The 144179-nt window shown below is 40.4% G+C and overlaps 1 protein-coding gene, 2 long non-coding RNA genes and 2 pseudogenes across 7 annotated transcripts; 1 reads left to right on the plus strand and 4 right to left on the minus strand.

Moving 5' to 3' along the window:
* Positions 1 to 315: 315 nt before the first annotated feature.
* On the minus strand, positions 316 to 69306 carry LOC111197508 (uncharacterized; annotated as a pseudogene).
* Positions 28645 to 29903, minus strand: LOC125785751 (uncharacterized). The gene is made up of 2 exons (XR_007428097.1): positions 29756 to 29903; positions 28645 to 28706 (listed from the first exon to the last, which is right to left on the minus strand). It is a non-coding gene; the product is annotated as an uncharacterized LOC125785751 (long non-coding RNA).
* Positions 69307 to 79529: 10223 nt separating the features above from the next.
* Positions 79530 to 82335, plus strand: LOC125785730 (uncharacterized). 5 transcript variants are annotated; one of them, XR_007428073.1, is made up of 5 exons: positions 79530 to 79591; positions 80015 to 80342; positions 81077 to 81163; positions 81241 to 81327; positions 81412 to 81555. It is a non-coding gene; the product is annotated as an uncharacterized LOC125785730 (long non-coding RNA). The 5 variants fall into 5 exon arrangements; XR_007428065.1 differs by lacking the exons at positions 79530 to 79591; positions 80015 to 80342 and adding exons at positions 79795 to 80014; positions 82216 to 82335 and having other exon boundaries at positions 81412 to 81498; XR_007428064.1 differs by lacking the exons at positions 79530 to 79591; positions 80015 to 80342 and adding an exon at positions 79795 to 80014.
* An 8922-nt stretch (positions 82336 to 91257) lies between these two features.
* Positions 91258 to 119432, minus strand: LOC111196362 (NACHT, LRR and PYD domains-containing protein 12-like; annotated as a pseudogene).
* A 2425-nt stretch (positions 119433 to 121857) lies between these two features.
* LOC111190425 (NACHT, LRR and PYD domains-containing protein 3-like) lies at positions 121858 to 135237 on the minus strand. The gene is made up of 9 exons (XM_049479778.1): positions 135225 to 135237; positions 132889 to 133059; positions 132036 to 132098; positions 128617 to 130399; positions 125161 to 125334; positions 124550 to 124723; positions 123536 to 123709; positions 122689 to 122735; positions 121858 to 122521 (listed from the first exon to the last, which is right to left on the minus strand). The coding sequence occupies exons 1-9, from the start codon at positions 135235 to 135237 to the stop codon at positions 121959 to 121961; spliced, it is 3162 nt and encodes a 1053-aa protein (XP_049335735.1). The 3' UTR covers positions 121858 to 121958.
* Positions 135238 to 144179: the final 8942 nt, after the last annotated feature.

The raw sequence follows: 144179 nt of genomic DNA on the forward strand, positions 1-144179 counted from the left end.
TAGTTTAGCACACTTTTACTATTTTCATTCCTTTAATACCGTCCACAGTCCACCTTAGGCATTTAGTTTAAAGAAAGGGCTTATTATTTTTGTTATACACTTGTATTTTTGTATCTTCCATTTATTATTTGTTGATTGTGAATTTTTGCAAAATTACCAGTAAAATCTCTGGTTTAATTTTTCACCTGAATCTCTGCTTCCAGACCCTTTATTCCTACAAATTTTATTTTTTTTTCTTTCCTATTTAACCTAGACCAAAACATATTTTAATTTGGAATGTTACACAGACACACACTCACACAGATACACAAAGGATTATTCTATTTTACACAGAGTCACTGAGGAGCCATAATTATAAACCCTAATCCCTGCGTAGACGGGCTGAGTGAAGGTGGTGTAGAATGTGTGTAAGTGTGTGAGAGTGTGTGAGTGTGTATCAGAGGAGACTCTGTAGAAGGACAGTGCCGGAGGGACAGTCCACATACACTCCTACTCTCCTACAGCCGGAGGGAGGAGTGGAGAGATCAGTTCTGTTACTATTGTGATAAACAGAGTAACTGTCATCAGTGCAGTAAAGACTCCAGGAGTTTACATTCTCTCCAAACCGACAGTCTGATCCGTCTCCTTTCCTGCTGATGGTTTTATAACTCAGAGCTACAGCAGCTCCTCCCCCGCTCCACTCAGCCTCCCAGTAACAGAGTCCAGTTACTCTCTCTCTATTTAGAACTTGCAGATACCAATCAAATCTCTCTGGATGATCAGGATATGCCTCCAGCTTCTCTTTCCTCTCCACCCTCCTGTTCTCCTCACTGAGAGAGAGATCAGGGTTTACTGTGTTTGGATCCAGTGTGAAATCACAGCCATCTGAAAACAAGAACACACATTACACACATTACAAACACATTACACCAGAGAGAGAGAGAGACAAAGAGAGAGAGAGAGAGAGAGAGAGAGAGATTAAAACACACTGCACTGATACAGAGAAAGAGAGAGACATTACAGACACTACACTGATACAGAGATACATTACAAACACTGCACTGATACAGAGAGAGACATTACACACACTGATACAGAGAGAGAGACATCATACACTGCACTGATACAGAGAGACACATTACACACACTGCACTGATACAGAGAGACACATTACACACACTGCATTGATACAGAGAGACACATTACACTCACTGCACTGATACAGAGAAAGAGAGACATTACACACACTGCACTGATACAGAGAGAGACATTACACACACTGCACTGATACAGAGAGAGAGAGAGAGACATTACACACACTGAACTGATACAGAGAGAGAGAGAAACATTACACACACTGCACTGATACAGAGAGAGACATTACACACACTGCATTGATACAGAGAGAGAGAGACATTACACACACTGCACTGATACAGAGAGAGAGAGACATTACACACTGCACTGATACAGAGAGAGAGAGACATTACACACACTGCACTGATACAGAGGGAGAGACATTAGACACACTGCACTGATACACAGAGAGAGAGAGAGATTACACACACTGCACTGATACAGAGGGAGAGACATTGCACACACTGCACTGATACAGAGAAAGACATTTCACACACTGCACTGATACAGAGAGAGAGACATTATACACACTGCACTGATACAGAGAGAGAGAGACATTACACACACTGCACTGATACAGAGAGAGAGACATTACACACACTGCACTGATACAGAGAGAGATTACACACACTGCACTGATACAGAAAGAGAGAGAGAGACATTACACACACTGAACTGATACAGAGAGAGAGAGAAACATTTCACACACTGCACTGATACAGAGAGAGAGACATTACACACTGAACTGATACAGAGAGAGAGAGAAACATTTCACACACTGCACTGATACAGAGAGAGACATTACACACACTGCATTGATACAGAGAGAGAGAGACATTACACACACTGCACTGATACAGAGAGAGAGAGACATTACACACACTGCACTGATACAGAGGGAGAGATATTAGACACACTGCACTGATACACAGAGAGAGAGAGACATTACACACACTGCACTGATACAGAGGGAGATATATTAGACACACTGCACTGATACACAGAGAGAGAGAGACATTACACACACTGCACTGATACAGAGGGAGAGACATTAGACACACTGCACTGACACAGAGAGAGAGAGACATTACACACACTGCACTGATACACAGAGAGAGATATTACACACACTGCACTGATACAGAGAGAGAGACATTACACACACTGCACTGATACAGAGAGAGAGACATTACACACACTGCACTCAGTGGTGCAAAAAGGGGGTATGCAGCCTATGCGACGCATAGGGGCGCTGCACTAGAGTGGGCGCCAAATCCAAGCCCCAAATAAATTTGCGGAGCGCGGTGGGAAAGTAATGACAGGACGCTGATGATTTTAAAACGCATCTCACCCTTCCCCCCCAACACCACCCCCCCTTGAGGATTTTAAAACGCATCTCTCCCCCCCCCTGACGATTTTAACACGCATCTCCCGCCCCACCAACACCCCCCCCCACTGAAGATTTTGAAACGTGTCTCTCCCCCCAGGGGCGCAGATCTTACGTTTGCATACACCCCAAAAAGTATGTAGTTGCGCCCCTGACTGCACTGATACAGAGAGAGACATTACACACACTGCACTGATACAGAGAGATACATTAGACACACTGCACTGATACAGAGAAAGAGAGACATTACACACACTGCACTGATACAGAGAGAGAGACATTACACACTCTGCACTGATACAGAGAGAGAGATTACACACACTGCACTGATACAGAGAGAGACGTTACACACACTGCACTGATACAGAAAGAGAGACATTACACACACTGCACTGATACAGAGAGAGAGATTACACACACTGCACTGATACAGAGAGAGACGTTACACACACTGCACTGATACAGAAAGAGAGACATTACACACACTGCACTGATACAGAGAGAGAGACATTACACACACTGCACTGATACAGAAAGAAACATTAGACACACTGCACTGATACAGAGAGAGACACACATTACACACACTGCACTGATACAGAGAGAGAGGCATTACACACACTGCACTGATACAGAAAGAAAGAGATTACACACACTGCACTGATACAGAGAGAGAGACATTACACACACTGCACTGATACAGAGAGAGAGACATTACAGGTAAAGTAATGACAGGACACTGATGATTTTAAAACGCATCTCACCCTTCCCCCCCAACACCACCCCCCCTTGAGGATTTTAAAACGCATCTCTCCCCCCCCTGACGATTTTAACACGCATCTCCCGCCCCACCAACACCCCCCCCCCCACTGAAGATTTTGAAACGTGTCTCTCCCCCCAGGGGCGCAGATCGTACGTTTGCATACACCCCAAAAAGTATGTAGTTGCGCCCCTGACTGCACTGATACAGAGAGAGACATTACACACACTGCACTGATACAGAGAGATACATTAGACACACTGCACTGATACAGAGAAAGAGAGACATTACACACACTGCACTGATACAGAGAGAGAGACATTACACACTCTGCACTGATACAGAGAGAGAGAGATTACACACACTGCACTGATACAGAGAGAGACGTTACACACACTGCACTGATACAGAAAGAGAGACATTACACACACTGCACTGATACAGAGAGAGAGATTACACACACTGCACTGATACAGAGAGAGACGTTACACACACTGCACTAATACAGAAAGAGAGACATTACACACACTGCACTGATACAGAGAGAGAGACATTACACAGACTGCACTGATACAGAAAGAAACATTAGACACACTGCACTGATACAGAGAGAGACACACATTACACACACTGCACTGATACAGAGAGAGAGGCATTACACACACTGCACTGATACAGAAAGAAAGAGATTACACACACTGCACTGATACAGAGAGAGAGACATTACACACACTGCACTGATACAGAGAGAGAGAGAGATTACACACACTGCACTGATAGAGAGAGAGACATTACACACACTGCACTGATACAGAAAGAGAGACATTACACACACTGCACTGATACAGAGAGAGAGATTACACACACTGCACTGATACAGAGAGAGACGTTACACACACTGCACTAATACAGAAAGAGAGACATTACACACACTGCACTGATACAGAGAGAGAGACATTACACAGACTGCACTGATACAGAAAGAAAGAGAGATAACACACACTGCACTGATACAGAGAGAGAGACATTATACACACTGCACTGATACAGAGAGAGAGACATTACACACACTGCACTGATACAGAGAGAGAGAGACATTACACACACTGCACTGATACAGAGAGAGACATTACACACACTGCACTGATACAGAGAGAGAGAGACATTACACACACTGCACTGATACAGAGAGAGAGAGACATTACACACACTGCACTGATACAGAGAGAGAGACATTACACACACTGCACTGATACAGAGAGAGATTACACACACTGCACTGATACAGAAAGAGAGAGAGAGACATTACACACACTGAACTGATACAGAGAGAGAGAGAAACATTACACACACTGCACTGATACAGAGAGAGAGAGAGACATTACACACACTGCACTGATACAGAGAGAGAGAGAAACATTACACACACTGCACTGATACAGAGAGAGAGAGAGACATTACACACACTGCACTGATACAGAGAGAGAGAGACATTACACACACTGCACTGATACAGAGGGAGAGATATTAGACACACTGCACTGATACACAGAGAGAGAGAGACATTACACACACTGCACTGATACAGAGGGAGAGACATTAGACACACTGCACTGACACAGAGAGAGAGACATTACACACACTGCACTGATACACAGAGAGAGATATTACACACACTGCACTGATACAGAGAGAGAGACATTACACACACTGCACTCAGTGGCGCAAAAAGGGGGTATGCAGCCTATGCGACACATAGGGGCGCTGCACTAGAGGGGGCGCCAAATCCAAGCCCCAAATAAATTTGCGGAGCGCGGTGGGAAAGTAATGACAGGACACTGATGATTTTAAAACGCATCTCACCCTTCCCCCCCAACACCACCCCCCCTTGAGGATTTTAAAACGCATCTCTCCCCCCCCTGACGATTTAAACACGCATCTCCCGCCCCACCAACACCCCCCCCCACTGAAGATTTTGAAACGTGTCTCTCCCCCCAGGGGCGCAGATCTTACGTTTGCATACACCCCAAAAAGTATGTAGTTGCGCCCCTGACTGCACTGATACAGAGAGAGACATTACACACACTGCACTGATACAGAGAGATACATTAGACACACTGCACTGATACAGAGAGAGAGACATTACACACTCTGCACTGATACAGAGAGAGACATTAGACACACTGCACTGATACAGAGAGAGAGACATTACACACACTGCACTGATACAGAGAGAGAGACATTACACACTCTGCACTGATACAGAGAGAGACATTACACACACTGCACTGATACAGAGAGATACATTAGACACACTGCACTGATACAAAGAGAGACATTACACACACTGCACTGATACAGAGAGAGATACATTACACACACTGCACTGATTCAGAGAGAGAGAGACATTACACACACTGCACTGATACAGAGAGAGAGACATTATACACACTGCACTGATACAGAGAGAGACATCAAACACACTGCACTGACACAGAGAGAGACGTTACACACACTGCACTGATACAGAAAGAGAGACAATACACACACTGCACTGATACAGAAAGAAACATTAGACACACTGCACTGATACAGAGAGAGACAGACATTACACACACTGCACTGATACAGAGAGAGAGAGGCATTACACACACTGCACTGATACAGAAAGAAAGAGAGATTACACACACTGCACTGATACAGAGAGAGACATTACACACACTGCACTGATACAGAGAGATACATTAGACACACTGCACTGATACAAAGAGAGACATTACACACACTGCACTGATACAGAGAGAGACATTACACACACTGCTCTGATACAGAGAGAGATACATTACACACACTGCACTGATTCAGAGAGAGAGAGACATTACACACACTGCACTGATACAGAGAGAGAGACATTATACACACTGCACTGATACAGAGAGAGAGACATTATACACACTGCACTGATACAGAGAGAGACATCAAACACACTGCACTGACACAGAGAGAGACGTTACACACACTGCACTGATACAGAAAGAGAGACATTACACACACTGCACTGATACAGAGAGAGAGACATTACACACACTGCACTGATACAGAAAGTAACATTAGACACACTGCACTGATACAGAGAGAGACAGACATTACACACACTGCACTGATACAGAGAGAGAGGCATTACACACACTGCACTGATACAGAAGGAAAGAGAGATAACACACACTGCACTGATACAGAGAGAGAGAGACATTATACTGATACAGAGAGAGAGACATTACACACACTGCACTGAAAGAGAAAGAGACATTAAACACACTGCACTGATACAGAGAGAGAGAGACATTACACTGATACAGAGAGAGAGACATTACACACACTGCACTGATACAGAGAGAGAGACATTACACACACTGCACTGATACAGAGAGAGACATTACACACACTGCACTGATACAGAGAGAGAGACATTACACACACTGCACTGATACAGAGAGAGAGACATTACACACACTGCACTGATAGAGAGAGAGACATTACACACACTGCACTGATACAGAAAGAAAGAGAGATAACACACACTGCACTGATACAGAGAGAGAGAGACATTATACTGATACAGAGAGAGAGACATTACACACACTGCACTGAAAGAGAAAGAGACATTAAACACACTGCACTGATACAGAGAGAGAGAGACATTACTCTGATACAGAGAGAGAGACATTACACACACTGCACTGATACAGAGAGAGAGACATTACACACACTGCACTGATAGAGAGAGAGACATTACACACACTGCACTGATACAGAAAGAAAGAGAGATTACACACACTGCACTGATACAGAGAGAGAGACATTATACTGATACAGAGAGAGAGACATAACACACACTGCACTGATAGAGAAAGAGACATTACACACACTGCACTGATAGAGAAAGAGACATTACACACACTGCACTGATACAGAGAGAGAGAGACATTACACACACTGCACTGATACAGAAATAGAGAAATTACACACACTGCACTGTGTTTGTGTAGTTTGTGTGTGTGTGTGTATGTAGTAGTATAATACAGGACAAATCCTGCACATAACAACTGGGGTTATACATAGGGCTCAGCCAAGATCTACTACTCACTCAACTAACAACAATAGCCAAAACCACCACAATCTGATACTGGCTCGACAAGGATCCAGAAGCACAGCCTAACACTATGTTCATGGTCCATTGCCTCAACTGCCAAGTATCCAGACCTACCAAAAAATAACCAATGAACAAACAGAATCCCTCCTTAATCTATGCTCACTTCCTTTAACTATGGCAACAACACACTAAACACAGCACCCTACCTAAGCACAATCACACACAATAAATGACATTATAAGTTGCGTGAGCAGAACACAGCAACCACTACCATCTGATACTGGCTCAACAAGAAGCCAGAAGCATAGTGAACTATGTTCATGGTCCGTGCCTCAACTGCCAAGTACTCAGACATCTACAAAAACTCATGAGACAAATTACTACAAGAACAGCAGGACCACACCAATCCCCTTCATCCAAACTCTAAACACCAACTTCAGTGCAAGCTCTTCTCAGGGGTCATCAGGTAGGCACCTTCCTTCGTCAGTGTTTCGCTGAATTAAGCCCACGACACCTCCAGAAGGCTCAACAGTGAAGTCAGATGCCAGACCCACCCCCCTCCAAGCCTGCTGTTGAAGCACAAACTCATTCCCTTCCCCACACAGCCTCAGCCCTTCTGAACCACAACCACTGACTAGATCTTTCAGCTACATCTGACAACTCCTTCACTACTGTCCTCAGCACACAACCTCTAATTCCAAATTCAGACAGCAGTCTTGTGGCAGACTTTGCTACAAAGCCTCTAGTACCTACCTCCACCAGTCTAATATATGCTTGCCACCCACGCTCTCTTACTTCAGCCACCAAGTCTGTATACTTCAGCCTTTTCCTTTCATAAGCTCCATCTACCTCGTCTTCAAACAGAACAGTTAGCTCTATAAAATACACTATATACAATACAATACTACATCCGGCCTCAAGGTTGTAACTAGAATGCACTCTGGGTTCTGCAGTTTACTACCTACATCCACTATTAACTTCCAATCTCGTGCATTGGCCCACTTACCAGCAGTTTTCAAGCACTGTGCTGTTTCTCCACTATGCTGCCCCTCACGCACAAACGTGATTACCCTACTGCAAAATACCACGGGCATGTTATTAACTTCTAACCGCTTCTTATCAAGTGCACCTGCAAGAGATCTAAGTATCTGATTATGCCTCCATGTGTACCGCCCCTGGGATAGACTCACCTTACATGCCGACAAAATGTGCTTCAGCGTGCCACTTCCTGCACATAGCTTACAACTTGGATCCTCACCCACCCACTGAGCAAGGTTTTGTGGCGTTGGCAGAACATCATATGTAGCTCCCAAAAGAAATTTTATATGACCTGTATCCAATCCCCATAACTCTCGCCAGGTGATTCTCCGCTTCTCTACACTTTCCCATCTCATCCACTGCCCCTGCTTACTCTGCCCTGCTGCTTTTTCTCTCCTTGCTTCCTCCTCCTGCTCACGAATAAACCCTATAACCATACGCCTTTTCTCTGGTGATGTGGCCTTGCCGAATGCTTTCCACGAATCACCTAAACCTAATCCCGCCCTCCCATTTTGCACCTGCCCCACAACATCCCTGTGCTCCAGTGCCCTCCTTGCGGCTTGAGTAGCTTCTCGAGCATTCCACTTTCTCCCAGACCTAGTCACTGGTGCTGTTGCTTTAACCAGCCCATCTTTTGACCCTAACAACTGCATCTCACATCCTACCTTAGCACATTTGAACTCCTCAACCAAGCTCGTCAACGGCAGTTCCAGCATCCCTCTCCCACACCACGCACACTACTGAGGCAACGCGGCACCCCCAACCATGTCCTTATAGCCTTGTTCATATATGTAGTATATGAAATGTATGTCTGAGTGTGTAGTGTGTGTGTGTGTGTGTGTGTGTGTAAGAGAGAGAGACAACTTACATTTTTTTAATCCAGGTTTCATTCTTATCTCGCCACCATGTTCCATTCTAAACACACACACACACACACACACACAGATCAGCACGGTGTGAAAGTAAAATCCAGCGTTTATATTAGGGAACTCCCTTCTTTCCTCCTCTCTCCTCTCTCCAACCCCTCCTAACCAGAATCTCCGCTCCAGACACTCAACCACTTCAGCCTGTGTTGCCGCAATCGAGTCCCATTTTCCAGCTCAATCCCGTTCTTCTGGTAAATCTCAACCTCCTCAAATCTCGGATTGCAGTTGTTAAACTACAAAAAGTTATTAAGGAAAACTGAGTTGTTTTTTCTCGTTCTGCTCCGAAAGCAGAACTTTTTTTCTCTTTACCTTGCCTCTCTGGGAGGTAAAGAATGCACAAAAGCGGCATCATCGGTGTGCCCTGATGACGTCACCCACTCAATGCAAAGCTGCAGAAGCTCCCTCACTCACAACGCAGCACTCAATGCAAGTTCATCCAAACCCCCCACCTGAAACAAACGTCAACTAAACTGCCACAATTTCTCCTTCTCCTTTACCCATTGCCTCTCCACAACTGAATTTGCTTTCGCCTTCTCAATCTTCAGGGACATCATCTGTTCTGTTTTTCCTTTATGTCGCCAGGAACTAGATGATTACCTACCCATAATCTTGTATATGGCCATCTGTTTCTGTGGCACTGGTTTTTACGAATGTCACCGCCTCAGCTTGTGCTGCAGCTCATCTCCCGCAGTGGAACCCCCCAATGCTTTCTGGGGCACTCCAGACCTAGAAATTTATTGCAAAGTGTTTGCAAGCCGAAATTCCCTTTCTTGCGACTTATGTGGCGGCCCCTCACATCAGGCCTCTTCTTGCTCACTGGTTGCTTCCGCCACCCTCCCTAACCCCCATTCCAATTTCGCAGTACATAAAACTCCCCTATACTCATCCGCCTTCGGCACCCACAAAAGCTTCGGCCACCCCATCTTCTTTCTAGAAGGACAGATGGTCTGCAACAATTTCAACAACTTAGGTTGTTTCTCTTTCAGTTGCAAACAACTCTACATTTGCTCACACTGCGGCCAAGCGCATGTTCATTCTAGCACATGACCCCCTAATATGGTAACTTTCCTCCTATAAAAAGAAATTTCAAGCGTCTTCATGAGTCCCTTCTCAGTCATAGATCCTCCTTCATCATCCCCCACACAAGGTCTTGCAGCTATAACTAGCACTTTTTTTGTTAACATCTTTTTTATTAATTTTTACAATTACTAATCTCTGCATTGTAATGGAATATTGCAATTGGAGCAAAAAACATGAAGGGTTAATTACATATAAAAATATATATGTAAAATTTCTAAACAATTTCTAAGTTTTTACATAATTTATGACATCAGTCCAAAAATTAATTGTTGTCGCCTTAGTGCTGTAGAATCTAGCTCTTGTCCACTCCAAATTAAGAATGTCTAAAGAAATATCCACACCACAATCAAAACCACCATCAAAACTTTCCTTTGTTGTACAGTCAGCATTAAATTAGAATCATCAAGTAACAATAACAAAGCTGGGCACAGAGGAATGTTAACATTAACATAATAACATAATAACCAGATAGGATTTGTGTGATATATAATGTCTTTACAACTGAACACATCCAGAACATATGCACATAATCTCCAGCTAGGCCCAGTTGAATCAGGAAGGCTTGACAGGGGGTAATGTACATCCTTTTAGCTAGTTTTAAGTGAATTATAACTAGCACTTTCAATCACCTTGGTGTCCCAAAAAACAAAGTTGGTCCCATCACTTCTCTAGAGTTCCTTGGAATCGTCCTGCACTCCACCACCTTTCAAGACTTCCCAGAGACAAGCTTGAACGCATCACCTTCTTCATCTCCTATTTTCTCAATTTCCCCACCTGCACCAAACTACAAACTCTTTCTCTCCTTGGCTACTTCAATTACGCTACCCTAATCATTCCCCAAGATCCCCAATTTCTCTGCACTGGGAAATTTACCCAGTCGTCATCACTGCTCTCCTTTGGGGACATAAATGGTCAGGAAAATCAATTTTACTTCAGTCAGACAACATAATCAATAAAAGACGTTCCAAATCGCTAACAATCATGCAATTTGTCCTTCACCTCACTTTGGCGCTCAATAAAGCACAAATTTATCATTATGGCTGTTCACATCCCAGGTTTATCAAATTCTATTGCTGATTCTCTCTCTCTCATTTACATTTCCAGAAATTCAATTCCTGGCACCTCATGCAGACCGTGACCTCCAGTACCTTTATATTCGGAAACTACATTCCAACTAACCCACACTTGAACCAACTAATCCTCCAAGAACAACAAATCATTCTAATGACTGTCTCTCCACAAACACTCTCCACTTACAGGTCAAGTTGGAAAACTTACAAAAAAATGTCATTACGCCCTTACTTTTGCATACAATCCCAACCAGATGACTTGAGACAGGCTTATTCAAAACTCACCTCGGTATAAACCTTAATTTTGGAGATATAACAGCAGTCTCCTTCAACTAAGTGTAATGCCAGACATATGGGAGTGAAGCTTGCCGAATAAAAAGTAATTATTATTTACAGGATGGATAATAGGAATTAACTGCCAGATAACAGGATAACAGGAGAGAGTTGTAGTAGGGTAAACAGTCCAAGATCCAAAACCAGAAAGACAGTCCAACGATACAACAAATTCAATAAGGGCAAAGACGAAAGGCAAAAATCGTAATACAGAAAAATAGGTCATGACAAAAGGGCAGACAGAATAATGCAGGAAAAAACGCTCAGTATGCAACAAAAGTCAACAATACCTCACAAAGTATAAACGCAAACTGAAACCTTATATACAGGATGTAAATTACTTTGAACCGGAACTTCCTAGAATATAGGTGACTCTGAACGGAGGAGCGTAACGCGATTGAGTGAGGGTGAGCAGCTGACTGTGACGTCATCACCAGTGGGTTTTTGGGAAATTTAGTTATTTTCTTTCCATTCATTCTCTCAAGAGTGGTCTGCAAATTGGAGTTATGCAATAACAAAAATTTGGGAGAAGGACCATGCTCTAACTCCACGCTCTAACTCTACCGCTTATCAACCAACCACCCTATAAAAACAGCTTTTATTTTTTTTACCTTTTATGACGAAAGTTCGCAAACCCACCACCTCCCCAGCAACCCTGTTCATCCAATCTACTACCACTTTCTTCAAGGGGGTAAATAACTGCAGGCTTCTTCAGCTAAGCAGTTAAGAACTCAATTCTCTCATGCAGCGCTAGCAGCACACCTGAACCTACTCCCTCTCTCCTTCACTCACTCACACAATTATGAGTACTTCTGCATACCTGAGTGTCTCCAGTGAGCAGTGTGGATCCTCCAGTCTGGCAGAAAGCAGCTTCTCTCCTGACTCTCCTGGGTGGTTGTAGGTCAGATCCAGCTCTTTCAGGTAGGAGGGGTTTGAACTCAGAGCTGAAGCCAGAGAAGAACAGCCTTTTTCTGTGATCATGCAACCAGATAATCTAGAGAGAGAGAAAATTAGAGTAAGTTCTTAACAAAGAGAGAAAGAGTGACAGTAGCAGACTGAGAGAGAGGTGATACACTTCTTTATTAAACAGACCACACAACTAACTACATCTCTAGGAACACAGGAAAATTCAGTCATGAATCCGCTTAAATGTTTTAAATATAGCAGTGTTATTGATGTAGAGTACATAATCCTTAAAGTAATTGAGTTTATGTTCATCTCACCCCTTTTTCTTAAATTATTTTGCTTTTGCCTGAGTATTGAAAATTCTGTAAATTAAAAGCTAAATTTTGTCTGAAAACAGATTTTAAAAATCAATGGTACTGTTCAGTTTAAAGAGTGAAAAGCCCCTATTTAACTTTATCATTCCAGCTGCTAGTAATTAACTGGTGGATGGGATAATTGACTTCCAAAATTGGAAAGAAAATGGGAGAAAATTAAAAAAAGACTAACAATAGTGCAGTGCAGAAGGATAAACAGTTTGGAAAGTTCCACTAAATACATACAGTATGTTTTTTTAGGAGGTTACATTCAGAGCAGAACCCCTCACCCTTTTGGGAGTTTATTCCAACTGCAGCATTATGGCTGGTCATTGGTTCTGATTCTAGGTATTGTTAAGAGATCTGCAGATCTCTACTGATCTGAGGAGTCTAATTAATGCAGTCGGTATTTCTCCAGCACATCAGAGATGTACGTTGATCCAAACCTGTTTAGTGCTTCATAGACAAGGAAAAGTGTTTACTCTACTATCTACTATCTAGCTGATTGTGAGCCAGCGTAATAATGCGAGCACTGGACTTACATGTTCCTATCTCTTTGTCCTGGTTAGCACTCTGGTGACACCGTTCTAAATAAGCAGAGTTGTCTGATAGATGTTTTTTGGTAGGCTGGTGAGGGGGCCATTTCAGTAATCTTATCTATTGGAAATAAAGGCATACATTATTTTTTCTAGATCTTCTGCTCTCATAAAGTCTCTTAAAATCTTACTGACTTGGTATTAGATTTAATATGGCTGTTAAAACTGAGTCTGAGTTCTTGATTCTTCAACTGTCATTTAGCAGTCAGACCCTTTGCACTGAGAGCATTGTCTTTCCATTTTTCTTCACTTGGGCCAAATAAAATCATTTTCCTTCTTGTCTGTGTTTAGCTGAAGAAAGTTAAGATGCATCCAGGTATCAATGAACTCAATGCAGTTACACAGACTGTCTACAGGACTGTAGTCATCAGGGGAACAGACTATATAGATCAGAGCATTTTCTATATAAATATGATAAGTAATTATGGATTTGACCTAGTGGGAGCATGTAAGGACCGCATATGTAAAAGTGATTCACTCTGTATTACAGCTGCCGAGTGCAACAAAATAGTCCCTGGCATCAAGATACAATTTAACCATAACCATCCACTCACTCTCACTCTCCCTGACAAAGGTTGCTAGGAACCTGGGTGTTATGGGTCTCCTTCACACACAATGTGCTGCTTTGCACTGTATTACATCAGAAAAATTTGACTATTTCTAACGCAACAGGCCACCCAACTCTTGGTACAAGCAGTGCTCATCTTATGTCTATTACAATGACTATTACAATGCCATAATAATGGTCCTTCCGGCCTGTGTTATAAAACCCCTTTCGTTGGTGCAGAACGCAGCAGCACGTCTGGTCTTCAACCAGCCAAAACGGGCAGTTGCTGCTCGTATTAAATTCAAAGCTCTTACAATTATCTACAAGGTGATGACAGAGCAAGCTCCTTCCTACCTGCACTCACTCCTGAAGGCTTACACTACCTTCCGGCCACTGTGCTACTCCAATGAACATCTTTTCCAAACATTCACACAAAGCAATCCAGACTGTTCTCCTATAGAGTTTCCCAATGGTGGAAAAAACTACATTCTACTATCAGAGCAGGAGCGTACCTTATTATCTTAAAGAAACTCCTGAAGACTGAGCTCTTTAAAGGGCACTACTCTCATAACACATTTAACAAATTACTACTTCTAACCTCATTTCCTTCTTCCCCTCATTTTTTCTTATATTCCACCATTTCGCTTTTAGGTCCCTTTAGGCCCTGTCTAAAATGTTTTTACCTTGAACTTCTATGTCTTCTATTACTAAATGTACATCATTCGCTTTGGACAAAAGCATCTGCCAAATATAATGAAATAAAACTTTTGTTGCCAGTGGTTTGGACATTAATGGGTGTATATAGAGTTACTTTTAGGGAAGAATACATTTACACTGTTATTTAAGCTGCACACAGACTACTTTTCATCGTGTCAAAGTGTCATTTTATCAGTGTTGTCCAATGAAAAGATATATTCAAATATCTGCAGAAATGTGAGGGGTGTACTCACTTTTGTGATACACTGTATATATTAACAGTGGTTTCATAAAGACTTCAAAAGTGAGAAAAAACAACAATTGAGAGTAACTAAGTGGACTCATCCTGGGTTGGATTATACAGGATAATTTAGTTCTAGATAATGAAAAGAGAGAGAGTAATGTAATTACTATGGGTTAAATGAAAAACATAAAATACTAGTAAAAACTGATTAATAACTATTAATCAGAAAGCTCCAGTTCCACACGCTGATCCTTTTTGCTGTCACCAACATGGACATGCAGCTCATCCACTTCTGAGGGACAGATTATATTCTTTAACTGGGTTAAAATTTTGGAAGTTAGAGTGATTGTTCCTTCACACCGTTACAGAGGAAATGTACAGAAAAGCTTATTGGGAGCATCTGCAATATTTAAATTACTTTTTTCCAAACACTTGTGATAAGTAAAAAAAACTTTTTGGCAGATATTTGTATGAAGTTGATTCGTTGGTGTTCTCTAAACTTCAGTAGAAGCTTCATCTTTTGTGTTTTGATATGTAAATATCTTGGTAAATCTCTGAATATTATATTTTCACACTTTTCATCATCTCAAAATTTAAAAAAACACACAGAATCTTCTCTCTGATGCCATCTGGAACCCCCACCCCAACACCACACACTCAACAATGAACTCAACACTCTCAACTGAACCCCCACCACTCACCACAAACACATACTGTAAAGACTGTACAGAACTCACTCATCACTCCACACACACACACACATGCACACTCAGCAGACTGTACTCAGATGTAATGACAATAAAAGCCTCTTGACTTGATTTGAAGATGAACCGACTGACCTGAGAATCTGCAGTTTACAGTGTGAACTCTTCAGTCCAGCAGAGAGCAGCTCCACTCCTGGATCCTGCAGGTCATTGTTACTGAGATCCAGTTCTTTCAGGGAAGAGTTTTCCAGTTTCAAAACTGATTCCAGACTTTCACACGTCTTTGCTCCAAGATTACATGAAGCTAGTCTGAAAAAAATAACACAACAGATTTTAGGTAAGAAAACACTAAGCATAAACTGTTAAATAACAGTGTTATAATGTGTATCATAATGTGAAAGTTTTGTGTACTTTATCATAGACTTTCCACTAAGGCCTAACCCCCTTATAAGTTATAATTGTGACTCACCCTCTAGAGTATATCTACTAAATCGAGGGGTGACAAGAAGGCTACATTTACACAGCATTAGGAAAGTGGCCTAAATCCAAAATTCAAATTCAGTGTGCATTTTGCAGTTCACACTGCCACACATATGATGCGTATAAGGGAAACCGGTCTGACGTAGAATTTCCTATGTGTTACATAGCCTAAGTTACTGGGTTTTGTTAATATCAGATAGCGACATGGATAAAATGAGCAAGGGGCAAGATTAAAGAATACAATAATGCAGATAAAACAGTAAAATCACAGTAGAACTTATGGAAAACTATTGACATTAACCCCTAAATAAAGAGGGATGACCGCATCACCCCAGCACCCACCCTATGCAGTTGTTTTAGTTAAGCCCTATGATTCCTATGACCTTTTAGTTTGTTTAGAATAAAGTGACAGAAACACTGACCTGAGAATCTGCAGTTTACAGTGTGAACTTTTCAGTCCAGCAGAGAGCAGCTCCACTCCTGAATCCTGCAGGTTATTGTTACTGAGGTCCAGCTCTTTCAGGGAGGAGTTTTTCAGCTTTAAAACTGATTCCAGATTCTCACACGTCTTTACTCCAAGATCACATGAAGCTAGTCTGAAAAAATAACACAACAGGTTTTACAGTAGGTAAGAAAACACTTAACTTAACTGTTAAATAACAGTGTTATAATGTGTATCATAATGTAAAAGTTTTGATACAGTGAAAATATGAACTGGCAGAAAATGCCTTACATTATTTTACGTTCAGACAGTAGGTGAAAGTGGCCCAAATCAGAATTTCTTATAAAATCCAATGTTATTAGGCTGATCATACTACAGTTTTTTCAAAATGTGACCCATATCTTACATTTGTCTAAAGAGTCTACACAACATAATTGAGGTGCATGCATAAAGGTCAAGGCTTAATTTGAAGTTTCAGTTTCATCCTCTCCTGAATTACATTAGGTCTGGCTCACAATTGACTTGAACAATGAGAATTCACTCGAGTACGCTGTAAAAAAGGAAGGCCACTGCACCATAGACTGTTCTTTTAATTTGCTTCCTTTAGTTAAACTTTGATATTAACATTTTTAATTTCCTGCAGCCATGCTGCCCTCACATTTGGCCATTTCATTAGAAACAGACAATGTCTGCAACACAAGCCTTTTACAATATTGGATCAGAAACATCAGTCCAAATATTCAAATATGCCATGTTACCACTTTATTTGTCAAATACCCCTTATTCACTACTGTCGTCAATTTCTGAATTGCAATCTGACAATTCAGACAGAGGTTCAATGCCACAAATTGGGCAGGTAGAATGGCCTGGCTCTGACTACAGCGAACTCCATCCAGCCACTGCTCGCCGCTGCTCTGCAAGAACTGTACATCTCCAAACTCCAGAACTCACACCCTAACGGACTTTTTATTGTTGCTGGTGATTTCAATCACAGTAACCTGAAGGCTCTGCTGCCCAGCTTTCACCAACATGTGTATTTTCCAACTCGTGGAGCTAACGTGCTGGATTGTGTAGAGCCCCGCACCCACTACGGCTATTCGGACCACATCTCTGATGCTCATCCCAGCATTCAGACAGCTCATCAGACGTGCGAAATCAGAGAAGAAGCAAGTAACAACCTGGCCTCCAGGAGCCATCTCTGCTCTTCAGGACTGTTTTAAGCACACTGACTGGGACATGTTCAGAGAAGCTGCTACTTCTGATGACTCCATCAACCTGGAGGAGTACACAGATTCAGTGACTGGCTACATCAGCAAGTGCATTGATGATGTTATTGTCTCCAAAACATCACAACCCGCCCCAAACAGAAGCCGTGGATGACTACAGAGGTGCGTGTGCTGCTGAGAACCCGAGACAAGGCCTTTAGATAGATAGATAGATAGATAGATAGATAGATAGATAGATAGATACTTTATTGATCCCTGAGGGGAAATTCTAGACATCCAGCAGCAGGTATGTATAGTACACAAAGTTACAAAAAGATTAAATATAATGATACATATAAATACAATAAAATTAAAATAAAATGAAAAGTATAAAATACAGTCTTTAGTGTGTGTGTAATGTAGAATGGAGGTAGTGCAGTTGAACACAATAGACAGTGAACACCAGTTGATGTGCATAAAGTGAGGATAACTGATGTCAGCCATACAGAAAGTGCAAATAAACAGTTATATAATAATTACAATTTAGCAGTGCAAAAGATATGTAAACAGTAGAAGAGTGAACTAGTGAATGAACTACTAGTGCAAAATAGGGTAGAACTATAAGAATAGTGTTATGGGCATCAGCAAGACTGAGAGTGTGTCCATAGATGGGGGTGTGTCCATGGTGTGACCAGAATTGCTGGAAAGAAAAAGTGTCACAGAATCTTCAGTTTGCTGTGCTGAGAGGAGTTGAACAGTCTTATGGCCTGAGGGACAAAAGACTTTCGGAGTCTGTCTGTGGAGCAGGAGTGGGACAGCAGTCTTCCGCCGAATGAGCTCCTCTGCCTGGTGATGGTGCTGTACAGAGGGTGGTGAACATTGTCCATGATGTTCAGCAGCTTGCTGAGGGCTCTCCTCTCTGCCAGTGGTGTTAAGGACTCCAGCTCTAATCACAGCACAGAACCAGCTTTCCTCACCAGCCTTTCCAGTCGTCCAGCATCCCTCTTGCTGATGCTGCCTCCCCAGCACACTACAGCGAAAAGAGGACGCTGGCTACCACAGACTGGTAGAACATCAGCAGGAGTTTCTGGCAGATGTTGAAGGACCCAAGCCTTCTGACAGTCTGCTCTGTGCCTTCCTGTAGAGGGAGTCAGTGTTCACTGACCAGTCCAGCCTATCGTCCAGGTGCACACCAAGGTATCTGAAGGATTTGACCACCTCGACATCGACCCCCTTGATGGAGATTGGCTGCTGAGCAGAGGGCCTGGACCTCCTGAAGTCAATGCACATCTCCTTGGTTTTTGAGATGTTCAGCTGAAGATGGTTCGTTTTGCACCACACTACAAAATCCTCAACCAGGGTTCTGTACTCCCTCTCATCACCATTACGCACATACCCCACGATTTCAGTGTCGTCAGAGAACTTCTGCATGTGGCATGACTCCAAATGGTATTTGAAGTCTGATGTGTACAGTGTGAACAGTACTGGAGAGAGAACAGTCCCCTGTGGTGCCCCTGTGCTGCTGATTACTGTATCAGAGGAGCAGTCCCTGATCCTGACATGTTGTGGTCTCCCAGTAAGGTAGTCAGTGATCCAGGTGACCAGGTGCATGTCCACCTCCATCTTCATCAGCTTGTCTCTCAGCAGTAGGGGCTGGATGGTGTTGAAGGCACTGGAGAATCAAAGAACATGACCCTCACAGCACCTCCCCCCTTGTCTAGATGAGAGTGAGCTCTGTGCAGGAGATCATCTTCCACTCCCACCTTTTCCCGGTACGCAAACTGCAGTGGGTCCTCAGCATGGTGGACCTGAGGTCTGAGGTGGTCCAGCAGCAGTCGCTCCATGGTCTTCATCACGTGAGATGTCAAAGCAACCGGCCTGTAGTCATTCAGCTCCTTTGGGTGTGCCTTCTTGGGAACTGGAATGAGGCAGGTTGTCTTCCACGTTGCAGGAACCCTCCCAAGATGCAGACTCAGGTTTAACACGTGTTAGAGGGGCTCACCTAGTTGGACAGTACATGCCTTGAGCATTCTGGGGCACACTCAGTCCGGGCCAGCTGCTTTCCTGGGGTGAAGTCTCCTCAGCTGTCTCCTGACTTGGTCTGCAGTAAAGGTTGGTGGACTGGAGGAGCTGATTTGTCTGCTAGCTGATAGTGTTGATGGTGGTGATGATGATGAAGAAGATGGTGGGGGTGAGGGCGATGGTGGTGATGATGAAGATGGTGGAGGTGAGGGTGATGAAGATGATGATGGAGGAGAGGGTGGTGGTGGTGATGAAGATGGAGGTGAGGGTAATGGTGGTGATGATGAAGATGAAAATGGTGGAGTTGGAGTTGAAGGTGATGGTGATGGTGCAGATGGAGATGATGGTGAAGCTGCAGGAGGGTAGGAGGAGGGGGCAGCAGGAGCGGGACAGTCAAACCTGTTGTAAAAGTTGTTAAACTGGTTTGCTCTGTCCACACCCCCATCTACTGGGTTGCCGCTGTTGTTCTTGCACCCAGTGATGGTTTTCATCGCACCCCAGACTTCCTTCATGTTGTTATCTTGCAGCTTTCTTTCTATCTTTTTCCTGTAAGACTCCTTGGCCTCTTTAAAACGTACCTTGAGTTCCCCCTGTGCGCGCTTCAGCTTTACCAAGTTTCCATCTTTGAACGCCCTCTTCTTTTGGTTGAGGAGGTCCTTGACGGTGCTGGTAATCCAGGGTTTGTTGTTTGGAAAGCAGCTTACAGTCTTTGTGGGAACAGCAACATCCATACAGAAATTCAAGTAATCTGTAACAAAGTCACCCCCTCAATGTCCTCACCATGTGGGTGCAGCAGCACGCTCCAGTCAGTGGTGTCATAGCAGTCCCTGAGGGCTTCTTCTGCTTCAGGAGACCAGACTCTGAATGAGCATGTGGCAGTGGGCTGCCTCAGTACCAGTGGTTTGTACTGAGGCTGTAGGAAGACCAGGTTGTGATCTGATCTCCACAGCGGTGGTAGTGGAATAGCCCTGTATGCATCCTTCACATTAGCACAGAGCAAGTCTATGGTCCTGTTTTTCCTGGTGGGACAGTCTACAAACTGGAAAAAGGCAGGCAGGGTAGAGTCCAGTGAAACGTATTTAAAATCACCAGAATAGAAGGCGTCAGGGTGCTGTATCTGCAGCGCTGCGATGGTGGCGTGGATGACGTCACACGCCGCCTGCACGTCCTCTCTCGACTGAATATAAACACAGACGAGGATCGCGTGAGAGAGCTCCCGTGGCATGTGATACGGTCGGAGACTCACCGCTAACAGTTCAATATCCCGACAGCAGATCACCTCCTTCACGTACACATGTTCAGGGTTGCACCATCTGGTGTTAATGAAAAGCACGATCCCCCCACCTTTCCGCTTCCCGCATAGCGCCGGGTCCCTGTCCGCCCTCACTGTAGAGAAGCCGGGTAGATCCATGTTAGCATCCGGCGTGTCGGGGGTGAGCCAGGTCTCGCTGAAACACAGCACGCTACACTCCCTGTAGAGCTTCTTATTCTTCACCAGACATGCTAGCTTGTTGGTTTTGTTGGTCAGTGAGTTGGGGTTTATACCTCCACCGCATCTCCATCTTCTTAGCCTTTAGCTTAGCCTTTAGCTTAGCTCCGGCCCTGCAGCCTCGGTAATTCCTCCTCAGTTCCCCCGGTATTGTGTGGACAATGCCCCCACGTCCCGCGGGTCGAAGGGCCAGCAGTTCTTCACGGAAATAAACACAATATTCCTTGCTGCCCCGCATATTTACACTAAAAATATCTTTAGGATATAAATAAGATGCACACTAGACATGTGTAGTAGTACAGAGACGATAAATGAACGTAAAAAACGTCGAATTAACACACAATGGAGACGGAGCTACTGGAACAGGCAGCCACTCGCGTCGGCGCCGGAAGTATGATGAGTCATAAGTCAGGGGACAAGGCTGGCCTCAGAACAGCTAGAGCCAAGCTCTCCCAGGGGATCAGAGAGGCAAAGCGCACCTACGCAAATAAAATCCATTCCCACTTCCAGGACACTGCAGATACTCTGCGCATGTGGCAGGGCATCCAGACCATCACCAACTAAAAGCCACCTCCACCTAGTTGTAACAGTGATGCCTCCCTTCCAGATGCACTGAACTCCTTCTACGCAAGGTTCGAAGCACAGAACTACACAACAGCTAGGAAGACCACACCTCCTGCAAGCGACCAGGTACTGTGCCTGTCCTCAGCTGATGTGCGGAGAACTCTACTCAGAATCAACCCACGGAAAGCCCCAGGACCAGACAGCATACCAACTCACGGATGTTCTCACAAACATTTTCAACATCTCTCTGAGCACTGAGGTCGTGCCGACGTGCTTCAAGACGACCACCATCGTCCATGTGCCAAAGAAGTCTCGAGTGCCCTGCCTCAATGACTACCATCCCATTGCACTTACTCCCATCATCATGAAGTGCTTTGAGAAGCTGGTCATGAGCCACATCAAAAACCAGCTCCCCTCCTCACTGGACCCACTGCAGTTTGCGTATCGTCCAAACAGATCAACAGACGATGCCAACTCTACTGCGTTCCACCTGGCTCTCACCCACCTGGACAACAAAGACTGCTATGTTCGAATGCTGTTCATCAACTTCAGTTCAGCATTCAACACCATCATCCCTCAGCATCTGATCGGAAAACTGAACTTGCTGGGCCTGAACTCCTCCCTCTGTAACTGGGTTTTGGACTTCCTGACTGAGAGACCACAATCAGTCAGGATTGGAAACAACACCTCCAGCACCACCATACTGAGCACCGGCGCCCCCCAGGGCTGTGTGCTCAGTCCACTGCTGTTCACTCTGCTGACTCATGACTGTACTGCTGTACTGTGATGACACAACTGTAGTTGGCCTCATCAGCAAGAATGACTAGTCAGCATACAGAGAGGAGGTGCAGTGGATGAGGGACTGGTGCAGAACCAACAATCTCTAAACGTGGATAAAACCAAAGAGATGGTTGTTGACTTCAGAAGAGCTGCAGGTGTCCACCACCCGCTGAACATCAACGGCTCTGCTGTGGAAATTGTGAAAAACACCAAGTTCCTCGGTGTTCACATTGCAGAGAACCTCACCTGGTCCCTCAACACCAGCTCCATAACAAAAAAAGCCCAGCAGCACCTCTACTTCCTGCGGAGACTGAGGAAAGCACATCTCCCACCCCCCATCCTCACCATGTTCTACAGAGGGACTGTAGAAAGCATCCTGAGCACCTGCATTACCGTCTGGTTTGGGAAATGCAACACCTCAGACCGCAAGACCTTACAGTGGATAGTGAGGACAGCTGAGAAGATCATCGGAGTCTTTCTTCCCTCCCTCACCGAGATCTACACCACACGCTGCATCCGCAAAGCCATCAGCATTGGGATGACCCCACCCATCCCTCACACGGACACTTCGCTCTGATGCCATCCGGCAGAAGATACAGGAGCATCCTAGCCTCCACTACCAGACTCTGCAACAGCTTCATCCACCAGGCAGTCAGACTTCTCAACGCACAGAGACAGAGCTGAACCCCACCCCACCCACCATGCACCCAACACACTCACACAAAACTTAACTAAACCCCCCCTTCTCCTTACACACAAAGAATGAACTTCACCCACACCCACACACACACCCACTCAGCACATAGACACTGAAATGTCTTTATTCCTATCAGAAATATTTGCTGCCACTCTCAAAAACTATAAACTCTCTTCCTCAGTAACCGCTGTGATTATATATGTTCTATTTGTTACAGTATGTTACACATCTCTGCACCTTATCCTAACTATACACTTTATTATACCGTATCGGTACTGCACTGTCCTGTCTTTAAATTGTCTCATCTTTTGTATTTATTGTATTTATTGCTACTTAGTGTTACAGTTTTATGTTGCACTGTCGTCACTCCTGCACTTTATGTTGTCTATTGCTTGTTGTTCCATGTTGCACCATGGTTCCGGAGGAATGTAATTTCACTACACTGTGTACCTGTACTCAGTTGTAATGACAATAAAAACTTCTTGACTTGACTTGAATATGTAACAAATTAATACTGACCTGAGAATATGCAGTTTACAGTGTGAACTTTTCAGTCCAGCAGAGAGCAGCTCCACTCCTGAATCCTGCAGGTCATTGTTACTGAGGTCAAGCTCTTTCAGGGAGTTTTCCAGTGTTAAAACTGATTCTAGATTTTCACAGGTCTCTACTCCAAGAAGACATGAAGTTAGTCTAAAAAACAAGAATGAAAACAACATATTTTACTTAAATTTTACTTATTTTACTAAAGTACACAATAGTAGTAAACAATGCTCAACAACAGTGTGAATCATACTATAAAACTCTTTTAATACAGTGGAAATATGAAAAAATGCCTTACACTTGTAATGTCTATTTACACAAACCTAAACATATTTTATTGATATTTTAAGTGAGCAGAATGTAATTGTAAAGTGGAATGAAATGATGCATGATTTCTTAAATTATTGTTTTAGATTTTGTCAAATAAAAATCAAAAAGTATGCCATGCAAAAGTATTTAGCTCCCTTTACTCTGGCCAATGGGACAACTATAAATCTTGCACAAATCTGGCCTTAATGTAAAAATGGCAAGAAGAAAACCGTTGCTGTATACAGTTAGTAGCCACAGTCCATGTAGAAGACACAGTAAACATGTGGAAGAAGGTGCAGTGGTAAGATGAGACCAAAGTTGACCTTTTTGGCCTAAATGCAAAGTGCTATGTGTGGCACTGCTCATCACTCAAGATGGATGGAGCTCAATACAGGACAATTCTGAAAGAAAACCTGATGAAAATGTAAAAGACTTGAGATTGGGAAGGAGATTTACCTTCTAGCCAGACAATAGTATGGAATGGTTTGGATCATAACATTTTTATGTGTAAGAATGGCCCAGTCAAAGTTCTGACCTACATCCAATTGAGCTTCTGTGACTAGACCTAAACATTGCTGTTAACAGATGTTCTCCGACCTGGCTGAGCTATTTTTCAAAGAAGATTTAGCAAAAATGAGATGGTAGAGACATAACACAACAGACTTGCAGCTGTGATTGCTGTGAAAGGTGTCTCTACTAGCGAAAGGTCAAAAGAGGTCAATTTTAATTTAGTCCATTGAGTCGCATAATTATATCCAGGTCCCGTCATTCTAGAACCTTCTCATAGCTGCTTGGTAACCCTGGCCACTTTTGATATTTAATTAAGCATTTTTTAGAAAAGACATTTTGGAGATCTGATGACAGACTTGTATTCTGCATGTAGTCAAGGTCTAGCCTGCCAAGTATCAGATCACCAATGTGTCTATAAGGCTACTTAGAGAACCGGGCCTCTAATCGAAAAGCCAAAAAGACCAGTGAACCCGACTCGGATTTTGTGTATTTATGTGGATTACTCACCGTGCCTTTCGGCAGATGCTCATGGCTGGGACAAGTCTGCTGTAACCTTCGGATGATGTGTTGATTTTCTTCGAGTCCAGTTCTTCCAGAACTTCATCTGAGGTCAGAAGCATATAAGCTAGTGCTGAACACTGTCCAGGAGAGAGCTCCTGTCCTGAGTGTTTCTCTGAGTTTAGATACTCCTGAAGCTCTCCGGAGAGAGACTGGTCCTTCATTTCTGACAGACAGAGGAACAGATTGATGGATCTCTCAGTAGAAAGAGATTGGTAATATATATATTCTCCTTTTATGTGTTTCTTGATATGGTCTTTGGTTTTATCTGTGCTGCTGTGTTTAAAAGTCAGAAGCCCCTGTAGGAGTCTCTGGTTGGTCTGCAGTGAGATGCCTAGCAGGAAACGGAGGAACAGATCCAGGTGTCCATTTTGACTCTTTACAGCTTTATCCACAGCTCCCATCAGCACCTCATCTACTGTAACTTTCTCAGACCACTCTTCATACCATGGATAAAGACACTGCAGTTCCTTTAGATTCTCACTCTCCTGGCAATGGAATACATAAACAGCAGCCAGGAACTCCTGAAAGCTCAGATGCACAAAGCAGTAGACCTTACTCTGGTAAAGCACACATTCCTCCTTAAAGATCTCAGTAAAGATCCCAGAATACTCAGAGTAAGAGGCATCAATCCTGCTCTCACTCAGGTCCTCTTCATAGAACAGCACATTGCCTTTCATCAGCTGCTTGAAAGCCAGTTCAGCCAGATTCAGAAGCTCGGTTCTGTTGGATTCGAGCAGGGTTTTAGTATCTTTCTGATGAGTCTTGTCATATTTCTTTCTCTTTGTGTCCATCTGAATGTTCAGAAAGTGAGCGTACATTTGAGTTAAAGTTTTAGGGATTACTTTTACTTTGTTCTTGATGAGTTCCTGAAGCACAGTGTAGGTGATCCAGCAGAAGACTGGTATGTAGCACATGATGTAGAGTGTCTTCACCTTTTTAATGTGTGAGATGATTGTGTTAGCTTGTTCTTCATCCTGTATTCTCTTCCTGAAGTACTCCTCCTTCTGCTGGTCTGTGATGAATCCTCGCACTTCTGTTTTTCGGTGGATGTAATCTGGTGGGATCTGATCTGCTGCAGCAGGTCTGGAGGTGACCCAGACAAGAGCAGACTCAAGCAGTGTTCCTGTGATGAGGCTGGTCACCAGAACGTCTACAGTTGCCTTCTCTGTTATAGAGGACATTTTCTTCTGTTCAAAATCCAGAGGCTTCCTGAGCTCATCCAGTCCATCCAAGATAAAAGCACATCTACACTCATCATCAAAAAGCCCAGCTTCTTTTAAATGTTTCAGCTGTGGGTACAGATGAAGAAGAAGTCCTGGAAGGTCATACTCTTCATCTTTTAGAAGATTCAGCTCTCGGAAAGCAATAATGAAAACAAAATCTATGTCTGTATTGGATTTTCTTTCAGCCCAATCCAGAGCAAACTTCTGAACAGAGACGGTTTTCCCAATCCCAGCTATTCCCATTGTGAGCACTTTTTTAATGTTAAAGTCTCCATGGAAACACTATCTGTTGATGCATGTGTTGTGGGTCTGGCTTCCATCTGAATCACTTCATGATCTGTATTGACTCCTCCCCTCCAGTCCTCCACCACATACAGCTCTGAGTAAATCTTATTCAGGAGGATGTGCTTCCCTCTCTTTCCTGTTCCCTCAAATAAAGTTTCATAGCGATCGATGATGATCCTTTTGAGCTTCTCTTTTTCTTTTTCTCTTAGAGCCGCTGTATGATAGAAATAAAACAATCAAACATTACACACTATTATTTATAAAATTCGAACAGACATTATATGCACTATTAGGTTACATAAGGTAGTGTGCATGTAACACACAGAAACTATAAGCTGTAATATATTGGATCTGCATCATATTGTCTGTTATCTCTGCTGCTCCCAGCCTGTGCCTACCATCATTCTGGAATATTTAATCCATACATTAACTGATGCTATTCTCAGATGAACCGATCTTGATTCCAATCCATAAACTTCAATAATTTAACACAAATTGAAATCTGACGCAGATTTCAGTCCACAGCTTACCATTCACCCCTAGCAGCTTCAGTCTCAGAGTGTGCAAAGAGCATGACCTGTTGTTATGAGAAAAATATTTTGTTTTGGAGATATTTTAGTCTGGAAAGGTGAAAGTACCCTTGCAACATAGTTACAATTTAACCAGCTTAATTAAGGATCTAGATTGGAACCCCAATTGCCATTGTTCACTGAGGATGTCTTCAATGGCTCTAAATTCTTGGTCAAATCTCTCTTTGGTTTTTACCCTAGCCTGTACTATAACTCCTCTATCTGCTTTTGTCCCAGGAGCTGTAGCTTTGTTTTAAACATCCTTCTTGTAAAGCATTTGAATTGCCTCTGTGTATGGAAGGTGCTATAAAAATAAAGTGCCTTGCAATTTTAACACATAACTCCTGGTCTCATCAGAATTCACTTTTTCTGTCTGGTCATTTACCATTGGGAGCTCCACTAATTTAGACACACCTTCTGAATATCTAGACCTCATTTGCCCCTATTTTATCAAACTGTAGGTGAGCTGTGGTATCGGCAATTTCAGTTAGATATACCATATTGCAGACGAACAAAGTGATTTTCAGTAAAGTTAATGCTACCAAACTGCCACCTCACAGACATCAGGACTGTGCTTTGGAGCTCACTAAAGGTGCTAGGTGAATGAATTACAATTTTTTTCACCACTAGGTGGAAATACAAATACTGTGTCATGCCATACATATTCCGTAATGCTCCACTGATCTTCCAAGCATTCATTATTGATGCCCTTTGTGCATGGGTCAATAGTCACTATGTACTACATACAGTATAAAGGAAAAGTGTCTGGAACATATCAGTAATGTGGTGAGGGTGAGCCTTCAGGTCAGCAAGATGCAGAATATATTACATTACTTTGGCAACTGGATTCATTATCTGCTTGCATTAATAATATCCCAAAACCTTTATTTACATTTTAAGAGGTACTGAGCTACAATAGTAATGTGTATCCTATCTTGCAAACCACACTGCAACCAAAATGCAAAGACCTGTTTTATACAAGCTATGGTGTTTAAACTGAAATTGTTATTTGTATGTTAACCCATGATATTGAATGAGAGAAATGATAATCAGATTACTTGCATCACCTGTAGTGGAGGCTCCTGCAGTCTTTCCCACTACCTCTTCTCTTCTGTCTCTTCCTGAGAGAGTGAGCAGCAGTACAGAACAAGGAATATGAAAATCAGGTAAGGCCTTTTCTTATTTCTATTTTTCCTCTCTTTTCTCCCCAATTTGGAAGGCCAATTACCCAACCCACTTATAAGGACTCCACGTATCACTACTAATGCCCCTAACTCCAGGAGGGTGAAGACTAGCACATGCCTCCTCCCATACATGTGAAGTCAGACTACACCTTTGCCTCTTTATTAATCTCATTTAAAACAATTAGTTTTTAATTGTGTTTAAACCAATGTGTAAATGTCTGACAAGAGGAATTTTAGATACTTCCTCTAATGATATTCTGGCTGCTGATGGCTAGCTGCATGACTAAGAGTCGAACGAGTAACTCTGAAATCATTGCAGCAGAGCTTGAATTCACTGGACCACTCAGAACTCTCTGAGGATGTGAGAAACAGAATTGTTGTAAAGATGGCCTAGACTATGAGATGATTGATAACACCCTGAAACTGAGATACAGCATGATGTTCAAGGTCATACAACAGTTTTTCAAGACAGGTTCCAATCAGAACAGATCTCCACAGGGTTGAGTAACAAAGTTAAGTCCACATGTTCAGCGTAATAGCCAGGGATTTGCTTTTAAAAATAGATGTATGAGTGCCGCTAGCATTTCTGCAGAGGTTGAAGAAGCAGGATGCAGGTCAGCATGCAGTGCTCAGACTGTACACCACACACTGCATTACTTTATCTGCATGGCTCTGTCCTAGAAGAAAGCCTCTTTTTAAAGCTGATGCACAAGAAAGCCTACAAACAGTTTGCTGAATGACTTGTGTTCTAAAGAGACCAAGATAAACATATTTGTCTCCGATGATGTCCAGTATCTGTGGTGTTAATATTAATGTTAATATTGATGTTTTGGGCACAATTTGGACTTATATTATAATATAATGATAAACAATAATAAAATGATACTTAAATCATAAAATACCACTTCAAAAAAGCATTTATATTAAAACGAGTAACCCATTTGTCTTTTCACCTTTCAAGTTTTTAAGAAATAGTTTTTATTTACCTTCATGATTAGAGTCAGATCCAGTGATAATAGTAACTGGGCCATGAATCACATTGCTCTGAAGAACAGGAGCACTAACAGTCGCTCCAGTCTGAGCTGTGAGGTTCTGGACCAGGTCACTGGTAGCTGTGGGATTCTGGGTTGGGTTGTTCTGTACAAAACCTGTTCCATCTGTGTTTACATGGGAGCAAAAGAGTTTTAAGTATATCAACAGAACATGTATACTATAAAACATCATAATCAAACAAAGGTTCTCTGTCAGCTTCTTTTTTAGGCATGTTTTTCTACACATTTTTACATAATGGTATACACATGAATATAGTGTTATACACTGAATACATTACCCTATGTAAATCTATACACCTGGGCATATAATAAAAAATAATAATAACAAAAAATGTGCATGTCAAGGGAATATAAAGGAATGGATGCAAGTGCAAAGAGGTAAGTAATATTTATTCAAATAAATAGGACTTGCTGTGCTCAAACTCAAACTCCCAACCATGTCAGTGCTGGGCCATAATTCTATCCCTGCATGCCAGGAGGGGGAGCCACCACAACTCATGGCATAAATCCCAGTATCTAGATATGAGAAGCTCATACAGACACAGACTTATCCAAAGCGAACTGAATCTATAACTGCTACAAAAGTTAGCTCTACAAAGTACTGAAATTAGGGTCTGAATCGTTTTGCACATTGAGGTTTACTGTTATTTTGTAGTGTTTGTTGTTTGCTTCATAATAATCACATAAAAATCACATATTTAATTTGTAGGCGTGTTCTGAAACGCAATCAATTAAACAATTAATTTTAATTCCAGGGTGTACTCTGTAAACTCTGTAAATCTGTACACATGAACATAATACTCTACATTAAATAAGAGAATAAACATGGAGCTACATCACCTTCTTTATCTGCTCTGTCCTTAAACACTTGTGGATTGCTTGTGATCTTGTTTGACGGCACCTGAAGGAGAGCAGATTCAGGTTTAATGGAGGTCTTTGGTAATGAGGTAGATCAGATATTCCAGGTTGTTTGAGGGAGGAAAGATCCCAGATTTCTGCATAAGATCTGCCTTTTATCCATTTTCTGTCAAATATATTCAGTTGGTAAATATTTGGTGAATCCCTAAATATATTTTTCTTTTTTAAGTGCTAACTTAAACCCCCAGTGTTTCTTAAAATCTTCTAATTACAAAGCAAACAGTGGATTACAAGAACTAGAGAGCAGCACAACAATTAAGAAACAAGTTAAAACTCACAATGATAAAGATAAAAAATAAATAAATAATAAATAAATAAAAAAATCACAAAAAAGTAAGTAGAAAGTTTTATGGGTTAGGGAATTTTAGGGAGTTTAAAGAATTAAGCGCTTGCAGCGGTTTCTTCTGAACAAGAGCAAAACATACCTAATGTACAATTTTTATATATAAAAAAAAAAAAAAAAAAAAATATATATATATATATATATATATATGCATTCAAATGTGAAAAGCATAATTGTATGCTTTTCTACAATGCCATACTAACTGGCCTCCTGGCCTGTGTAGTAAAACCACTACAGATGATTCAGAATGCAGCAGCACGGTCACATATCACTCTGCTGCTCATTGACCTCCATTGGCTACCAGTTGCTGCTCGCATCAAATTCAAAGCTCTTACAATCGCCTACAAGGTGATGACAGAACAGGCTCCTTCCTACCTGCACTCGCTCCTGAAGGCTTACGCTACCTGCCGCTGCGCTCCTCCAATGAACGTCGCCTCGCTTTACCAAACAAACATTCACACAAAGCAATCCAGACTGTTCTCATACAGAGTTCCCCAATGGTGGAACAAACTACCTTCTACTACCAGATCAGGAGAATCTCTCACTATCTTTAATAAACTCCTGAAGACAGAGCTCTTCAAAGAGCACTTACTCTCCTAACACCTCTAACTAACTACCTTCTACTACCAGATCAGGAGAATCTCTCACTATCTTTAATAAACTCCTGAAGACAGAGCTCTTCAAAGAGCACTTACTCTCTTAACACCTTTAACCTTCTACTACCAGATCAGGAGAATCTCTCACTATCTTTAATAAACTCCTGAAGACAGAGCTCTTCAAAGAGCACTTACTCTCCTAACACCTCTAACTAACTACCTTCTACTACCAGATCAGGAGAATCTCTCACTATCTTTAATAAACTCCTGAAGACAGAGCTCTTCAAAGAACACTTACTCTCCTAACACCTCTAACTAACTACCTTCTACTACCAGATCAGGAGAATCTCTCACTATCTTTAATAAACTCCTGAAGACAGAGCTCTTCAAAGAGCTCTTACTCTCCTTACACCTCTAACTAACCAACTACTTCTAACCTCATCTGCCTCTTCCTCTTCTCTACTCCTCTATCCCATTATTTCCCTTTGACCTCCTTTAAGCCCTATCTAAAGATGTTTTTACCTTTAACTTCTTTTATTTTGTACTTCACTTTTGTAAGACGCTTTGGACAAAAGTGTCTGCCAAATGTAATGTAATGTAAGTGTAAGAAAAGCCACAAAATTAGGTTTCTGGAATTGATGTATAGATTTATGTATAGAATGTATGTGGTTAACTGCAGTCAGTGGTGGGTAGAAACATGTCTACCACTTCCTTAAAGTCGTCATAGTTGTCAAATGACCGGCTTTGCACACACACACACACACAAAAAAAATAACACATACCTTGGTTGTGTTGAGATTTTTTCTGTAAATGACCATCATCTCTTGGGTTCTGTGGGTTTTATAGAAAATTAAGATCTACATTGTGTTTCTGTATGAAAAAAAATCACTTACTGTAATAATAATCATTTATTTTATACATTTACACACAATATAACATTTACAGACTTCACACAACAGAATAAATCGTTATATAGTCATAGAATAAAGTAGGACAGTACATAAACTCTGTGAGCCCTATTTTAGCGATATATAGTCCAGAACCATGGAGCTTGATTTAGGGCGTAACAGTGACTTTTTTTTGTGAAGGCTTATTCCTAGAACTCCCCTGTTGAAGCTTACACCTCTAAACCTCCATCTGAGGTTTAAACAAGACCAACTCCACCCACATCCTCTCTAACCATAATCTAATCATCTACAGCTGATGAGCATTGTCGAATTCAATCAATTTTACACAGTTTAAGTAGTAATAAATATGGACATTTCCTTACCTTGTCCTCTCACGAAATGTACATTTTTGTATATTCAATTTTAAAGCTTGTGTTTTAAAGTATTTTTTTTCAGTTTTATGTGTTTAGTTATATAAACTCTCAGTACACATGTTGCATTGGCCAGAGAAAATAACATTGTACACAAAACAAAATCACTCAATCTGTATAATGGAACATACTGGTAGTAAAAAGGACAATATACATAAACTGAATTAATTGAAGATGACAGTGTAAACAGATCCTCATGAAGATCCATAATGAGAGTAAAGTGTGGAGTAAAGTGTGGAGTACAGTCTGAGTATTAAGGGATGTTATGTAAAGCTACTCACTCTGGGTCAGAAGCTCCTTCTGCACACTTGCAGTTTTTACCCCCCATTTTGAAGAGTTTCACAGCTGGAGACTGAATATGTGTCCCTCTGTGAACATCCATAAACACATCCATAAACTCCACCTACATCCCCTAAACCCACTGTACATATTAAAACTGTAGCAGTGGAGTGTTAAACGTAAAGATCAGAAAGTTTAGTTTAAAAGACATTGTTCATGTATCCTGTAGAATCCAGAGAGAAAGAGTAAAAATAAAGAGTGTAATTAAATGAAATGATCTTACCTGCTATGAGCAGAGCTGTATCAGTCCATGAGCTTTTAGTCCTCAGCTTCTAAACTCCTGTACCTTTAGATCTGGAACAGAGGATAGAATTTAGCTTTTAGCTCATTCTGATCATAAACTTTCCATATAAAACTTCTTCTGATCTGTAGAGGAAACGTATAAAGCCAGATTTTAGTAAGTAGATCTGCGTAACAGGAAACAGGTTTCACAAAACAAACTCAGACACAGCTACATAAAGAAAGCCCACATAGGCAGTATGAATTCAGTTCTATATCTGTTAGAGACTCTGATATTAGATCAGAGTAGAAATAGAATTTACAGTTCTACATATCTGCAGAAATTACCTGTACTCCCCTACTTTACTGTAAAATGAAAAAGTTTAGAAAATTCTAAATTACAAGGAAATTTACTGTAATAGATTTTGGAGTTTTGAGAAACTTGCATTTTTAACTTTTGAAGAAATCCACTAAAAGTTCTTTAGTCCAGATAATTATTTTTAAAAACTTGGCCTAATTATACAAAAATCAGTTATTGTTAATGATATTATTACTGATAATCACCTTACTGCACTATGTCACTATGTAAACCTGGGTTAAACCTGATGAATATATCGCTTTAAATGAGTCTACACCCAGGTTTTAGCTATTTTAGTCACCCACGCAGCTCTGGTCGTGGCGGTGGGGTTGCCATAATCTATGACTCAATGTTAGGTATATCTCAAAACTCACAATTGGATGCTAAGTCGTTTGAAGTTCTTAGTCTTAAAGTAGCAGGCCCGTCTCCTGCTTCCAAAACGCAGCATTCATTTCTGCTTATAACACTATATCGTCCTCCTGGACCATACTCAAATTTTATTAGTGAATTTGCTGACTTTCTAGCAGCAGTAACTCTTCTTTCTGATAAGATCATAATTGTTGGAGACTTTAATATCCACTTTGAAAAGGACCAGGATCCACTAAAAATTGCATTTAAATCAGTTTTAGATGCTCTAGGCTTTAAACAAAATGTAATTGGCCCCACTCACCGATGTAGTCATACATTAGACTTAATTTTGACACTGGGTATTGAGGCTGAGAATACAGTTACTCTTTCTCAACATGACTCAATATCCGATCATTATCTAATTATGTTTGAAATAGTTTTTAATCAAAATATCCTCCTCCCGCCCTGCTATATCAGCAAGCGTAAAATAACAACCGCAATTCCTAATGAATTTGTAAATAATCTCCCCGACTTAACCATCTCCTTTCCGTCCTATGAACATGATCTCGAGCACAAAACAGAAAATCTACAAACTGTGCTCCGCTCTAACCTTGACCGCGTAGCGCCGACAAAAATAAAACAAATCAGGGATAAAAAGCTAGCACCGTGGTATAATGACCACACACGTACATTAAAACAAACCGCTCGTAACTTTGAACGTAGTTCAGCATAGTCTCACAGACTACAAAAAAGCCCTAATTAAAACAAAATCCCAGTATATTTCATTGCTTATTGAGAAAAACAGAGACAATCCTAGATTCCTTTTCATTACTGTGGCTAAACTCACCGGCAGTCAAAAACAAACTAGCTCCGTTATCCCTGTCGACATTAATAGTAATGATTTCATGAAGTTCTTTGATGAAAAAAATAATAGCATTAGACAAAAAATTCAGTATCACTCCCAAAATTTACTTATAGATATCGATGAATGCTGCTTCAGCTCTGAGGCACACCTAGAGTGTTTCAGCCCGGTTACAGAAAAAGATTTTCTTAGTGTAATTAACTCATCAAAATCAACATCATGTATATTAGATCCAGTACCCACACAATTACTTAAACAGGCACTGCCAAAGGTGGGAAAATCTTTACTAGAAATAGTAAATTCATCCCTTAGCATGGGCTACGTACCCAATTCTCTTAAATTGGTGGTCATTAAGCCCATTATCAAAAAGCCAAATCTGGACCCCCGCAAGCTTGCTAATTATAGACCAATTTCTAATCTTTCCTTTATAGCCAAAATCCTAGAAAAATTGTGTTTAACCAGCTGTGCTTGTATCTACAAAGTAATAGCATGCATGAGGTTTTTCAATCTGGATTTAGACAAAACCATAGTACTGAAACAGCTTTACTTAGAGTAACTAATGATTTACTTTCAGCTCTTGATAGGGGCAGTAATGCCATCCTTGTACTGCTAGATCTGAGTGCTGCCTTTGACACCATAGGTCACGCTATTCTACTTGATAGGTTAGAAAATCTTATAGGAATTAAAGGATCAGCCCTCACCTGGTTCAGATCTTATCTGAGAGATCGATTCCAGTGTGTTTACTTAAATAACGAATGCTCTTATCAGTCTAGAGTAAAATATGGTGTCCCTCAAGGATCAATACTGGGTCCATTACTCTTTACTCTTTATATGCTACCACTGGGTAAAATTAACCGTAGGCATGGTATAAACTTTCACTGCTGTGCTGATGACACGCAACTTTACATATCTGCTAAACCCAACGAGGAGCTCTGTATAAATCAAATAACAGACTGTATTAAAGACATTAAAAATTGGATGAGACACAACTTTCTCTTACTTAATTCTGATAAAACTGAGGTCCTTCTATTAGGTCCTAATATTGATAAAAACATAAATGTTAATACTGTAGACATATACGGTCACTTTCTTTTGATGCTCACATATGTAGCATAGTCAAAACTGCATTCTTCCACTTAAGAAATATAGCTAAAATCCGCAGTATACTCTCTCTGGAAGATGCTGAGAAGCTGGTACATGCATTCATAACCTCCAGGCTGGACTACTGCAACGCGTTGTTGGCTGGAAGTCCACATAAATTACTCCATAAACTCCAGCTAGTTCAGAATGCAGCCGCAAGAGTGCTAACCAGAGCTAGAAAGTTCGATCACATTACACCTATTCTTTCATCCCTACACTGGCTACCTGTTAAATTTCGTATAGATTATAAAATACTTCTCCTGACTAGGGCTGGGGCGACGCGTCGACATAATCGACGTCATCGATTACGAAAATACATCGATTTGCATAACGTGCGTCGGCGCGTCGTAAATATGATCAGAACTATGTTAATTAACACGGTAACATAGAAGCATAGAACTATTATTTAATTAAAATGATTTTTAAGAACAGCTAAACACAGTTCTGCAAGTCAAACGCGGAGGAGTTCACGTGCGAGAGAGAGAGAGAGAGAGAGAGACACACACACAGAGAGAGAGAGACACAGAGAGAGAGAGAGAGAGAGAGAGAGAGACACAGAGAGAGAGAGAGAGAGAGAGAGAGAGAGAGAGATTCGCTTGTTCTGGTGAGAGCTCATATTCTAGTCCCATACATAATTCTGCAGCTCCCTCAGTGTTTTCTGTCGTATTTTGCGGCTAGCGCGAGCGCTTACAACTGACACCGCGCACCGCGAGGTGCCGCCGCGTTTGTGCCGAATTCGACTCTCTGCTGAATCTGACTCCCGCTTCGCGGACAGAATCGGCACAACACCCCCGCTGTAGAACTGCGGTAGTGAAAACAGCGCTTATAAATAAATTAGTTTAGTTTCACTTTCAGTTTTCGTTATTTTTTTTTTTTTTACATAAAAATATAATTAAAAAACGCGCCTACATCTCGGACTATTTTCTGGAGCCCGGGTCGGATTTCGGGTCGGACCTCGGGTCATGTCGGGTTCGGGCAGAGGAGAGCATGGACTCCGGAGAGCAATCTCCAGCTACAAAAAAACGCCAGCGGGCATCTAAAGTTTGGGAGCATTTCACGCAAAAGGGCAACAATGTGGTCCTCTGCCATACGTGCAAAAGGAGCACTTGAAGCGCAAACATCCAGGAGCACTATGTCAACAGGGTCACACAGTAAGTTACCGATTACATCAGGGTCTCCACGGGTGTCCTCAAAAGACTTAAGGCTGTCTACCAAAGGCTTTAAACCTGCCACAGGCAGAAATTATACATTTTTGGTTTATATTTGTGCATGGCATTTCGCAGATTCCAGAAACAGTAGCATTATTCATAAGTTCAGGTGTTTAGCTAAGCTAGCTGCCTTAAGTTATTTTAGCTAGCGCCGTCGGCGCTGCGGTGTTGCACCGTTTTCTGTCACCGTCGGAATTTTGTGACCAGTGCTCACGGTTATGAGCGTTCATTGGCAAAACGGAAGCTTTCTATACCTACACCTTACCCTCAGCCCTAAACTTAACCGTTTTGGCCAGTCGGGGTAAACATTAGAAACGAACACGTTTCAAATCGGCCAGTGCACCGGTCTGCTGAGAACTACTTGCCAGTGGTCACAAAATCTAGCGGTCACAGAAAACAGTGCAACACACGGTTGTGGTGTATGGGAGCTTACCATTTTTAGCGTTAAAGATCTAAACGTGTTGTACATGTAAGTGATTATAAGTGTGGGGTTTGGTTTAGTAGGCTTGTGTTGTTGTTGTTGTTGTTGTTATTATATATTAATATAGTAATTTATCGTTTGCTTTAAAACGTAAAATAATAATTATTTAAATATGTTTCTCAATAAATAGATTAGTCGACTAATCGAAAAAAATAATCGTTAGAATAATCGTTTAAAAAATAATCGTTAGGGACAGCCCTACTCCTGACGTATAAATCCCTCAATGGTCTGGCCCCGCATTATCTACAGGAACTCCTTACTCCTTACAATCCGCCGCGTTCCCTCCGCTCCCAAGACGCTGGCCTGTTATTAGTCCCGCGTATTAGAAAAAACTATGCAGGAGGAAGAGCGTTCTTTTATAAAGCTCCCCAACTTTGGAATAACCTCCCTATTGATATACGGGACTCAGACACACTCTCAATCTTTAAGACTAGACTCAAAACATTTCTATTTGCTCAAGCTTTTGAGTAATGTCTCATTACAATTTTCTTCCTCTTACAGCTTATCCAGCAAATATAAACCCTGTCCTAATCATCTGCTTTCTCTTTCTCTCCCCATGTCCTGAGCTGCTGCTACCAGTGCCCATCCCATTCCAGCAGAGTTTTATAAAACCATTCTAACCCCTTTTTCTTCCCTCCCCTCTCTGTTCTCTCTCTCTATCTTTCTCACGTGCTAAGATGCCTGGCCGGCCGGTCGGCCTGGATGTGTCTGTCTGTGGTTCCAGCTTTCAGGAATCAGCCCTGTCCTTCTACTCATCAGAATTATTACAGAACCTTTCTAACTTCTGCTTTTTGTTTCTGTTCCTTTCCTTTCTGTTTTCTCTATCTATCTCTTTTACATGTATGGAGATGCTGTTCCTGATGTTCACAGCCTGGCTCTCCACTGCCCGCTGTGTTGTTCTCCGGCTCTGCAACCCTGCACTGATTAACATTAACACACTCAGTATCTTATATTCATTATATCACTTATATTCATAAATTAGTACCTGTTATATTAGCCATAGTTCACATTAATTCTCTGTACTGTTTTGTTCTGTTATTTGTTTGTTGTTTGTTGTTTGTTTGTACTGAGCGGGTCAACCCGAGTAGGATGGGTTCCTCGGACTGAGTCTTGGTTCCTTCCAAGGTTTCTTCCTCTTAAAGGGAGTTTTTGCCACTGTGTCACCATAAAATTGGCATCTCTGTGGTGCTGCTCATAAGAGGCGTGGACCTGTTTTTCCTGTAAAGCGGCTTTGTGACAACCTTTGTTGTAAAAAGCGCTATATAAATACAATTGAATTGAATTGAATTGAATTATATTCTATGAAATGTGTATTGTATAAATTCTGCTGATTTTCCTTTAGCTACTTCAACACTGAAGTCAGGCAGTTCACTCTTATATAATACATATATATTCCCAAGAGAAGCAGCAGCAGCCTGTGGGGAATGACTACATACTGATGGTGAGCGAGAGCTGGGAGTGTCACCACCATCAGGTGAAACCCCTAGGGAATTGTTTAGTATATTTAGTATTTATTATTTGTATAATATTGTGGGTAAATGATAATTTAATGAATATACAGTAGTATTCCACAGTATAAATATATTATATGATTGTTTAAATACACAAATAGCTAAACTAATGGACTAACAGTTACCAAATAAATAAATACATTTGTAAAGAAAACAGGTTAATAAGGAAGAGTTCAGGATCAATATTTGGTGGAATGACCTTGGTTATTATGCCACTCTTGGCATAAAAATTTAAGCAGTTCAGAGTGGGCTGGCCATGACAGGGTCGTGAGCTGGTGGTCCTTCATCCACACCTTAATTGATCTAGCTGTGTAGAACTGAACATTGTCCAGCTGAAAAAACAGCCCTCGGAGTTGGGGGACATTGCCAGAGTAGAAGGAAGCGAGTTTTCTTCAGGATAATCTTGTATTTCCAAACTGCCCAATTCCAGCCTTGCTGAAGCATCCCCAGATCATCACCAAGCCTCCACCAAATTTCACAGTGGGTAAAAGTACACCTCTGCAGTTCACCTTACAGTACAGTAAACATTTGATGGCCAGGTGTTACATTGGACTCATCAGCAAAAATAATTTTACTTCAGTCCTTTATGGTCCAATTCTTTGAATCATTGAATTTAAGTGTTTTTTTTTTTTACAGAGTTTCCAACCAGAAATGAAATCCTAGTTTAGTATCCAGTGCTGGATATCTTCTCCTGATCTTCGCTAACAGAAACATGGATTTGGTCTGATGGTTCTATGGACAGGGTAGTATTTTTTATAGATATTTTAGAATACATGTTTCATTTAGTTTGTGATGTTCCTCTGTGTGATCTGTTACACTGTGTGAACTGTACACTTTAAATGAATTCAACTCAACAGTAAATGAGTTAACTAAAGTGTGGAGCAAAGAAAAAAAAGGAATAAAAGAGGAACTAAACCTGCTGCAGAAACAAAACTCACAGCTCAGCAAAGGGCTGGGCAACTGTGGTCGATTTCACTTCCGCTTATAAAGGTTTTTAGGTTCTTTCAGTCATATGATCATTTCTGAGAAACCACACTCACATCACAGTGAAATTTGCTTGCTTTCAATGGAAACACACTTAAGATTATGAAATAAAGCACAGAAACAAGACATGCAGACATTATCAGAGTAAAAATATAGATTTTAATGATGACTGTGTACTTTAAAATTTGCCTTAATCAAAGAAGCCACCTTTTACATCCTGGCAGTCCCTAGGCATTCAAGCTGTCAACTTTTAGAGGTAATCTGATGTGATTTTACCCCGAGCTTCCTGTAGCTTCATCTCCCAAAACATGGATTGGGTTGATGCAGTTTACCTCTGTACCATATGTTCAAGCTGCTCCGACAACAGCTCAATAGGGTTCAGATCCAGAGACTGTGCTGATCACTCCATTATTGTCAGAATTCAGGCCGACTCCTTATTTCTGAAATATTGCGACACAATTTCGAGGTGTGTATAAGGATGTTGTAGGATGAAATTGGCCCCAATTAAGCATTGTCCACAGGGTATGGCATGGCGTTCGATCTTCTGGTAGATTGAACTATAGAACTATAGGGGGGATAAGGCTTTGAAAATCAAAACATTGATTCTTCTAAAATGAACTTTCAGAAACACACTGGCCTGAGAATCTGCAGTTTACAGTGTGAACTCTTCAGTCCAGCAGAGAGTAGCTTCACTCTTGAACCCTACGGCTTATTATTTATGAGGTCCAGCTCTTCTTTGGAGGGATTTTCAAGATTTAAAACTAATCCCAGACTTTTACACGTCTTAACTCCAAGATTAAACAAAGTTAACGTACAAAAGGAGAAAAGCACAGCACAATTTACCTAAGAATACTTTCTACTGGCCTTTTTATACAGTAAACCTATAACACTATGTTAATGTAAAAAAACAAAGTGGCTGAAAATGTACATTGTCATGCTTCTACCAAGTTTATTATTGTACTCAGAAATATAAAAGTATCATGTTACCAAAAAACTGGGCTTGGTCATGTCTTGATCTCACACTCCACAAAAAAATCTACCCAATAAAAAACACTCATAAGAAGCTAGATAAACTGTTATTTAAAACATCATATTACAAGCCACTAAAAACCTGTTACATTCCGACTCTTTACCATTATTCTGGGTAAGAAAGTAGACATAGTAAGTGCAGAGGTGCCAATATGTGTCATGAGATTTTTATTAAGGTTAGACAGGGACATGAATAAAACAGCATGGGAAGGGTTAAAGGAGAGGAAATGTGCATTAAAATCACTGTATAAAAACACTGACCTATATATATGTATAGACCTAGGTATAGACTTAGATATTTCTTTTAGTTAAGTACCACCTCCTAGCACCCTTTAAACGATATTTACCAAAGTCTATAAACATTTGGTAAAACTGTATTGAAGGGTTACAATCATTTTTTAATAATAATCCTGTTAAATTTTAGAAACTTTCTTTCAGATTTAGCAGTGGACAAACTGAACTCTGGACCATGTGGTCATCTTCATCATGGTAACAACATTTATATTAGTAAAGCTCTGAATTTAAGGTTTATTAATAATTTCAAAATTAAGTGACAGAAACACTGACCTGAGAATCTGCAGTTTACAGTGTGAACTCAGTCCAGCAGAGAGCAGCTCCACTCCTGAATCCTGCAGGTCATTGTTACTGAGATCCAGCTCTGTCAAGGAGTTTTCCAGCTTTAAAACTGATCCCAGAGTTTTACACATCTCCCTAAAAATATATCCTCTCTGTTTGAACAGGGACAATCTAAAACAATCTAAACTACACATCGTTTAGTGCACAAAAAAACAGGATTGTTCAATTTGTTTCCGGCTACCATGCTTGCACAGGTCTCCACATCCTCCACCTGCAGTGTAAGCAGCAAGCTAATTGGTTGCGGTTGTTGAGTGTCCAGTGCCTGGTTGCATAAAACACATTAAGTTTTTTCTTTCAATTTAAACATTAAGAGATTTTCTCTTACCCAAGCGAATCACATAAATGTGTTAATTAAATAAAATACTTTACATGATTCACTTAACTAAAAGGAAACGGTAATGTGTTTACTACAGTGACTTTACTGCAGTCACTTTCCACTGTAACCATGACAACCTCTCACCAGAGGTAATAACCGTTCTATGAAGAACAAAATTTAATATGCCAGCTCTGCTCGTTTAGTGTGTTTTCTCAAGATTCAGCGACTTCTCAGTCTATTCACTTCTGTGATTTTTTTGTGTTGATAATGCTGAGTTCCCTTTCACTCACAGGGTCTCACATCAATAATCTACTCATCAATGATGTCCAAAAACATCAGGACCTCAGATAATCTAAGAGCTGTCTGGAAGGGAGAACCTGGATTAGAACTTTTAGAAGAAGAGTGGAATCATGCACTGCAAAAAGTTTAAGGTTCATCACTGTTTATATTTAACAGCTTAATTTTATCCAAGTGTTGATAATCTTGTAATAGTTGTTGTTATAAGGATTTTCTGGACATGATTTTGTCACGTTCTGGTCTGAACATGTTAATATTATATCTGATGTTTTATCTGAGATGTGTGAGCTAGATATAAAGCCCGGTGCTCTTTTACAATGAACGTCATCCAGTCCACCTAAAGCAGCACAGTGGCTTCATCGTCGTTTTTTTTTTACTTTTTGAAAAAATCAAATATTAAATTAGATAATCTCACCACTTTTATTATGATTGGAAAGTCTGTGTTTATCCCTGTATTCAGTCACCTCCAGCTGAATAAGGTGCTCCCCCACCCCATCCATGTTTTCTATTGTCATTCTTGAGATATTTTATTTACTTTTTGTTGCTTTTGTTTCTTCTTCTTTATGTAAGTATGTAAAATTCATGCATTGTATTTTTGCATGTATTTGTAAATTCAGACCTAAAAAAGAAACAAAAGCAAGGCTGTAATGAAGAAGTAAACACTCGCAGGGAATAATGATTTGTATAGGGGAGAATCATCAATACTTGGCGAGGTGTGAGTGAAGTGCAGGTGTATTTATAGGGGGTGTAATTGTTGTAGTCAATATTCAGGTGATGTGATCATATAAGGGAGTGATGTCAGTGTCTGGTGCATTCTGGGCATTGTTACAATTATTACAATAATCACATTAATCACTAACAGTGTGCTAAATGGTAGATGAATAACGATGTTCCTCTGATTGTATTTTTATTATTTAAAGAATACAAAATACAGTTGATCATATACAGATAAATAAGAGATGACAAAGGGAGTGACAAATGAAGGAGAACTAAAGACAATAATAGAAAAATGTATAATAAGTAACGTTTAAAATTTAACCCACAGTAATGGTGCTGTCACACACACACACACACACACACACACAAACACTATACACACCTAAAAACATACACACAGATAAACACACACACACAACACACACATACAAACACAGATACACACAAAGACACAAACACAAACACACAGGCTGATAAACAAAAACACACAGTAACACACTCACATACACATGCTCCCTATACACACACAGGCACACACACGCACTGTACACTCTATACACACACACACACACACACACAGACACAGACACACACACTATACAAAAAGCACAATATACACAGATACACAAACAAAAACAGACTGACACACACACACACACAGATAAACACACAAACACAGACACACACAAGCACAGACACACATACACAGATTCACACAGGATTATTCTATTTTACACAGAGTCACTGAGGAGTCAGAATAATTTAACCCAACCAAATTATAAACCCCAATTCCTGCATAGAGGGGCTGAGTGAAGGTGGTGTAGAATGTGTGTAAGTGTGTGAGAGTGTGTGAGAGTGTGTGTGAGAGTGTGTGAGTGTGTGTGTGAGGGTGAGTGTGTGTGTGAGTGTGTATCAGAGGAGACTCTGTAGAAGGACAGAGTGCCGGAGGGACAGTCCACATACACTCCTACTCTCCTACAGCCGGAGGAAGGAATGTAGAGATCAGTTCTGTTATTATTGTGATGAACACTGTAGCCGGTATCAGTGCAGATCAGACTCCAGGAGTTTATATTCTCTCCAAACCCACAGTCTGATCCTCTTCCTTTCCTGCTGATGGTTTTATAACTCAGAGCTACAGCAGCTGCTCCTCTCCACTCAGCCTCCCAGTAACAGCGTCCAGTTACACCAGTTACTCTCTCTCTACTCAGAACCTGTGGACACACATCAAATCTCTCTGGATGATCAGGATACGACTGCAGCTCCTCCCTAATCTCCACCCTCCTGTTCTCCTCACTCAGAGAGAGACCAGGGTTTACTGTGTTTAGATCCAGTGTGAAATCACAGCCGTCTGAAAACAAGAACACACACATTACACACACATTACACACATACTACACACACACTACACACACATTACACACACATTACACACACATTACACACACACACACTACACACACATTACACACACTGCACTGATACAGAGAGAGAAATATGTGTGTGTGTGAGAGAGAGAGAGAGAGAGAGAGAGAGAGAGAATACTTACATTTCTTTAATCCAGGTTTGATTCTGAGCTCACCTCCATGTTCCATTCTAAACACACACACACACACACACATACACACACACACGCGCGCACACACACACACAGATCAGCAGGGTGTGAGAGTGAAATGCAGAGTTTCTCTCTCTGGGTTTATATTAGTGAACATGGTGAAGGAATATGAAGTTCTGGATTTTCCTGATACACAATAATTAACGTTAATCCTTAAGAAGAAACACCCTCTCCTTTATAACACCATTAACACAATTAGAGGAAACCAGAGCCTCAGATTTAAATTTTAATATCTAATAACAGATTCAATATAGTAGTAAATAGTTTTAGTGAGAATAAAGTGCAAAGATATTTAACATACATGATCACAGCAGTTACTGAGGTAGAGAGTTTATAGTTTTTTTATGAAAAAAGCAGCAAATATTGCTGATAGGGATAGAGCCATGTCTGTGTGCTGAGAGTGTGAGTGAACACAATGTGAACACCCAGAAATTTCCACTGCACAATGTTCTGCGGGTGGTCATCTGGAGCTCTCCTGAAGTCAACAACCATCTCTTTGGTTTTATCCACGTTTAGAGATTACGTTGTTGGTTCTGCACCAGTCCGTCAGCCACTGCACCTCCTCTCTGTATGCTGACTCATCGTTCTGGCTGATGATGGCAACTAAAGTTGTGTCATCAGCGAACTTGATGATGTGGTTAGAGCTGTACTTTGTAGTACAGTCATGAGTCAGCAGAGTGAACAGCAGTGGACTGAGCACACAGCCCTGGGGGGCGCCGATGCTCAGTAAGGTGGTGTTGGAGGTGTTGTTTCCAATCCTGACTGATTGTGGTCTCTCAGTCAGGAAGTCCAAAACCCAGTTACACAGGGAGGAGCTATCCTCATTAACAACAGTAAAATCCTCAAGAAAAGAAAGATCCTCATCCTGGGCATGTGACTGTTAAAGAGACAATCTGCTGCCGGGATGTTGAACTGCTCGCGGTGTGACATCATACACACGTCCATCGCTGGGCTTCAGACACAACACCCGAATGCTTTTGTCACTCTGTCTGGCTACTTCAACCACATTATGCTGGACTCCACCCTGACTTCCTTTACCCAGTATGTGGACTGTACCACCAGAAAAAAACAGGACAATTGACCTCCTGTATGCTAACATCAGTGATGCATACACGGCCATCCCTCAGCCTCCACTTAGAAAATCCGATCACAACCTGGTTTTCCTGCAGCCTCAGTACAAACCCTGTGTGATGAGGCAACCTAAAACAACACGCTCCTTCAGGAAGTGGTCTCAGGAGGCAGAGGAGACCCTGAGGGACTGCTTTGCATCCACAGACTGGAGTGTGCTGCAGGACTCTCATGGCGAGGATATTGAGGGAGTAACAGACTGCACAACTGACTATCTGAACTTTTGCATGGACATTGTGGTTCCTGTAAGAACTGTTCACTGCTTTACCAACAACAAGCCCTGGATTACCAGCGACGTAAAGGACCTCTTAAACAAAAAGAAGAGGGCCTTTAAAGACAAGAACCAGGAGGAGTTGAAGAATATTCAGCGTGAACTCAAGTCCTGCTTAAAGGAGGCTAAGGAGACCTACAGGAAGAAGGTTGAGCAGAAGTTACAAGTTAACAACATGAAGGAAGTCTGGGACGGTATGAGGACAATCACGGGATGCAAGCCAAAGAGTGATAGTGCAACAGCTGGTGGTGTGGAAAGAGCGAACGAATTCAATCTCTTCTATAACCGGTTTGATTGCTCTGTTTCATCATCACCTGCTTCTGTCTGCCCTGCCATCAGAGCAACATCAGCCTCTGCCCCACCGGATACCTCCCACCCTCTTCTCAGTGCTGTTCAGATCTCCCTCCCACAGACTGTCAGCCCATCCAGTCCTGCGAGACTGTGGTCAGTAGCACTGGAGCACCACAGGGGACTGTGCTCTCCCCCTTCCTCTTCACTCTATACATATCAGACTTCCAGTACAACTCTGAGATATGCCATCTGCAGAAATTCTCGGATGACACTGCCATTGTTGGGTGTGTCAAGGGTGGTCAGGAGGAAGAGTACAGGAGAAAGGTGGATGATTTTGTTGCTTGGTGCCGACTGAACCAACTGCAGTTGAACATATCCAAGACCAAGGAGATGGTGGTGGACTTCCGTAGGTCTGGACTACCCTTGCAGCCGGTCTCCATTGAGGGGGTTGATGTGGAGACAGTCAAGACCTTGGTCTGCAGCTGGACGACAAACTGGACTGGTCAACAAATACAGACACCCTGTACAGGAAGGGACAGAGCCGGCTCTATTTCCTGAGGAGACTGCGGTCCTTTAACATCTGTAAGAAGCTTCTGCAGATGTTCTACCAGTCAATCGTGGCCAGCATTCTCTTCTACGCTGTGGTGTGTTGGGGAGGCAACATGAAGAGGAGAGATGCATCGCAGTTGGACTCTTTATCTCCTCCCATCAGGGACGGGATGCTGCTGCCAACTGAGTTTAACCAAGTCACACCATATGGACATAATTCAACCACTTAATTCTTAGCTCTTTACACCAACACTTCCCCAACCTCATTTACTTCTATCTATCTATTCCATGCCCATTAATTAACAAATGACTACCATGACTACTAAGGAGTGAGTACACTAAGAAATAACAGCAGAAAGCCTCCAAAAAGTTGCAGAAAATGTAAAAGAAAAAAAAATATTCTGATGCAGAAATTGAGGTTTTATTGAATTAAGTAAATGAAAGCAACACCTTTCATTTACCGGATTCATAGTGCCGTTTCTGGATCTAAAAAGGAAAGGTGTTGGCTGCAACTGACGTGCTGTAAATGCAGTGTCCTCTGTTACTAAAACAGTCCAGGATCACGGGGAAAAGGGTTAAAGGATTAACATTCTCAAGCCTGTCTACGGCAGGTGAAAGAATTATCAGAATTATTGTTAAAACCTGATCATCAATTATTATTCCTGGTGGTGATGGGGATCCGCAGCTGAAGGAACTCCCATATAATGATGAGAAAACGGTTCTGTCCTTGTATTGTGTAGTTTTGTTTATTATTTTCAAAATATTAACTTAACTGGGCACTCTTCTTTTTGTCAGTAACAGACTTCATTCTGTCTATCTGCAGCACACCTGAATCTTCTCCCTGAGAACTTCTTCATACCTGAGTGTCTCCAGTGTGCAGTGTGGATCCTCCAGTCTGGCAGAAAGCAGCTTCTCTCCTGACTCTCCTGGGTGGTTGTAGGTCAGATCCAGCTCTTTCAGGTGGGAGGGATTTGAACTCAGAGCTGAAGCCAAAAAAGAACAGCCCTTTTCTGTGATCATGCACCCAGATAATCTAGAGAGAGAGACAGAACAGAAAATGTGCAATATGCATTACACCAAAATTTGACCGGTGCAAAAGTATGGGCACCCTTATCATTTTATTGATTTGAATACTCCTATCTACTTTTTACTGACTTACTGAAGCACAAAATTGGTTTGATAACCTCATTGAGCTTTGAACTTCATAGCCATGTGTATCCAATCATGAGAAAAAGGTATTTAAGGTGGCCAATTGCAAGTTGTTCTCCTATTTGAATCTCCTCTGAAGAGTGGCATCATGAGCTCATCAAAACAACTCTCAAATGATCTAAAAACAAAGATTGTTCAACATAGTTGTTCAGGGGAAGGATACAAAAAGTGGTCTCAGAGATTTAACCTGTCAGTTTCCACTGTGAGGAACATAGTAAGGAAATGGAAGACCACAGGGACAGTTCTTGTTAAGTCCAGAAGTGGCAGGCCAAGAAAAATATCAGAAAGGCAGAGAAGAAGAATGGTGAGAACAGTCAAGGACAATCCACAGACCACCTCCAAAGAGCTGCAGCATCATCTTGCTGCAGATGGTGTCACTGTGCATCGGTCAACAATACAGCACACTTTGCACAAGGAGAAGACATTTCTGCCATTACTGCATTTCTGCATTTTTTTTGCACAAGGAGCCATTTCTGCAAGCACCCCACAAACAGAGTCGCCTAAGGTATGCAAAAGCACAAAGCACACCTCAGGCGACTCTGTTTGTGGCGTGCTTGCAGAAATGGCTTCTTTTGCATCACTCTCCCATACAGCTTCTCCTTGTGCAAAGTGCGCTGTATTGTTGACCGATGCACAGTGACACCATCTGCAGCAAGATGATGCTGCAGCTCTTTGCAGGTGGTCTGTGGATTGTCATTTTCTGTTAGTACAATAAACCTCATTTCAATCCTGAAATATTACTGTGTCCATCAGTTATTATGATGTATCAAACTGAAATGGCTGTTGCAAAAAATTATTAAGATTAATAGGGGTGCCTAAACTTTTTTATATGACTCTACATATCTTGGTAAACACTGAATATTAAACTGCACCGGAGAATCTGCAGTTTACAGTGTGAAATCTTCAGTCCAGCAGAGAGCAGATCCACTCCTAAATCCTGCAGGTTATTGTTGCTGAGATCTAGCTCTTTGAGGGAGGAGTTTTTCAGCTTTAAAACAGATTTCAGACTTTACTCCAAGATTACATAAAGTAAATCTGAAAAATTAGATATTAACACAAATGATTTTATAATAAATGTAAAGTTTATTTTAAACTAAACCCAATACACTCCCTGTCTGGCATATTACCATGCCAATAAACTTATAGAACAACAACAGTTCTTATAATTTAACGGCCCTTTGCAGAAAAGCTTGACATGTTAAAATGGGAGCCTTTTGGGAGTTTTAAGCCTCCTCTGATAGAAGCAGGAGCACCTTTGATATGGATTTGAAGAATATACCTGTCATATTGCAATATCATTAAAAGCAATCTCACAGGTCTATATATTTTCCAAAAATGGTATGTTAGAATGATCACCTCTTCCCCATTTGCTGCTGCCTCTGGCCCTCTTTTTGTGAACTTTTGTGAATTTCAAATGTTTATGAAATAAATATTTTTCAAACAAGTCAATTTGTTTTCTAGTTTAAACAAAACCTCCTACCTGATTGTTTCCAAAACTTATTCCTATTCAACTCTGACATTCATCATCAATTTACCAGAGCCTCTAACTACCTACACCCCGCATTTTGACCTACTTTAGGTCAATTCACAATTTCACACAGAGGTCCTCGTATCTGGAACTGTCTACCACACAACCTGACTCTAATGCTTGTTGATTAGTGAGAAGAGCATGATTTCCTTGAGAGAAGGAAAAAAGGAGATACTGCAGGTCCTTCCTTCCACACGCCATCAGACTGTACAACACACCACTCTCTCAGTAGACACTGGTTTACTATTTTAGTATTTCATGCAAACTTACATACTTACTCAGTATAGCTGTAATGCTTATTGTGTGTAATACCCATTGCACTATGTGTACTGTGATCTCTTTATCACCATTTGTGCAATATGTTTAACATGTGATATTTTCCCACCTTCTTATCTACTATTTATTTGATATTTACTCACTATATATTGTTGCTCTTTGTGCAATAATGATGGTCACTCCCAACATAATCATATCTCCTCTGACCTTATCTTAGCGGCACTAGATGTATATATTTTACCTTTATTGCATATATAAAATAAAGAAAGAAAATACAGGATAAATATATATTTTTTTCCTGTATTTTTTTGGATACATTGTTTTATTATTATTTGTTAATATATTTTCCTGACCTGTTTTTCTGTCCTTTCCTCTGTCCTGCTATAACATTGTAAATTTCCCCATTGTGGGATTAATAAAGGATTATCTTATCTTATCTTATGTATCTTAACATATGATATAGAGGCATGACCTCATCACCGCAGCACCCACCCTGTGCATTTCTGACTTCTATTACCCTTTAGTCTGTTTAGAATAAAGTAACAGAAACACTGACCTGAGAATCTGCAGTTTACAGTGTGAACTCTTCAGTCCAGCAAAGAGCAGCTCCACTCCTGAATCCTGCAGGTCATTGTTACTGAGATCCAGCTCTATCAAGGAATTTTTCAGTTTTAAAACTGATCCCAGACTTTCAAAGGTCTCTACTCCTAGATGACATGAAGTTAGTCTGAAAAACAAGAATGAACAACAGATTTTACTTAAAAATACATATAATACACAATGTTCTATAACAGTGTAAATCATCCTATAAAAGTTTTGATACAGTGAATATATGAAATGACAGAAAATGGCTTAAATTTGTTATGTATACTCCCATTTATGTTAATTAGAGAATTCATCAAAACAAAGGTAGAGTATACAAACACAAACTTATTTGCATAGGGTTCTGATCTAAAATAATGTTTAAATTGATTGGCAAAAAATAGAAACCAAAATTTAATTGTGAACTACAGTGGCTTGCAAAATTTTCATACCCATTAAAACCTCATATTCACATTTGTCACCTTAAAACCACAAGCCTTAAACATTTTATTGATATTTTAAGTGATAGACCAACACAAATTATAATGTAACTGTGAAGTGGAATAAAAATTATTTTTTAGATTTTTTTCAAATAAAGTGTGACATGCAAAAATATTCAGCTTCCTTTACTCTGATACTCTGAGTTAGTTATCAGTGAGTGAGAAGTTCATAAAACAGAAGGTCACATTTAGGCTACTCACTGACCCTCTCACAGTCAGCTTTTATTATGTTGTGATACAGTGGTGTGAAAAAGTGTCTGCCACCTTCATCATTTCTTTTTTTTTCTATGTTTGTCTCGTAAATGTTTCAGATCAAACAAATTTAAATATTAGTCAAAGACAACACAAGTAAACACAAAATGCAGTTTTTAAATAAATTGAATAACTGGTTGTGCCACACATTTAGCAGCAACAACTACAATCAAGTGTTTGCAGTAACTTACAGTGCGCCTTTCACTGCACTGTGAAGGATTTTTTTCCACTCTTCTTTACAGAATTGTTGTAATTCCACCATATTTGAGGATTTTACAGCATAAACCGCATTTTTAAGATCATGCACAGCATATCAATAGGATTCAGGTCAGGACTTTGACTAGGCCACTCCAAACTCTTCACTTTAATTTTCTTCAGACATTCAGAGGTGGACTTGCTGGTGTGTATTGGACCATTGTCCTGCTGCAGAAACCAAGTTCATTTCAGCTTGAGGTCGGACATCAGATGGGCGGACATTTTCATTCAGGATCTTTTGGTAGACAGTAGAACTCATGGTTCCATTTGTCACAGCAAGTTTTCCAGGTCGTGAAGCAACAAAACAGCCCCAAACCATCACCACCATGTTTTACTGTAGGTATGATGTTCTTTTTCTCAAATGCAGTGCTACTTTTATGTTAGCTGTAACGGGACCCACACCTACGACAATGTTCTACTTTTGTTTTTTCAGTTCACAGAGTATTTTCCCAAAAGTCCTGAAGATTATCAAGATGTTTTCTGATACAATTGAGACCTTAATGTTTTCTTCAGCAGTGGTTTTAGTCTTGCCACTCTGCCATTCAGGCCATTTTTACCCTGTGACTTTCTTAAGGTTGAGTCATGAACGCTGACCTTTACTGAGGCAAGTGAGGCCTGCAGTTTTTTGGGTGTTGTTGTGGGGTCTTTTGTGACCCCTTGGATGAGTCTTTGCTGTGCTCTTGAGTTACTTTTGGTCGGCCAGCCATTCTGGAAGTTTGTTTTCTCCATTAGTGAATTATAGTCCTAAAGCTTTAGAAATGAACCTTTTCCAGAATGATAGATCTCAATTACTTTCTTCCACATTTGTTTCCAAAATCCTTGTTGCAGGATGTCTGCCTTTTGAGTAATGTTTGGTCTACTTAGCTTTGTCAGAAAGGTTCTATTTAAGTGATTTCTTGAATAAGAACAGGTGTGGCAGTAATCTTATCTTATCTAATTATTTAACAACTGAATAAAAAGATATTTGCATGCAACATTTTGATGATATTAAGTGAGATATTTTCAGATATGAAAGGCAGGACGTTACAGAATAACAATTAAATGAAAACCAAAATATTTCCATTCAACACATGATCACTCTTTAATGGTGCAGCTACCTGGACATTTCCAACGCATCTCAGCAGAGGCCTGTTTTGACAATTTACCAAGATAGCAATGAATGTCTGACTATTGACGCCTCTCTAGGTTGTATTCAGTCAGAGGAGCTCCTGTGTTTTCTTTTACCAAGATAAACAAGCAATACTCCAGAAATGAACCTGAACACACCTAATTTCCACACCACAAGGCCCATCAGTGTAGATACATTCAGAAGCAATGTTGCCATTTAAACTATGCAGGTGGAAGGAGTAAAAACTGTTGGTGGGGTGTTCTACCACTGCCAGACCCTGCTACAGTGGAGAAATCAGTCAGAAAACACGCTACCAGACGAAGTTCTGCAGACGCTACTTGAGCTTAGCCTGCTAAGAGACCCAGGCCTGCAGCCCGCGGTCTTTCCTGATGCTGGAGCCCAGCGGAAGTGCCATCGCAAGCAGTGTGAGCGAAAGCGGAAGCGCGAAAAGAAAGCCGGGATCCGCGCAAGGCTAAAGGTTAGTCCTAGCCGGCCGGCTATACCATCGCTCTTTCTAGCAAACATCTGTTCCCTCGACAATAAACTGGACTACATCTGACTCCAGCGAACTACCCAGCGTGAGTTCAGAGACTGCTGTGTTTTTGGTTTTTGTGGAATTGTGGCTGAATGACAACATTCCGGACAGCACCATTCAGCTAGCCGGGCTAACCGTGTTCAGAGCGGATAGGAGCGCGGCTCTATCTGGGAAGACCCGCGGTGGAGGCGTGTGTGTTTACATCAACACGGAATGGTGTAACAACGCTGTGACTGTCGCCAAACACTGCTCTCCGCTGGTGGAGTTCCTGATAGTCAAGTGCAGACCTTTTTATTTAGTACGGGAGTTCTCCGCCGTGCTAATAGCAGCTGTTTACATCACACCCAGCGCTAGCATTGGTGCTAATGCTAAAGAGGCTCTGTGTGAACTCTATCGGACTATCAGCGATCTGCAGAACAAACACCCAGACGGACTGTTTATTGTCGCCGGAGATTTCAACCACGCAAATCTCAAGTCAGTGCTCCCTAAATTCCATCAACACGAGAATCCACAGCCACTTCAAGGACACGGGTGATGCACGGCGCATGTGGCAGGGCATCCAGGCAATCACCAACTACAGGACAATGCCACCGTCCTGTGAACGTGATGCCTCCCTCCCTGATGCCCTGAATAACTTTTATGCACGGTTTGAGGCACAAAACACGTTGGTGCCCTAGCCGGACGAGCAGGTGTTGTGCCTGACTGCAGTGGACGTGAGGAACACTCTGCGCAGAGTCAACCCACGAAAAGCTGCAGGACCAGACAACATCCCCGGCAGAGTGCTCAAGGAGTGCGCAGACCAGCTGGCAGATATTCTCACGGACATCTTCAACATCTCCCTGTGCAGCGCCACTGTCCCAACGTGCCTCAAGTCCACCACCATCGTCCCCGTGCCGCAGAAGTCCACAGTGTCCTGCCTCAATGACTACCGTCCCGTTGCACTTACACCAATCATCATGAAGTGCTTCGAGAGGCTAGTCATAAAGAACATCAAAACACAACTGCCCTCTTCCCTGGACCCCCTGCAGTTTGCGTATCGTCCCAATTGCTCCACGGATGATGCCATCACCACCACCCTTCATCTCTCCCTCACCCACCTGGAGAAGAAGGAAACTTATGTCAGAATGCTGTTTATAGACTTCAGTTCAGCATTCAACACCATCATCCCACAGAACCTCATCAGGAAGCTAAGCTCGCTCGGCCTCAACACCCCCCTCTGCAACTGGATCCTGGACTTTCTGACGTGGAGACCCCAGTCAGTCCGGTTCGGGGGCAGCACCTCCAGCACCATCACACTGAACACTGGGGCCCCCCAGGGCAGTGTCCTGAGTCCTCTGCTGTTCACCCTGCTGACTCATGACTGTGCTGCAAAACACAGTTCTTACAGCTTCATCAAGTTCGCCGATTATACAACCGTGCTGGGTCTCATCACCAAAGGCGACGAGTCAGCATACAGAGAGGAGGTGCAGCGGCTGACAGACTGGTGTACAGTCAACAACCTTCACCTGAATGTGGACAAGACAAAGGAAATGGTTGTTGACTTCAGGAGAGCACAACACACCCACTCTCCACTCAACATCGACGGGTCCTCTGTGGAGATTGTTAAGAGCACCAAGTTCCTTGGTGTCCACTTAGCAGATAACCTCACCTGGACCCTGAACATCAGCTCTACAGCCAAGAAAGCCCAGCAGCATCTCTACTTCCTCCGGAAGCTGAGAAAGGCCTGTCTCCCTCCACCCATCCTCACACTCTTCTATAGAGGGACCATTGAGAGCATCCTGAGCAGCTGCATCACTGCCTGGTTTGGGACCTGCACCGTCTCTGAACGCAAGACCCTCCAGCGTATTGAGAGGACAGCTGAGAGGATCATCAGCGTCTCTCTCCCCTCCATCACGGACATTTACACCACCCGCAGCATCCGCAAAGCAACCAGCATTGTGAATGACTCCACCCATCCTTCACACGAACTCTTCTCCCTCCTGCCTTCGGGAAGAAGGTCCAGCACGACCAGATTCTGCAACAGCTTCTACCCTCAAGCCATCAGACTCCTCAACTGCAGAGACTGAACTGATGTTTTTTCTGTACATGCACACACTGTCATTCTACCCCACTTACCCCAGAAAATGGAAAGCATTTGCACAAAAAAACCCTACTACCTCACTGGACTCTATTGCACACTGTGAAATAGAGGTAATTACTACCTCACTGGTCTCAACATTTATTGCAGACTGCATAATTTGCACACTGTCTTGATATTATTATTATTTGTCTTTATTGTGTTGTATTGTCTGTCTGCACTTTTGTACTGTTGCACTTTTGTTCTGTCTACACTGTGTTTATGTGCACCATGGTCCCTGGAGGAACGTTGTTTCGTTTCACTGTGTACTCTGTATATTGCTGAAATGACAATAAAAACCACTTTGACTTTGACTTTTGACATATAGTAAAATACTAAAGAGTGTATTACTCTGCTTTGTGAAAATTCTGGTTGAAGCCACCTCATCAATACGCCGTGCACTCCTAGTATATGACAGACAAACTCTGTTGGACATCGCATCACACAGTAATTTTGGATTTACTGGCTTTATTCCACCGGAGCTGCAACCCATTGTTCGTCAATAGATGTGTATGTGAATTTAAGCACTGATCATGTTGAAAGGCCTCTGCTCATCATTAATAACAGGTGAAAAACTTGATAATCTCTAAATGTGACAGGGCATCTCCAATCATATTAGCCCTTTTTACACATCACCATTCTATGCTCTAGTAGGCACCATTGTGCCAGTTGGTGCTTGAATCCGATGATTGCCGCTTGCGGCTATATTTATTATTCTTTTTCCTCTGAAAAAGCATATCTACAGCCTACACCGTAAGGCCTAGAGACATGAAACTTGGTAGGTATATGTAGTATTAGTGCATCTCGGTGGACAACAGGTGATAGGTCAATAGGTGGCGCTATAAACAAGGAAAGTTCATTTTTCACATTTTGCTCAATAACTCCAGAACCATAAGACCTATGTTCAAAATTCTTTTTTGTTGGATTCCTTGGGTCAAAACCTACAACTTTTCAATTTGGACCATGCACTTCCGTGTATATAGATTTTTTGCTAATTTGCATAATATGCAAAACATACTTTTGCAAACTAGTCCTAGGAATTTTGACCAAACCTGACATGTTTGGTATCAAAATACTCATGAGAGCATGGCTTCAATATTCATCAAAAAAATGTTGAAATTTGTAAACGATATGGCCGCCATATGCAAATTAGTCCTTCCGGATATATGCCCCATTCACTTTAACAGTTAAATTTCTCAGCTGTTTCTCAGCAACCGTGCAACCTAGCAAGCTGAAAATGTGCATGCAGAATCTATCTTACAGCCTCTAAAGGATGTTCAAAGGGCAACTTAATCAATCAAGATGGCTGAACACCATCAGCCAATCAGCATTCAGCAGGCATTTTGGCAGGCTGAATGTTGCCCAATCTGGATGATACTTGGCAATTATGTTCAGGTGGAGACACTGTAGTGACCTGCAAAGTGCTGAAACAATCCAACCACTGGGGGGCGCAGTTCCAAAAAACTAATATATGTCAATCCTACTGTACTATTTTGACATCTAATTGTTTTTGCCATATTTAGTACAGTGGCTCTGACAAATTTCTCAATACAACTATGTTTAAAAAGTGCTTTGTTTATTCATAATTGCTAATTGTTTGAAAATAGCTATATTGAAACTAGTCTCTGGATATTTGACCTATCACCTCCATTTCGGTCTTGTTGCACACTGTAGAGTCTCTAGGTAAAGATTCATTAAAAATATTTGTGAAAATTTCACATACAATAGTGTCCAGGCATCAATTAATCTGTGCGTCCTTGGAATTTCTAACCTAAATTGCTGTAACTCTGCAGTATTTGCTGTAATCTCACAATGTTAAACACTGCTGTACAATATCACTGTGGTGAAGCACCATTTAATTCAGAACTAGATTTACAATAACTTTGTAATAACATGTCATATCAGACAATGCACTCCTTTGTGTTAATTTAAACTTGTTTGGTCAAACCTGTCAGCTTGTTTTGCAAAGGTTAAAAGGTCAATCTGAATACCACTTTGTGAACATTCTGGTTGAAGCCACCTGATCAATACCCATAACACGTAGACACCTTCTGACTAGTTCTAACTCACTTGATGAATATCCTACAAACTTCAATAGACTTGCATGTGATTTTAAGCACTGATCATGTTGAAAGGCCTCTGCTTAACATTAATAACAGGTGAAAAAACTTTTGATAATTTCTAAATGTGACAGGGCATCTCCAATCATATTAGACCTTTTTACACAATTCAATGCTCTAGTTGGCACCATTGTGCCAGTTGGTGCTTGAACCCGATGATTGCCGCTTGCGGCTATATTTATATTTATTATTGCAGTCTCACATACTTTTAGTGTGCAGTTTTAGGGTAATTACGGTAATTCCACCACACCGGACCGCTAGCCTCTATCATTGATTCTATCTGCTGCTACAGGATTATTCGATCAGTGGTGATAATAAAACCAGTGACACCACTTATCATCTACTAACCTTACTTACCTTAGTATCCTCAATATCTTTTAAATGTTAGACACACTGAAATGTGCAGTAGTCTGCTTAACCCCCATTTTTGTAATGTTCTGTCAGTGTGTTAAATTTTTATTCTAAAACTTAATTAGGTGTCCCTGTCTTCTTTTTTCAGGAGTTAACAGCAGCACCTGGAAAAAACATTACTAATGACTGATGAGTTACTGTGTTCTTCTTTATGAGTTACTGCAGATCATGTCACAGTATTATAAAGTGAAACACATGGTAAATAATTACTAATAACTGGAGAGTTACTGCAGATCAGAACACAGAATTACAAATTGAAATATACATGAAAAATAATAATATTAATAATAATAATAATAATAATAATAATAATAACACACATTTAACTTAGCTAATTACACATTTAACCTAGTTAACTAACACACACACACACACTCACACTTTTAACCTAGCTAACTAACACACATTTAAATTAGCTAAAACACATTTAACCTAGCTAACTAACACACATTTAACCTAGCTAACTAACACACATTTAACCTAGCTAACTTAGCTTGCTAAGTAACACACATATATCCTAGCTAACTTAGCTAGCTAACACACATCCTAAAGCTGTTTAACAACACACAAAGAGTCCTCCTCTGATCCAGGGTAAAATAAGCTGGATAATAAGGTCTCAATATTTAGATCAAATATAGAAATATGAAAGAATCAGTCTCTCTAAGACGTCCAGCAGCAGCAGCAGAGAATTTACACAGGGACCAGGAGAGCTGCGGCCGCCGCAGTTACCATAATTACCCTAATAATGCGCAGTAAAATAGGCTCTGTGAGACTGCAAAGGCTGAGGATGCACTTGTATAAGGCTGATACCTAATATTAAAGCAATGTTTTTAAATTATTACAGTATGTCATGTCTGGTGCTGAAAGCACACCTGTGTTCCCCACACTCACCTCTACCTGCGATTTCCAAGCTTCTAACTACAATACCCAGAACGCACCACACCATGACATCACGCTCCCTCCTGATCACATGACACACCGCATGAGTATTGATTACCCCTCAGTATATAAGGACCACGCTCACACCTCACTGAGTAATTGTTTGGTTCATCCTGCATTACAAAGTGTCTTGCCCTCTGTTGTTATTCCGTGTATGATCCTGTTTTTGTGTTTTTCCTACCTTGATTTTTGCCTACGCCTGTGTTTTGGATTTCTGTGTATGACCTGGACTGTGATATTGTTATTGGATTACTGCCTTCTCTGTGATATGACCTGCTCGTGTATGAACCCTAGACTGTCACTTGTTTATGGTATGGTTTCCGTGTGTTATATCTCACTGGTATTGAACCTGCTCGTCTTGACTATCCTTGTACAACCTTGCTCTTTTAATAAAGCTATTAACTTGTATTCGCAAGTATTCCTTGTCTGGCCCTGACATAGTCTTACAGTCATTCTTAGAGTCTTAGATGCCTTCTGAAGAACATTAATTAATGTCTCCTATGCAATAATATTACATTATGTTTTTTTTTACCAAAAAATGGGGGTTAAGCAGAGTAATACACACTGTAGTATTTTACTATATGTTGCTAATATTTGGAAGAAACTGAGGATAATGCTGTAATTAAGGTTACCATTACTACAAATGGTGTCACTTGCTTAATTCAAATATGCCTTTAATATCACCACTGATCAAATAATTGTTTGTGTAGACTGATTTAGATCTATAGTTCCCCAGGTGGCATGTAAGGGTTTTCAGTAGTTAATGTAATCAATGTTGAGCAGTAATTAATAAATAGTTATTATAAAGGAGACATAATTATTAAGTAGTTCACAATGAAATATGTAAGTCTCAGTAATTATTGTGCAGTTAATTGTAAACTACTATACATATTAGTTCAGAGTAATTATTCAGTACTGCCTGGTAATTAATAGAAAATATTTAGGTGTTAATGCAGCATTATTACTTAGTTACTGCTTAGTTCCTGCTTAGGTACCTATAATGTATGGAACACTATTATAAAGTGTTACTGGTTTATGTAAAGCACTTTGAATTGCCTCAGTCGATGACAGGTTCAATACAAATAAGCAAATAAACAACTACAGAATAAACAATTAATTTAACAGTATTCAGTATTTAAGGACATTATTTTAATAAAAATGACTGCATTGTATTTATGTGGATCACTCACCGTGCCTTTTGGCAGTTGCTCAGGGCTGGGACCAGTCTGCTGTAACCTTCAGAAGATGTGTTGATTTTCTTCAAGTCCAGCTCTTCCAGAACTTGATCTGAGGTCAGAAGCATGTAGGCTAGTGCTGAACACTGTCCAAGAGAGAGCTTCTGTCCTGAGTGTTTCTCTGAGTTTAGATACTCCTGAAGCTCTCCGGAGAGAGACTGGTCCTTCATTTCAGACAGACAGAGGAACAGATTGATGGATCTCTCAGTAGAAAGAGATCGGTCATCTTCTTTTTCTTTGATGTATTTCTTGATATATTCTTTGGTTCTCTCTGTGCTGCTGTGTTTAAAAGTCAGAAGACCCTGTAAGAGTCTCTGATTGGTCTGCAGTGAGAGACCCAGCAGGAAACGGAGGAACAAATCCAGGTATCCTTTCTGACTCCTCACAGCTTCATCCACAGCTCCTTTCAGCAGATCGTCCAGTGTAACATTCTTAATCCACTGTCTGTACTGGAGTTTAAAACACGGCAGTTCCTCCAGATTCCCACTCTCGTAGCAGTGAAATACATGAACAGCAGCCAGGAACTCCTGAAAGCTCAGATGAACAAAGCAGTAGACCTTTCTCTGGTAAAGCACACATTCCTCCTTAAAGATCTCAGTAAAGATCCCAGAATACTCAGAGTAAGAGACATCAATCCTGCTCTCTCTCAGGTCCTCTTCGTAGAACATCACATTGCCTTTCATCAGCTGCTTGAAGGCCAGTTCAGCCAGTTTCAGAAGCTCAGTTCTGTTGGATTCCAGCAGGTTTTTAGTATCTTTCTGAAGAGTCTTGTCATATTTCTTCCTCTTTCTGTCCATCTGAATGTTCAGAAAGTGTGCGTACATTTGAGTTAAAGTTTTAGGGATTTCTTTGACTTTGTTCTTGATGAGTTCCTGAAGCACAGTGTAGGTGATCCAGCAGAAGACTGGTATGTAGCACATGATGTAGAGTGTCTTCACCTTTTTAATGTGTGAGATGATTGTGTTAGCTTGTTCTTCATCCTGTATTCTCTTCCTGAAGTACTCCTCCTTCTGCTGGTCTGTGATGAATCCTCGCACTTCTGTTTTTCGGTGGATGTAATCTAGTGGGATCTGATCTGCTGCAGCAGGTCTGGAGGTGACCCAGACAAGAGCAGACTCAAGCAGTGCTCCTGTGATGAGGCTGGTCACCAGAACGTCTACAGTTGCCTTGTCTGTTATAGAGGACATTTTCTTCTGTTCAAAATCCAGAGGCTTCCTGAGCTCATCCAGTCCATCCAAGATAAAAGCACATTTACACTCATCATCAAAAAGCCCAGCTTCTTTCAAATGTTTCAGCTGTGGGTACAGATGAAGAAGAAGTCCTGGAAGGTCATACTCTTCATCCTTTAGAAGATTCAGCTCTCGGAAAGCAATAATAAAAACAAAATCTATGTCTGTATTGGATTTTCCTTCAGCCCAATCCAGAGCAAACTTCTGAACAGAGACGGTTTTCCCAATTCCAGCTATTCCCATTGTGAGCACTTTTTTAATGTTAAAGTCTCCATGGAAAATCTCACTGATCTTAATTCCACTGTCTGTTGATGCATGTGTTGTGGGTCTGGCTTCCATCTGAATCACTTCATGATCTGTATTGACTCCTCCCCTCCAGTCATCCACCACATACAGCTCTGAGTAAATCTTATTCAGGAGAATGTGCTTCCCTATCTTTCCTGTTCCCTCATATAATGTTGCATAGCGATCGATGATGATCCTTTTGAGCTTCTCTTTTTCTGTTTTTCTTACAGCCGCTGTATGATAGAAACAAAAAAAAAGTCAAACACTACACACTATAATTTATAACATTCATACAGACATTGTATGCACTATTAGGGTACATGATATAGTCTCTGTTGCTTCCAGTCTGTGCCTACTCTCATTCTATCAGGAATATTTAATACTATAATAATACTCTATTCTACGAAAAATACTGTATGTTCTCTACCTCAGTAACTGCCGTGATCATGTAGGTTATGAGCTTGCCTACACCTATATGTTATAACAGGTTACATATCTCTGCACCTCTCACCATACACATTCAGATTATACTGTGTCAGTACTGCAGTGTCCTGTCTGTTAAACTGTCTCATGTCTGCTGTATTCACTGTATCTATTGTAGTTTTCTAGGTCTATGTTTGCCTAAGTGGAAACATTAATACTAAATAGAGATGGAACAGATACAATCCAATATCCGTATTGGGTCTGAGATTAAAATATAACAACTAATGTATGTGAAATCAGGAAATGTCAGGAAATGACCCAGGCAGGGAGACGAGGAGACGGACGCAAGTGCAGGGAGGGTGAAATAAATAATAATAATTTAATAAATAAATAACAAGTAAACAAGGAACAAGTAAACACGTATATATACAAGGAACAAGGGAGTGAACCAAATAAATGAAACTAGAAAAACAAATAACCAAAAACCAAAACAAACCAGTGAAACTTGAGAACATAAACTAAACAAACAAGAAGTACTAATGATATAAACAAACGGGGAGTAAATAAACAAAGAACAAACGAGGGACTAAATAAATACAAAACTAAACTGGGCAGGGATATATATATATATATACAAGGAAACCAACAAGGATCTAAACTAGACAGGAAATAACTAAACTAGACAAGAATGAATAAACTAAACAGGGCAAGGAGAAAACAACGGAAAATAACAGGGAACTAGAAATAAACAAGAAGATATAAACAAGGAGCTAGGGCTAAGGCTGTAATAACAAAGAGACACGGAGAGACAAACAACAGGGGTTAATGCAAAGACCGTCGGAGGACAAGTGACAGAGGAGGGCTATTTAACCAAATAGAACACACACACTAGAATAGGAAACACCTGGGGAAGGGGCGGAGCTACAAATGAGAAACACGTGGTGGAAAACTACTGACAGGAGACACAGAGGGGCACAGGTCACGTGGGAATAACACACAGAGACATGAGACAAGACCAGGACGTGACAGCTTTCTGTTTGCCTGGATCAAACTTGCAAAAACAGAAACCCTAAGACTATTTTTTTTAACTAATTATGGGTGTTTTAGGTGTACAGTGAAATAAACCAGCGTGTCACTTCCCATTCCCTGTAAGAGCGAGGTGTGCTCTGACTTTTTTCTGACCTGTGTTTTCCATTGCTAAGGTAGCAATAAGCCAGAAATTTACCTCACTGGTGTAAATTTACCTCATTAGTGTAGATTACGCCCATTGGGGAAGATTTAGAGTGGTATGAAACAGTTTGGGCACCACTGATCATTTTCATGACTTTCCTTTATAAATCATTTATATATCACACAGTGATATTTGAGACGTGAAATGAGGTTTTTAATAAATACTACCAAACCAATGCCACCTCACAGACATCATGACTGGTGTTTTAGAGCTCACTGAAGGTGCTTGGTGAATGAATGGCAACTTTTCCACTACTAGGTGGAAATACAAATACTGTGTCATGCCATACATATTCCGTAATCCTCCACTGATCTTCCTAGCATTAATCAGTGATGCTCTTTGTGGCTTGGGTATGATACTGTTACGGTTTAGTGGGGGGAGGTGGACTCAAATGCAGAGTTATTTTATTTGTTAATTTAATTTTTTTTTGCTTATTTATTATTTATTGGTAATATTATATTTGATATATATAGTGTGTGCAGTTGGTTTGGTGTATCTGTGATGAAGTGCTTGAACCGGGATTTGAACTCCCAACCTTTGGAACTCCAGACGGGTGTGCTACCACTGCACTACTCAGAGTGTGTGCAGTGGCTTTGGATGAGGGCCTTAAATGTGGCAGTGAAGAAAAAGGGCGGGAAAATCAAACAAAGGATCTGCTGCCACATGGCATGGCTCAAACAAAGGAAATGAAATCAAACTTTAAGAAACTTAGGAAAGACTTCTTGAAAACCAAAAGTTCAAAAATAAACTGGAGATCTTTTCTCTCTCTTTTTGTGGCTTCTTTTAAGATCTCTCTTTTTGTGAGCCTTTGTTTCTTTTGAGATCTCCTTTTTTTTTTTTTTTTTTTTTTTTTTTGTGAGCCTTTATTTCTTTTAAGATTTTTTTTTTGTGGCTTCTTTTACGATCTCTTTTTTTTGTGAGCCTTTGTTTCTTTTTGGATCTCTTCTTTTCTTTGTGGCTTCTTTTAAGAGTTCTTTTCTTTCTAATCTCTTTTCTTCAATACCCACTGTTACCGGTCACCCCTCTACAAAGGTGTGACGGTGAACTGAGGTTTGGCTGGGGTTTTTAAGCTGTGTTCACAGCTGAGCCTGATCTGAACTAATTACCGCTGGGGATTCTGGGACTTGGAGTTTTTTGCCCCAGATCCACCAGCTCTTCCACCGCAGTGTCCAGGCCCTCTGCTGGTGGTTGGCGGCACATGCCGCTTTCTTACAGTACCCCCCCCTCTAGGGGCGGCACCTGACGACCCCAAGCCAGCAGCACGATCACGCTGGAAATCCCGGATCAGAGCCGGGTCAAGGATTCGGTTCCGAGGGACCCACGAACGTTCCTCCGGCCCGTAACCCTCCCAGTCAACAAGATACTGGGTGCTGCCCCGGACCTTACGCACGTCCAGCAAACGCCGAACTGTGAACGCAGGAAAACCGCCCACAAGACGTGGGGGAGGGGGTCGAGTTCCAGGTGAGGGGGCTCCACACACAAATGGACGTAGGTGGGACACGTGGAATGTCGGGTGCACTTTCATGGTAGACGGAAGTTGCAACAGATATGAGACCGGATTTACCCTCCTCAAGATCTTAAAGGGGCCCACAAATTTGGGTGCCAGTTTATGCGAGACTCCTCGCAGCGGAAGGTCCCTGGTGGACAGCCACACACGTTGACCCACACGAAACTGTGGGGCACGGCTCCTTTTACGATCTGCGACCCGTTTCCTGGCCTTTGAGGTCGCCTGCAAGGTGGCGCTTGCCTTCTGCCAGGCCCTGCGACACCGACGGACATACTGCTCAGCAGAGGATACACCCACTTCCCTCTCCTGTTCCACAAACAGCGGAGGGGAGAACCCGAATTGGCATTCAAAGGGTGACATACCCAAGGATGAATGCCACAGGGTGTTGTGGGCATACTCTGCCCAGAGCAGTTGGTCGGTCCAGGAAGTCTGGTTGCCTGCAGTGAGGCAACACAGCAGTTGGCCAAGGTCTTGATTTACCCGCTCGGTTTGCCCATTCGACTCCGGATGGAAACCGGAAGTGAGACTCACTGTGGCTCCCATCAGCTTGCAAAAGGCCTTCCAAAACCGGCTGGCGAACTGGGGCCCCCGGTCTGACACAAGATCCTGGGGCATGCCGTGTAATCTCACCACGTGTTGTAGAAGTAGATCCGCAGTTTCCTTGGCAGAGGGGAGTTTGGGCAGCGCCACAAACTTGCATGCCTTGGAAAAGCGGTCCACAAGCACCATTACAACCGTGTTGCCCTTTGATGGTGGAAGACCCGTCACAAAGTCCAGTGATACATGGGACCATGGACGGGATGGGATCGGTAATGGGTGTAGGAGACCGGGCGGTCGGGACCTGGGTGCCTTGTTCTTTTGGCATACCTCACAAGAAGCCACGAAAGCACGAGTGTCTTTGTCCATCCCTGGCCACCAGAAGCGCCTTCGGAGGAACTCCGTAGTTCGGACTGCCCCGGGATGGCCAGAAAAAGAGGAGGAATGTCCCCATTGCAGGAGCTGCTGGCGGACGGCCAATGGCACATACTGGCGACCAGGGGGGCCACCTCCTGGGTCAGGCTCCTGTTGGAGGGCTCGTGCAATGGACTCCTCAATACCCCAGCGGAGGGGGGCAACTATTTTGGAGGCAGGGACAACTGATTCAGGGGCTGGCTCAGGTCCAGGAGGGACCCAACATCTAGACAGGGCATCAGGCTTGGTATTTTTGGAACCTGGCCTATAGGACAGAACAAAATGGAAGCGACCAAAGAATAGAGCCCACCGGGCCTGACGTGGGTTTAATCGTTTGGCCTGCTGTATATAGGCCAGGTTTTTGTGATCTGTCCACACCAAAAATGGATGTTTGGCCCCTTCGAGCCAGTGCCTCCATTCTTCCAGGGCCAACTTCACTGCCAGGAGCTCCCTGTCTCCAATAGAATAGTTGCGCTCCGCTGGGGTAAGCCTGTGAGAGTAAAACGCACAGGGGTGTAGTTTCTTTGTTGGCCCTTGGCGTTGGGAGAGTACCGCTCCCACACCTACATCTGAAGCGTCGACCTCAACGATAAATGGTTCATTGGGGTCCGGCAGTTGTAAAACTGGTGGTGAGGTTAGCCTAGCCTTGATTTCTTCAAAGGCTTTCTGAGCCTCCGCTGTCCAGCGAAAGGGCCCTGGGGTTTTTCGGGTTAAGGCAGTAAGGGGTGCTGCCACCGTGCTGAATTGACGCACGAAACGCCGAAAAAAGTTGGCGAACCCCAGGAAAGACTGGACCTGCCTAAGAGTGGAAGGGCGCGGCCAGTCTTTGACAGCCTTGATCTTGGCTGGATCCATGCGAAGGGTGCCTTTGGATACCACGAACCCCAAGAACGATACGGTCTCTGAATGGAACACAGACTTCTCGAGTTTTATAAATAGACGGTTCTCCAAGAGCAACTGGAGAACCCGTCGGACATGTCCTATGTGTTCCTCTAGTGACCGGCTGTAAATCAATATGTCGTCAAGGTAGACATATGCATATTGGTCCAAGGCCTCCCGCAGTACATCATTAATGAAGCGTTGGAACACTGCGGGGGCGTTCATGAGACCAAAGGGCATTACACGGTACTCGTAGTGCCCTGTTGGGGTAATGAAGGCCGTTTTCCATTCATCCCCCTGCCGTATGCGAACCAAGTTGTAGGCACTGCGCAGGTCCAATTTGGTAAAAATTGAGGCCTGCTGCAGTGCCTCAAAAGCTGTCTGCATTAAGGGAAGGGGGTAACGGTCCTTCACAGTAATGGCATTCAGTCCTCTGTAATCTATGCAGGGACGAAGTCCACCATCTTTTTTCCCCACAAAAAAGAATCCAGCCCCTGCTGGTGATGAGGAAGGCCGTATGAAGCCTGACTCCAAGGCTTCACGAATGTAGGTGTCCATGGCAGCACGCTCGGGAGGAGCGAGTGCAAACAATCGACCCCTGGGTGGAGTTGTGCCTGGTAAAAGGTCAATTGCACAGTCGTATGGCCTGTGTGGGGGCAGGACCTGGGACTGTTCTTTTCTGAACACCTCACAGAGGTCCCTATATTCCTTAGGAACTCTGTCTAGGTGAGGTATGGGCATTTCCTTTGGTGGAACTGCCCGAGGAAGTGCTTTATTGAGCTTTAAACAGTTCCCCTGACAAAATGGGCCCCAAGCATAGACTGAGTGGGTTGACCAGTCTATACGCGGGTTGTGAAGCTCTAACCAGGGATACCCAAGCACCAGCCTCAGGTGGGGAGCCTGAGTCAGGTACAATTCCACCTGTTCCATGTGGGCCCCCACCTGAAGGATTATTGGTTTGGTGCGATGGGTCACAGGGCCGGAGCCTACAACCCTCCCGTCTATAGCGAGGACAGGTAGCGGACGCTCTAAAGGCTCGACTGGGAGGCCCAAACTAGCTGCAAGGGAGGTGTCAATGAAACTTCCTGCAGCCCCAGAGTCTATAAAGGCTGTTAGTGAGGTATGTTGTTGAGGGGGCCAGGCTAATTTTACAAAGAGATGCAGTCCTGATATGGGGGATACCACAGGGTCTAAGGCCGATTCCCCCGCCCGGGTTAGACCCTGCCGTTTCCCAATCTGCGAGGAGCTGTTTTAAAGCCTTCGCCTGCTGTCTGAATAGGTAAACGGGCACCTCCCAGCTGCATGGGTTCGGGTGCATCTTGCGGAGATACACCTTGGATGGAGTCACCCGACCAGTGGTGCCCAAAACCTGGGGCACGAGTACTCCGAGCCCTTTCCCGAGCTCTCTGACGCATGCGGTTGTCCAGGCAGATGCATACATCATACAGCTCGGTTAAGGTGGAGGGAAGATCTCGAGTGGCCAGCTCGTCTTTAATTCTACTATTTAGGCCCCGCTGGAAGATAGCTGCCAAGGCTTCTTGACCCCACGCACTTTCAGCTGCCAGGGTGCGGAACTCAATGGTGTATTCCGCCACTGAGCGTGCACCCTGCGTAAGGTCTAGCAACCTGGGCCCTGCCTCCTTTCCTCCCAAGGGTTGGTAGAACGTCTGGCGTAAGGCCTTGGTAAAAGCCTGGACTGTGGCACAGGCGCTGTTCTCTCGGCGACCGGCAGCTGATGTCTGTGCAGAGTCTTGTCTCGTGTTTTATGTATTGTTTTGTTTTTTAAATGGTTTTGTTTGTTTTATAAACACGCCTAGCGTAATCTGACTGGGCTGCACACGATGGAGTTCTTTTATCTAGTATTTGTGGCAGCTTTTATTAATCTATTTCTCTGCAATCATGCTCAACCCCAAACAAACAGACTGAAGTACACGAGGGAGTTTCTTATTGGATTACAATGGGCTAAAGTTACGGTGGATACTCATCTGGACACCTCAGCCTCTGAAAAAACATCTCCTTCAACTGTGAGGAACCAGACGGACATTCACGCTGCCCTTAAGGATCTTCAGGATCAGAGATCACATCGTGGGCCTTCTAGGCCGATTAGGAAGCGGGGAAGGAAGGGCGGCGTGCGCCAACGCGTGAAAACATTACAGCGGAAAAAACGCTTGCCCTTACCCACTGTAATTTTTGCGAATGTTCAGTCGTTAAGGAATAAGTTGGATGAATTGCAAGCTAACGTTAGTCATCTCTCCGAGTACAAGAATGCATGTCTGATGGCATTCACAGAGACCTGGCTCACCTCTTCCGACTCGGATGCATCCTTGGATATAAATGGATTTGGAGCTCCTGTACGAATGGATCGGGACAGTGAGGTAACAGGGAAGGCGCGGGGAGGTGGAGTATGTTTGTACGTGAACCGCAGATGGTGTAGTAACATTACAGTACGGGAGCGGCTTTGTTCACCTGATATTGAACTGCTTTCTGTGTCGTTAAGACCCCTATATCTGCCTAGGGAATTCCCACAGATATTTGTTAGCGTTGTTTATATACATCCTCAAGCTAATGTCCAGATTGCAACTGAAAATATGGCCAGAGTTCTTCACAGACTACAGTCAATATCTCCTGACGCTCCAAATATAATCTTAGGGGATTTTAATCACTGTAGTCTAAAGAAGACAATGAGTAGCTTCTATCAGTATGTAACCTGTTGTACCCGTCAAAACAAAATCTTGGACCTCTGTTATGGATCTATCAAAGACGCTTTTAAATCGATTGCTTATCCACCGTTGGGGTCTTCTGACCATAACACAGTATATCTTCTCCCTAAGTACAAATCTGTGCTGAGGAGGGAGAAGATGCAAAAAAGGTGTGTTCAGGTCTGGACTGAGGACAGTATTTTAACCTTGCAAGGATGTTTCGATTGTACAGATTGGACTGCCTTTCAGGAGTCTACGGACTGCATTAATGAACTCACTGATGTGGTTTGTGATTATGTTACCTTCTGTACGAACTGTATAATCCCTACTAAGGAAGTAAGGGTATTCCCTAATAATAAGCCATGGATTTCTCGTGACTCAAAGGTTCTTTTAAATAGGAAGAAAGAGGCATTCAGAGAAGGAAGGATAGATGAAGTAAGGGAATTAAAAAATGCAGTAAGATCACAAATGAAGAAAGATAAGTTGAGATATAAGAGTAAGATTGAGGGGGAGCTCTCTGGTAACAATTTGAAGACAGCCTGGCAGGGGATGAAAAAAATCATTGGACAAAATGAGACAAAAGTGAGGGCAGTGACACTGGAAGGTTTTAATTCTGATATTGGTCTAGCAGATGCACTGAATGATTTTTATACACGATTTGACACCAATGATTTTATTTCTGAGATAAGTACTGCAATGGAAAGGACAAGGTCCAGCAAGGCAGTGGGCCTCAATGTGGCACATGTCAGAAAAGTTTTCCAGCAAGTAAATGTTAGGAAAAGCCCTGGCCCAGACAAGGTGTGTGGAAGGTTGCTAAAAACATGTGCAGACCAATTGTGTGGTATATTTCATTACATTTTTTCGCAGTCTTTGCGCTTGCAAAAGGTCCCAGATACCTGGAAACACTCTATAATCGTCCCATTAGCAAAAATTAACACTCCAAAAGTACTTAATGATTTTAGACCAATTGCATTGACCTCTTTAATCATGAAATGTTTTGAAAAGCTGGTTAAGAATGAAATTTTGGCACAGGTCGAGGATAAGTTAGATCCCCTACAGTTTGCATACAGGGCTGGTAGAGGTGTAGAAGATGCCTCCTTAACACTACTTAACCTTCTGTATAAACACCTTGAGGTACCTGGATCTCATGCAAGACTTTTATTTATTGACTTCTCTTCAGCTTTTAATACAATTCAGCCTCATATCTTAGCACGGAAATTAACGTCCTTTTTTAATTTGGATCAAAATATTGTTGGCTGGATATTAGATTTCTTAACCTGTAGGTCACAATGTGTAAAGGTCAATGATGTTTTTTCAAAACGGCTGCGTTCTTCAACAGGTTCTCCTCAAGGATGCTGTCTGTCTCCTCTCCTCTATATTATGTACACCAATGAGTGTCAGAGTAAATATGAGAATAGACACATTTTAAAGTTTGCGGATGACACAGTAATCGTAAGTCTTCTAGGGAGCCAGGAGAATGATCATGGGGCTATTGTTCAGGACTTTGTGACATGGTGTGAACAGTCTAACTTACACCTGAATGTAAAGAAAACAAAGGACATGGCTATTGATTTTAGAAAAGCCCAACATAGCCCCAAGAAAACCTTAATTAAAGGCTGCGAAATTGAATTGGTAGGAAGCTATAAATATCTTGGTATGTTTATAGATGACAAATTGTGTTTTGATAGAAATGCAGATTTTATTGTTAAGAAGGTTCAACAGCGTTTGTTTTTCCTAAGGAAAATGAATTCTTTTAATGTATGTACTTATATGATGACACTTTTTTACCGGAGTTTTATTGAATCTATCTTAACCTTCTGTATTGTGGCCTGGTATGGCAATCTGAGCATGATGAATAGAAATAGACTAAATAGCTTGGTTAAGATAGCCGGTAAAATTACTGGAGCACAACAGATTCAGCTCTGTGAGCTCTATCAAAAGCAGACTCTGAGGAAAGCTGAAGCTATATTGTCCTGTCCAGACCATCCCCTGCTAGTGGAGTTTGAAATGCTTCCGTCTGGCAGGAGGTTTAGAGCACAGGCTGGTAGGACTAAACGAAGTAGGGTCTTCTTTACTTCCACAGCCATTAGCCTGTTGAACTCAAAAACTACTTTTCTGTACAATGACATGTTTGATTTGACTTGATTCTATTTTATTCATTAATCCTGGGGGTTGGGGTACAGTACAGTTTCATGTGGGATTGTGCAATTATTTTGTGTTCATGTTGTATGTGTAAATGTTGTGTGTATTGCTCAGTTGTTTATGCTGCAAACCAAATTTCCCCTGTGAGGGACAATAAACCGAAACTAAACTAAAACTAAACTAAACACTCGGGGGAGTTTTGCTCCCATAGAGCTGTGGCCCATGCCAGAGCCCTGTCTGTGAGCAAGGACACCATGAAGGCTACTTTAGAGCGCTCAGTGGGGAACCGAGAGGGTTGCTGCTCAAACACTAGATTGCACTGTAGCAGGAACCCTCTGCATTTATCTGATTCCCCTGAATAACGTTCTGGAGTAGCCACCTGGGCATCATGTCCAGCTACAGCCACCTCGGGGATAGGAGGAGACAGGGTAGGTTGTGCAGGCTGTGCAGCATCTGGGTTACTGGCCTGGTTCTGAATCAACAGGGCAAGTTGCTGTGTGATCTCAAGCAGCAGCTGCTCATGGCGACCAATGGCTGCCCCCTGGTGCTGCACAGCCTCTTTGAGAGATCCCAACTCTGCTGGGTCCATTTTAATGGTCACACCTTCTGTTACGGTTTAGTGGGGGGAGGTGGACTCAAATGCAGAGTTATTTTATTTGTTAATTTAATTTTTTTTTGCTTATTTATTATTTATTGGTAATATTATATTTGATATATATAGTGTGTGCAGTTGGTTTGGTGTATCTGTGATGAAGTGCTTGAACCGGGATTTGAACTCCCAACCTTTGGAACTCCAGACGGGTGTGCTACCACTGCACTACTCAGAGTGTGTGCAGTGGCTTTGGATGAGGGCCTTAAATGTGGCAGTGAAGAAAAAGGGCGGGAAAATCAAACAAAGGATCTGCTGCCACATGGCATGGCTCAAACAAAGGAAATGAAATCAAACTTTAAGAAACTTAGGAAAGACTTCTTGAAAACCAAAAGTTCAAAAATAAACTGGAGATCTTTTCTCTCTCTTTTTGTGGCTTCTTTTAAGATCTCTCTTTTTGTGAGCCTTTGTTTCTTTTGAGATCTCCTTTTTTTTTTTTTTTTTTTTTTTTTTTTGTGAGCCTTTATTTCTTTTAAGATTTTTTTTTTGTGGCTTCTTTTACGATCTCTTTTTTTTGTGAGCCTTTGTTTCTTTTTGGATCTCTTCTTTTCTTTGTGGCTTCTTTTAAGAGTTCTTTTCTTTCTAATCTCTTTTCTTCAATACCCACTGTTACCGGTCACCCCTCTACAAAGGTGTGACGGTGAACTGAGGTCTGGCTGGGGTTTTTAAGCTGTGTTCACAGCTGAGCCTGATCTGAACTAATTACCGCTGGGGATTCTGGGACTTGGAGTTTTTTGCCCCAGATCCACCAGCTCTTCCACCGCAGTGTCCAGGCCCTCTGCTGGTGGTTGGCGGCACATGCCGCTTTCTTACAGATACTATATACAGTATAAAGAAAAAGTGTCTGGAACATGTCAGTAATGTGGTGAGGGTGAGCCTTCTGGTCGGCAAGATGCAGAATAAACTACATTTCTAAGCCAACTGGATTGATTATCTGCTTCTATTAATAATATTTCAAAAACTTAATTTACATATTTAAAGAGGTACTGAGCTACAATAGTAATGCATTTCTTATCTTGCAAACCACACTGCAAACACAAATGCAAATACCTGTTTTATACAAGCTATGGTGTTTAAAGTTAATTGTTATTTATGTCAACCCATGATATTGAATGACATAAATGATTACCAGATTAGCTGCATCACCTGTAGTGGAGGATCCTGCAGTCTTTCCCATTACCTCTTCTCCACTGTCTCTTCCTGAGAGATTGAACAGAATAAGGAATATAAAAATCAGGTCAGGCTTTTTTTATAATTTTTAAAATTTCTCCCAAAATTATAAGGCCAATTACCCAACCCGCTCATTGGGACTACACTTATCACTACTAATGCCCCCAACACCAGCAGGGTGAAGACTAGCACATGTCTCCTCCTATACATGTGAAGTCAGACTACGCCTTCGCCTCTTTATTAATCCCATTTAAAACTGGCTGCTGACGGCGAGCTGCATGACCGAGATTCAAACCAGCAACTCTCAGATCATGGCAGCAGAGCATGAATCAGCTGGACCACTCAGAGCCACACTAATCTGATCAGGCTAGATGGCTTATTATCCTCCGAATTACATAAACTTTGAAGTATATCACTGAAATCCCTGCTGATTAATCGTGCCCAAGTAGCCATTTCCCTCCATGGTGTTGTGTGTTATAAGGTATCAGGTTTACATAGGGAGCTGTTTAATTAATTTTTTTGTGAGTACTATTTTCTCATACTTGTCCTTGGATATTCAACATGGCACCACATGGCAAGAAACTCTCTGAGGATGTGAGAAACAGAATTGTTGTTCTCCGCTGTAAAGTTGCTCTAGACTATGAGACAATTGATAACACCCTGAAACTGAGATACAGCTTGATGGTCAAGGTCATACAGCAGTTTTCCAGGACAGGTTCCACTCAGAACAGATCTCCACAGGGTTGAGCAAAAAAGTTAAGTCTCCATGTTCAGAGAAATATCCAGGGGTTGGCTTTAAAAAGTAGATGTATGAGTGATGCCAGCATTTCTGCAGAGGTTGAAGAAGCAGGATGCAGGTCATCACGCAGTGCTCAGACTGTACACCACACTCTGCATTACTTTATCTGCATGGCTCTGTCCTAGAACAAAGCCTCTTCTAAAGCTGATGCATAAGAAAACTGCTGAAGGCAAGCAGTACAAGAGCATGGCTTACTGGAACCATGTCCTGTGGTTTAAAGAGACCAAAATAAACTTGTTTGTCTCAGATGACGTCCAGTATCTGTGGTGTCGTCCTGGTGAGGAGTACCAAGAAAACTGTTGCTTGTCTACAGTCATTAATATTGATGTTTTGGGCATAATTTGGACTCATTATATTATAATGATAAACGATAATAAAATGATTCTTAAATAGCACTTTAAAACAACTGTAACCCATTTGTCTTTTCATCTTTCAAGTTTTTAAGAAATTGTTTTTATTTACCTTCCTGATTAGAGTCAGATCCAGTGATAATAGTAACTGGGCCATGAATCACATTGTTCTGAAGAATAGGAGCATTGACAGTTGCTCCAGTCTGAGCTGTGGTGTTCTGGACCAGTTCACTGGTAGCTGTGGGATTCTGGGTTGTGGTGGTCTGGACAGGACCTGTTTGATCTGTGTTCACATGGGAGCAAAAGTGTTTTTTAAATGTATCTACAGAACATTTATAACACAAAACATCATAATCAAACATAGGTTCTCTGTAAGCTTCTTTTTTAGGGATGTTTTTTCTACACATTCTTACATAATGGACATCTGAACATAGTGTTATACACTGAATACATTACTCTATGTAAATCTATACACCTGTGCAAAAATCCAAACACATGATTTTATACCAAAATCTATACACTTGTCACGCCTGGTGCTGAAACACTCCAGTCTCTCCTACATTTACCAGCCTCCAGACTACGATGCCCAGAATAAATCTCACACTGACATCACTCGCGACACTGCACATGAAGCTCATCACCAGAATATTAACTTCACCTGTTCACCCCCTGTAAATACACCTTCAGTATGTTTGTATGTTAAATCCCTCTTGCTGCTGTTCACCGGAGCTTGCTTGATTTGACAACTCTCCGTCCATCCCCTTTATTAAATGAAGAACTTTTATTGCATCTGCACATGCCTGAGTCCTGTCCAGTGAAGACAACAATAGACACATTACTCTATGTAAATCTACACACTACATCATAAAGACGGTGCTGAGTAAGGCTGCCATGTTGCGAACTCCCACTTACTTTAGCAGTTTTACGTTGTTTCTGTTTTTGTTTGTCACTCTTGTTGCACTAAATGTTACTGGCTCATTATCTACCACTGACAAACACTTCTGGAAATCAGATATTCGACCACAAACTGGCCTATGAGTTCCACAATGCTGATTCTTTGTTTGCAAACATTGTTGAAGACACTGGAAAAAAGGGCGGAGAGCCGGTGTGCTCGTCAGGCTGAGACATTCTTGTACAACAAGCTTCATACATGGATTGCTTTTCAATAGGAGATACAGAATTGCAGTGTTATCTGCCTCACAGAGACCTGATAATCTGTGGACATCCTGGACCACACTATTTAACCTGCAGGGTTCTCTCTGTACTGATCCAACAGAACCAAAGAGCTCCGCAGGAAAAACAATGGAAACAATGGACACCAGACCACTGCTACACAAACATTCAGGATGTCTACAAAGACCTCCCCCGACCCCCATTCTGCAAATCAGATCAATCCTCCATCTTGCTCCTGCCCACCTACAGGCAGAGGCTGAAACAGAAGATGCCACCAGGGAGGTGCGCTGCTGCTCTGACCAATCAGATGATACACTTCAGGACAGTTTTGATTATGTGGACTGTTCCGGAATTCGTCAAGCAGCATCAACGAGTACGCCAACACAGTCATCACCCTCATATGGACATAGTGCCCTCTAGATCAGTCCATGTCAACCCCAATCAGAAGCCCTGGCTGAACCGTGACGTCCACTCTGCTATCACTGTATGCAGCTTTGCTTTCAGATCTGGAAATACGGAGGAGTATAAGCAAGCCAGCTACACTGTCTGTAGGACCATAAAAGAGGACAAACATGGGTACAGAGAGAAAGTGAAGCCACAGTTTAACACAGACAACACCTGGAGCTTGTGGTGGCAGGGGCTAAACACCATAACTGACTACAAGAGAAGCTCTCACACTCTGCACCAACGCTGAGCTGCCAAGGCCAAGAGGGTTAAGGCCAAGAGGGTTAAGCCTAAGAGAGTTAAGAACAAGAGAGTTAAGCCCAAAAGAGTTAAGACCAAGAGAGTTAAGCCCAAGAGAGTTAAGACCAAGAGAGTTAAGCCCAAGAGAGTTAAGGCCAAGAGGGTAAAGCCCAAGAGAGTTAAGACCAAGAGAGTTAAGCCCAAGAGAGTTAAGACCAAGAGAGTTAAGCCCAAGAGAGTTAAGACCAAGAGAGTTAAGCCCAAGAGAGTTAAGGCCAAGAGGGTAAAGCCCAAGAGAGTTAAGACCAAGAGAGTTAAGCCCAAGAGAGTTAAGACCAAGAGGGTAAAGCCCAAAAGAGTTAAACCCAAGAGAGTTAAGCCCAAGAGAGTTAAGCCCAAGAGAGGTAAGGCCAAGAGAGTTAAGCCCAAGAGGGTAAAGCCCAAGAGAGTTAAGACCAAGAGAGTTAAGACCAAGAGAGTTAAGCCCAAGAGAGTTAAGCCCAAGAGAGTTAAGACCAAGAGGGTAAAGCCCAAAAGAGTTAAACCCAAGAGAGTTAAGACCAAGAGAGTTAAGCCCAAGAGAGTTAAGCCCAAGAGAGTTAAGGCCAAGAGGGTAAAGCCCAAGAGAGTTAAGCCCAAGAGAGTTAAGACCAAGAGAGTTAAGCCCAAGAGAGTTAAGCCCAAGAGACTTAAGGCCAAGAGGGTAAAGCCCAAAAGAGTTAAACCCAAGAGGGTTAAGAGCAAGAGAGTTGAGAGGGTACTGACTGTAGGCTGTGGGTAGACAGAGTTGGACATCCAGCGCGTCCAGCTCCACCCACTTTGTCACAGTCATGCAGTCCAGACTTTGTCACAGTCATGTCTTAGCTCCATCTCTGGACGGTATTTCGGATGAAATACTGTGTGTACACTACAAGCTCGCGAGTCTGACGAGATGTGATGTGACAAAGTGGGCAGTACAAACTCCGCTTTCCCACAGGCTGCAGTCAGTAGTAGTTGAGAGAGTTAAGCCCAAGAGGGTAAAACCCAAGAGGGTTAAGACCAAGAGGGTTAAGACCAAGAGAGGTAAACCCAAGAGAATGAAGCCCAAGAGAGTTAAGCCGAAGAGAGTTAAGGCCAAGAGTCTGAATAGTTTTGCACATTGAGGTTTTCTGTTATTTTGTCCTGTTTGTTGTTTGCGTCATCAAACATCAAAATCACATATTCAATTTGTGGGCATGTTCTGAAACCCAATCAATTAAACAATTAATTTTAATTCCAGGGTGTGACTCTGTAAATCTGTACACATTAATATAATGCTCTACATGAAATAAGAGAATAAACATGGAGCTACATCACCTTTTTTATCTGCTCTGTCCTGAAACACTTGTGGATTGCTTGTTATCTTGTTTGACGGCACCTGAAGGAGAGCAGATTCAGGTTTAATGGAGGTCTCTGGTAATGAGGCAGATCAGATGTTCCAGGTTGTTTGAGGGAGGAAAGTTCCCAGATTTCTGTATATGATCTACTTTTTATCCATTTTCTGTCAAATATATTCAAATGGTAAATATTTGGTAAATCCCTAAATATATACTTTTTTTTAAGTGCTGGCTATAAATTAAACCTCCAGTGTCTTAAAATATTTTTACACACAGATAAACATCTGTTCCAAAATACGCATCATATCTTAGCTTTTGTTTATCTTGTTTTCTTCTTTATTTTGTCCTTTTGGTCTTGTCATCAAGATCTTTCATTTGATTGTTTTTATTGCTAGTATTTTTACAGTTTTGTTTTATGTTACTTTAAATCAGGTTGTGTTATTTAATCATATTGTACAGAAACACTGTGCTCTTTTCAATAAAATTTCTAATTACAAAACTAACAATGGATTACAAGGAATAGAGAACAAGCACAACAATTAAGAAACAAGTTACTCACAATGCTAAGATAATACATAAATGAATAAGATAAATTAATTCATAAACAAATATGTTTTAGACAGTTCTATGGGTTAGGGAGATTTAGGGAGTTGTGCTGGACCTACCTGCTAACAGTAAAAAAAGAGAACTACAGAGTTTTGAAGAATTAAGCGCTTGCAGCAGTTTTTCTGAACAAGAGCAAAACATACCTAATCTAATGTTTTTGTATTTAAAAAATGAATATAAGAATTTTAAAAGAGTGTAAAAAAGAATAATTGTGAGAAAAGTTACAAATTTAAGTTTCTGGAATTTATACGTACATGTATGTATAGAATGTATGTGTACCTTGGATGTGTCGAGATTGTTCCTGTAAATTACCATCTTCTCTTGGGTTCTGTGGATTTAATAGAAAATCTACATTGTGTTTCTGTATGAATAAATCATTTACTTTAAACATTTACACACAATATGATATTTCCAGACTTCACACAATAGAATAAAGTTTTATATAGTCATAGAATAAAGTTTCTCCATCTTCAGATAAGATCTCTGGAGCTCCGTCAGAGCGACTGTTGCTCACTTCTCTTACTGTCGCACTTCACCTGGTCCTTCTTCTTCCAGTTTAAAATTACAGTATGGAGAGACTGTTCTCTGGGGAATTTTTACAGCAGCATGTTTTTTGTATCTTCCCCAGATCTCTAGATCTGAGCTCCGCACAGTCCTGTATCTGATCTCTGCAGCAGCTCTGAACTCCTAACTGCTCGGTTTTTAGTTTATATCAGCTGGGAGACAGGGGCGTGTCTTTCCAAATCTTGTCCAATCTGCTGAATTTACCCCAAGTGCACTCCAATCAAGGTGTAGAAACATCTCAACGATTATTACGAGAGATAGGAAGCTCTCAGGGCTGAATTTCAGATGTCATAACAAAGTGTCTGAACCCTTACGTGCATGCAAGGTTTTGTTTTTCTGTCTTAATAAATTTGTGGAAAAATAAATAAATCAGTTTTCACTTTTCCATCATAGGATACCGAGTACATAATGATAGGGTGGAAATATTTGTTTAATTTAATTTTATATTATAACTATATTGGATTGTGTGTTGGTGTGTGAGTGGATCAGATACAGCAGTGATTAGCAGTGATTAGCATGGTGGTGGTGTATGAGGTGTTAGTGTGTGTTGAGCTGGTGGTACAGTGAGTGGATCAGATACAGCAGTGATTAGCAGTTATTAGCATGGTGGTGTATGAGGTGTTAGTGAGTGTTGAGCTGGTACAGTGAGTGGATCAGATACAGCAGTGATTAGCACTGATTAGCATGGTGGTGGTGTATGAGGTGTTAGTGAGTGTTGAGCTGGTGGTACAGTGAGTGGATCAGATACAGCAGTGATTAGCAGTGGTTAGCATGGTGGTGGTGTATGAGGTGTTAGTGTGTGTTGAGCTGGTGGTACAGTGAGTGGATCAGATACAGCAGTGATTAGCAGTTATTAGCATGGTGGTGTATGAGGTGTTAGTGAGTGTTGAGCTGGTACAGTGAGTGGATCAGATACAGCAGTGATTAGCACTGATTAGCATGGTGGTGGTGTATGAGGTGTTAGTGAGTGTTGAGCTGGTGGTACAGTGAGTGGATCAGATACAGCAGTGATTAGCAGTGATTAGCATGGTGGTGGTGTATGAGGTGTTAGTGAGTGTTGAGCTGGTGGTACAGTTAGTGGATCAGATACAGCAGTGATTAGCATGGTGGTGGTGTATGAGGTGTTAGTGAGTGTTGAGCTGGTGGTACAGTGAGTGGATCAGATACAGCAGTGATTAGCATGGTGGTGGTGTATGAGGTGTTAGTGAGTGTTGAGCTGGTGGTACAGTGAGTGGATCAGATACAGCAGTGATTAGCACTGATTAGCATGGTGGTGGTGTATGAGGTGTTAGTGAGTGTTGAGCTGGTGGTACAGTTAGTGGATCAGATACAGCAGTGATTAGCAGTGGTTAGCATGGTGGTGGTGTATGAGGTGTTAGTGAGTGTTGAGCTGGTACAGTGAGTGGATCAGATACAGCAGTGATTAGCAGTGATTATCATGTTGGTGGTGTATGAGGTGTTAGTGAGTGTTGAGCTGGTACAGTGAGTGGATCAGATACAGCAGTGATTAGCACTGATTAGCATGGTGGTGGTGTGTGAGGTGTTAGTGAGTGTTGAGCTGGTGGTACAGTGAGTGGATCAGATACAGCAGTGATTAGCATGGTGGTGGTGTATGAGGTGTTAGTGAGTGTTGAGCTGGTGGTACAGTGAGTGGATCAGATACAGCAGTGATTAGCAGTGATTAGCACGTTGGTGGTGTATGAGGTGTTAGTGAGTGTTGAGCTGGTACAGTGAATGGATCAGATACAGCAGTTATTAGCATGGTGGTGGTGTATGAGGTGTTAGTGTGTGTTGAGCTGGTGGTACAGTGAGTGGATCAGATACAGCAGTTATTAGCATGGTGGTGGTGTATGAGGTGTTAGTGTGTGTTGAGCTGGTGGTACAGTGAATGGATCAGATACAGCAGTGATTAGCAGTGATTAGCACGTTGGTGGTGTATGAGGTGTTAGTGAGTGTTGAGCTGGTGGTACAGTGAGTGGATCAGATACAGCAGTGATTAGCATGGTGGTGGTGTATGAGGTGTTAGTGTGTGTTGAGCTGGTGGTACAGTGAGTGGATCAGATACAGCAGTGATTAGCACTGATTAGCATGGTGGTGGTGTATGAGGTGTTAGTGAGTGTTGAGCTGGTGGTACAGTGAGTGGATCAGATACAGCAGTTATTAGCATGGTGGTGGTGTATGAGGTGTTAGTGTGTGTTGAGCTGGTGGTACAGTGAGTGGATCAGATACAGCAGTGATTAGCACTGATTAGCATGGTGGTGGTGTATGAGGTGTTAGTGAGTGTTGAGCTGGTGGTACAGTGAGTGGATCAGATACAGCAGTGATTAGCACTGATTAGCATGGTGGTGTATGAGGTGTTAGTGTGTGTTGAGCTGGTGGTACAGTGAGTGGATCAGATACAGCAGTGATTAGCACTGATTAGCATGGTGGTGGTGTATGAGGTGTTAGTGTGTGTTGAGCTGGTGGTACAGTGAGTGGATCAGATACAGCAGTTATTAGCATGGTGGTGGTGTATGAGGTGTTAGTGTGTGTTGAGCTGGTGGTACAGTGAGTGGATCAGATACAGCAGTTATTAGCATGGTGGTGGTGTATGAGGTGCTAGTGAGTGTTGAGCTGGTGGTACAGTGAGTGGATCAGATACAGCAGTTATTAGCATGGTGGTGGTGTATGAGGTGTTAGTGTGTGTTGAGCTGGTGGTACAGTGAGTGGATCAGATACAGCAGTTATTAGCATGGTGGTGGTGTATGAGGTGTTAGTGAGTTTTGAGCTGGTGGTACAGTGAGTGGATCAGATACAGCAGTTATTAGCATGGTGGTGGTGTATGAGGTGTTAGTGAGTGTTGAGCTGGTACAGTGAGTGGATCAGATACAGCAGTGATTAGCATGGTGGTGGTGTATGAGGTGTTAGTGAGTGTTGAGCTGGTGGTACAGTGAGTGGATCAGATACAGTAGTGATTAGCAGTGATTAGCATGGTGGTGTATGAGGTGTTAGTGTGTGTTGAGCTGGTGGTACAATAAGTGGATCAGATACAGCAGTGATTAGCACTGATTAGCATGGTGGTGGTGTATGAGGTGTTAGTGAGTGTTGAGCTGGTGGTACAGTGAGTGGATCAGATACAGCAGTGATTAGCACTGATTAGCATAGTGGTGGTGTATAAGGTGTTAGTGTGTGTTGAGCTGGTGGTACAGTGAGTGGATCAGATACAGCAGTGATTAGCAGTGATTAGCATGGTGGTGGTGTATGAGGTGTTAGTGTGTGTTGAGCTGGTGGTACAGTGAGTGTATCAGATACAGCAGTGCTGCTGGAGTTTTTAAACCTCAGTATCACTGCTGCACTAAGAGTAATCCACCAACAGCTTCCTCTGGGCAGAGTCCTTGCAGAAACCTTGAGCACTGATTGGCCAGAGAGAATATCCCTGTACACAATGCACAATTGCTAAATTTCCTTCGAGATCAATAAAGTATCTTTCATCTATCTACAAAATCCCTCAATCTGATAATATGGAACTCACTGATTGTAAAAAGGACAGTAAACATAAACTGAATTAATTGAAGATGACAGTGAAAACAGATCCTCATGATGATCCATAATGAGAGTAAAGTGTGGAGTAAAGTGTGGAGTAAAGTCTGAGTATTGAGGGATGTTATGTAAAGCTACTCACTCTGGGTCAGAAGCTTCTTCTGCACACTTGCAGTTTTTACCCCCCATTATGAAGAATTCCACCTCATAAACTCACAGCTGGAGACGGGATACGTGTCCCTCTGTAAACAGATCATCCATAAACACAGAGAACTGAGAGACTCGTCAACATGATCAGCTTTATCTCATCTACAACCCCAATTCCAGTGAAGATGAGACGTTGTGTAAAAACAAAAAAAGAGGATTTGCAAGTCCTTTTCAACTTATATTCAATTGAATTCACTACAAAAACAATATATTTAATGTTCAAACGGATAAAACACTCAAACATTAGCAATAGCCCAATTAGCCCGCATGCTCAGGAGAGTAAATGTAGGATAGTAAGTCTATACAGAAATATGAATGTACAGAAGTGTGATTCAGATCAGTATGTGATGGTGTGACTGTGTTGTTGCGTGGGGATACAAATTTCTGTGCTATTGAAAGTAAAGAAGTTAATAAAAGCTGAGAACTTTATTATTAGTGCTATAGAACAGCCTACAACCATCAGCCCTGTTCAATAACCAACATTTAAAGTGGAACAACAAACAGCAGCAGGGGGCGCTAACGCAGTCCTTTATCTATTGGTAAAGCGTAATTCCATTAGACTAAACGCGTACAAAGAAAAGGTGGAGGTGGAGACTGAACCTGATGAGGAACCGCATGCTGATGGTGATGATGAGGGGAATTTCACTGGAGGAAGAGCTTCTGCTGAGAGAGAAGCTCCTAATCATACCATTTAAATATTAGGTTTAATTTTTTTTATCGTTTTGATATAATTTCCTCTAAAATAAATAATATACAGAACTCAGTGCTTATAATTTGACATTTATCTTAATAGTAATCTAGCTGTTATGTCACAGCTGTTAATCTAGCTCATATTTAGGCAGTTTAATGCTATAATATCAGAACAGTTTCTACTTTTATTCTTTTTATAAGGGCAACACCGTGAGATCTGCTGTAGTTCTGCTGCTGATAAAGACTGTCCGCCATGACTTCTGACCACCCCCACCCTCCCCAATTCCACCTGCACCCCCTAAACATTCAGTGTACCTATTGAAACTGCAGCAATGGAGTGTTAAAATAAAAGGTCAGAAAGTTTAGATTAAAAGACATTGTTCATGTATCCTGTAGAATCCAGAGAGAAAGAGTAAAAAAAAAGCGTGTAATTAAATGAAATGATCTTACCTGCTGTGAGCAGAGCTGTATCAGTCCATGAGCTTTTAGTCCTCAGCTTCTAAACTCCTGTACTCCGTTATAAAACTGATGAGTAAAAAGAGCAAACAGATCTACGTAACAGGAAAGAGTTTCACAACACAAACTGAGACACAGCTACATACAGGAAGCCCACAGATGCAGTGTGAATTCAGAGAGTTTGATATTAGTTCAACACTGAAGCCAGGCAGTTCACTGTTATTTAACACATATATATTCCCAAGAGAAGCAGCAGCAGCCCGTGGGGAATGACTACACACTAATGGATTAACAGATAGCCAATAAATAAATACATTTGTAAAGAGAACATGTATGTATCAGATTTTAAAATATGAAAAGAAATAATTATAAAAAAAAATTGTTGTAATTTGTAATTTAGAGCATTTATTTGTAGTAAATGAGAAATGGACAAAATAATGCTTTCAAACCTCAAATAACACAAAAAACAGGTTACATTCCTTTAAAAATAACAACAATACTAAGGTTTTTTTTAAGGAAAGGTTTAAAATTAATATTTGGTGGAATAACCCTGTTTTTAATCCCAGTTTTCATGCATCTTGGCATCATGTTCTCCTCCACCAGTCTTACACACTGCTTTTGGGTGACATTATGCCTTTACTCCTGGTGTAGAAATTCAAGCAGTTCAGTTTGGTGGTTTGATGGCTTTTGATCATCCATCTTCCTCTTGATTTTATTCCAGAGGTTTTTAATGGGGTTCAGGTCTGGAGATTGGGCTGCCCATGACAGGGTCTTGATCTGGTGTTCCTTCATCCACACCTTTATTGATCTATCTGTGTGGAATTGAACATTGTCCTGCTGAAAAAAAGCAGTCCTAGCAGTTGGGTAACATTCCCAGAGCAGAAGGAAGCAAGTTTTCTTCCAGGATAATCTTGTATGCGGCTTGATTCATGTGCCTTGCTGTAGCATCTCCAGATCATCTCCACTGCATTTTACAGTGGGTGAAAGTACACCTCTGCAGTACACCTCATACACCTCATTAACATTTGATGGCCAGGTGTTTGAGCAAAGCTAAAAATTGGACTCATCAGCAAAAATATTTTTACTCCAGTCCTTTAGTCTAATTCTTATGATCTTTTGCAAACTTCAGCGTGGTTCTTCTTTGCTTCTCATTGAAGATGATCCTTTTTCGAGGGAATCCTGCCTTTAAGAGATTGATTGGTTAACTGTAATTTCCATGCACTTTATCCCAGGTGCCATTTGCCATTCTTTTTATAGGTTACTTGATGTCGTCCTGAGGTTGCTGACTGACAATAAAATAAGTTGGTCGATCTCCAGAATTGAACCCCATTAAAAAAACTCTGAATATTATCATGTAACATGGTAGTTGGTCACAAGTCATTGAACAAAGCTGAACTGCTTGAGTTTAAATGCCAGGAGTGGAATAAGGTCTGCATGAAAGCTGTAAAAAAAGGGTAGTTTCACCAAAGATTGATTTCTGAACTCATAAAACATTAGCATTGTTGTTTTTAAATTAACTAAGAAAGTTAAGGTGGAAGCCCTGACTTCAAGTGTTACTTTTTACAGAGTTTCCAAACAGATATGAAATCTTAGTTTAGTATCCAGTGCTGGAGATCTTTTTCTGATCTTCTCTAGCAGTAACACTGACTGATTTGTATTGATTGGGTCTGGTCTGATGCTCCTATGGACAGGGTAGTGATTTTTATAGATATTTTAGAATATATGTTTCACTTGAATTGTAATGTTTCTGTGAACTGCACGTTTTAAATGAATTTTATCTCTATAGTAATTGAGTTAAATAAAGTGTGGAGCAAAGAGAAAAAAATACATAAAAGAGGAACTAAACCTGCTGCAGAAACTAAACGCAAAGCTCAGCAAAGGGCAGGGCTACTGTGGTCGATTTCACTTCCACTTATGAAGGTTTTTATATTATTTTAGTCACATGATAATTTCTGAGAAACCACACTCACGTCACAGTGAATTTGTCTTGCTTTCAATGGAAACACTTAAGATTACGAAATAAAGCAAATAAACAGGACATGCAGACGTCGTCAGAGTAAAAGTATTTATTTTTTGCCATTGTACACCCCATCAACAATCTATTTTTACGCCTTGCGCACGCCTCCCTTTGGAATATATTAACAACGATGGGCGTGGTGATCTGGAAATGATGTGTGTTCAGGTACATTTCTGGTGAAGGGACATCTAAATTCAACAGTCATTGGAGCAGCAAGGATCACGATTACCACTCGCACTGTGCTCCCGATTCACTATACCACACACCATCACTTTTTTCCCACCTTCACCTTTAGCAAAAAACAACTAGCCCCGAGGCTTTAGCAGTCAACTATAAAAATAAAATATACTTAAAAATCTGCACAGAAACTATAAGTTATTATTAGTTATATTTATTTCTGACAGATTTATATTTATATTCAGTACACAGACTTAATAACTGTAGCTTAATATAGCAGTTAAAGACATTCTGCTGTTTGAGAATTTTAACAGATGCTTATTCTCACTCAAATGCTGGAGTTTTAGAAACAAATAATTAAAACAGCAGAGCACTTCGACTGAACATAAATGTATTAAATTTCACTTCACTATTATGTAACTGAAATTCACATTTATTATTATTTTTTTATATCTAAAAAATAAAGCATCACGCTGGCGTCTGGTGCTGCCCGTCAATTTTATAAAACTTAAAACATTCGAAATACACAGAAATATAAAGCTATATGTTAGCATTCGTTTCTGAATTTATTAAAATATTAAATATATTAATTTATTAACTAAAATATTGTCCAGTGCTCCAAAATGCCACAGGCATGTGTAGCGGAGTTTGAAAGCGAAGCATGGCATTGCGATTTTTCTTAAAAACGTTTTAATAAACAAGGTCGTATCAAGTGTAGTAAAATGCACGGTATCAAATTCACTATTAAAGCCACATATTTATGATATTAAATCAAGAGAAATCAGGCAAAACGCGCTGCGCCTCCCTCTCTCTCACTCTCTCTCTCTCGCGCTCTTTTGCAGTGCGGAATTCAGAGAGAGGCTACAAATAATATAAACTCAGTTCAATTATTTGAAACTGAAACTTTTATTATTCTGAAAGCCTATGATTGTTTTAAATGAGTTTTTAATTTAAATTATTTTTTTTATCCATTTTAAAAATTTTTATTATTTTATTGATCAAATTATATATATATATATATATATATATATATATATATATATATATATATATATATATATATATATATCATGGAATATATATATTCCATGATTCCCATGTTCTTGGTTTATTGATATAAATTTTATAATTTATCATTCTTTTAATTTTACTTTACTCTCACTACTGTTATTTTTTTCTTCATAAGATATAAATTCTTTATTTTTTATGTATCATTTTTGTGATCTTTTTATGTCCTATTTTTCCTTTATTACGTATATATATATTTTATTCGTCTATAGTAAATGTCAGTTTTTATTTCAAATTTTTAACAAATATTTTTTAGCTCTTTTAAACTGTAAATGCTCAGCTGCATTGTTAATGAGGGTCCCCCTTCAGTGTAAATGATGGTTGATTGCTTGATTAATGTTCAGTGTTAAAAACTCAGTTTTTACATAAACAATAAACAGAATAGAGAACAAAATAACATTACTCTTCCCTTATATGAGCTGCTGGTGTATCTTCACGGCATGAGGGTGCAGTCACTGTCTCTGTGCTCCTAAGATAGGAATGCACAGAAGTCAGCATGCACCTGCGTCTTAAAGGTAATGACTACAGACACAATGATTGGTTTATTTCATGTTATGCCTAAAACACACCCATGAATAATTAAGGGAATTAAAACACGCCCTTTGAGCCATTGGAGCTGCACAAGGCGTATATTTCCCGCCACTACGATACCAAAGACACAGGACATGCCCCCAAATCCATCTGTGCAAAGCGCAAATACCTAGTGCGCTTTACATCGTTAAAATAGGGCCCCGTTATAGTCAGAATTCAGGCCAACTCCTTATTTCTGAAATATTGCGACACAATTTGGAGGTGTGTTTAAGGTCATTAGGATGTTGTAGGATGAAATTGGCCCCAATCAAGCGATATCCACAGGGTATGGCATATCGTTCAATCTTGTGGTAGATTGAACTATAGAACTATAGGGGGGATAAGGCTTTGAAAATCAAAACATTAATTCTTCTAAAATGAACATTCAGAAACACACTGGCCTGAGAATCTGCAGTTTACAGTGTGAACTCTTCAGTCCAGCAGAGAGCAGCTCCACTCTTAAACCCTACGGGTTATTGTTAATGAGGTCCAGCTCTTCCAAGGAGGGATTTTCCAGTTTTAAAACTAATCCCAGACTTTCACACTTCTTTACTCCAAGATTAAACAAAGTTAATGTACAAAAGGAGAAAAGCACAGCATAATTTACCTAAGAATACTACTAATAAGAAGTTAGATAAACTGTTATTCAAAACATCATGCAACAATTCACAAAAAAACTGTTACATTCTGACTCTTTACCATTATTATTCTGGGTAAGAATGTAGACATAGTAAGTGCAGAGGTGCCAATGTTAGATAAAGACATGAATAAAATAGCATGGAAAGGGTTAAAAGAGAGGAAATGTACATAAAGCATTAAAATCACTTTATACAAACACTGACATGAACCCTTAAATATAGACCATGTTTACCATGTTTACCATTTCTTTTACCATGTTTACCATGGTCTACGAACAGTTGGTACAACTGTCTAATAATAAAATAAATATTATTTTAAATAATAATTCTGTTATCTATAACCCTTTTTAGAAACTTTGTCAGCTCAGACAAAACTGAACTCTAGGGGTGTGACGAGACCTGAATATCACAAGACAAGACAAGACATGATACTGGGTTAAAGAGAACGAGATGAGACGAGATTTAAAAATAAAATTTTAAAGAAAACGTCAAAAATAAAAAATGGCTTTGACATTTGGCATGATTTGACAAAATCATATAACGCAAACCTAACAGACTGGTTTCTATCACACATTGATTCTATAAGAAACAGAAATAAGAATAAAAAAATAAAAAATAAATGTTTCTATAAAATATATATAGTGCAAACAATAAGTGCAAACCACAACCAGTCACATTAAGCCTATGGTTTATGATTTTCTGTCTCCTAAATCTCTTGTAATTTAAGTATGCATAACCATAACCAGACATATTAAGAATATGCTTGAAGTGCAAACAGAGACAAAACATTTTTTTTAAATACAGTACAGAGCTAAGGGATTAGTACAACTGCCTATGAAACAGTCAAATGTATGATTTACTTACAGTATTTACATATGGTTTGTGTCTTGTTGGTCACTTGGCTGCATTTTGGCTTTCCAGTGGAAACAATAAATGGTAACAGACATACAACTTAAAAGTAGCAGAAGCATCTTCTTTGCAAATGACCGAATTTAACTCTTCTTCTGCTATCGCTAATGTGTTACCAGATCCCTCTTAAAAAGTCCACACTAAACTGTTTTTTGTCCCCACGAGACGGGTTTAAGCTTGACGAGAAATATCTTCACGTTGTAATCTCGCAAGATCTCGTGCCGCGAGAACTTGTCACACCCCTACTGAACTCTGAACCATGTGTTCACCTTCATCATGGTAACAAAACCTTTATATTGGCAAAGCTCTGAATTTAAGGTTTATTAATCATTTCAAAATTAAGTGACAGGAAAACTGACCTGAGAATCTGCAGTTTACAGTGTGAACTCTTCAGTCCAGCAGAGAGCAGCTCCACTCCTGAATCCTGCAGGTCATTGTTACTGAGGTCCAGCTCTTTCAGGGAGGAGTTTTCCAGCTTTAAAACTGATCCCAGAGTTTTACACATCTCCCTACAAATATATCCTCTCTGTTTGAACAGGGAAAATCTAAACTAATCTAAACTACACATTGTTCACCTCCGCAATCCACAAAAAAACGGGATTGTTTAGTTTGTTCCAGCTACCATGCTTGTGTAGGTCTCTACATCCTCCACCTGCAGTGTAAGAAGCAAGCTGATTGGTTGCTATTGTTCAGTGTCCAGTGCCTGGTTGTATAAAACTCTTTCAATTTAAACCTTAAGAGATTTTCTCTCACCCAAGCGAATCATATAAGTGTGTTAATTAAATAAAATACTTTACATGATTCACTTAACTAAAAGGAAACGGCAATGTGTTTACTACAGTGACTTTACTGCAGTCACTTTCCACTGTAACCATGACAACCGCTCACCAGCGGTAATAACCGTTCTATGAAGAACACAATTTAATATGTCAGCTCTGCTTGTTTAGTGTTTTTTTCTCAAGATGCAGCGACTTTTGAGAACTTACCAACATATGTTAAAATTGAGCATTCTCAGTCTATCTTCTGTAAATTTTTTGTTGATAATGAGTTCCCTTTCACTCATAGGGTCTCATAAACATCAGGACCTCAGATAATGTAAGAGCTGTCTGGAAGGAAGAACCTGGATTAGAACTTTCAGAAGAAGAGTGGAATCATGCACTGCAAAACGTTTAAGGTCCATCACTGTTTACATTTAAGTACAGACAGAACAGATTCATTTTATCCAAGTGTTGATAATCTTGTAATAGGTGTTGTTATAAAGATGTTCTTGAAATGGTTTTGTCATGTTCTGGTCGGACATGTTACTATTGTGTTATATCTGACATTTTTTCTAAGATGTGTAAGCCAGATATCAACCCCGGTGCTACAAATTCTTTTACAGTGAACGTCATCCAGTCCACCTAAAGCAGCATTAGCAACAGTGGCTTCATTATTTGTATTTTCCTTTTTACTTTTTGAAAAAATCAAATATTAAATTATAGCATCTCACCACTTTCATTATGTTTGAAAAGTCCTGTGTTTATCCCTGTATTATTACAGTAATCACTAACAGTGTGCTGTATGGTAGAGTAATAAGGTTTTTTATTTAAAGAATGTAAAATACAGTATATCATATACAGATAAAGAAGAGATGAAAGAAAGGAGAGAACAAAATGAAGCAGAACAAAAGACAATAATAGAAAAACGTATAAAAATTAACGTTTAAAATTTAACCCACAGCAGTGGCTGACACTCACACACACATACACATACACACACAAACACACACACAAACATACACAAGATACACACAACCACCCCACACACTCACTATACACACATGCACACACTTTACACACACAGTACACACACAGTACACACACAGTACACACACACAACCCCCCCCCACACACACACACAGATACACAAACACAAAGAATAATACACTTACGCATACACACTTTACACACACACAGGGTTATTCTATTTTACACAGAGTCACTGAGGAGCGTGAACCATAAACTCTAATCCCTGCATAGAGGGGCTGAGTGAAGGTGGTGTAGAATGTTTGTAAGTGTGTGAGAGTGTGTGAGGGTGTATCAGAGGAGACTCTGTAGAAAGACAGAGTGCCGGAGGGACAGTCCACATAGACTCCTACTCTCCTACAGCCGGAGGGAGGAGTGGGGAGATCAGTTCTGTTCCTATTATGATGAACAGAGAACTCGTTATTATAGCAGATCAGACACCAGGAGTTTCTATTCTCTCCAAACCGACAGTCTGATTCTCCTCCTTTCCTGCTGATGGTTTTATAACTCAGAGCTATTTCAGCTCCTCCTCTCCCGCTCCACTCAGCCTCCCAGTAACTGCGTCCAGTTACTCTCTCTTCACTCAGAACTTGCTCCCACCATTCAAACCTCTCTGGATGATCAGGATACGACTGCAGCTCCCATCTGCTAAACTCCACCCTCCTGTTCTCCTCACTCAGAAAGAGATCAGGGTTTACTGTGTTTGGATCCAGTGTGAAATCACAGCCGTCTGAAAACAAGAACATAGATTATACGCACATTACACACACTACACACACACACATTACACACAATGCACCACCACTAAACACAAATTACACACAAATTACAAACATACACACACATTGTACACACACATTACACAGAATGCACACACACTACACCCAAATTACAAACATTACACACACATTACACACACACATTACACTGATACAGAGAGAGTGTGTGTGTGAAGTTTGTGTAATGTGTGTGTATAGTCTAGTCTGAAACTGTGTATGTAGTATGTGTGTGCATACAGTATGTAGTGAGAGAGAAAACTTACATTTCTTTAATCCAGGTTTGATTCTGATCTCGCCTCCATGTTCCATTCTAAACACACACACACACACACACACATCTAAGTCTCCACCTTTCAAACTCACTGCCAATATTCACTCTTGTTATATACCTTCTTTGGTCACTGAGCATTTTTGAGACATGCTGAGGCTTTTTAAGCTGTGTAGCAGCTGAGATTTCAGCTGAACCAGCTCTGCAACTCTGTACTCTGCAACCAATTGCTCGCTGTTGTGTATCGTACTGGCAACTTCAGGGGTGGGGTAAGTGTTGGGGAATGAGCAGCAGGCGGAGACAAAGAAAAAAACTGACACAAAACTCCGGGATGAAGTGCACACTTCAAATAGAAACGTTCGGTCTACAGCCCAGCTGACAAGAGCTGCCAGTGCTTTCACTCAACACGTTTCCGTAATATCTGATGATACATCCTTATCATTTTATCATTTACCACTAAAAGTTATTTACAAATTGGTCCTTCACTTTTGTAACTTCATCATCACTTCATTTAATCTTTAATGGTTTCCAAGAATAAACTAACAGTATACAGTAACAGTATACCTAATACAAATTTAATACCTGAGTGTCTCCAGTGAGCAGTGTGGATCCTCCCGTCTGGCAGAAAGCAGCTTCTCTCCTGAGCTGAGGGTGGTTGTAGGTCAGATCCAGCTCTTTCAGGTGGGACAAATTTGAACTCAGAGCTGAAGCCAGAGAAGAACAGCCCTTTTCTGTGATCATACAACCAGATAATCTAGAGAGAGAGAAAATTAGAGTTAGTTATTAACAGAGAGAGAAAGAGTGATGGTGGCAGACTGAGAAAGAGGAGGTCCAAAAGCGAGTCTGAGTTTAGGCGAATGTAATTTAGAACTTTTACTACTGCAGTTTCTGTTCTACGATTTAGAAGAAATCCTGATTGGAATTTATCAAAGCAGTTAGAAACTGGCTGAGCTGAGTGAGCACGACATTTTCAATAATTATACCTGTAAAAGGAGGTTAGAGATGGATCTATAGTTTTTTAGAGGAGCTGGATCTTGATTATTCTTTGATTACAAACTGCTGTCATCAAAGACCCTGATAAAATACTCAAGGATAATTAGCCTTTTAGCACAATAGCCCTTATTAGACATTTAAAAAAATATTTAAGAAATGCTGGTAGGGGAGCAAGGCAGAAGGATTATTACTTTAGGCCTAACACAATTTACTTATGAGTTTTGTCAGTGATGTGCTGACAAAAGGTAGCATCAGAGCAAACCTTATTTGGTGTAACTGAGGTTTCAGTAAAAATAGGTAGCAAATTCATTGCATTTGTTAACTTACAGAAATTTAGGGTCAGTAATTTTGGGGGGCTTTATAAGATGGTCAAGTGTTAATAAATATGGGTGCTGATCACGGTTTTTATTAATGATGTTAAAAAAAGGACTGTCTGGCCTTGTATGTTCATGGACTTGTAGTTATGGACTTATCTTTCTTCAACTTCTTTAAGCTGCACCATGAAAATACACGTATTTTTCCTTCTGCTTTCAGAAAAAAATGTCCATCTATGACATTTCCAGTGGATATCATTGGCATTACATACTATAAAATAAGAATACGTTTTGAAGAGATTTTTTACTCTGTAAAACCCAGTCACATTATTGTATAATTTTGTGGTATTACTTCTTACTGGGACTTACTACTTTACATTATCTTATCCACAAATGTATGTGTATAATATGTCCATGTAGGTTATTAAAACATTTTTTTTATTTTTAGTGGTGATTCAAAAGTAAATTAGATTTCCTGACTGTAAAGGGAAGCTCAGTAGCTAGAAATACGAGATTTCACATAATAATACTTTATTCTTCGCTCTCTTTTAAGCAGTCACTCAAGTTCATCCTTCAGATTTGCGGCATTATCATATAACCTTCATAAGTGGAATTTCAGTCAGCTAAATCAACCATGTTAATATGCTACATTTAGAAAGAAAACAAAGCTTTCCAAGAGCACTAAAATAACTATTGTTCATCCTGTTTTGGATTGTACTGGAGAGAAAAGTTCTAGAAAATGTAGAGAGTAATGTAATTACAAGATCAGGGTTAAAGGAACAACACAAAATACTAGTCAAAAAAAAATTAACAAATAAACAGAGAGCTCCAGTCCAGGCTAATCCATTTTGCTGTCACCAACTTGGACATGCAGCTCATCCACTTCTGAGAGACAGATTATATTCTTTAACTGGGTTAAATCTTTGGAAATTAGAGTGATTAATCCTGTATTTTGCTACAGAGCAAAAAACCTGATTGGGAGCATCTGCAAGAAATATTTTTTTTCCAAACACTTGTGATTATCATGTGCCTAAATAAAAAAATCTTTGGTAGATATTTGTGTGAACATCCTAAAGATGACTGGAGACAGAGAGTTATCTGTTTATTGGTTGATGTTCTCAGACCTTCAGTAGAAGCTTCGCCTTTTGTGTTTTGACATAAATATCTTGGTAAACTCTGAATTTTTTGCACACAGCAAAAAAGGGGTGCCACTTATTGGTATGAAAAGTCTGTACAAAGGATGACTGGCTGACATTACATTCTGATAAGAGTTGTGCAATTCATCATGGACTTTTCATGTGAGTACATCTACTAAATGCCAAAAAGGTTATGTTAAAATAGCTTTGGGAAAGTGGCCTAAATACAAATTTCTGATTCAGTGTGCTTTTGCCATTCACACTTCCACACACATTTTCCTATAAGGGGAACAGGTTTGTGACCGATTTTCCTATAGAGTTTCTAGATAGCGACGGGTGCTCCTGATCTGGCAGTAGAAGGTAGTTTGATCCACCATTGGGGAACTCTGTATGAGAACAGTCTGGATTGCTTTGTGTGAATGTTTTGTAAAGCGAGGCGACGTTCATTGGAGGAGCGCAGCGGCCGGGAGGTAGCATAAGCCTTGGGAGTGAGTGCAGGTAGGAAGGAGCCTGTTCTGTCATCACCTTGTAGGCAATTGTAAGAGCTTTGAATTTGATACGAGCAGCAACTGGTAGCCAATAAAGCTCAATGAGCAGTGGGGCGACGTGTGCCTGTTTTGGCTGGTTGAAGACCAGACGTGCTGCTGCATGCTGGATTATCTGGAGTGGTTTTACTACACAGGCTCGGAGGCCAGTTAGTATGGCATTTCCTTCACCACTCACATTTCATTTGTATCTTATTGGTACTTTACTGTCCTGTCTTTTAAATTATCTTATGTGTGCTGTATTTATTGTTTTATTTATTTTATTGTCATAGTTCTTCCTTGCACACTTGATGCATGTTTTGCACTTTATGTTGTCTACTGTATTGTTGTTTCATGTTGCACCATGCACTCTGTACCTGGACTCGGATGTATTGTTAGTTTGATTGAGTAGGTTTTTAACGCCATTTTTACGGCGGTACTTAAGTCAATTCTTCAAACTGTGTCATTAAAAAAAAGAATAAAAAAAGAAAAAAAAAATATATATATATATATATATATATATATTTAAACAATTATATATAAATATAACATAAATAATAATAAATAATATAAATAAATAATATAAACAATTATAAAAGATGTTTTATATTTAAAAAAGTCAAAAAATGTATGATTTTTCCAGGTGCTGCAGTTTTAAGCACATTTGGCATCTCACTTTCTTTAAAAAAACCTCAGTCTGAGTGCAGTGGTTTGTAGTCCATTAAAATGTGTTTTACAGTAAGTCTGTCTTTACAAAGATGACAGGTTGGAGCATCTTCTCTAGTTAATAGATGTTGGTGCACCAACCTGGAGTGTCCGATTCTACATTTTGTAAGGATGGTTTGGTGTAGACGACTGTCCGTTCTAGTGTAGGTTCATCCAACTTTGTCCTCTATGTCATACAGTTTGTTAAATGAAATTAATTTAAATTAAATTTGTTTTTGAAGTATGTGAAGATCTTTGGAAAGCTGTCTCTGGGTGGAATGGGTCGTGTGCTGATTCTGTCTGCAGTGGATGTTCAGGCAATTCAATCCACTCGTTCATTTCCAGGGATTCCAATATGGCTTGGGATCCAGCAGTAGACTACGTTGAATTCTTGATCTCGTAGTACTTTGTCTCAGTATTTCAGTAACAATGGGGTGGACTGTGTCAGGGTGTTCCAAGGCTTTAAGGCAGGATTTGGATAATAATTTTTTCTGGTTGCTTGTTTGGATGTATTCCAAGGCTAATAAAAGTGCATATCCTTCTGCGGAGAATATGGAACTGAAGTTTGGTAGCTGTATACTGTGCTGGTAGTTTGCAGATGTGACTGCTGATATGACTTTTGTTTCAGTTTTGGATCCATCTGTGTAGACTGTCATATGATGTGGGTAACATCCTCTGGTTTCAATGAACATCTGGTAGTAGTCATTCGGGTGGGTGTTTTGCTTTAGTTTTTCTGCCAGTTTCAATAGAATTTTTGGTGTTGTATACTCCCAGGGGGCTATGAGCGAACAAGTCTGATTCATTAAATCCATGGGAAGCTCAAGGGCTTCCAGGTCCGATTTGATTCAAAGTCCTAGGGGTCAGATCATATTGGTCTGGCCTCATATTTATTTTCGAAGTGATTCCTGAACGTAGCTTGGTAGGCTGGGTTTGATCTATACCCATAGAGTTTAACAGCATATTTAAGTGCCGTTGTTTGTCGTCTTAGACGAAGTGGTGGTTCATTTGCTTCCACATATAAGCTGTCTACGGGAGATGTTCTGTATGCACCTAAAGCCATTCTCAGTCCTTGATGTTGAATTGTGTTTATAGGGCGTAGCTATGATGTTCTGGTTGCACCGTATATAATACTACCATAGTCTAGTCTGGACTGTATTAGAGCTTTATAAAGGGGCTGGAGCAGGTGGAAGTTTGCTCCCCATCTAGTATTGGCTAGCACTCTTATTATATTCAGTGTTTTATGGCATGTGTTTTTTAAGTACTGGATGTGGTGTTTAAAGGAGAGTTTTTGATCTAGGAATATCCCCAGAAAATTTGTCTTATTCTCCAGTTTAATGGCTACTCCGTCCAGATACAAGACGGGATCTGGGTGAAGTGATAGTAGTTGACAGAAATGGTTGCATGTTGTTTTAGGTTTGGAGATCTTGAATCCATTTTGGGTAGTCCACCGCAGTATGTTGTTTATGGCAAGTTGAAGTTTTGGTTCGATAGCTGGCATGTATTTTCCTTTGTAGCATATACATAAATCATCAACATAAAGTGAGCACATGATGTCAGTGTGCTCACTTCAGTTACTTGATTGATTTTGATGTTGAACAAGGTTACAGATAATATGCAACCTTGTGGTACACCCATTTCCTGAGTACGAGTTTCAGAGTATGTGTCATTTATTTTAACTTTGAAATGTCTGTCAGTAAGGAAGTTTGCAATAAACATGGGCAGTCGTCCTCGGAGGCCCATTTTCTTCATATCAACCAGGATGCCTTGTTTCCATGTGGTGTCATATGCCTTTTCAAGGTCAAAAAACACTGCTACGGTGTGCTGTCTATTTAGAAATCCATTTCTGATGAATGCTTCAATTCTTACTAGATGATCTATCGTACTTCGGCCACGTCTGAAACCATTTTGAAAACTGCTGAGTAATCCGTGTTGTTCCAGCACCCACACAAGTCGTCGATTTATCATCCTTTCCATGGTCTTAAAAAGGCAGCTCATAAGTGCTATAGGTTGGTAGTTATTTGGATCTGTGTGATCCTTTCCTGGCTTTGGAATAGGGATGACAGTTGCTTTCTTCCAACTGGTTGGTATATTGCTCATTGTCCAAATTTCATTGATTATATTTAGCAAGGTTTGGTAAGTGCTATTCGGAAGGTGTTTTAAGAACTGATAGTGTATTTGGTCTGGTCCTACAGCTGTATCGTTTGCTGCACTAATGGCAAGTTGTAGTTCTTCCAATAAGAAGAGGCTGTTGTAGGGTTCATGATTGTCCGAGTTAAAAGAGAGTGGGTTTTTGAGTTGTTGTGAGTAGATTTTCCGGAATTCCGGGAGGCATGTTTCTATCGAAGAGTTGTTCGTGAAGGATCTTGCAAGTTCATCTGCTATTTCCTTTTCTTTTGTTATTATAGTTCCTTTGCATTGTAGATGTTGAATTTGTGGATGTCTGTTTTTGTTTTTCATGCTGTTGATCATGTTCCAGACCTTTGAGGGAGAGTTCATCTGCAGTTTTGAAACAAAGTTTTCCCACGTAAACCTTTTGGCTGCTCTTATTGTTTTGCGAGCTTGAGCTCTGCTGATTTTTATTTTGATTAAGTTATCCATAGTGGGGTGTTTGTTGAAATATTTGATTGTTTTTTTCCTATTACAAATAGCAGCTTTGCAGTCTTCATTAAACCATGGATTATAATGTTTCGTAGTTTTTGTTTTTGATTTGGGTATTGTTTGTTCAGCTATGTCTATGAGGGTATTTGTGAACCATTCAATTGAAGGTTTGTCGTTTAGATTAAAAATATTGTATTGTGCTTCACAGGAAGTACGAAAGGCATGCCAATCGGCCCTTTTGAGTTGCCACTTTGAAGGTTTTAGTTGGCTTGCTTCGGATGCAAAACTGATCTTTAGTGGGTAGTGGTCACTTCCACATTGAACATCCCAAACTTGCCAAGTCGTGTCAAGGAAGAGGTCCGGGGAACAGATTGTGAGGTCTAAGTAAGTTCTGAGTAAGTTCCATGTCCGGGGTGCAAATAAGTATTGTCACCATTGTTTAAAAGACATAAACTTCTTGCATTTATAAGGTCTTCAATCATCTTGCCTCTGTTGTCCGTCTTTTTACTCCCCCATAATGTGTTGTGTCCATTAAAATCTCCCATGAGGATGACAGGAGGAGGGAGTTGATTTATTAGTGCGTCCAAGTCTTGCTGTTGTATACGGATCTCTGGGGGTAGGTACATCGAGCACAAGGTTATTGGTTTATGTAGGGTCACTCGAATAGCTGTAGCTTGGATGTTAAGAGTTTATCGTAATTTTACTGTGGAGTACATTGTCCCGGATCAGTATTGCTGTCCCTCCTGTTGGTCGATAAGTGGACGGGCCTGGTGATAGATACAGAATATACTTTTTGCAGGTCGCAATATTTTGTGCGTCCATTTGTGTCTCCTGGAGACAGAAGGCTATGGGATTCACAATTGCCGCCAGAAGTTCCAGAAGATTTGCCTTGAAGCCTCTGCAATTCTACTGTATAATATTAATGTCAGTCGTCATGTGGGTAGAACACGCACTTGGTCTTTGGGTTTACCCCTGGGTGATGAGCTTCTGTGGCGTCTTGGTTTCGGGTCTTGCATTTCTACTTCATTTGGTGCAACTTTTTGTTTGTTGGGTTGATGGTTTGTTTTAGTTTGAGAGCCTGAACTCTTCCTCGATTTACTATTGGTTTCTGTGTCCATAGCTTTGTGGCCTGGAGTTGTTTTCTGTTTGTGGGTAATTGTTTCTTTTGTACATAAAATTGGACAGGGTTTTTCACCACAAACCCATGTTAATTCTGTTTGTGTGTCCACGTTTGACGTGGCCTTTACTGCTGCTGCATAGGATTTCTCCGGACAAAAGTTCAGAGTGTGTTCTACAAGTCTCCTAGCTTCGAAGTACAGAATCATTTTGGGGGTTTCTGGCACTCAATTCCATGTTCAGGTTCTCCGCAGTTGTTGCATATCGCAGCACTGTTGCAGTTAGTTGCTCCATGTCTGAATTTTTGGCATTTGAAGCATCTGAGCGGGTTTGGAATGTAAGGATCAACTGTTGTTTTTATGTAGCCTATGTCCACTTTTTCAGGCAGATGTGCCCTATTGAAAGTCAAAATATATGTATGAGTCTTGAAAGTGTAGTTGGATTTTTTGATAATAATTCATCTCACATGTGTAACTCCTTGTATTGACATCTCTTCAGTTATTTCAGAGTCTTCCAGTCCTTCAAGTTCCCTGGTACGTATAACACCTTTGCTGTTGTTGAGAAAGGGGTGCGGTGTCACTTTGATCTTCACACCTGCTAGCTCCGTTGCACGGAGTAGATTGTCCATCTGTGCTTTCTTGGAGCATTCCACCAAAATGCCCTGCCTTTGAGATATCAGGATGTCTATGGTTGCAGGTACCTGTTGGCTTCAAATGGAGGATCAATCTAGGCACCTCTTTGGCTGCATCTGCTATTAAGAAGCAGAGCAATCTCCGGGAGGGCCGGTGTATTGATAAGAAAAGCCTCTTGACCTGAACTAAATTTAATTAGGCATGCTGTACAAATGAAGTGTTATTCAGTCACAGACTCTTCTTTACATTTATTTCCTTTCTTTAATTTTTTTTGTACCTTTTTTATTTTTCTGCAGCTATGCTCTGTGCCTGTGTTGGGCCATTTTATTAAAAAACAGTAAATGTCTGCAACACAAGCCTTATACATTATTGGACAAAAACATAAACTATGTAAACAACTTTCAATACTGTTATCATTTTCTCATCTACTCGCCTTAACTTCAATCTGCCAATTCAGGTAGAGTTGCAATGCCACAAATTGGATATATATCAAATTTCAATACCACATAGTGAAGTGGTCTATACTGGAACTAAAAATAAATTCAGTGATTCAGTGACAAATAACATCTATAAGGAAAGAGTTTGGGATACATTTTCCTATGTGTTATGTAACCAAAGTGTTAGTTGTGGTCAGATAGAGTCACAGATACAATGACATGACCAATATTTAAAAGACAGAGGCATAACCTCCTTAACCCAGCACCAACCCTATGCATTTCTTTTTTGTTAAGCCCTGACGTCTATTACCCTTTAATCTGTTTAGTATAAAGTGTCAGAAACACTGACCTGAGAATCTGCAGTTTACAGTGTGAACTCTTCAGTCCAGCAGAGAGCAGCTCCACTCCTGAATCCTGCAGGTCATTGTTACTGAGGTCCAGTTCTATCAAGGGATTTTCCAGCTTAAAAACTGATCCCAGAGTTTTACAGGTCTCTACTCCAAGATGACATGAAGTTAGTCTGAAAAACAAGAATGAACACAACAGATTTTACTTAAAATATGTGTAATACACAATTTTCAATAACAGTATAAATCATCTTGTAAAACTGTTTTGATACAGAGTAAATAAGAAATTACAGAAAATGCCTTACATATGCAATGTCTATTTCTATTTATGTTTATTAGAGAATTTATCAAAAAAGGTATAATATACAAACACAAACTGTTCTGCATAGTGTTCTGATCTAAAATAATGTTTAAATTGACAGGCAAAGAATAGAAAACAACATTTAACAGTGGCTTGCAAAACTATTCATACCCCTTGAACCCCTTTTTTACATTTGTCACCTTAAAAACACAAACAAAACATTTTTATTGATATTTTAGATGATAGACCTAAACAAAGTAGACTGTAACTGTGAAGTGTAATCAAAATTCTATGCAAAAGTATTCAGCTCCCTTTATTCTGATATCCCTAAATAAAATTCAGTACAATCAATTGCCTTCAGAAGTCACATCATTAATTAATCCAACTGTGTGTAGTTTAATCTCAGTATAAATACACCTCAGTAGTTTGTCAGAGAACAATAATGAACAAAACAGCATTATGAAGACAAAGGAATTCACCAGACAGATCAGAGATGGCATTCTCAAGAAGTTTAAAGCAGGGTTAGGCTATAAAAAAACATACCCAAGCTTTAAGCATACCCAGAAGCACTGTTCAATTCATTAATCAGAATAGAAAAAAGTATCTACAACACCAAACCCACCAAGACCTGGCCATCCACTCAAACTGACAGACGCAGCAAGGAGAGCACTGGTCAGAGAAGCAGCCAAGAGGCCCATAGTCACTCTGGAGGAGCTGCAGAAATCAAGCTCAGGATGGAGAATCTGTCCACAGGACAAATATAAATCCTGCACTCCACAAATCTGCCCTTTATGGAAGAGTGGCAAGAAGAAAACCATTGATGTTTGCAGTTTGTAGCCACAGTCCATGTCAAAGACAAAGCAAACATGTGCAAGAAGGTGCTGGGGTTAGATGAAACAAAAGTTGACCTTTTTGGCCTAAATGCAAAGTGTTATTTGTAACACTGCTCATCCCCCTAAGCACACCATCTGTGCGGTGATGCTTTTCTTTGCCTATAAGGGGTACATATTTGCAACTGATTTTCCTATGTCTTATGTAGCCTAAGTTACCTGGTTCTGTAAATATCAGATAAAGACATTGACAAAATTAAAAAACAGGAAATGTGAATAAAACAGTAAAATCACAGTAAAATCTCTGCACCTTATCTTCACCACACACATTTCATTTGCTGTCCTGTCTGTTAAATTGTCTCATGTGGGCTGTATTTAATGGATTTATTTTAGTGTCGTAATTTTTCTTGCACACTCGATGCATGTTTGCACTTTATTTTTTCTACTGCATTGTTGTTCCATGTTGCACCATGTTTACACTGGAACTAAATTTTGTTGCACCGTCTACATGTACCCAGATGTATTGACAATAAAAGCCTCTTGACCTGAACTGAATTTAATTGATCATGCTGTAAAAACAGGATGTTACTCAGCCACAGATAATTCTTTTAATTTGGTTCCTATTTTAAACTTTATTTTTAACATTTTTATTTTCCTGCAGCCTTGCTCTGTGCCTTTGTTTGCCACACAAGTCTTATACATTACTGGAACATAAACTATGAAAAAAACAATAGTTTTCTCTTCTACTCACCTGAATTTCAATCTTGCAATTCAGATAGAGTTGCAATGTCACAAATTGAATATGTATTAAATTTTAATATCACATTGTGAAGTGGTTCATATTGCAGCTAAACATTTCTGATTCAGTGATAGATAACACCTAAGGAAAAAGAGTTTGGGATACATTTTCCTATGTGTTATGTAGCCAAAGTGTTACTTGTGGTTTTAAGATCAGACAGAGTTACCGATAAAATGACATGACCAATATTTAAAGACAGGAACTGTAGATAAAAACAACAAAATCACTGTGTAAAAATATTGACAATTACCTTTAAATACAGAGGCATGACCTCATCACCCCAGCACCCACCATATGTTTTTATTTTAATTAAGCCCTGACATCTATTACACTTTAGTCTGTTTAGAATAAAGTGACAGAAACACTGACCTGAGAATCTGCAGTTTACAGTGTGAACTCCTCAGTCCAGCAGAGAGCAGCTCCACTCCTGAATCCTGCAGGTTATTGTTACTGAGGTCCAGCTCTTTCAAGGGATTTTCCAGCTTTAAAACTGATCCCAGACTTTCACAGGTCTCTACTCCTAGATGACATGAAGTTAGTCTGAAAAACAAGAACGAACACAACAGAGTTTACTTAAAAATACATGTAATACACAATTTTCAATAACAGTATAAATCATCCTGTAAAACAGTTTTGATACAGAGTAAATTCCATTTCCATTTATAAGAGAATTGATCAAAAAAGGTATAGTATACAAACACAAACTGTTCTGCATAGTGTTCTGATATAAGATAATGTTTGAATTGACAGGCAAAGAATAGAAACACCATTTAACTGTGAAATACAGTTGTTTGCAAAATTATTCACACACTCTCCCCTTAAAACCACAAACATAAAACATTTTTATTGCTATTTTAAGTGAAAGACCTACACAAAGTACACTAATTGTGAAGTGGAATAAAATCGTTTCTTTTAGATTTTTTTCACATAAAAAAAACAAAAAAAAAAAAAAACGGAGAGCAGCGGCAGACAAACACGCCAGCGTTCACTCAATCAACCATATATGCTCCCACTGGACAAAGTCATTAGAAAACATGACATGATAACATGATAATTTTTTATTGTTATGCGGATGACACGCAGCTCTTCATATCAGCCAAACCTGATGACAGAGTGAGAATAAGAAAATTGAGGATTGTGTAAAAGATGTGAAATCGTGGATGTAGTACAACTTTCTCCTATAAAATAGTGATAAAACAGAAGGTCTCCTATTAGGCCCCAGACCTGCTAGAAATAAATAATCAGACTTAATGCTAAATCTGGCCGACTTCGTCACACCTGGTTCAGCGGCTAAAAATCTTGGCGTTATCATAGATTCAGATCTAGAATTTGATAAACACATATCTAAATGTTACTAGAACAGCTTTTCTACACCTCTGCATCATTGCCAGGCTCAGAAAAGCCTGCTTGACGTAGAAAAATTAGTCCATGCCTTCATTACCTCAAGGCTAGACTATTGTAATGTGCTACTGTCAGGATGTTCCTGAAGTAACTTAAGTTACCTTCAGCTAGTTCAAAATGCTGCAGCCAGGGTCCTTACTAAAACTAAAAAACTTTTTAAAACTAGTAAATTTATCAAAAGTAGAAAATTTGAGCATCTTAGTTCAGTACTATCAGCACTGCACTGGCTTTCAGTCAAATTCCACTTTGACTGTAAAATTCTCCTGTTAACGTATAAAGCCCTACACGGGCTCTCTACAATGAGCTCTTTTATTTGGGAGACCTCATCTCCTCTTATGGACCACCGCAATCTCATGGTGCTGGTTTCTTAGTAGTTCCTAAAATTTATAGGAGCTCTGCAAGAGGAAGAGCTTTCTCATATAAAGTTCCCCAATCTGGAATAATCTCCCAGAATATGTTCGGGACTCAGACACAGAGTCAATCTTTAAGTCTAGGCTAAAAACTTACTTGTTTAGTTTAGCTTTTGGTAATTAATGTTTTTCCCTTTAGATAAGGCTGCAGATCCAGGGATTCATGGACAGAGGGAATTGTGGGTAAACTGAGATGCTGGTGCTGTTGTTCTCCAACTGCACACGGTCACTCAGGTTTGTGGAGGGTGGAGTGGGTGGATGCCAGTGTTTTAGGGAGCCTCCATGTCTATGTTACCTTCTGGCTCTCTCCCTTTAGTTAGGCTGTTTTATTCAGATCCAGAGTCATTAGAGAAATCATCCTCTGATAATATTTCATATTTTCTGTTCTTCCTAAATCCAATCAAAACTAATTTCATCTCTGACTGCCCACCTGTCTGACCCGATACGGATGGATGTTGGACCCTCAGGCTCTCGTGTCTCCTGTCCGGCCAGACTGATGGAGTTTCTGAAGTCAGCTCTTCTCCATCCACCTCCCACCACAGATCAGCTGTTCATCATCCATCTTACTCTCCACTACTGATTACATCCAAGCTTACATAAACTCTAACTTCTTCTATTAGTGGCACTGCTATACTCCTGAATATATTAGAGCTATGTGGATGTATAAAGATTTTTTAAAATTCAGTTAAAAGCCATTTGATCAGAGGTAGGATGGTCCCCCCTTATATGTGAGTCTTGGTCCTCCCAAGGTTTCTTCCTCCTCCTGCAGCTTTGAGAGCGTTTTTCCTTGTCTTCGCTCACTGGGGGTTCTGTATTCTGTAGTTTTTCATGTTTAATGTTTTGCCTGATTCTTTGTCTTGTGATCATGTTTATGTAATGCTGCTTTGTGACACCACCAGTTGTAAAAAGCGATATACCATCAAATTTGATTTGATTTGATCTATTACCCTTTAGTCTGTTTAGAATAAAGTGACAGAAACACTGACCTGAGAATGTGCAGTTTACAGTGTGAACTTTTCAGTCCAGCAGATAGCAGCTTCACTCCTGAATCCTGCAGGTCATTGTTACTGAGGTCCAGCTCTTTCAGGGAGGAGTTTTCAAGCTTTAAAACTGATTGCAGATGTTCACATGTCTCTACTCCAAGATGGCATGACGTTAGTCTGAAAAACAAGAATGACCACAAAAGATTTTACTTAAAAATACATGTAATACACACATTATCCTGTAAAACAGTTTTGATACAGTGGAAATATGAAATGACAGAAAATGCCTTACATTTGTAATGTCTATTTCCATTTATGTTTATTAGAGAATTTATCAAAATAAAGGTATAATATACAAACACAATGTCAGGCCTGGTGCTAAAAGCGCTCCTGTCTCTCCCACATTCAGCGCTGCAGACAATCTACAGTCTCCCAACTACTCTTCCCAGAACACTCCACACTCTGACATCATGCATCATGATCACATGCCACCAACCGGAAGCCCTGAATATTGATTTCCCACAGTACAAAAACCCCCTTTATGTACACTCTGTGCCAAGTAATTGTTTAGTTAGCCTTCATTAAGCGTTTTCCTATTGTTCCTATTTGATCTTCTGGTTTTGACTCTCTGGACTGTTCTACCTCTATTCTAATTTTTGCCCTCTCTCTGCTATTGGATCTGTGTATTTCCTGGACTGTTTTTATTGTTTCTGATTTTTGGATTACCTCTCTGTTTTTTGCCACACCGTGTATGACCTTCGGACTGTCCCTCACTCTGGTACGTGCTATCCTCTCTGGCTGTTGACTGATTTTTCTGTCTGACAGATGGGCGGACATTGTTCTTCGGGACTTTTTGGTAGACAGCAGAATTCATGGTTCCATTAATAACAGCAGGTTTTTCAGGTCCTGAAGCAGCAAAACAGCCCCAAACTGGTGTTACTTTCATGATAGATGTAATGGGACCCATACCTTCCAAAAAGTGCTACTTTTGTCTTGTCAGTCCACAGAGTATTTTCCCAAACGTGCTGAAGATCATAAAAATGATTTCTGGTAAAATTGGGAGGAGTCTTAATGTTCTTTTAGCTCAGCAGTGGCTTTAATCTTGGTACTTGGTAGGTCAAAATGGAGTCATGAACGCTGACCTTAACTGAGGTAAGTGAGGCCTGCAGTTCTTTGGATGTTGTTGTCTTGGATGAGTCTTTGCTGTTCTCTTGAAATAATTCTGGTCGGTTGGCCATTCCTGGAAGGGTTAACCCTTTTTTTTTAACATTTGTGAATAATAGCTCACTGTGGTTCGATGGAGCCCCAAAGCTTTAGAAATGAACCTTTTTCAGACTGATAGATCTCAATTACTTTCTTCATTTGTTTAAAATTACTTTTTACACAATGTCTAACTTTTGAGTATCTTTTGGTCTACTTTGCTTTGTTAGACAGGTTCTATTTAAGTGATTTCTTGATTGAGCATCACAACATGCCTTGATCAGAGTGTAAGATAGAGCTCTCTCTCTTTTTCTCTACAGCAGCATCAGGAGCAGGAGCACTCTGTTCTCAAAACAGAGCCACAAAACAGAGTTCAATATTAGTTAATAAGATAAAATACAAATTAATATTTTTTCTACCTCGTTTCTGACCCGTTTTTGTATTACTGTCTGTCGCCTTTGCCTTGCCCATTTTATTGGTTACCTGTTGCCGACTGTTCTGTATTTTTGGACCTCTCTTTTGCCTGCTTCCTTGTGTTGCTGGATGTACAGTGTATGACTCTGCTTTTCCTGACCACTCTTGGATATGTTGTTTAGATTTGCTGCCATTCTGTTACTGACTTTGCTTTTCCCTCACAATCCTTATGAGCTGAGTCCCTTCTGTAATAAACTCTAATCTGTTGTAGGTACCCTAGCCAGCCAGTAGGTGGCACCACCACCAATAATGCACAATGCAAACAACACCAGAAAAATAAATAGGGGTGTGGCTTTGCAGCTTACAAAACCATTGTTCAGAAAGACAAGGAAAAACAAGGAAAACGGCCAGATCAATTTTTTTTTAAACTGTGTGAAACTTTTCTTGGATCCAAAAGCCAGAAGGACGAACCATTACCAGAAGAGTTACCTGGACGTCGTCTAGGCCTTTATTTTCAGCAGGATTGATTACTGTAACACTTTTTTTTTCTTTTTAACAATTAATAACATTTACATTTTAATGCTTTTTGCTTTTACTTTTTATGTCTTTTTTCCTGGTTTATGTAAATCACTTTGAATTACCCCTGTCAATGACAGGTTCTATACAAATAAGAAAAAAACAAGTACTGAATAAACTGAATTCTGGTATGTGGAAACTTCATTTAACTGTATTTAGTATTTTAGGACATTATTTGAATTAAAATTACTGCATTGTATTCATGTGGATCACTCACCGTGCCTTTCGGCATTTGCTCAGGGCTGGGATCAGCCTGCTGTAACCTTCAGGTGATGTGTTGATTTTCTTCAAGTCCAGCTCCTCAAGAACTTCATCTGAGGTCAGAAGCATGTAGGCTAGTGCTGAACACTGTCCAGGAGAGAGCTCCTGTCCTGAGTGTTTCTCTGAGTTTAGATACTCCTGAAGCTCTCCGGAGAGAGACTGGTCCTTCATTTCAGACAGACAGAGGAACAGATTGATGGATCTTTCAGTAGAAAGAGATTTGTAAAATACATCTCCTTTGATGTGTTTCTTTATATGTTGTTTGGTTCTCTCTGTGCTGCTGTGTGTAAAAGTCAGAAGACCCTGTAGTAGTCTCTGACTGGTCTGCAGTGAGAGACCCAGCAGGAAACGGAGGAACAGATCCAGGTATCCGTTCTGACTCCTCACAGCTTTATCCACAGCTCCTTTCAGCAGCTCATCTAGTGTAACTTTCTCAGACCACTCTTCATACCATGGATTAAGACACTGCAGTTCCTTTAGATTTTTAGTCTCGTAGCAGTGGAACACATAAACAGCAGCCAGGAACTCCTGAAAGCTCAGATGAACAAAGCAGTAGACCTTACTCTGGTAAAGCACACATTCCTCCTTAAAGATCTCAGTAAAGATCCCAGAATACTCAGAGTAAGAGACATCAATCCTGCTCTCTCTCAGGTCCTCTTCGTAGAACATCACACTGCCTTTCATCAGCTGCTTGAAAGCCAGTTCAGCCAGTTTCAGAAGCTCAGTTCTGTTGGATTTCAGGAGGTTTTTAGTATCTTTCTGAAGAGTCTTGTCATATTTATTGCCCTTAGTGTCCATCTGAATGTTCAGGAAGTGTGCATACATTTGAGTTAAAGTTTTAGGGATTTCTTTTACTTTGTTCTTGATGAGTTCCTGAAGCACAGTGTAGGCGATCCAGCAGAAGACTGGTATGTAGCACATGATGTAGAGTGTCTTCACCTTTTTAATGTGTGAGATGATTCTGTTAGAGTGTTCTTCATCCTGTATTCTCTTCCTGAAGTACTCCTCCTTCTGCTGGTCTGTGATGAATCCTCGTACTTCTGTTTTCCGGTGGATGTAATCTGGTGGGATCTGATCTGCTGCAGCAGGTCTGGAGGTGACCCAGACAAGAGCAGACTCAAGCAGTGCTCCTGTGATGAGGCTGGTCACCAGAATGTCTACAGTTGACTTCTGTGTTATAGAGGACATTTTCTTCTGGTCCAGAGTCCAGAGGCTTCCTGAGCTCATCCAGTCCATCCAAGATAAAAGCACATTTACACTCATCATCAAAAAGTCCAGCTTCTTTCAAATGTTTTAGCTGTGGGTACAGATGATGAAGAAGCCCTGGAAGGTCATACTCTTCATCCTTTAGAAGATTCAGCTCTCGGAAAGCAATAATAAAAACAAAATCTATGTCTGTATTGGATTTTCCTTCAGCCCAATCCAGAGCAAACTTCTGAACAGAGACGGTTTTCCCAATCCCAGCTATTCCCATTGTGAGCACTTTTTTTAATGTTAAAATCTCCATGGAAAATCTCACTGATCTTCATTTCACTGTCTGTTGATGCATGTGTTGTGGGTCTGGCTTCCATCCGAATCACTTCATGATCTGTATTGACTCCTCCCCTCCAGTCCTCCACCACATACAGCTCTGAGTAAATCTTGTTCAGGAAGTTGTGCTTCCCTCTCTTTTCTGTTCCCTCGTATAATGTTGCATAGCGATCGATGATGATCCTTTTGAGCTTCTCTTTTTCTGTTTTTCTTACAGCCACTGTATGATAGAAACAAAACAATCAAACATTACACACTATAATTGATAAAATTAATACAGACATTATATTTACTATTAGGTTACATAAGGGAGTGTGCATGTAACACACAGAAACTATAAGCTGTAATATATTGGATCTGCATCATATTGTCTGTTATCTCTGCCGCTCCCAGCCTGTGCCTACCATCATTCTATCAGGAATATTTAATCCATACATTAATTAATGTTATTCTCAGATGGAGAGACTTATTTAATAAAACAAAATAAAGGTGAAAGTACACTTGCAACATAGTTACAATTTAACCAGCTTAATTAAGGATCTAGATCGGAACCCCAATCGTTGTTGTTCACTTAGGATCTCTCCATTGGCTCTGATGTCTTGGTTTATTCTCTCTTTGGTTTTGACCTTAGCCTGTATTCAGACTTCTCTGTCTGCTTTTGTGCCTAAAATTAAAGCCTTTTATTTTTTTACCCCAAACTTAATAAAAAGTCATAGAAGCCATGAGGCTCAGACGGTAACCTAATTTCTTGAAACTTTCTTTTAAAACATCCTTCTTGTAAAGCAATTTGAATTGCCTCTATGTATTGTGCCAGTGCTGATCACATTTTACAATACTGTCCACAAAGAGTTCAGGTGGAGGGAAATTTTATACACAAGGACGGTGTTGGAGACCACATTTAGGGTATCTTCATTAGATGACAGAGCATCTCTGCCATGAGTGAGCCAGCTTACTTCACGAGGAACTACTTCGTTTTCTGTTCCTGGATGCTTCAATCATCTTAGGCTTATTGTAGAAACATGGCTCACATTACTCCTGGCCTCATCAGAATTTACTTTCTTTGTCCCCATTAAAAAAAAAAGCCTTAATTTTTTCTGTCTGGTCATCTACCATTGGGAGCTCCATAAATTTATGGCCATATTTTATTGAACTTTCAATGAGCCGTGCACAGTGCAGCTTGTTTTAGGGTATGTCAGTGTGTCTTTGCTATCGTAACAATGGAAAAAGTACACATTGTGTGCTTTTTCACCACTAGGTAGAAATACAAATACTGTGTCATGCTATTCATACTTCGTAATGCTCCACTGATCTTCCAAGCATTCATTATTGATGCCCCTTGTGAGATGGGTCAATAGTCACAATGTACTACAACCCCTGGCAAAAAGTATGGAATCACCAGTCTTGGATGAGCACTCCTTCAGACATTTCATTCTGTAAAACAAACTCTGATCAAAAACATGATACAATAATAAGGTCATTCCAAAGTGCAACTTGTTGGCTTTCAGGAACACTCAAAGAAATGAAGAAAAAACATTGTGGAAGTCAGTGAATGTTACTTTTATTGACCAACCACAGGGAAAAAATATGGAATCACTCAATTCTGAGGAAAAAAGTATGGAATCACTCAAATTGAAGGTAGAAAATAAGGACACACCCAGTCAATTTAATTTCCCTAAATGGACACCTGCCTCAGATTAGATCTGCTCGTTAGTCTGCAGTTAAAAACACCTGCAGTCATGACACCTTGGAGGGCTGCTGGACGAATTAGAGTGGCAAGAACCATGGCTCCAACAAGAGAAATGTCTCTTGAAACAAAAGAGAGGATTGTGAAACTTCTTGAAGAAGGTAACTCTTCACGCATGGTTGCTAAAGATGTGGGCTGTTCACAGTCAGCTGTATCCAAGATATGGACCAAATACAAACAGCATGGAATGGTTGTTAAAGCCAAGCGTACTGGTAGACCGAGAAAGACATCAAAGCGTCAAGACAAGCAACTTAAGGCCATTTGTCTTGAAAACCGAAAAAGTACAACTAAACAGATGAAGCATAAATGGGAAGAAGCTGGAGCCAATGTATGTGACCGAACCGTAAGAAATCGCCTAAAGGAAATGGGATTTCAATACAGGAAAGCTAAAAGAAAACCATCATTGACACCTAATCATAAAAGACCAAGACTGCAGTGGGCTAAGGAGAGGCAATCATGGACTGTGGATGACTGGATGAAAGTTATCTTCAGTGATGAGTCAAAAATCTGCATTGGACAAGGTGATGATGCTGGAACTTTTGTTTGGTGCCGTTCCAGTGAGATTTATGAAGAGGCCTGCCTGAAGAAAACAACCAAATTTCCACAGTCCTTGATGATATGGGGCTGCATGTCAGGCAAAGGCACTGGGGAGATGACTGTGGTTAATTCTTCTATCAATGCACAAGTTTACATTGACATTTTGGACAGTTTTCTCATCCCTTCAATTGAACAGATGTTTGGAGATAATGAAATAATTTTCCAAGATGACAATGCATCGTGCCATAGGGCAAAAACAGTGAAGGCATTCCTTGGAGAAAGACACATTCAGTCGATGTCATGGCCTGCAAATAGTCCAGATCTCAACCCAATTGAAAACCTGTGGTGGAAATTGAAAAAAATGGTCCACAAGAAGGCTCCGACCTGCAAAGCTGATCTGGCAACTGCTATCAAAGAGAGTTGGCACCAAATTGATGCAGAATACTGTTTGTCACTCATCAAGTCCATGCCTCAGAGACTGAAAGCCGTTATAAAAGCCAAAGGTGGTGCAACTAAATACTAGTGATGTATTTTGAATCATCTTTTGTTTATCTGTTTTTCATGATTCCATACTTTTTTCCTCAGAATTGAGTGATTCCATATTTTTTCCCTGTGGTTGGTCAATAAAAGTAACATTCACTGACTTCCACAATGTTTTTTCTTCATTTCTTTGAGTGTTCCTGAAAGCCAACAAGTTGCACTTTGGAATGACCTTATTATTGTATCATGTTTTTGATCAGAGTTTGTTTTACAGAATGAAATGTCTGAAGGAGTGCTCATCCAAGACTGGTGATTCCATACTTTTTGCCAGGGGTTGTATATACAGAATAAAGGAAACATGTCTGGAACATGTCAGTAACGTGGTAAGTGAGACATTTCAGGTAAGGCAACTGGATTGATTATCTGCTTGCATTAATAACGTTTTAAAAACTTAACTTACACCTTTAAGGAGATACTGAGCTACAACAGTAATGTGCATCTTATCTTGCAAACCACACTGCCCCCAAAATGCAACGACCTCAACCCCCGCTCACTGGGGGTTCTGTATTCTGTATTTTCTAGGTTTTATGTTTTGCCTGATTGTTTTTCCTGTGATCACGTTTCTGTAAAGCTGCTTTGTGCCAACACCAGTTGTAAAAAGTACTATACAAATAAATTTGATATGATATATGATATGACCTAATACAAGCTATGGTGTTTAAACTGAAATTGTTATTTATATGTTAACCCTGCAGTCTTTCCCATTACCTCTTCTCTTCTGTCTCTTCCTGAGAGAGTGAACATGAGTACAGAATAAAGAATATAAAAATCAGGTAAGGCCTTTTTTTATTTAAATTTTTCCTCCTTTTTTCCTCCCCAATTTGGAAGGCCAATTACCCAACCCGCTCATTAAGACACCCCGTATCACTAATAATGCCCCCAACACCAGGAGTGTGAAGACTAGCACATGCCTCCTCCCATATGTGTGAAGTCAGACTCTGCCTTGTTATTAATCCAATTTAAAACAATATATTTTTTATATCTTTAACATTAAACACAGTTTCGTAAGATTAATACTTTTTCTGAGTTGTGTGAATGTTTGACATGAGGAATTTTAGATACTTTCTCTAATCACATTCTGGCTGCTGATGGCAAGCTGCATGACCGATATTCGAACCAGCAACTCTCAAATCATAGCAGCAGAGCTTGAATTCACTGGACCACTCTGAGCCACAGCAATCTGATCAGTTATGAGTCTAGATGGCTTATTACCCTCTGAATGACTCACTTAGGGGTGCACTCACTTTTGTTGCCAGTTGCATTGCCAGTAGAAATTAATGGCTTATTTTGAGGGAACAGTAAATTCAAACTGTTATACAGAGACTCAGAATATCCAGACGGTTACTGCAACGTCTTGGTAAATAACATACTTTACAGGGAAATAGATGAATGATTTTATATTTATATTATAAGTCATGTTTTACGTATCAAATCACAATAGTCTCTCAATGGCCTTTAGGTTTTCTAAAAAAACAAAACGTTAAAAATATTTTGCAAATAATAAAGTGCATTTTTTAATATTAAAATATAATGATAAACAATAATAAAATGATTCTTAAATCATAAAATACCACTTAAAATAAACTGTTACACTAAGTTATGATATTAAAATGACTAACCAATTGTCATTTCACCTTTCACTTTCATCGTTTTTAAGTCTTCAGAAATATTTTTCATGTACCTTTATGATTAGAGTCAGATCCTGTGATAATAGTAACTGGGCCATGAATCACATTGTGCTGTAGAACAGGAGCATTGACAGTCGCTCCACTCTGAGCTGTGGTGTTCTGGATCAGTTCACTGGGAGCTGTGGGATTCTGGGTTGTGATGGTCTGGACAGGACCCGTTTGATCTGTGTTCACATGAGAGCAAAAGAGTTTCAATTGTATCTACAGAACAATTGTAGAAGAATTATGTCAGTTTTTTTATTAGGGATGTTTTTTTTTTTGACAAAATACGTAAGAGTGGACCTGGATCATGTTTCATTTAAATAATGTTACATATAATCTATCTTTTTTTTTACTTATACTTACATAATGCCATACACCTGAATCTAATGTTATACATTGAACAAATTACTCTATGTAAATCTACACACCTGGGCATAAATCTATACACATGATTTTATACAAAAAACTATACACTTGTCATGTCTCTCCCACACTCTCCAGCCCTCAGACTACGATACCCAGAATGCATCTCACACTGACATCACTCGCTCACATGATCACATGACACTGCACACAAAGCTCATCACCAGAATACTAAATTCACCTTTTCACCACACAATAAACACACCTTCACTCTACTCACCCACTGTCAAGTATTGCTGGTTTTCCACTTTACAAAGCATTTATCTATTTCCCGTATTAGCTCTCTTATTTGTCCCCCTGTTTGTTTTTTCCTAATTTCTGCCTGTCCTGAGATATTGCCCTGCCGTGTAAGACCCTTGGACTGTTTATCGTTATCAGTATGTTTAATTGCTCTTGCTGCTGTTTACCAGTGTTGAAACTGCTTAATTTAACAAACCCTTTGTCCATCCCCTTTATTAAATAAAATACTTTTATTGCATCTGCAAGTCTGTCCAGTCAAGACAACACTAGACACATTACTCTATGTAAACCTACACATGACATCATCAAGATGGTGCCAAGTATGGCTGGCGTGATGGGAGCATCATTATCTACCACCGACAAACAGTTCTGGAAATCAAATCATCGATCACTGACTGCAAACTATTACACAATTACACAATGCTGATCATTTGTTTGCAAACATAGTTGAAGCGCTATTCATCTGGGTTACCCACCCACACATGCATTGAAGACACCAGACAAATGGACGGAGGGCTAATGTACTCCTCAGGCTGAGACGTGCAGTGTTATCTGCCTCACAGACACCTGATAATCTGTGGACATCCTGGACCACACTATTGAACCCGCCAACAGAACCAAAGAGCTTTCCAGGAAAAACAAAGGTGGTGGTGTATTTTTTTGATCAACAATGCTTGGTGTGAGGAATGTTCATTTTAAATCAATATCAAATATTGAGTCTTTTCGCTTGCCACAGCTGGATTTTCTGATCATCCCCTGCTGGCCGGTTTGGCTGAGAATATGGGTATGTGTCTAGCAGTGGTATCCATCCACCCGCACACTGACTCAGATTTTGCACTCGGAAAGCTACACGAGGCTCATCAACACAAAGAACACAGCTACACAAACATCCAGGATGTCTATAAGGCCCTCCCCCAACCCACATTCGGCAAATCGGATCACTTATCCATCCTGTTCCTGCCCAGCTACAGACAGAGGCTGAAACAGGAGCTGCCACCAGGGAGGTGCGCTGCTGCTCTGACCAATCAGATGCTACACTTCAGGACAGTTTTGATTATGTGGACTGGAATTTGTACAAAATATGAGTCCCTTCAGAGACTCAAACAGTAGTCAGAAAACACCACAAACCCTAAAACACCATGAAGACCAAGGAGCTCTCCAAAACAAGTTAGGGATAGTTGTTGTCACTGATCATCCCCTTGAAGCACCTTCAAATCCTTCATCATCAAATAGAACTTTAAGAACTTTACCAGCCTTAAGCTAGATACAACATTGCACTACTGTTATACGGGTTCTATTTATATTGTCACTTGATCTTAATCACCATTAATATTGCACTATTATCTTCTGTCTCACAAATGTCTATTGTGTTTTTGTTGTATTGTACATATAGTGTCTCCCACTCATTTAGATTTAGATTATATATTTATTTCTTTTTATTTCTATTTATATATCTATTTCACCCCCACCACTACTGCACCTTGTTCTGTCTCATGTATGTCTGTGTCCCTGCTGCTGTATTGTACACATAGTGTCTCCCCTTTTTCTTTATTTTTCTTTATTATCCATTATCTGTACTTGCTGTAAAATTGGGAAGGAGAGTAACGTAATTTCAATTCTATGTATGTCCTGTACATATGCAGCATTGACAATAAAACTACTTGACTTGACTTGACTAGAAAGATCATGGTGCCACAACAAAAACTGCCAGGAGGGGGAGCCAACACAACTCATGACCTGGGAGAGGAGAACGTTAAGGGGAAATATTTACATGTGTTGAATGGCCCAGACTTCAATTTAATTAAGAAGTTAAAGGAGCTGGAACAGCGTTTCCTTGAGGAATGGAAGCTCATACAGACTTATCCAAAGCGACCTGAAGCTACAACTGCTGCAAAAGTTACCTCTACAAAGTACTGGAATTAGGGGGTGAATAGTTTTGCACATTGAGGTTTTCTGTTATTTTGTCCTGTTTGGTGTTTGTTTCACAATAATCACATCAAAATCACATATTCAATTTGTAGGCATGTTCTGAAACGCAATCAATTAAACAATTAATTTTAATTCCAGGGTGTGACTCTGTAAATCTGTACACATGAACATAATACTCTACATGAAATAAGAGAATAAACATGGAGCTACATCACCTTTTTTATCTGCTCTGTCCTTAAACACTTGCTTGTTATCTTGTTTGTTGGAACCTGAAGGAGAGCAGATTCAGGTTTAATAGAGGTCTCTGGTAATGATGCAGATCATATGTTCCATATGATTTTTTGAGGGAGGAAAGTTCCCAGATTTCTGCATAAGATCTGCTTTTTATCCATTTTCTGTCAAATATATTCAATTGGTAAATATTTGGTGAATCCCTAAAGACAGTTACTTTTTTTTAAAGTGCTGACTAAATCTAATCTAAATCTTAAACTATTTTTACACACAGATAAACATCTGTTTCAAAATACATATTTTCTTTGTTCTTTTGGTTCCCGTCTTCAACTTTGTCTTGTCATCACAATCTTCCATATGACTGTTTTTATTGCTAGTATTTTACATTCTTTTTATGTTTAGTTTTTTGTGTTATTTTAAATGAGGGTTTGTGTTATTTGATCATATTGTACAACACTTTAATCGCCACTTGTTGTATGTTAAATGTGTTCTAGCTGAACTTTTGTGTTAGTTTCCTAGTCTTAGTGTTGTTTGTTATTTTGTTAATTTTCAATATGGATTAAATTAAAATGTCCTTGCATTTGCATCATGCATTCAGTTGGTTCCTAGAGAACTAGAGAACATGCACAACAATTAAGAAACAAGTTAAAACTCACAATGTTAAAGAATAAGAAAAAAATAAGATAAATTAATTAATTAAATTAAAAATGTTTCACAGTTTTAGGAGTTAGGGAGTTTTGCTGCACCTACCTGCTGACAAAAACAATAACTACAGAGTTTTATTTTTTTATATATAAACCTCCCACCTTTCCCTCTCCCTCCTATCTCCAAAGTTGTCAGGTTCGTGGTTTTCCTGAACACAGCGGGCAAACGTGTACAAGTCAAGACTAAAAGTTCAGGAGAGGCAAGAACAGAAATGAGAATAAGTCCTTATAAATAAAACTCAGGAGTTTTTTCAAATCATGTTACTATTAAATGTTCTTGAATGGGATATAAAACAGCTATAAAAGAACAAATAAAATGCTAATGTTACAATATTATTAATGAATTTAAATATCAATACTCATAATAAATCTTAACCTTGTAAACAAAATACTAAGTCATCATACACTCATAATTGTTAGGCTATTTGCTTCAAAGGTGAGTGTTTTTTTATAGCAGGTGCTGACTTGCCATTTTCAGGCGCAGATTTTTAGTTAAAAACGCTGTTTAAACCGTCTAATCCAAAACTTTCTCTTTCATTTCTTTATTTTCGTTCATGATAGTATCTATTGAATGTTTAGCGTACTGACTGTTGTTTTTAGTTTGTTATTTTCTTTTTGAAGGGTCTTAATTTGTGATTGGCTAAACTCTATACTAGTTTTTAAGTCTTTAATATCATGATGCAGTTTTTCCAGTATAGTTAGTCTGTTGTTGATTAATTCCAGTAAACTAACCTCTGCTGTTGTGGTTTGGTCCTCCGTATCCGTGGACCAGTGGTGCATGGGTCGTTTCCTCTGTGGTTCTGCCATTATACAGAGTCAGTAGAAGTGCTGGTCTATGAAGTCCTCTGTCTCTTCCACTGCGACGTGAATATATTTACTCACATATACAGAGTTTTAGAAGAATTAAGCACTTGCAGCGGTTTCTTCTGAACAAGAGCAAAACATATTTTATTCAATATAAGCATTCAAGGGTGTAAAAATCATAATTGTGAGAAAAGCCACCCAGGTCCAGGTCTGATCCAGGCACGGTTCAGATCTCCATGCTGATCCTGGTTCTTCCAGTGGAATCGGACACTGAGCTGAGCTTAAAGAACCGGTTCTGGATCTGAGGAACCTTTAGAACCGGTGTTCTGTCGGATTCTGCTACCTTGTCGAACCGTGCTGCCCCAATCGTATATTTAACTGTAAAAATACAAAAGAAACACTATTTTAGGGCATGTGCCCAGTGATATTCCAGTAGATGTACGTTATTAGATTTGGAGTGCATAATTCATTGTACCATGGCAAAGTTATAGTAAATATAGCTCATTACAAACTGCTTTTGTATTTATTTATGATAATAAGTGTAATTTTTAGTTTCCATTTACACTTCTGTGCAATGATAGTGCGTCCAGGTTGTTTAATGCACATAACCCCCCCTAAACCAGATTAATTATACATAAAACACGAGAAAAAATTAAATTGTGTAGGTCGGCGCATGCGCAGTACCTTTGGGAAGCATGTATCGATGGGTAGCAAAATTCGACAGAACACCGGTTCTGACTTTAAGCTACACGGTTCTGTTCTACATTCTCTTCAGTTCTGAACTTACCGAGTCAATCCGGACTTCTGTCCTCTTCTAATGGAGGAAACTGGACCTACTTTCACTTCCTCCTTCAGTGCGTCTCACCTGTCTCTTTATAAGCCCCGCCCCCAGTCAGCGAGTCTCCTGTCTCTCTCTAAGCCCCGCCCCATCCACTGTTCACACCTCCGCCTACCTTCTATCCATCCCGCCCCCTATTCATGTGTCACCTACCCTGATCTCTCTTGGCCCGCCCAATCCTTCACTCTTTTTATTTTTAATGAATTGTATAATACACTGTGCACAAATAATACAATTTACAAAACTCCAACAGTCACTGTTATGTGAAAGAAATATCACTAGTTATTATGATCAAATATAAAAAAACATTACAATAACAGTTTAAAAATTCCATTATTAACTTTACATCTGAAATGTAGTATTTTTGTGGTTAATAACTATTTTAAGGTCTTTTCTCATGAAAAAACATTTATTAATGAATATAAAATTTACATTAAAACAATAAAGTACAGTAGCGTCAAGTGGTCCTTTTTATTTATAATAACAAATGTGTCTTTGAGGTCAAAACTATTAATTTATTTATTATTAGAGAAAGAATAAAAAACGAATTATTTCTGAAAACTTGGAGAACACAGTTAAAGAAAAGATCCACAAAATGTAGAAATGTCGCAGTATTTAGTGAAAAGAGGACTGCAAGGGAAAAGTTATAGAGAACCTTAAGCGCCTCTTTCTCATAGCCAATAGCAATAGAGGACATCACGTAATCGTGGGAAAATCACGCCCTTCTGGGGAAAAACATTCTGATAGGTTTAATAGAATTTAATGAGGAACTGGAGGTCAGCGGGTCTTTAAACAGCTTCAAACTAAAAAAGTAAATAGCAGCGTATTTTCATATTCTTCCTCCAGAATAAAGGATCAGATATTTACATAATCCAAATATGATTGGACTTCCTCAGTGTCCAATTTCTGCTACCAAATCAGTGTGGAATAATGAGCTAGAGAGTGAAGAGCCAGAATCACTTAACAGGCAGGCTAAACTAGTTATCTCATGTTTAGTAACACTATACAGATGGTCATAATGTTTTAGCTTTATTTTGTAAGTGCTTTTATATAAAATGTAGTTTATCACTACATTTTATGTAGTGATAAACTAGATGGAGACAGTGGATGGAGACAACTAGATGGAGACAGTGCACCTTTCTCTATTTTTACCTGGAAGAGTTTAAACATATCTAACCCTTATTATTTCAGCATCATTTTTATTTAAATTATTTTTCCTGATTAATACAAAAAGGTACAATTCACATTATTCTCATTTTCCATTAAACATCTACCAGAAGTAGATTATATCTCTCCAATTTAATTTATTATACTACCAGAACTGAATATAAAAGGTGTGTTAAAAGTGCAGAATGTTTATTATGGTAAAGTTTAAAATATATAACATAAGCATTATATAAATATAAATATATTGTTGAGGGATTGATCTTACTCTGGAAAACCTGTTCTAATTGAAGCTCAGTCTGAACTCAGTTTTATCAGTTAAAGCACAGCTGATAGCTGATATGGAAAAAGAAAATCATAATTAAAATGTGCATTAAATGTGTTTCAGTTGATCTAATTATGGTTTTAATTATCAATTATCATTTGAGTCTTAATTATCACACACACATCCCTTTACACAGGTGTACACGTTGTGCCATTTCCGCTTAGTATTTAAACAGGTATCCCCTCCCATAGAGAACACTGAACCTGAGGAGCATTGCTGTGTTACAGCCAAAGATGTGCTAGAAAGGTCTTCTTGCAGATTTCCACGAACGCCATCCTAATTGGCTGGCACCCAGAGGTACGGAGCTTCTGATTACTCACACCTGGACTGCCTTGTATATTTACCCCCCCCCCCCTCTATTTTTTTGTTCCCTCACCAGGTATTAAATCTAGCTTGATAGGTCTTCAACTAAGCATTTCTTTTCTTTTGCTCACTCTTCCTTGTTACCGACTTCTTTATGTGATTTTTGACTGCTCTCTTGTCTTGCCCTAAATGTATCTTACATAAACATGTAAGATATACATCACATCAAAATCAGCTCAATCTGAGAAACAAAAAACTCACAAACCCAATAAACTCTACAGCAGGGGTCGGCAATTACGTTTGGCCAAAGGCCAGATATTTTCCAAGTCTGGTGAATTGGGATATGGACGGGAAAACACACTCATAAGGAGATAAGTAGCCCAAGAACGGGTGGAAACTAAAGTTGCGCTGAGCGCAATTATTCTTTTTTTTCCATTATCGTTCATTATAGTTTAAACAACCCCATTGGCCAGATGTTTAATGCTTGTGGGCCACATATGGACCACAGGTTGCCTATTGCCAACCTATGCTCTACAGGTTTAAAACATTTTCACCAAAATTACTAACTCAGAAATAAATGTAGAAACCTAGCAGTGGATAGAGAGGTCCAGCTTTTTACCATATATGTGTTGTTTGTGTATATACATATAGTGTGTGTGCTTTTTCTCTAATGGATTAAGAGATTTGTGATCGTCTACATACTGTATCTCCTGTTTTCACAATATCTCTCAGGCTCATACTCTAGTTCCATACAGAATTCTGCTGATTTCTCACACTTTACTCTGTTGTTAATTTTACAGATAGCTGGCGACTGTAAACAGGAAGTGACGTCACGGACAGTGGAAATATTGCTTGCAGGATTATTCTATCTTACACAGAGTCACCGAGGAGCCATAATTATAAAACCCAATCCCTGCATAGAGGGGTTGAGTAAAGGTGGTATTGAATGTGTGTAAGTGTGTGAGAGTGTGTGAGGGTGTAAGTGAGTGTGTATCAGAGGAGACACTGTAGAAGGACAGAGTGCCGCAGGGACAGTCCACATACACTCCTACTCTCCTACAGTAGGAGGGAGGAGTGGAGAGAGCAGTTCTGTTATTATTGTGATAAACAGAGTAACCGTAATTAGAGCAGTACAGCATCCAGGAGTTTATGTTCTCTTCAAACCGACAGTCTGATCCGAATCCCTTCCTGCTGATGGTTTTATAACTGAGAGCTACAGCAGCTTCTCCTTCAATTCGCTCAGCCTCCCAGTAACAGCGTCCAGTTACTCTCTCTCTACTCAGAACCTGCACACACCAATCAAATCTCTCTGGATGATCAGGATATGACTGCAGCTTCTCTCTAAACTCCACCCTCCTGTTCTCCTCACTCAGAGAGAGACGAGGGTTTACTGTGTTTGGATCCAGTGTGAAATCACAGCCATCTGAAAACAAGAACACACACATTACACACACATTACACACACATTACACACACTAAACACACATTACACACACATTACACACACACTACACACACTGCTCTGATACACAGAGAAAGAGAGACATTACACACACTGCACTGATACAAAGAGAGAAAGAGAAAACTTACATTTCTTTAATCCAGGTTTGATCCTGATCTCGCCTCCATGTTCCAATCTAAACACACACACACACACACACACACACACACACACACACATCAGCACATCAACACACAATAATTACTGAAGAAACACCCACTACTTTATAACACCATTAACACAATTAGAGGAAACCAGAGCCTCAGATTAAAATTTTAATATCTAATAACAGATTCAATATGCTGTCACACTTTAGCTTGTTCTTTTATTCCCAGCCTTTAGGGGGCGTGAGGGAGAATTATAGGGTCTCTGTTTAGAACAGGTGAAGAAGTAAAGGCTGAACCATAAAGATCCAGCTACAAAGGAAACATGGACTCTTCTACTTTTAACCAAAAAACATGTGGACTTCACTTTACTCTAAACTCTGATGAGCTCAATCCATTTTATTAACACCTGAAACACTGTGATTTATGAATAACGTACATTGAGGTTTCATCACACTACAAACTCTGTAGTCCAGAACTCTAATCTTTACGTTCTGTCTATGGGCAAACTCTGATCCTAAACTTGGATTATTATTATTCCTGGTGGTGATATGAAGCTGGATGATCTGACTTGCTTTCACTTTATAATATAATTTTAGTTTATTATACAAAATTCACAACAAAAGTCTGAATACACCACATCTGTATATGCACTGTGCACTTTATTATTAAAATATATTAACTCAACTAAAAAATGTAGCTCATTCTAACACAGGGTAACATTGGACTCTCTAAACAGTTGATCACTCTTCTTTTATCTCTAACTGACCCTCATCACTCTATCTAACATCTGCAGCACACCTGAATCTTCCCCCTGAGCACTTCTTCATACCTGAGTGTCTCCAGTGAACAGTGTGGATCCTCCAGTCTGGCAGAAAGCAGCTTCTCTCCTGACTCTCCTGGGTGGTTGTAGGTCAGATCCAGCTCTTTCAGGTGGGAGAGGTTTAAACTTAGAGCTGAAGCCAGAGAAGAACAGCCTTTTTCTGTGATCATACACCCAGACAATCTAGAGAAAGAAAATTATTTATTAACAATAAGTTATTAACAGAGAGAGAAAGAGTGACAGTGGCAGACTGAAAAAGGTGATACACTTCTGTATTAAACAGACCACACAACACAAGTAACACTACAAAAATGTATCGAAGATACTCTAGACTCCATTAACATAGAAAAGATTTTAGTATTGAATCCTCTTAAACTTTATAAATATAGCAGTTATTGATGTTGAGTACAGAACTATTATTGTTACACATTGAAAAGCAAAAAAATATATTAAGGGGTGAGATGAACATAAACACAATTAAAGTAATTTTGTATAATATATATTATAGAATAAAACATAAGAGCAGGAAAAAGAACCTTCGAAAAGAATTAAGTGGACTTATACAGTTCTGGACTGTACTGGATAGAGCAGTTATAGAGACAATAATGAAATTACAAGATCAGGATTAAGGAACAAGATAAAATAGTATAGTAACATAAAATGCATTAAGTATTAAACAGAGAGCTTGAGTTCCACTTGCAGATCTATTTTACTGTCACCTACATGCACATGTAGCTAATCCACTTTTAAGGGACATTTAACTGGGTTAAACATTTGAAAGATAGAATGATTAATTTGTCTATATTGCCACAGAGAAAATGTTAAGCCAAGCTATGTGGGAGTATCTGCAAGTAAATTAATATTTTTTTCCAAACACTTGTGATTATTGTGTACATAAAAAAGATATTTGTACGGATATCCTAAAGATGGCTGCAGACAGAGAGTTATATGATATATAAATATATTGGTAAAGCTCTGAATATCATATTTTAACATTTGTCATTTCAAAATGAACCGACTCACCTGAGAATCTGCAGTTTACAGTGTGAACTCTTCAGTCCAGAAGAGAGCAGCTCCACTCCTGAATCCTTCAGGTCATTGTTACTGAGATCCAGTTCTTTCAGGAAGGAGCTTTCCAGCATTAAAACTGATCCCAGAGTTTCACACATCCTTACTCCAAGATTACACAAAGCAAATCTAAAAAAATAGATATAAACACAAACAATTTTACAATAAATACAAAGTTTAAATAATACAGGATCTTGAAGGGGTTCCACATACACTGACACCATATTCTGCTGCAAGACGTTGCATGATTCTTTATGGACGTTTCAGTAAGGTCAAAACCCTAATTATTAAAACTTACACTTTTTGACACACTCTGTGTTCAGTGTCATTGTTGCTATTTACACTGCCATACAAATGACAACTACATATTTTTCTGCTCTGTAAACATTTTACTTGTGGTTTAAAGATCAAATGATAAAGCAGAATTAAATAAGACAGGAAATGTAAATAAATCTGTGAAACTGTGGAAAATTCTAACATTAGCCCTTTAATACAAAGGAACCCTATACATTACCCTGACGTCTATTACCCTTAGGTCTACTTAGAGCAAAGTGAAAAACACTGACCTGAGAATCTGCAGTTTACAGTGTGAACTCTTCAGTCCAGCAGAGAGCAGCTCCACTCCTGAATCCTGCAGGTTATTGTTACTGAGGTCCAGTTCTATCAGGAAGGAGTTTTCCACCGTTAAAACTGATTCTAGACTGTCACACATCTTTATTCCAAGATTACATGAAGCCAGTCTGGAAAACAAGAATAAACATATCAGAAATTACTTAAGAACTTAACAGAAAATTAAGTAGGTGGATGAAGCCTCCCCCTCCACTGCCGCGGGCAACACGTCATCTGGAGTACCCTCAGCGAGTGGACCTGGGACAAGAGGCTTCAGGAGAGAAACATGGAATGAGTAATGGACTTGATACTGGGCTGGAAGCTCAATCTGTAAGTAACCTCGTTAACTTGAGACAAAACCTTGAAAGGACCAATATACTTAGGCAAAAGCTTCCTGCACTCCCCCTCAAACCTCAAGTCCCGGGTAGACAACCAAACTCGATCCCCAGGTTGGGGATATAAGGAACTGAGACCATATAAGGAACTGAGACCAGTCAGTGGGATGCTTATAACAGTACAGACGGAGAAACGTGCCTAATTCTTGGTTAACACGTTCACACTGACCGTTACTAGTGGGGTGAAACCCTGAGGTCAGACTGACATGAACATCCAAATCCAAATGTCTAAATATGTGTGTGTAAATAGCTTGTGCGGTCTGAAGAGCAGTGGGCAAAGCAGAAAAAGAAATAAACTTAACCTCCCTGGAAAATCTATCCACAATATTAAGCACTGTGGTGTAACCCTCAGATTCAGGTAAATCTGTCACAAAATCAACAGCTATGTGAGACCAGGGTCTTTCAGGTACAGGTAGAGGAACAAGCTTACCGGCAGGAAGGGTTTTCGGTGTTTTACATTGAGCACAAACTGAACTGACAGCCGGAGGAAGGATGTGTTCAGAATCAGAAGACTGTGATGTGCTATCCAGAGCACTGTAAACTCAGGACAGCTGCTTTAGTGTTGCGGTTACTGGGATACCTCGCTTGGCAAGGGTTGAGATGCTTGGCAGTGCGTAAATACTCAAGATTTTTGTGATCGGTGAGAACCGTGAACGGTATAGTAGCAGACACAAACGCGGCTTTAAGCTTATTAAAAGCTTGCTCAGCCTCGGGAGACCATTTCAGGACCTTAGTGGCCTTTTAGGTCAGTGCAGTAAGAGGAGCGGCTATTCCACTGAAGTTGCAGATAAATCGCCTATAGAAATTAGCGAAACCTAAAAAGCGCTGAAGATCTTTAATAGACTGCAGAACGGGCCAGTCAGTGACAGCCGAAACCTTATTGTCGTCCATCAGTACGCCTTGAGAGCTAATGACGTAGCCAAGAAATGCAACCTGTTGGCAGTGAAACTAGCATTACTCGGCTTTGGCAAAAAGGCTGCTCTCCAGTGTTGGAGAATGGAATGAACGTGGCTTCTAGCGTGCTGGGTATGAGAGGTAACGGGTAAGTAAACTTCTTAGTTATTTCGTTAAGCCCGCGGTAATCTATGCAGGGTCTCAACCCCCCCTTTCTTCTTAACAAAGAAGGACCCTGAGCCAACCGGAGATTTAGACAGGTGGATAAACTTAGGTTGGTGCGGAGGCAACTTAGTAGCATTGGTTTTGCTGAAAACTTCAAGCAAATCAGAGTATTCAGGGGGAAGAACAGGAGAATCTACAGCTTCTGGACTTTCTACCGTAGAAGACTGCAAAGCTAACTCGTTAAGGGCTAAACAATGTTTATAACAGGAGGGAGACCAAATCGTGATATCTCCGTCAGTCAAAGAAACCACAGGATCGTAAAATTTGAGCCATGGCATGCCCAAAATCACCGGGTGTTTAGTGCAGTCTGCTGGAGATAACCTGGACTTCTGGACATCCATTGGTTCCGATGTGGACGAGGAGGGTACCTTAGTGGAATCAGATGAGGCGTGAAGTGGCTCCACTGGTGAGAATTGTGAGTGGACGTTGGTCTTGGGTCGGCGAGAGAGCAGCTGGTCCAGCCGAATGGAGAGGGAAATTAGCTGGTAAGGGTAAGGGACTCATCCAATTTCTTCAGTATTTCAGGGTTAAGTCCGTTCTTAAACACAGAGACAAGTGCAGCATTGTTCCAGGCACTGCCAGCTGCCAGAGTGCGAAATTCCATAGCATACGAAGCTACAGATTGTTGACCTTGCTTTAACGCCAGTAGAAGCTCCCCATTCGATTGTCCGTAGCGTGAGTGATCAAAAACTGCATGGAACAGAGTCAAAGAGTAGCTAGTCTCAGAGATGGTGTCCCAAACCTCGGTAGCCCACTCGAGTGCTTTACCAGACAGCCTTGAAATAATAAAGCCAATCTTAGCTTTGTCCATGGCGGGCGGAGCGTTACCAAAAAAACACTGAGCATTGTAAGAGAAATCTGCTGCATTTCTCTAGGGAACCATCAAAATTCTCCGGCTTGCACACCTGAAAACAGGATACAAAGGAGCTAAGGGTGCTAGTGTTAGCTACAGGGCTAGAGTTAGCTACAGCTAAGCCCTTGAGGTGCTCGAGAATGCTAGAGAGCTGCTGCTGCTGGTTAACTTGCTGGCTAGCTAACTCATTCACGGCTTGAGTCACACCAGCAAGTGTTTGCTCGTGCTGACCGAGCAGACTGCCTTGATTAAACAACCCTGATCTTAACATTTCTGTGTCCGCTGTCTGATCGAGAGAGGCCGTGTATTCTGTCATGGTGTACACAGAATACAGACACTCGCGGATACAGTAAAATGGGGTATTTATTAAAAAGAAGGGCAGATAAACGAGTAGTCGAACAGAAACAATCAAAGCAAACATAAGCCACATAGGAAAAACCATACCATGAGTGAAAAACAGTCCAGAGTTCAAACATGAGTAAGCCAGCATTAGAGATAATCTAATAATCGAATAACGGGAAACAGTCCAGGTCATACACAGAAAAATCCACAATCAGAGGTACAGGCTGAAATCGGTGTCGAAAAAACAAAGAGCAAGGTCATACACAGAAAACATACACAGTAAGGTAACGCTTTGTAAAGTGGTAGAAACCAGGCAATACGCGGCACCTGTGTATTCGTGAAGCATCCTTAAATACCCTGGGGTAATCAATACTCCGGGCTGCCTGGCGGAAACAGGTGAGGTGTCACGTGCGGGGTGTGTGTGATGTCAGCGTGTGGTGCGTTCTGGATAGTGTAGTTGTTAGGCGGCAAACCTCCGTTGGAGCTCAGTGTGGAAGGAGCAGGAGTGCCTACAGCACCAGACGTGACAACAATGGCTTACAGTATTATTCATACCCCTTGAACTTAAGCTTTGTCTTCCTGTGGCATGCAGGTAAATTCAAAAACTGAATAAACAATTCTGGTATGTAGAGATTTCTATGTTGAGTATTTAAGGACATTATTTAAATTACAATGACTGCATTGTATTTATGCGGATCACTCACCGTGCCTTTCGGCAGTTGATCACGGCTGGGACCAGTCTGCTGTAACCTTCATCTGATGTGTTGATTTTCTTCAAGTCCAGCTCCTCTAGAACTTCATCTGAGGTCAGAAGCATGTAGGCTAGTGCTGAACACTGTCCAAGAGAAAGCTCCTTTTCTGAGTTTTTCTCGGAGTGTAGATACTTCTGAAGCTCCCCAGAGAGAGACTGGTCCTTCATTTCAGACAGACAGAGGAAAAGATTGACGGATCTCTCAGCAGAAAGATATTTTTGGACTTCGATTAAGTCCTTGATGTACTTTGTGGTTTCCTCTGTGCTGCTTTGTGTAAAAGTCAGAAGACCCTGTAAGAGTCTCTGGTTGGTCTGCAGTGAGAGACCCAGCAGGAAACGGAGGAACAGATCCAGGTGTCCGTTCTGACTCTTTACAGCTCTATCCACAGCTCCTTTCAGCAGATTATCCAGTGTAACATTATTATACCACTGTCTGTAACAATCAATAAGACACTGCAGTTCCTCTAGGTTCCCACTCTCATAGCAGTGGAACACATAAACAGCGGCCAGGAACTCCTGAAAGCTCAGATGAACAAAGCAGTAGACCTTACTCTGGTAAAGCACACATTCCTCCTTAAAGATCTCAGTAAAGATCCCAGAATACTCAGAGTAAGAGACATCAATCCTGCTCTCTCTCAGGTCCTCTTCGTAGAACATCACATTGCCCTTCATCAGCTGCTTGAAAGCCAGTTCAGCCAGTTTCAGAAGCTCGGTTCTGTTGGATTCCAGCAGGTTTTTAGTATCTTTCTGACAAGTCTTGTCATATTTCTTTCCCTTTGTGTCCATCTGAATGTTCAGAAAGTGTGCGTACATTTGAGTTAAAGTTTTAGGGATTTCTTTTACTTTGTTCTTGATGAGTTCCTGAAGCACAGTGTAGGTGATCCAGCAGAAGACTGGTATGTAGCACATGATATAGAGTGTCTTCACTTTTTTAATGTGTGAGATGATTCTGTTAGTTTGTTCTTCATCCTGTATTCTCTTCCTGAAGTACTCCTCCTTCTGCTGGTCCGTGATGAATCCTCGCACTTCTGTTTTCCGGTGGATGTATTCTGGTGGGATCTGATCTGCTGCAGCAGGTCTGGAGGTGACCCAGACAAGAGCAGACTCTAGCAGTGCTCCTGTGATGAGGCTGGTCACCAGAACATCTACAGTTGCCTTCTCTGTTATAGAGGACATTTTCTTCTGTTCAAAATCCAGAGGCTTCCTGAGCTCATCCAGTCCATCCAAGATAAAAGCACATTTACAGTCATCATCAAAAAGACCAGCTTCTTTTAAATGTTTTAGCTGTGGGTACAGATGAAGAAGTAGTCCTGGAAGGTCATACTCCTCATCCTTTAATAGATTCAGCTCTCGGAAAGCAATAATGAAAACAAAATCTATGTCTGTATTGGATTTTCCTTCAGCCCAATCCAGAGCAAACTTCTGAACAGAGACGGTTTTCCCAATCCCAGCTATTCCCATTGTGAGCACTTTTTTAATGTTAAAGTCTCCATGGAAAATCTCACTGATCTTCATTTTACTGTCTGTTGATGCATGTGTTGTGGGTCTGGCTTCCATCTGAATCACTTCATGATCTGTATTGACTCCTCCCCCCCAGTCCTCCACCACATACAGCTCTGAGTAAATCTTATTCAGGAGGATGTGCTTCCCTCTCTTTCCTGTTCCCTCGTATAATGTTGCATAGCGATCGATGATGATCCTTTTGAGCTTCTCTTTTTCTGTTTCTCTTAGAGCCGCTGTATGATAGAAAGAAAAAAACAATCAAACATTACACAATATAATTTATAAAATCCATACAGACATTATATGCACTACTGGCTGCATGATATTGCCTGTTATCTCTGTTGCTCCCAGTCTGTGCCTACTCTCATTCTATCAGGAATATTTAATACTATAATAAAACTCTATTCTACAAAAATACGTTTTCTGCCTCAGTAACTGATGTGATCATGTATGTTGTAAGCTGCATTGCTTACACCTATATGTCATAACTCTGCACCTCTCATCATACACATGTAGACTGTACTATGTCCGTACTGCAGTGTACTGTCTGTTAAACTGTCTCATTTCTGACTGAGTATTTATTGTTTTTATTATAATTTGCACAAGTGGAAACAGAAATGCTAACTAAAGATGGACAGATCAGTATCAGGTCCCTGATTGACATAAACTATTATATAGAATGACAGATGGACAAAGTGTGCAAAAGCATGATATATTAGTTGATAAAAAATATTTTGTTTGGAGAGATTATAGTCTGGAGATTATGACAATCAAAGTGGAAGCACACTTGGGTCACAGCTACAATTCATGTTATCCAACACATATGAAGAGCAGACAGGGCACTGTTTTGCCCCAACCCTGGCAGATTTCCCTTTATAGTTTTCTACTGATGAAAGCGATAGAAGACAGATGACTGCAAGATTTAAGATGGTGAAAGCACCCCATGCTCAGAATATTCTGGGAAACTTTTCCTCCCAGGATCTACAGAGCATGTGGAAGGCCACCAAGTGCATTACAGACTACAAAACCAATGTTGCACAAGGCTCCAAAGTTTTACGCCTTGTTGAAGAGCACCTTCTTCTGGTGTGACACCAGGAGAAGTAAGGAGGATACTAAGAAGGTTCAACACCTGTATATATATATACAATTCTGAAAAAACTAAGAGACCACTGCAAACTTTTCTAAAAAAATCAGCATCTCTATATGTATGACAGCAATTCCATTTCAGTGTCAGTTGAATTCCAACCTAAGTACATTTCATTTTACTTAATGTGCTTCTGATTAGGTGATCACCTGAACCAAATCTTATTTAATGAGCAAAAATGTAAAAACACCCCTGTAGTCATCACAATCCTCTTGCAATAGGACAAACTGAATAGCAGAACAAGTGCCAAGAACAGCATAAAAGTAACAGGTCAATGCTCAATTCCACACAACTTGATCATTTAGGAAGTGGATGAAGGACTACCAGACCAAGACAGTGTCATGCCCAGAACAATCTCCAGACCTGAACCCAGTTGAAGTTTCTGAATCATTTTCTCTGATTTTGCTATTTATAGGTACATGTTTAAATAAAATGAACATTGTTGAACATTGTTGAGCATATATTTGCAGAAAATGAGAAATGGCTGAAATAACAAAAAGACGCAGAGCATTCAGACTTTAAATAATGCAAAGAAACAAGTTCATATTTATAAAGTTTTAAGAGTTCAGAAATCAATATTTGGTGGAATAACCCTGTTTTTTAATCACAGTTCCCATGCATCTAGGCATGTTCTTCTCCAATAGTTACACAATGGTGCTATTTCTAAAATTGTTATTTATATATTAACCCATGAAACTGAATGAAATAAATGATTATCAGATTACCTGCATCACCTGTAGTGGAGGCTCCTGTTGTCGTTCCCATTACCTCTTCTCTTCTGTCTCTTCCTGAGAGAGTGAACAGCAGTACATAAAAAAGAAATATAAACATCAGGTCAGGCTTTTCTTATTTTAATTCCCCCAATTTGGAAGTTCAATTACCCAACCCACTCATTAGAAGTCCCTGTATCACTAGTAATGCCCCCAACACCAGGAGGATAAAGACTAGCGCACGCCTCCTCCCATACATATGAAGTCAGACTCCGCCTCTTTTCTATCTGCTGTTGATGAAGCAGGTATCTAAAATGAAGATTTTAGATACTTCCTCTAATCTGCTGCCTCTTGTGTGATCATAAGATTCACTCCTCTGTCAACAGACATATTCCTTTATATTAATTAAGCTTGCTTCACTTCATCTTTGAAAAAGACAGACTCTGAAATCCCTAGAATAGAAGATCACCTCATTTTTATTCACGTTTTAAATGATTAAGCAGAAACAGGAAGATGATCACATAATTTATGGATTATGGATGTTCTATCCTGACCTGAAAGGGGTATGAAATGGTTGTAATGGAGATGAGAGCCAGATCTTTCTATCCTTTGTGTCTTTTAAACTGTATGTACAAACACTTTCTTTACAACCCCAATTCTAATAAAGTTGGGATGTTGTGTGAAACATAAATTAAAAAAGAATACAATAAATTGCAAATACTTTTCAAACTATATTTAACTGAACTCACTACAAAGACAATATATTTAATGTTTAATTGGATAAACATTATTGTTTTTTTGCAAATATTCACTCATGGAAAAAGAAAAAAAACAATCACTGTCTGATCAGAAATAGTTTTTCATGTACCTCCATGACCAGAGTCGGCTCCAATTAAAATAGTAACTGGGGCATGAAACTCATTGCTCTGAAGAACAGGAGCATTGACTGTCGCTCCACTCTGAGCTGTGGTGTTCTGGATCAGTTCATTGGGAACTGTAGGGTTCTGGATTGTGGTGGTCTGGACAGGACTGGTTTGATCTGTGTTCACATGAGAACAAAAGAGAGTTTAAAGTGTATCTTCAGAACAATTATTCGGTAAATGTATATAATCTGTACAAAATGTATGCACTGAACACATTACATAAATCTATACACCTTGGCATAAATCTATTCACCTGAATATAATGTTAAACACTGGACACATTTCTAGTACATACAAGTAACATAATACAGCAAGATGATAAATCCAGAGTTATGCATAGGGCTCAGCTAGAATGTATTATTCACCTAAGAACAACTAAAAGACACTGTTCATTGTGCATTACCTCAACTGAGAAAAATATAGTACACAATCATTTACAGTTTAAGATTGCGTGTGCAGAACACCACAACCACCATAATCTGATACTGGCTCGACAAGGACCCAGAAGCACAGGAATCTATGTTCATGGTTCATTGCCTCAACTTCCAACAACAACAACTGATTAACCTGTAACTGAGTGGTTTAATGTGTAAAATAAGATACATTAAATTATATTTAAAAAAGAATGTAACTGTTGTGTTAAGTCTATATAATATAAACATTAATATTGTAATAATGGAAGTTTAAGTATTCTTTGAATAATTATAAAATTTCATACTCAAACTACAATTTTTAAAAATTAAAACTAAAATTTCCCTAAAAGAATCGATTTTGAATTCTAGCGGCACCTTGTGAATTGGAATCGAAACCACCCCTAACAGCTCTATAAAAGACAATATCCATTTACTTTCAGAGTACAACACTACATCCGGCCTCAAGGTTATTACTACAATGAATTCTGGGACCTGCAATTTACTGCCTACATCTACTAACAATTTCCAATCTCGTGCATCAGCCCATTTACCGGCAGTTCCCGAACACTGTGCTGTTTCTCAACTACGCTGTCCCTCACACACAAACAGCATTACCCTACTGCAACCAACCACCGGCATGTTATTAACTTCTAACCGCTTCTTATCAAGTGCACCTGAAAGAGATCTAAGTACCTGATTATGTCTCCATGTGTAGCGCCCCTGAGACAGACTTACCTTACATGCCGACAAAATGTTCTTCAGCGTGCCACTTCCTGCACATAGCTTACAACTTGGATCCTCACCCACCCACTGAGCAAGGTTTTGTGGCGTTTGGAAAAACATCATAAGTAGCACCCAGAAAAAAGTTTATCTAGATGTGATAATCTCATACAGACTTATCCAAAGTGACCTGAAGCTACAGCTGCTGCAAAAGTTTTGCACATTAAGGTTTCTTTCTTTTGTCCTGTTTGTTGTTTGCTTCACAATAATCACATCAAAAATAAAATACTTGTACAACAATTTGTAGGCGTGTTCTGAAACCCAATCAATTAAACAATCCATTTTAATTCCAGGGTGTGACTCTGTAAATCTGTACACATTAATATAATACTCTACATTAAATAAGAAAATAAACATGGAGCTACATCACCTTTTTTATCTGCTCTGTCCTTAAACACTTGTGGATCGCTTGTTATCTTGTTTGACGGCACCTGAAGGAGAGCATATTCAGGTTAAATGGACATCTCTGGTAATATTTGGTGAATCCCTAAAGACATTTTATTTTTCTAAAAATGCTGACTATTTCTTAGACCTCCAGTGATTCTTAAAATATTTTTACACACAGATAAACTTCTTTTCCAAAATACATATCACATCTTAGCTCTTGTTTATCTTGTTTCTTCTTATTTTCATTGTCCTTTCTGTTCCCATGTCCTGTCTTTCCATGTTCTCCCTAAGCCCAGGGGTGCGTTTCCCAAAAACTTAAGTGTCACTATGGAGGAAGCTATTCATACATCTGCCAATAAATATCTCTGATCACATTTATCTAAATTTATATTGACTAATTTAACTGACATTTAATTTTTTTATTTTATTTTATAGCTAGCGCTTACACATGCACTGGAATTGCTAATATTTATTTTTTTAATAAAATTCTTGCCTAATATTATAATCATTCATAATACGTTTTTAAATAATTGCATATAAATAATTTCAATTGTTATTGGTAATTTAATATGCATAGTCTAAATAATACATTAATATCTTTATTTCAGTTTAATATTATTCAGTTTGTGAGTTTTTGTTGATTTTAAAGTAAAAGTCTGAAGTATTCTAGACACTTGAGTTCAGACTATGGTGGTTCTAACATAAGTACGACATTTTTCGTAAACGATGGTACTTCAAGCATTAGTTTAAAGATGTATTGTACCTCATTAGTTCAATGCTAGACTCTGTTATACAGGAAACTACCTCCTGTTTGTTTTCTGCACATGGCTTGGTTTTGTTGCAGTCTTGACTCCGCCCTAGCTCCGCCCTGTCATCAGTGTGTTCACACGTGTTTAATTTGTTATCCCGCCCCCTCATTATCCTTCCCAGGTGTTTCTTGTTTCCTCAGCTGTGCTTATACCCCATGTTTACCTGTGTTCTGTGTCGTGTTTTGTTTAACCCTCTGTGTAGCCAGTTTTCTTTTTATTTTCTTTTTCATAGTATTTTCTTTACCTTGTTGGTATTTAGTGTTTGCTTCCTAGTCTTATTGTTGTTTGGATTAAAAGAACACACACACACACACAATAACACAAACCTTCAATATGTCGAGATTTTTCCTGTCAATGTCCGTCTTCTCTTGGGTTCTGTGGGTTAAATAAAAAAGACTGTTGTTGGGGTGTAAGATAGTAATGAACATCAATGAGCAAGTTAGAACCTTATCTTTCAATACGCCCTGAGTGATGCACAGAGAGAGATCTGACTAGAACGTTTCTGACTAGTTTTTGACTGCTAAAGTGAAGTTGATGTAGCTTCTAGGAGTTTCTCCATCTTCAGATAAGATCTCTGGACTTCTGTCAGAGCGACTGTTGGTTACCTCTCTTACTGTCGCACTTCTCCTGGTCCTTCTTCTTCCAGTTTAATATTATGGAGCCATGGTGCTCTGGGGATTTTTTTCAGCAGCATGTTTTTTGTATCTTCTCCAGATCTCAAGATTCTGAGTTTCACACAGTTCTGTATCTGAGCTCTACAGCAGGCGTACAAATAGACTGTTGACCGGGTGTACGATATGGCCCCTTATGTTGAAAGGAGCGTGTCTTTCCAAATCTTGTCCAATCTGCTGAATTTAACAGGGAGATAGGAAGCACTCAGGGCTGAATTTCAGGTGTCGTAGCAAAGTGTCTAAATACTTACTTCCATGCAATGTTTTGTTTTTCTGTCTTAATACATTTGTGGAAAAATCTAAAATTCTCTTTTCACTTTTTTCACTATAGGTCACTGAGTACATAATGATAGGGTGGAAAAATTTGTGGAATTTTATTTTATATTATAAATATATTGGATTGTGTGTTGGTGTTGCTGAAGGTTTTAAACAACTCAGTGTAGTGTTAATGGTTAAAGGTTATGGCCAAAGAGCGCCACCCTGTGGCGCCTGTGAAAAATGTGTGTTCTGAAAATGGGAATAAAGTGAGCCAGACACAAGCTCTGTTGTTGTCGAGGGAATCTTTATTTTAACCACCCCAAACGGTCATCCTAACACTACATGGTGTCAGAAACCTGCAAGTAAGCGAGGACTAGGAACCTTTACAAGCCTTTTGAGCTGAAATAGGCAGGGAATTCACGCTGTTTGGAGAACAAAAGGTCGAAAACAGGAGTAGTGAGTAAAGTGGCTAACTGCTAACTAGCTAACAGGCTGAGGGGTGCCGACCGAGAGGGTGCAGCAAGATGGATCGGTTTCAGGTACCGCCACCGCACAAATTCGACTTCTCAAAGCCGGAGGAATGGCCGAAGTGGATTAAACGTTTTGAAAGATTTAGGATTGCATCAGGATTGGAGCTGCAAGCAGAGGAGAACCAAGTCAACGCACTTATTTATACAATGGGAGAGGAAGCTGAGGACATACTCACATCCCTACGCCTGACGCCAAACGAGCTCAGTGAGTACAGTTTGGTTAAAGAACAGTTAGATGGACATTTCGTGGTCAGAAGAAATGTTATATTTGAACGTGCAAAGTTCAATATGAGATATCAGGAACCAGGTGAAACAGCAGACAGTTTCATCACTGCCCTGTACTGTCTCGCAGAGCACTGTGGCTATGGTGAGTTGCACAGTGAAATGATCAGAGATAGATTAGTCGTTGGCTTGCGAGACAAGAAACTATCAGAGCAACTTCAGTTGGATCCCAGACTCACTTTAGAAAAGGCAATAACACATGTGCGCCAAAGTGAGTTGGTAAAGAAGCAGCAAGAGATGTTAAAATCCAACTTTAAAAGTGAAGCATCCGGGGATGTAGGTGTGGTTCACACGCAGCTGAGACCTCAGAGTAAAGGCAGAGCTAAGCCGCAGAATAAAGGGGCTTTTAGGACACCTTTAAAGCACACAGAACATGAGAGAGCTAACCAATGTAAGAGATGTGGGAGAGCGCCATTTCACAGTAAATATCAGTGCCCAGCAAAGGAGGCAAACTGCAATAAATGCAAGAAGAAAGGGCATTATGCTAAAATGTGCAGATCTGAAGCTATTGGTGAAGTATATATGAATGAGACAAGTGCGAACGGAGACATTGCATTCCTTGGCACAGTAAACACAGAGCCGGCAGATGCTCCCTGGCTGGTAAAAGTAAAAGTGGATGACAACGAGGTGCTATTTAAAGTGGACACTGGAGCTGATGTGACAGTGGTACCAGAGGAGCTGTACAAGAGAGGAAAATTCAGCAGACTGGAAAACACCACAAAAATACTGCATGGGCCAGGTCAGGATGCATTATCAGTTGTCGGCATGTTCACAGCCAGGCTCCGTGTAAATAGTAAAAGCACAACTCAAGACATTTATGTAGTGTCAGGGTTAAAAGCAGCCTTACTAGGGAGGCCAGCTATTCAAGCACTACATTTGATTGCTAGGATCGACATGGTAAGCCTGAACACTCAAGATTCTGTGAAGAAGCTGTTCCCAGAATTATTTGAGGGCCTTGGTAAATTGGAGGGAGATTATGAAATCGCTCTAAAGCAGGACGCTATCCCTTTTTCACTGTCCACTCCACGTCGCATTCCACTGCCGCTGATGTCAAAGGTGAAACAGGAACTGGAATGTATGGAGACACAGGGCGTGATCTCTAGGGTTGAACAACCTACAGACTGGTGTGCAGGGATGGTGGTTGTCCCAAAACCCAATGGAGCAGTCAGAATTTGTGTCGATTTAACGAAGTTAAATAATGCAGTGAAACGAGAGAGGCATATCCTCCCATCTGTCGAACACACTCTGGGACAACTAGAAGGGGCAAAAATATTCTCGAAACTTGATGCAAATTCTGGATTTTGGCAAATCCCATTATCCAAAAACTCTGCCCTTCTCACAACCTTCATCAGTCCATTCGGAAGGTTCTGCTTCAATCGCCTGTGCTTTGGGATTTCATCAGCGCCGGAACATTTCCAAAAGAGGATGTCACAGATCCTGGAAGGCTTGGAGGGAGTTCTATGCCACATGGATGACATTCTGGTCTTTGGAACAACGCAAACAGAGCATGATCAGCGCCTTTATGCAGTGCTCAAAAAGCTGCAGAAAGCAGGGATAACACTCAATGAGAAATGCGAATTCTCCAAGAGAAGTGTAAGATTCCTGGGCCAGATTATTGACGAGACTGGTATCCACGCAGACCCGGAGAAGGTAAAAGCGGTCACAAGCATGAGTGAGCCAAAAACTGTCAGTGAGGTCAGGAGATTCCTGGGAATGACAAATCATCTAGGGAAGTTTCTTCCTCACCTAGCAGAAAAGACACAGCCGCTGCGGGACCTACTGCGAAAAGAAAACGAGTGGTCATGGGGTGAGCCTCAACAGAGAGCATTTAACAACATCAAGTTGGAGCTTAGCAAACCCCCAGGACTGGCACTGTACAATTCCAAGGCAGGCACCATTGTGTCTGCTGATGCATCTTCATATGGGCTGGGAGCAGTATTGCTCCAAAAACAGGAAAATCAAGAGCTTAAGCCCATAGCATACTCATCCAGAGTTCTCACAAGCACAGAACAGAGGTATGCTCAAATAGAAAAAGAAGCCCTGGCCATTACGTGGGCCTGTGAGCGCTTCTCAGACTTTCTTGTGGGCATCCCTTTTCATGTGGAGACCGACCACAAACCTTTGGTGTCACTTTTGGGGTCGAAAAACCTGGATGAACTACCACCACGTATTCAAAGGCTACGGATGCGACTCATGAAGTTCACATATACTGTCTCACATGTCCCCGGAAAAAACATTGCTACTGCTGCTGTCCTCTCCAGAGTTCCTATTGGAGAGAAAGGGGATGTTCAGCTGGAAGAGGAGATAAATCTGTACGTAGATACAGTCCTGTCAAGTTTACCTGCCACAGAGAAAAGACTTCTGGAAATTCAAAAGCATCAAGAGAGTGACGCAGTTCTCCAGGAAGTGAGAAATTACTGCATAGAGGGTTGGCCAAACAAATTCCAGATTGGTGGTCCTGTGCAGCAATACTATCCATTCTCGGGTGAGCTGACTGTGGACAATGGACTGTTACTAAAAGGAAGCAGGATAGTGATTCCAAAGTCACTCCAAAATGACATTCTGCAAAAATTGCATGCAGCACATCAGGGGATAGTGAAGTGCCGGGAGCGTGCAAAACAATCTGTATGGTGGCCGGGTCTTAGTGCACAACTACAAAAACTGGTGGAGAACTGTGACATTTGTGCTAGAGAGAGGACCAATGCCAAAGAACCGCTGATACCTACCGGTTTCCCAGAAAGACCATGGGCCAAAGTTGGAGCGGATTTATTCTAGTGGCAAGATAGTCAGTATCTGTTGATGGTCGACTATTTCTCTCGCTTTGTTGAGATAGTAAAGCTGGTTTCAACAAAAGCAGCAGCCATTGTGGACCATTTCAAGAGTGTCTTCGCTAGACATGGTATTCCCGCAGAAGTGGTTACAGATAACGGCCCACAGTTTGTCGCAGAAAGCTTTCAGACATTCGCTAAGGATTGGGGATTTACACATGTAACCTCTAGCCCACGATTTCCCCAGGCTAATGGTGAGGCTGAAAGAGCAGTTCAAACAATGAAGAACCTTCTCAAAAAAGCAGCTGACCCATACTTGGCTTTAATGGAATATCGGGCTACCCCACTCTCTAATGGGCACAGTCCAGCTGAACTTTTGATGGGAAGAAAACTTCGCACTACACTGCCTGCCATCCCTTCCACCCTGGATCCGGGCAGCATTGATCTCCCCAAGCTGGGAGTGGTGGAGAAAAGAAGGAGAGAAAAACTGTCCAGACAGTTTAATAGGAGACACCGAGCACACACTTTGCCACAGCTACTACCGGGTGAGCACGTGTGGATCCAAGATACCAAAGAAAAGGGGACAGTGCTTACACATGCGCAGACTCCGCGGTCCTACCTAGTGGACACACCTAGGGGGATGTTGCGCCGAAACCGTAGTCACTTGGTTAGAACTCCAGTGCCGCCTCCAGGTTCCGGACCTTTACTTGGACCTGAACATGTGCCTCCAGTCATGACACAAGATGAACAAGTTCAAGTTCAGGCTCCTGCTACATCACCCTGCCCGGAGCCTGATAAACAGTATCCTAAACGAGAAAGGCAGCCCCCAAAGTACCTGAGGGACTATGTGTGTAGTTAGCGGGATTCTTTGGGGAACTGACTGTGTGAAAAAGGGGCAGAATAATCCCCCACACTCAGTGGAAGGAATGGGCAGTCTACCCCTACCTCCCTATATAGAAAAAAAAAAAAAAAGTTTTTTTTTGTGAATTTTGAAATGTTAAAGTGTTCAGAAATACATGTTGGAAGTAACTCCCAAAAGGGGATGTAGTGTTAATGGTTAAAGGTTATGGCCAAAGAGCGCCACCCTGTGGCGCCTGTGAAAAATGTGTGTTCTGAAAATGGGAATAAAGTGAGCCAGACACAAGCTCTGTTGTTGTCGAGGGAATCTTTATTTTAACCACCCCAAACGGTCATCCTAACACTACACTCAGTATCACTGCTGCACTGAGAATAGTCCACCAACAGCCTCAGTCCTCACAGAAATCTTAAATAGCTCTGATTGGCCAGAGAAAATCTCACTGTACACAATACAAAATGCCTCAATCTGATAATATGGAACACACTGTCATCTTCAATTAATTCCTTTTTACAACCAGTGAAATCAGATCCTCATAATGATCCATAATGAGAGTAAAGTGTGGAGTAAAGTCTGAGTATTGAGGGATGTTATGTAAAGCTACTCACTCTGGGTCAGAAGCTCCTTCTGTACTCCTGGAGTTTTTACCCCCCATTATGAAGAGTTTCACCTCATAAACTCACAGCTGGAGACGGGATACGTGTCCCTCTGTGAACAGATTATCCATAAACACAGAGAACTGAGAGACTCGTCAACATGATCAGATTTATCTGGTCTACAACCCCAATTCCAGTAAGGTTGAGATTTAATTAAATTCACTACAAAAACAAGATATTTAATGTTAAAACAGATAAACTTTATTGTTTTTTAATATTCACTGATTTTGAATTTGACGCTGCAAAACGTTCCAAAGAAGTTGGAACAACATTCCACAGGTGAACAGCTTAATGGTAAACAGGTAAAAGTCATGATTCATGATTGGGTATAAAGGGAGCATCCCTGAAAGGCTCAGTCATTCACAAGCGAGAATTGGGCGAGGTTCACCACTTTGTGAACAAATATCCACCAATTTAGAAAATAAAAAATGAAATGAGGTGCTCGTAATGACGCCCCGCCTAATTCTACGTTTGGAGACACAAAGTCAGCAGGTAGATTACAGCTGAGGGTGTGTCAATAAGAGAAGTTCTTAATTACAAATCATGCATTAAACACAAAGAAAACTGTGAAATGAAGAATGCACTTGTTTGTGCTGCACATTAAGTGACAACACTCACTCTGTTGCACAGGTCTAAAAAGACGAGCAGACTGAAAAGTGTTGAAAAGGAATGTCACTCAGTCAAGTGAATAATTACACTGCTGCAATCTCTGACATTTGACTAGGACGTGTTTAGTTATCCTGAACTTGAAATTCCAGTTCTGAAACTCAGAGGCAGTTTCCCACATTGCACAAACTGATCAGACCGGTATGCACTATGCTTTTCTAGTAATAAGTGGTTTGTTGTTTCTCTGTGAGAGATGCAGTGTAGCTGTAAAGTGGAGAATATTAGACCAAGGACATTATGTGACTCGACCAATAGTACTGATCGACTTTATCCAGGTTTGTCTAAAAGCACTTTAGTGGAATCAAAAATAAATTTAAATGTCTTACTTCACCAAATGCACACCAATCACGCTCCTCCATCTGGAAATCTGAAAAATTCCATAAACACACAATTATTTAGTATGTCAAATAATGTTTTATATAAAACCAAATAGACATTTTTCCAAAGATTGATTCCCATTACTCCAAAATTCTACAGTTATATCAATTGAAGTATTTACCTTGAATAGATGAGAATTAAATCTTTATGAATTTAGTGGTGTGATATGATAAGATTTTTATAGTGTTCAATAGTGTTCAATTTTCCTACATTTACCCTCCCATTTAAACATTCATAATGAATAATGGCATGTGTTCTTCACTACATCAGCATTTTAATTTGATAATTTTTATATCTTATTTATTCTAGTATGTATACAACCATTGTTTTATTTTGTTCTTTAATAGGACTTTAAATTTTGGCCTATACATAACATAACGTTTAAAATATAGAGGATTTAATCTGAAAAGAGATATATTTTATTTTTAATTAGAGAAAGGACTACAAAAACCTCCTCATACTGTCCCAGATAGAAACATATTTACACATTACAATAGAATATGAAATAATAACGTATATAAACAGCACATATTTAACTTAAATACACATAAGTACAACGTTAAAATACAAAACTACTTTACTAATAAAATCTATCAGTTAATTTACTCACTTTAGGACAGAGGCTCCTCCTCCACTGCTGGAGTTCTGAGGATCCATCATTTACTCTTCTTCATTCACACACAGCTGGAACCCCTGTGAACAGATCAGCCGTTACAATAAAACCACTATTCTTACAATAATAACATTATTATCAGAACTGCATTACACAATTCCTGATCATAATACAAAAATCAACCATATATGAGTCCTGATATTTCTGAACTTACCGAGTGAATCCTTCTGTTAATCTTTCTTTCCTCCTTCACAGCCTTACATCTCTCTCTCTCTAAGCCCCGCCCCCACTCAATGCTAACACTCCGCCTACTCTCTCTAAACCACGCCCACCACTTCACTGTGTCACATATTATCTCTCTGAATAAAATACAGAATAACTCGCTATATGCTCCAGTACAGCTGCACTCTTCCATATTATTAGTACCACTATTACCATTATGCTCAACCTATCAGAATGAATTAATGTTGCCTGATCTTCACAAATTACCATTTTCATCACACATCATAAACATCATATTTACAGGAATATCAGAGTGAATCTGAGGACCTGAATAAAATATAATAAAAGTATTTTTATTCTTCTAATCTGTTCTGTTCAAACCCAGCAGCCACCAAATCATTTCATTTAACACTCAAATACAAATTCAGACACAATAAACATCTAAACACCGTCTTCTTAACTACATCTGAACTGCTGCTCTGTTAATCCAGCAGACTGATACTTCATATAGTGAACATAGTGCAGCAGCTGTGTGTTAAATTAACCCTGTTTACTCTGGTAAAACAAGCACCAGTTCACCAGACCCACAACTAAACTCCCACTAAACCGGATCTACTATCAAATTAAACCACAATCAGATTTTAATTATTTAATTATGATTTATGAGTTTAGACTGAGCTTTGATTGAAAAAAGACCAGAGTTTCCCAGAGTAAGATCAATCCCTCAACTATTTATTTATACTTGAATAATGCATATATTGTATATTTTAAACTTTATTATAATAAACTTTCTGCACTACTAACACACCCTGTGTATTCAGTTCTGGTAGTATAATAAATGATATTGGAGAGATGTGATCTACTTCTGGTAGATGTTTAATGGAAAATGAGAATAGTGTAAATTTTATCTTTTGTATCAATCAGTAAAAATAATGTAAATATTTAAT

Source organism: Astyanax mexicanus, chromosome 1 (genome assembly GCF_023375975.1).
Source record: "Astyanax mexicanus isolate ESR-SI-001 chromosome 1, AstMex3_surface, whole genome shotgun sequence".
Lineage (NCBI taxonomy): Eukaryota > Metazoa > Chordata > Actinopteri > Characiformes > Acestrorhamphidae > Astyanax > Astyanax mexicanus.

Bases quoted from the DNA above. Each gene is read 5' to 3' on its own strand.
- LOC111190425 (XM_049479778.1), bottom strand. The intron at 132,099-132,888 runs GTACATGAAAAA...TCACTCTCTCAG, and splicing joins AGCCGACTCTGGTCATGGAG to GAAGAGACAGAAGAGAAGAG. The intron at 130,400-132,035 runs GTAATCTGATAA...TCTATCATACAG, and splicing joins CTCCACTACAGGTGATGCAG to CGGCTCTAAGAGAAACAGAA.